This window comes from Vipera berus, assembly GCF_964194415.1.
Source record: "Vipera berus genome assembly, chromosome: 11".
Classification (NCBI taxonomy): Eukaryota; Metazoa; Chordata; class Lepidosauria; order Squamata; family Viperidae; genus Vipera; species Vipera berus.
In genome coordinates, this window is record NC_138214.1 from 17892131 (window position 1) to 18035379 (window position 143249).

At 47.5% G+C, this 143249-nt stretch overlaps 1 protein-coding gene across 1 annotated transcript; it reads left to right on the top strand.

Moving 5' to 3' along the window:
• The first annotated feature begins 17892 nt into the window (after positions 1-17892).
• On the top strand, positions 17893-99707 carry EFNB1 (ephrin B1). The gene is made up of 5 exons (XM_081336555.1): positions 17893-18245; positions 53570-53847; positions 75205-75297; positions 88958-89089; positions 96362-99707. Exons 1-5 carry the CDS (start codon positions 18112-18114, stop codon positions 96748-96750), a joined length of 1026 nt encoding a protein of 341 aa, XP_081192681.1. The 5' UTR covers positions 17893-18111; the 3' UTR covers positions 96751-99707.
• The last annotated feature ends 43542 nt before the right edge of the window (positions 99708-143249 follow it).

Consider the following 143249-nt stretch of genomic DNA (forward strand, 5'->3'; position numbering starts at 1 on the left):
AGGCTTTCAAGAAGAGACTGGACAGCTGCTGGTCTGAAATGGTACAGGGTCTCCAGCTTGAGCAGGGGTTGGACTACAAGACCCCCAAGGTCCCTTCCAAATCTATTCCGATTGAAAAAGAAATGACAGTGCTCTCAGCCGGGGGAAAATTGCAAAATCCAAGAGACCACCAGTTGGCACTGGTCTACTAGAATTAAGAAGAAAAGTCTTTGGTACAGAGCCTCAGAATGGGATTCCAAGAGACTTCCCAATCACAGAACATTTATTTCCATTCATGGGGTGGGCATAAAACAGTTCCAAGTTCAAACAAATGCTGAGCTTGCGTAGAAAGATAAATGGCAGGGCTTACATACTGTAGTAGAAAGAGTTACAGTACCAAAGTTTCAATGCATCTTTCTTCCTAGACTTATTTTCGCCAGACCAATTCCTCGGACTTCTCACTGCCCCTTATTCCCTCAGCTCAACCCTTCCTTCTCCATTCTCCACTTGCCTGGAATTTTTAAAGGGATGGAAACGTGGCTGATTCGTGGACTTGCCATAAGCCTCAGACTGATTGCTGTCCATTATAAATCTGAAGGTGAGCAGCCCAGCTAAACAGAGGCAGCATTTCTTTAAAATAGCAGCTGACTCAGATCGCTGGATAAGTGTCAGACTGAAACCTGACAATATTTGGACACCCCAAAGAAAACTCAGCCAGATACACCCGGAAAGGAGAAAACCATCAGCACCAACTGCAAGCATTCAGAATTCCTTCTTCCAGTGAATTAATGGAATTTGCTTTCTTTCTCAAATACCCCTGGGGGGGGAGGGTTTGTGAGTCTTTTCCCCCAGTGGCTCTGTCATTTTCCCAATGGACAATTCCAAGCATAAAAGATGGTGGCCCTCTGGGGTTCTTAGGGGGCTAATTTCAGAGAAAGAATACAGGCGGTCCTCCTTTGGCAACAGCCGCCTATAACAACCACCTGCAGTTAGAACAGTGATGAAAAAGCAACTTTACAAGCAATCCTGACATTTTTGACCTCCTTGTGAAGCAAGCAAGCAACTTTGTCTTGGTCTCAGAGCGACATTTAACTAATAATGTATCCATTGCACTAAAATAGAAATAAAAATTAAAAAGTCATACTAATAGAATATAATAAGGTAAAATTACAGAGAATTGTTATCCCAAAACACAAAAAAGTCAGTAAAGGAAAGCTGAAGTAAAGTCATAAGCGCAGTCATGGTTCCACTCCACGGACCCCCCCCCCCCTTCATGAGCTCTTGTCTGGACCGGCACAGGTGAGAGCAGAGCCGGATTGGCAGACTGCTGGATGAAGACACGTTCCGGACTTAATGTTCTTTACATCTGAACTAACATCCCATCAGCTTAATAACTTTTGACCCCATTTGTGAACAATGGCTCACATAGACAGTTCCATCTCATGGCTCGTTTACAATACTCTGGTTCGGACTTGTGCGCCCTCAGAGGGGTTTCTCCCTCTTGGATACGACCAGCCTTCTTTTCTAACATTCCCCTTGATGACAGACCCAATTGCTGGGGCTCCGAGAGGTGGCTGGGCTTAACTAGGGGCCTCGAGTGGAGACGTACTAAGAGGCCCCTGATAAAATTTTTAGCCGGTTATTTTAAAAGGTTAGGGAGGGGGAGGGAGGGGAGGGGAGGGGAGGGAGGGAATCTTTAACCGGCACTCAGTCTGGACCTGTTAGAGGTCCCGACGGGACGGGGTCGGAGGAGGTGGCTGCTGGTTCTGGGAATGTGGGAGTGGGGCTTCAAATCCCCACGGCGATAGGGAAAGGCAGCAGGTGTTTGCGTGGAGGGCCATATCAACACCTGGGATCGCGCCCCCGCTATCTCCGAGCGGTGGCGCGCTCCGACCCTCCGGTTAGCACCCTCTTACCCGGGGATGAGGGTGATCAGGCCCCTGAGCTCAGGTTGGTCTATTTTAACGCTAGATCCGTAGTCATCAAAGCTCCCCTCATCCGTGACCTGATCGAGGAGGAATGTGCGGATCTAGCGTGCATCACGGAAACTTGGCTGGGCTCGGAGGGAGGGGTGCCTCTCACCGAGTTATGCCCGCCGGGTTTCCGGATGCTGCACCAGCCGCGGGCTCAGGGCAGGGGTGGTGGAGTGGCAGTGGTTATTCGGGAGACTTTGTGTCCCCGGGAGGCCACCATTGTCCAGATGGCCGGGAGTGAATCCCTCCTCTTGAGATGTGGTCCTCGGGTTCAGTTGGGCTTGTTGCTTACATACCTGGCGCCCAGCTGTGTGGCAACAGCCCTGCCTGAGCTGGTCGACGCCCTCTCAGGGTTGGCAGTGGAGTTCCCCAGGCTTATAGTCCTGGGTGACTTCAACCTGCCGTCACTGGGAGGGTCGTCGGAGTTGGCTCGGGAGTTCATGGCTTCCATGACAGCCATGGGCCTGACCCAGGTTATTGAGGGCCCGACTCATGAGGGGGATCATACTCTCGACCTGGTGTTCCTGTCTGGACAGTGGTTGGACGATCTGGGAGGGGGTTCCCCGTCCATCACCCCTCTGTCATGGTCAGATCACCACCTCCTGAGGCTGGTTTTCCGTCATGCCACCCCCCGCCGCTGGGCGGCGGAACCGTCCAGGTGGTTCCGCCCCAGGCGCCTAATGGACCCGGATCGGTTCCAGAGGGCGCTTGGGCCTATACCTATCACCCTTACCCACAGCCCAGTCGATGCTCTGGTGGAGGCCTGGGAAACGGCTGCCACCAGGGCACTTGACTGCGTTGTACCCATGCGACCTCTGACCCGGCGCAGATCCCGTTGGGCCCCATGGTTCTCTGTGGAGCTCCGGGAGATGAAGCGTCGGAGACGAGGTCTAGAGAGCGGTTGGAGATCCAGCCGATCCGAATCCGACCGATTGCAGTTAAGAACCTTTATAAGGTCTTATCTTGCGGCGATAAGGACGGCGAAGTCTAACTACTTTGCCGCCCTTATCGCGTCCGCAGATAATCGCCCGGCCGCCCTGTTTAGGGTGACTCGCTCCCTCCTTAACCAGGAGGTGAGAGAGGATCCCTTGCAGGGACGAGCCGAGGAGTTTAGTCATCATCTGGCGGACAAAATCGCTCGGATCCGGACCGGTCTGGACTCTGACTGGGCAGAGTCTGACGTGGAGGAATCAGGCGGTCTTGAGCATGTTATCTGGACTGAGTTCGACCCTGTTTCCCCTGATGATGTGGACAGGATCATGGGGAGACTGAGCACCACCACCTGTTTGTTGGATCCGTGCCCCTCCTGGCTAGCTTATGCGGCTCGGGAGGGAACACGAGGCTGGTTCCATGCAGTAATAACTGCTTCTTTGAAGGAGGGTGTCTTCCCTGCCGCCTTGAAGGAGGCGGTGGTGAGGCCCCTTCTCAAGAAGCCTGCTTTGGACCCGGCTGTTTTAAACAACTATCGTCCAGTCACCAACCTTCGCTTTCTGGCGAAGGTTGTTGAGAGTGTGGTGGCGCATCAGCTCCCTCTGTTCCTGGAGGAAACTGATTATCTGGACCCGTACCAATCGGGCTTCAGGCCCGGACACAGCACGGAGACGGCATTGGTTGCGCTGGTGAATGATCTCTGGAGGGCCAGGGACAGGGGTTGCTCCTCTGTCCTGGTCCTATTAGATCTCTCAGCGGCGTTCGATACCATCGACCATGGTATCCTGCTGCGGCGTCTCAGGGGGTTGGGAGTGGGAGGCACCGTTCTACGGTGGTTCTCCTCCTACCTCCAGGGCCGCTCGCAGTCGGTGTTGACAGGAGGGCAGAGATCCGCCCCGAGGTCTCTCATTTGTGGAGTTCCTCAGGGGTCGGTCCTCTCGCCTCTCCTGTTCAACATCTATATGAAGCCGCTGGGCGAGATCATTCGTGGTTTCGGGGTGGGGTATCACCAGTACGCTGATGATACCCAACTTTTTCTTTCCACCCCGAACCAACCCAGCGATGCCCTCTCCGTGATGTCCCGGTGCCTGGAGGCGGTTCAGGTCTGGATGGGGAGAAACAGGCTTCGTCTCAATCCCGCCAAGACTGAGTGGCTGTGCATATCGGCATCTCGGGTTAACCAACTTATTCCACCTCTAACGATGGGGGGTGAGGTGTTACCCCCCGTTGATAGGGCTCGCAACCTGGGCGTCCTCCTGGACTCACGGCTCAATTTTGAAGACCACATAGGAGCCGTGACCAGGGGGGCTTTTGCACAGGTTCGCCTGGTGCGCCAGTTGCGTCCCTATCTGGACCGAGACGCCCTACGCACAGTTACTCATGCGCTTGTTACCTCCCGTCTGGACTACTGTAACGCTCTCTACATGGGGCTGCCCTTGAAGACCACTCGGAGGCTTCAACTGGTGCAGAATGCGGCCGCGCGAGTTGTAATGGGGGTCTCCCGATACTCCCATGTAACACCTCTACTCCGCGAGCTGCATTGGCTTCCGGTTGCCCTCCGGGTGAAATTCAAGGTGCTGGTTATTACCTATAAAGCCCTACATGGCCTGGGTCCGGGCTATTTGAGGGAACACCTGCTGCCGGCATCAAACGCCCTTCGCCCAGTGCGCTCCCACAGGGAGGGTCTGCTCAGGGTGCCGCCGGTGAGAGATTGCCGGCGGGTGACACCCAGGGATAGGGCCTTCTCAGTGGGAGCGCCTGCCCTCTGGAACCAGCTGCCGGTGGAGCTGAGGACTGCTCCCGACCTCCGATCATTCCGCCGGGGCCTGAAGACCTGGCTCTTTGAGCTCTCGGGCCAAGGCTGAGGAGAAATTTTAATTGGGGTTTTAAGTATACAGGGTCAATTTAATATTTTTTAATTTGGTTTTTTTTAACTTTTGTATGGTGGATTTTTTAATTTCCTGTAAACCGCCCTGAGTCCTCAGGGAATAGGGCGGTATATAAATGTAACTAAATAAATAAATTTCTATTGAAAAGAATTTGTCAGCATTTGAGCACTTGGCAATGCTTGCACTCCTAAGAAACCCTTCTCTCTCTTCGGACTCTCGACAAGAGGGTGACCAGGAGCAGAGTGTCCTGTGTAGCTCCTGAGGGCTTCAGGAGAGTTTGCCTGCCTGCCTGTGACTGCCCAGCCTCAAAGGGTTTGCCACCATTGCCCAAGCTCCATTGCCCATCGGCCACCAGTGGGAGGCTGGGAGATTTTCTCTCAACTACTTAAACTCCAGTGGGGAGGCTGATGGATCATTTCTCACTTGGACTCCAATGAGAGGCTGGAAATCTTCTGATTCCCCCCACTCCCACCCCGCCGCCTTGCTTGGCACTGGTGGAGACTGAGAGAGCTTTCAACTCCCACCCATGCCTGAAGTTGCCCCATGTCTGTTACTTTCTCTGCCCATCACCAGCAGCTGCTAAAGTAAAGGGAGGGGAATAATAATAATAATAATAAAAACAGTGCAAGAGAAGGAGGTGCTCTCTTTTTGGTGACAGTAAATCCTTCTGTGAGTTGCATGGTGACCTTCTTTTTGTGACCTCCTTTGTTTCGTTCTTTTTTCTATTTTTCATTTTGTTTATTACTGCCCCTCAAACATCCGCAAGCCTCCAGCAACACTGATTGCTTATATACTTAATGTGCTAATTCAGCTTGAACCACAAGAGGGAGCAAAAGACTAATTTTTAGCTATCGGCCTATTTAACTGTAAATGAAATGTATAAAAAGGCCAGCTACTTTTTATATAGACTTTGTTTTTGCATATTTTTTTAACACACGCACACGGGCACAACTTTATTGTACTTCCCGTGGAGACGCAAACAAGCTATAAATAAATTTTTGTAAGAGGAAAAACAAAACGGTGAGGAAAGAGTCTAACAACATAGTTATATGTCTAAGGAAATTCTTTATCATCCACGTCATAGTTGTTCCAAGGGTGCTTTTGAAAAGCCAGTTGGACTCAATTTCTTCTTCTTGCAGCACATTAGATGACAGAACTAACCTCAGCCTAGATCACATATGTGCCATGCTGGACCTCTGCCTATTTGAAATACAATGAAGGTTTCTACAGACAATAACACGGCTGCGCCAGGGGTTGACCTGTGTCCCCCATTGTGGCCAATCTCTACATGGGACAGGTAGAAACCAAATCCTAAACTCCTTCACAGGATTTCCACTCACTCCCTGGTATAGCCACGTGGACGATACTTGGGTCAAGATTAAAACAGGTAAGTCCCCCACGTAGCCTCAATGACCCTCAGAGAGCTAATGACTGGAGAACTGCAGAGAATATAATAAATCCTTCCATTCCCCGCCTTTCAGTCAGAACCAAAGAAGCTTTTTGGATGGGAAGTGAAATGTTTTCAAGGAAAAAAAGCCCTAAGAAAGTCCAGTTGCCTTTTGAAAAAGCACCTTTGGGACAACACTGTTGCATGCAAAGAGTGTGCGGTGTTTGTATTCCTACCTATGGAGGAGTCAAATTGAACTTACCAGGCGCGCAAGCTGGTGAGATTACTCAAGGAAAGTCTCTGAGGCCAGTCAGGCCCCTCGGGCTCCAGACCTCCCCACACGAGGCTCTGCCAGTTCCGACGCTGAGCGTGATGAACGTGAGGAAACTCCTTTGAATTCAGAAGTGTCTTTCCGAACAGAGCCTGCCAAGGAAGATGAAGCAGAGCACTGAAAGGAAGATGAAAGGGAAGGACAAGGGTGACAAGTCACGTTAAGAACAAAAGAGCCGAGAGAAGGAAGGACCAGCCAGCTCTGGGAGTGAGCAGCTGATTTCATATCCTCCCCCAGGAAGGAAACACCTGAAGAAAAGACTTTGCCAAATGGACCAGTGACAATTGATGTAGCCCAGATTTTCCCGAAGGAAAAAGAAGGGTTGGTGATCAGCAGTGCTTTTTTTGTAAAAGAAAAAGGTGCCGGAACTCACACATGTCATACAACCCGCCTTGCCTACCCTACAAGGTTCTATCCAAAAAAGGTGCCGGAACTCCGTTCTGAGCGTTCTATGAGAAAAAAAGCCCTGGTGATCGGAGATTCACTGCTCAAAGGAAGCAGAGCCAACAATTTGTAGATTAGACAATTTTTCAAGGGAAGTGGTCATCTTAAAGATGTGCCCACTAGGCTCAACAAAATAATCAAGCCCACACATTATTCTCCTCTTTCGTGTTGGGATAAATGATACAATTAAGATTCTGAAAACCCATTTCAGTGGACTATGAGCAACTGGGCAGGGTAGCCAAAGAGTTAGAAGCACAGATGTTGATCTCAACTATATTTCCAATTGAAGGTCAACATCCAATGAGGGAACAGAGGATTTTAGAAGTATGTTGCCAGCACAAAGGATGATGCTGTCATCAGAACTTTGGCTTTCTGACCATGGATTACACTATCTACAGCACAGGTGACAAACTTGATCACGTCACGTGACATATCGCAACGTATCACAATGTTTTTTGCCTATGCGGAGCCGGGGTGGGCGTGGCCTGTGCATGATGCCTCCGGGCCATGGGTCGCCAGTTTGACACCCCTGATCTACGGGAAGTCTTCTAGAAAGAGCCGGACTCCGTCCTCACAAAGATCAGCCAGAAGAAACATCTCACACAGCTCAGAGGTTTGGGAAGGGCAGAATAAAAAGTAACAGATGAAAACCTATCAAGGAAAATTTTTGTCAAGAACTAAGGAAAAATTTCCTGCGTGTGAGAACAAGTAATCAGAAGTTGTGGGTGCTCCATTACTGGAGGCTTTTAAGAAGAGTTTGGAGAGCCATTTGTCTGGAATGGTTTAGGGTTTTCTGCTTCAGCAGGGGGTTGGACTAGAAGACCTCCAAGGTCCTCTCCAATGCTGTTATTCTGTATTCTCCGCTACGAGAACTTAATTTAACTGCACACCTCTACTGTGTTCTGTATACAAATTGGTGCAAAATATTAATTACACAACTCTTGCTATCCAGTTATGAAAAATAGAGTACAAGTTCTTTGTCTTCCTCTTAGCCTTAGAAATAATTTCCAGGAAAGTAGTGACATTTTGTCCAATAACCATTGCTGTTTGAATGAGTTAATTTTCTGGACATCATTTTCATAAATGTAATTGCATTTATTTACCTCTCAGATTACACTATGTAACACGCTGCTTCTAAGTGTTATATTTCAACTGCTTATGTCAGAAGCCTATGCAAAAACAGCTATATTCATGACAAAGTTTGATTTTGTGATCACAGCCTCCAAAATTTTCATATTTATAGATACAAAACAGGTGATTTTTTTTAACTGTTTAAGCAGTTAGAGAAAGAACAATGTATACTTGCATGGCAAATACACAAAGGCAGTCAATACCACTCAAAAGTGTTCAGAAATGAGTATATTTTCTAATTTGAGGCTATACTGCAAATTGCTTTCTCAAAGAAGCCCCCGAATATAGTCTTCCATCATTTCATTATACTGTCTTTGGTAACAAGGTTCAAAGTCCAGTGTATCCTGGTGAAAGCCCTCACTTTGCTCCTCTGAGTAAGCACCTGTGTTCTCCTTGAATTTATCAAGAGGAGCGTCAAGGATATGGACTTTGAGGGACATTCTGCATCCCATTTTGGCATAGTTCTTTATGAGAGTCTGATGATCTTTAAGTAGTTTTACAAGTTTTAAAGTAGTTTTACAATCATTAAGCCAAAGATGAAGGTATTTTAGAAAATCTAGTAATGTTAGACTTGGTTTCATAAACTTTACAACATACCGACTTATTTTCTGTCCTTGACCTTTTAGAAATTTACTCATTTTCCCTTACAATATTTTAGTTCTCCTGCTTCTCTTATTCTGAAATTTCTCACTTCGCTGGCCGCTGATTCTAATAAAGATTTGATCGGGTGAGTTTCTACACCTGGATGCATCAGAAAAGTTGAGCAGTTCCTGGGAGACAGCTGGGGGGGCAGAAAAGAGAGCACCCAGTGAAGAGGAATTTCCAAGAAGCAGGGGATCCAAAGAAACAAGGCAAGGAGGCACACAAGCTCAGAGCTACTCAGGCTTCCTTCTAGAACAGGGGTCCCCAAACCCCAGGCTGTGGACCAATACCGGGCAACAGCACGCCAGCAACCGGTCCGCACAAACCAGCAAAGCCCCACCCGTGGGATGCAGGCAGCATACAAAACCACGCACCCTCCGGTCCACGGAAAAATCTCTCTCCACGGAACTGGTCCCTGGTGCCCAAAAGGTTGGGGACCTCTCTTCCAGATCAAGAGCCACCTGAGCACAGCTGGCCTCAGAACAAGACAGAGTTGAACTTAACTCTGCCCTCCAGTTCTGCCTGCTCTTCTCCTACCTGTAGGAGAAATAGAGACACTGAGGGATACTAATTATGGGCAGATAGAGTTGGAAGTGCTCTGTCTCAGGTTGCAGATGCACAGCCACAAAGTTGTTATGGAGTTAGTTACTAGATAAGCAGGTGACAGTAGGCGAGTTCTGTACAGAGTGCCTGCCCATAGAAGCCCACTTGAAGTTCAAGCAGCAATAGAGTGGTCCTACTCATTACAGGAGTCAAGAACCAAATCAGGTAATCAGCAGGTCCAATAGTCGAGGGTTCAAGAGCAAGGAAACATAGGAGCAAGAGTCACAAGCTGGAATCCTGAACAGTTGTTTCCAACAAAGACTGAAGACAAAACAGCTACATAAATCTCTCTGCAGGCAGCTGGTTGCAATTACTGAAGCCTCAGCCTTTGCCCAGCAAGGAGCCTCTCTGAATAGAGTTATTCTGCTCACCGTTGCACGCAGAGAGACCTGCGGCTCATCAGATTTGCAGATGACAGCAAGTTGGGGAGAAGAGTCAAACTTTAGAAGACAGGCTCATGATCCAGAAGGATTTTGATAGGGTTGAACATTGGGCTGTATCCAAGAAAACGGTATTCAGTGGTGAGAAAAGTAAGGTCTTACACCTAGACAGATATATACTATAATAGGTGGTACCTAGCTCAATAGTTGCAACTGTGAGAGGGATCTAGGTGTTCTAGTGAACAACCATTTAAGTATGAGCCAACAGTGTGTCAAAAAAGCCAAAACCCCTCTAGGCTGCATCAACAGAGGAATAGTATGGAGATCAGGTGAAGTGTTAGTACCACTTCATATTGCACTGCAGTAGTGGAATACTGCATCCAGTACTGGTCACCATGATATAAAAATATGTTGAGATTCTAGAAAGAGTGCAGAGAAGAGCAATACAGACGATATGGAATCTGGAATTCAATTGTACAATGAAAAGCTAAGGGAACTAGGTATTATGCTTAGCCCAGGGGTCCCCAACCCCCATTCTATGGACCAGTACCAGTACCAGGCCACGGCATGCCAGCAACCGGTCCGCACAAATAAGCAAAGCCCCATCTGTGAGATGCAGGCAGCACACAAAGCCAGGCCCCCTCCGGTCTGCAGAAAAACCTCTCTCCACGGAACTGATCCCTGATGCCCAAAAGGTTGGGGACCTCTGGTTTAGTCCAACAAAGAGAAGAACTGGAGAGACCAGAGACAGCTGTCACAGGGAAGAGGGGGTCAATTTATTCTCCATAGCACCTGAGGGCAGGATAAGAAGCAATGGGTGGAAACTCATGGGAGGGAGATCCAGCCTGGTAATAAGAAGCAATTTCCTGACAGTAAGAACAATTAATCAGTGGAAGAGCTTGCCTCCTGAAGTTGTGGGTGCTGCATCGCAGGAGGTTTCAATTAAAGATTTAACAACCATTTGTCTGCGATGGTATGAGGACTCCCGTCTTGGGCAGGGGGTTGAATGAGAAGACCTCCAAGGTTCCTTCAAGCACTATGATTCTATGAAAATGAGACTAACTTTAAATATAAAGAAAACCAAACTAACCATAACAAGTACATCAATCAATCTTGGAACTGACATTTTGAAGTGATGGAGAGCACCTGCCTCCTAGGACCATCAGCAGTAAATGAATAAGCAGTCAAGAAATATGATTCTATGGAATATAAGGCAGATTAGCACTTAGTAGAGCAACCATGAAGACTTTGGAAAAGATACTCAAATGCTATGGTGTGTCTATACTTATGTACAAAGTTCAGAATTGTGTTAGCCTTACTTGCCTGTGGCACTCTACAGAAGTAAAACTTGAATTTCTAAGAAGCAGGATAGGAAGAGTATTGAAGTCTTTGAACACTGAAGAAGTCTCCCGAGAGGACAATGGACAGTCAAGGAAACAAACTGATGGGTCATTGAAAAAAAGGTCCTCACTTGGCCAGGCTCAAATTATTCTACTTTGGATACACGATGTGAAGACCCAGCTCTCTGGGGAAAGGCTCTGATGCTGGGAAAGGTGGAAGAGAAGAAGACGATCGGAGCAAGGTAGGGACACCGTTGGGAGAGCTTAGGGACGGCATCATGGAGAAAATTTAATATGTAACTTCAGTTGCAAGTCTGTAAGCTGGTTGCAGTAATAAAATCTCACATATAGCAACTTTTCCCCCATGGAAGTTGCTATAAGCTAATTAGGAAAATGAAGGTAGCAAGTCACATGAGATCTGCTCTTCCAGCTACAGCCATCCCAACTTCGTCTCTTGATGAGTGATAAAAGGACCAGGGGTGACATGATAGCAGCATTCCAAAATTTGAGGAACTGCTGCAGAGAAGAGGGGTGGTCAACCTATTTTCCAGAAGGTATGACAAAAAATGACAGATGGAAAGGAGTTACTGGAGGAGTCAAGGAGAGAAGCAACCTATAATTAAGGAGAAACTTCCTAACAGTGAGAAAAATTAACCAGTGAAATGGCTTGTCTTCCGAAGTCGGAGGGTGCTCCATCACTGCATCTGTCGTAACCATGACAGCCAGTTTATAAGAAGAGATTGGACAGCCATTTGCCTGAAATGGTATAGGGTCTCCTGCTTGAACAGGGCTTTGGACTAGAAGACCTCCGAGGTTCCTTCCAACACCGTGATTCTGTAACTTCTTTGTTGGGGCCCAGAATTTGCTTCTGGGCTAATGAATATTTTCTCTCCTGTTTTGGATACATGATGCGAAGGTCCAGCTCTCTGGAAAAGGATTTGAATAGAATAGAGCTGGAAGGGATCTTGGAGGTCTTCTAGTCCAGCCCCCTGCCCAAGCAGGAGAACCCATACCATCTCAGACAAGTGACTGTCCAGTCTCTTCTTAAAAACCTCCAGTGATGGAGCGCCCACGATTTCTGGTGGCAACTTCTGTTCCACTGGTTAATTGTCTTCCCTGTCGGGAAGTTTCTCCTCAATTCCAGGTTGCTTCTCCCTTTGATCAGTTTCCATCCATTGTCCTGCTGTCTGGTACTTTGGAGAATAATTTGACCCCCTCTTCTTTGTGGCAGCCCCTCAGATATTGGAACTCTGCTATCATGTCTCCCTATTTCTTCTTTTCTTTAGACTAGCCAAACCCAATTCCTGCAGCCGTTCTTCATATGTTTTAGTCTCCAGGCCTTTGATCATCTTAGTTGCTCCTCTGAATTTTTTCCAAACTCTCAACATCTTTTTTGTGATATGGTGACCAAAATTATCTGCAGCATTCCATGTGTGGTCTTACTAGGGTTTTATAAAGCAGTACTAATACTTCGCGTGATCTTGATTCTATGCCTCTGTTTATACAACCCAGGATTGTATTAGCTTTTCTGGTTGCTGCTGCACACGGCTGGCTCATGGTAAAGTGATCGTCCACTAGGACTCCAAGGTCCCTTTTACAGTTACTGTTTTTGAGCCAGGTCTCACCTAATCTGTACTTGTACCTTTGATTTTTCCTGCCTAAATGTAAGACTTTGCTTTTCTCCACATTGAAACTTATTTTGTTTGGATAGGGCCCATTGTTTGAGTTTGTTAATAACTTTTTGGATCCTGAGTTTGTCTTCTGGGGTGTTGGCTACTCCTGCCAGTTTGGTGTCATCTGCAAATCTGATGAGTTCCCCTTCAATTCCCTCATCTAAATTATTGATGAAGATATTGAAGAGTCCTGGGCCTAAGACGGAACCTTGTGGTACCCCACTGCTTACTTTTCTCCATGTGGATGTAGTGCCATTGAGGACTACTCGTTAGTATGGTTTGCCAGCCAGCTACAGATCCATCTGGTAGTGATGTTGTCTATTCCACCTTTTTTCTAACTTCCCAATGAGTAGGTTGTGGTCTATTTTATCAAATGCCTTACTGAAATCTAAGTATAGTACATCTACAGCATTTCGCTGGTTTACTAGTTTAGTCACTTTATCAAAGAATGAAATAAGATTGGTTTGGCATGATCTGTTTTTAACAAACCCATGCTGGCTACTAGTTATAACTTTGTTTGCTTCTAGTTGTTCACAGATCTGTTTTTTTATTATTTTTCCAGGATCTTCCCAGGTATTGATGTTAGATTGATTGGCCTGTAGTTTCCTGGGTCTGTTTTTCCCCCCTTTCTTGAAGATGGGAACCACATCAACCCTTTTCCAATCTTTAAGGTATTTCTCTGGTGCTCCAGGATTTATAAAAGATGTGGTGCAACAGTTCTGAGATAACATCTTCCAGCTCCTTCAGAACTCTGGGATGTAGTCTGTTGGGTCCTAGTAATTTATATTCATCAAGTTCGGATAGGTGTTCTCTTACCATTTTTATGCTTATTTTTTGTTTCTGGTTTGTCTTTTGCAGTGGTTTTTTTGGATATGTTGGGCTATAGTTTCTTTTTGTGTGAAGACTGATGCAAAGAATGAGTTAAGCAGCTCTGCTTTCTCCCTGTTATTTCCTTTCCATCCTCTCTCTTTAGTGGATCTACCGTTTCCTTGACTTTTTTCTTGTTGTTAATATGTTGGAAGAAACTTTATTTTATTATCCTTGATTTCTGTTGCAAGTCTTTGTTCGTTCTGAACCTTTGCTTTCCTGACTTCACCTTTGCATGTTCTAGCTGTCTGCTGATAATCAGCCTTAGTTATGTGCCCCTCTTTCCGTTTTTTGTATTTGTTCCTTTTTGTCTTTCAGTTTGTCAGAGAGATCTTTGTGCAGCCATGCTGATTTCTTCTTGAATTTCTTGTTTTTCTTTTTCAGTGGTATTGTACTGGTCTGGGCTTTTATGATCACATTTTTCAGAGTTTCCCAAGCTTCTTGGGTTGTTTTCCCCTTTAGAATTTTCATCCATGGAAGTATTCCTGGAAAAGGTGGAAGGAAACAGAAGCAGAGGACAACCAGCAGCAAAGTGGAGGAACTCAGTTAGTGGGGATGGGGGCACTTGATACTGACCAAGGTAGGAACTGATCGTCATGAAGAAAATCTAGCTACGTGGTCACCGGGAGTTGAAAATAACTTGACGATACATAATCTATCATTCTACAGGTAGTTCTTGCTTAGCAATCACCATTGGGACCAACAACTCAGTCACTAAGTGAAAAATCACGTGACCATGACTGGATTCTCAGCCTTATTTTCCCTTCAGTTGTTCAATCAGTTGAAATAGGGGTACCTTGGAGATCTTCTGATCCAGCCCCCTGCTCAAGCAGGAGATCCTATACCATTTCAGACAGGTGGCTATCCAGTCTCTTTTTAAAAACGTCCAGTGTTGGAAGACTCACAACTTCTGGAGGCAGGCTGTTCCACTGGTTGATTGTCCTCACTGTTAGGAAGTTTCTCCTTAATTCCAGGTTGCTTCTCTCTTTGATCGGTTTCCATCTATTGTTTCTTGTCTTGCCTTTTGGTGCTTCAGAAAATAAGTTCTTTATGGCAGCCTCTGAAATGTTAAGCAACGACATGTGGTCACTAAGTGAAAAATCATGACTGAAAATTTTCCTGCTACTTTTCATACAGAATTGTACAGAATTAACTCTGCTTCTTGCAAATATGCAAACGGCAATCAGTTGACTGAAGATGCTGTGTTGGTGGTACAGGCACATCAGTTGCGAAGCTCAAGAAAGGTGATCATGTGACTGCCAGATGCTGCAACGATTGTAAATGTGAGGATGGGTTGGAAAGTTACTTTTTGGTACCATTTTAACTTTGAACAATGGCTGCACGAGGCCGTCAGTAAATGAGGACCACCTGTACTTCACCCCACACAAACTTTGCTTCTATTGTAAAATGCGGTTATTGAATTCAGCAACCAGCTTTCTATTTCACAATCACCCAAGCTTTCCATAATGTAAAATTTCCATAATGTAAACTTTATGCTTTCTTTACTTGATTTTTTTTTCTTTTTATGGCCCTGTAATCTCTTTATTCGGGGTGTAGTCAGGGTGACTGAGTGGAGCTGAGTGTTTACTGCCCAGATGCCCTTCCTGATGCCTAACACGGAGTTTGCAACAGGTAATTCCATTTGTGCCCTGATAAACATCTGTCACTGCTTAGGATTGAACTCACAACCTTCCAAGTGGGAGGTCAGCGTCTTCACCTCTGGGCCCCAATGCCGCTGGCTTTCTTTACATCAATAAATGTCCAATAATTGTTTTTCCACATTCAAATTGCTTAATAGTGGAAATTTGGTCTACACACCTGTCTAATAGTATTGCTGCCTTCTATTTCTCCCATTTCACTGTCACGTCTTGCATATTTTTGGCCATTATTAAACAAGCACACCAGGCACACAACCAGGAACACCTAGTAAATAGCCTCCTGTAGTTTTTGAATTCATGATTGCAATGTCTCCCTTTGTGGAGGGAAAAATGTCGTTCTTCCTAAACCTCAGACAGCCAAAAGTCTTAACACAAATAAATCTCACAGCTGCTTGATAAAGCAAACCATTCACATTTTAACACTTCTCCAGTTGCACCATGTATACCTGTAGCCTTACTGTTTTTTCAATGTACTTATGATAATTTTCATGCTTTTTCTTGGATTACTACTATCTATATCAACACACACACACACACAATCTGTAAAATATTCCTTTCAGCATCTCCACTTTCATCCAGGCTCATTCCTAAGCCTGACTAAGCAGTGGCAACCACCACTCTTAAGATCTTAGAGATCTCTTTGGGTTGGGTTCTACAATGGCTATGAGCCCAAAGCTGGAACATGTGACCAAACACATCATTTCCACGTGTGACAAGCTGAGTTGGGAAACAGGCACTGTTCTCCAGGTTGTTCCCTCTTTAGGCTGCTTGGCCAGTCTTTGAGATGGTGCCACCTCTTTGTGTTGAAGGAATTCAATCATGGTTCAGCGGGTTTGCTGCGACCTCCATGGCAACCACAGGCTCCTCTCAAGTAATTTCCTGCCCAGCGCAGGCAGCTGATCGTGTCTTAGTGTTTGGTGAAATGACTACAGGGCTGAATCACGTCTTAGTAAGAATGATGTCAATGGCCACTTGTGAGCTCTGCAATTTCTCCTCTAGCACACAGTCTCTCCTAAGACCCAGGTACACCTCAGGAACGATGAACGGAACGAGTAGTCTGGGGCAATCGTGTCCAGCTGCCGAAGTCTAACCAAGCCATCAGCTGAAAAGTCCTGATAACTTTTTGGGAAATAACCCAAGTAAGGTCTGGCAATCCTTAGGTTCCCTTGCTGTCTGTCAGGGATTCTCTCCAAATGTGTTCCAACTTGTGGAATTACAGCGGTAATCCTTCCCTAATTCTCCCAGTCACATCATGATTTATATTTTAGATGTCTACTTGTTCCTTCACTACGTAGAAGTATGACTGCATTTGTACTTGAACCACGTAGTTGAAATGTTATTTTTCTTTATACATATTCATCAGTCACCATTTCTTATTCTTCCAAATTTCACCGTTTGCTGGAAAGTAACCTGGACCTAATACCAGCCTAAGGATTATTACTTGCATACACAACCTGGTTTATACTAAATTATACTGAAATATATTGCCATCTTTTCACATTTTATTGTATTCTCACTACCCTACATGTAATTCATTCCTTTGCATTGCACAAAATCAAACCACTTTTATTCAGATCTTTTGCAAACTTTCACATTCTCTTATGTTCCCAGGGACGCAACCTACGTAATTCTCTTTAATTCAGTCTTCACCATTAATTTACGCGGCACAGCCATAAACGGGCCCTCCCTCTCCCTGTTACCCCAAAGGGGCTCAGAGCAACTTTATTCAGATTTATTATTATCGTTTATTTATTCTTATAAGCAACCCAAAGCTGCATCTGGGCGGGCTCCTTCCTGCGCCTCTTTTCCAAACAACAACCACCCTGCGAGGTCAGCCAGCCGGCTTTCCTGGCTTGCCACCTCTTGCTCTCCAGCCTGGCGCCTTCCCACTAGGTCAGGGGTAGGCAACCTTGGCTCTTTGATGACTCGTGGACTTCAACTCCCAGAATTCCTGAGCCAGCATGGCTCAGCTTGGAAACCTCTCCCTTTCCCCTCAGCATGACTGGCTCAGGAATTCTGGGAGTTGAAGTCCACGAGTCATAAAAGAGCCGAGGTTGCCTACCCCTGCACTAGGCCATCCCGCCTCTTTCGCTCGGGGCTCCCCGAGGTCATCGCTGCGGCTCCGACAGGTGCGAGACCCCGCCGGCAGGGCCCACCGGTTCCCGGCGGCTCTTCTCTGCAATTGGGGCCCGCCCCTCGTGCTCGTCTGGACGCGGGTTGCCGCTTCCGCCCGCACGGAACCCGCCGGACACCCATCAGCCGCGGCCGGAGCCCGCGGACCGCCCGGACGGAGGGCGGCGGCGGGGAGGGGCGGGGCAGGGCGGGGCCTCTCGGGGACCGACGCTCCGCGGCCCCGCCCACCTCCCTGCATTCCCGCGCGGCGCCGGCAGGGGGAGCCCGCGGCTCGCGCCCGGGAAGGAATGGAAGGAGGAGGGGGGGAGGGAGGAGGGGGGGAGGGAGGAGGGGAGGCCCGCCCTCCGCGGCCTCTCGCGCCCTCCGGCTTCGCCCGGCCCCGCCCCGTCGGCTCCGGCGCGCCCCTCCTCGGCGGGGCGGGGCGGGGCGGGGCTGGCCACGCCCCGTCCGGCGGCGGTCGAGGACCCCGCGCGCCGCTCTGCCATTGGGCGCCGGGAGGGCTGTCCGCGGCGATCGCCTGCGCCGGAGAGTAGAGCGCGCGGCGTCGCCCGGCGCGCCCAGTGCGAGCGGAGGAGCCGGCGCGGGCGCTCGACGGCGGGCGGGGACGAGGCGGGAGAGCGCGGGGGTGCTGCGCCGCCGCCCCGCCGCCGCGATGGGAGGCCCGTGAGGCGCCGCGGAGGGTCGCTTGCCGGAGTAGGCGCCGCCGCCGCCGGAGCAGCCGCGGCGGTGGCGGTGGCGGTGCCGGCGGAGGATGGGCCGGCCCGCGGGACGCCCCGAGCGCCTGTGCCGGGGGCTGCTGGCGCTGCTGCTGGCGCTGGGCCGCCTGGCGCCGCCGCTGCTGGCCAAGAGCCTGGAGCCGGTCTCCTGGAGCGCCGCCAACGCCAAGTAGGTGCCGGGCCGGCCGGAGGGACAAAGGCGCGGGCGGGCGGGGGGCTCGCTTGGGCGGAGCCGGGGCGGCTTCGGGGCCCGTCCAGCCGCAGCTGCCTCCCTGGCGGGTCCCCGGGAGAAAATAGCGGCGCCGAAAATAGCTGCTGCCCGGGGAGCGGCTGTGTTGAGGCCCCTCGGCCGGGAGGCTGCGAGGAATCGCCGCGAAGAGGGTCGGCGCGCCCCCTTCCCTCCCGGCTGAGGTTCCCGGGCGAGGAGGGCCGGCGGCGGCGGCGGCGGCGGCCTTGGTGCTTTCCGAGCGGGGACTGAAAGTGCCCCCCGCGCTGGGGGGGTCGCTCGGCCCGTCTCGGGGGGTCCGAAATCCCCGCCCTGAAAGGGAGGCGAAGCGCCTCTCGGGTCCCGGCAGCTGCGTTTCATGGCTCCCCGGAGAGACGGCGGGATCCCCGCTGCCGACTGTCTGGTAGGAGCGCGCTAGTTCCCGGGCAGAGCCCTTCGGCGCCTCCGCTGGGAATTCTGCTACCGGGGAGCGCCCCGAAGGCTGCCTACGCGAGCCGCCTTTTCCTTTCCTGTTCTAACCAGCCGTTCTCGGGAAGCCTTCTGCGTTACGAAGCCGGCTTCGAATTCACTTTGCCAATTTCTGAGCATGAGGACTTCTGAAACGCAACTTCACGTTCCTGAACTTGTGGGAACCCCGCCGGGTGTAATATTCTCCCGCTGGGTGATGGGTACGTCCCGAGCGGGCGAGCAATTGGCATTGAGCAGATGCTGTCGGCGTTGCTTGGAAAGAGCTTTCCTTCCTATGCTATATAACTCAGCGGGGTTGCGATGGTTTGGCGTTATGAACTGCTTTGTGACACATGCGATAATTTACCTGCTCTTTGTATGTTACCTTCGTAGCCGGCAGATGGGCCGGGATTGCAGAAGGGGCGTTTCGCTCGTGGTTTGCCTTTAGAGGGGAACGGCTCGGTTCTTCTTTATTAAGCTGGACGTAGCGAGACCTGGTTTAGGAATGTTTTTTTTTAATGGAGGAAGAGCTTTTATCAAAAGTTGGGTCTGTTCCCGTCGAGGCCGTGAACCGCTGCCCCTTGGAGTCCAGAGGGGCGCCCAGCCTCTGGCCAGGGCCTCTTCGCCCGTTGCTGCCCATTTGCCCCGGCGGCCGGAGGGCCTGCGCGGAGTCGCCTGCAAACGCAGCGGCTCTCGGGGCGACCTCCTCCTCCTCCTCCTCCTCCTCGGGCGCTTGGGGCTCTCCGGACTTCTGGGCTCCCTCCCCGCAGGGACCCTCTCGACCAACATGCTGGGAACTGCAGAAACTCCCCTCCGCTTTTCGCACTTGCTTGCAGTCAGGCTCCCGCTTCTGACCCCGGGGAATCGGACGAGGGGAAAAAGGAGAGAAGGTTTCACAACATTCCGCAAGCTGCGCCTGCTTTTCCCTCGCTCGGCTTGGCGAGAGCGAAGAGGCGCCTCCGGCCGGCTGATTGGCTGCGGGCGCATTCCAGCCCTTTCCCGGCTCTGATCGCCGGGGCCAGGAAGCCAAGAGCCCGGAGGAGCCCGGCCGCCTTCGCGGAGTGCTTGCTCAGAGCCCCCGGGGGGGAGGGGGGCAGCGGGAGGGCCAGCGTCGCCAGCGTGACTTCCGCGAGATCCCAAAGGAGGGGGAGGACGGGGGGATCCCGTGGCAGCCGGTTCGCAGGTCCCGAAGGCTCTCAGGAGCCGGATTCTCGCGCTGGATGGCCAGATGGGAGTTGGGCGGAGCGGTGTCCGGACTTGGCTGCCTCTTGCAAGCCGCGGACTTAGGGACCATCCTGCTCTTTCCTCTGGGAGCTTCGCTGCCCGGGTTCCAGCGGGGAGCTGTGGCCGTGGCTTCTTTCTTGCAGCAAAGGCAGGGCCCTCTCTCTTTCTCTCTCTCTTTCTCTCTTTCTCTCTCTCTCTTTCCCTCTCTCTCTCTCTCCCCCCCCCCCTTATGAGGAGGGCGCTGTTGCAGAAGGGGAAGAGGAGAGAGGATCTAACCCCTCCTGGGCTGGCCTGTCTTCCAGGGCTGCCCACTCCCCTCTACTTGTGGTGGAGGTCCAGCTCGGGCTGTTCTGCCCAAGACTCCCCCCTCTAGCTCAGCCCCATGAAAAAACAGAAAGAAAGCTGCTTCTGATCTTCCTAGGCAAAGCCCAAAGGCAGAAGTGAACAAATCTGGTGCAATTCCCTGAAATGTTGGAGGCGGCTATGTAAACTCTACATTCTTACGCTTGGGGAAGATCTTAGTGGGAAATCCCCGGATGAGAGCCTTGAGTTTGTTGGAAAAGAAAAGAATGCCGTGTAATCAGCACCCGCGATCTCGCTAAAAGATGGTGTTGGAGGTCAGCACCAATTCTTGTTCTTAAATGCACACTGATGTTCTTTTGGGCGGTCTCAAGTACAGTGGATTTTTCAGCCATGGGAGCTACAAAAGAGTTATAGCTATCGGTCATCTGGTTTGCAGCAAGCAGTACATTGTTGACTTGCTTACATTTGAATGAGGGTATCTTTTTCTCTCTTTTTTTATGAGGAAAGTCGAGGAAGAACACTTTTGAGCAACAAGGCACAACTTTTTCTGTTGACACCTTAATTTTCCAGGCCCGGTCTTCCATTTTCCTTTGTTATCCTCGGGAACAAATAATGGAAAGAGGACTCGGTCTGTTGCTTGTCAGCCTCTGGAAACAGAACCAGCTTCACTTATAGCAGTGCGGAAGTCCTGGGTGGCTAGTGGCAGCTTTCGGGCAGCTGAGCGGAGATGGAGCTTCAGAAGCAGCACCTCCAGTGTAAAGGAGAAGGAAAGTAGTGAAGCTGAACAAACGTGCAAATGTCTGCAGGAGTATCAGTCCTTCCATTCCCACCATCCAGTCAGAGCTGAAGAAGCTTCTTGGATGAGAAGCAAAACGTCTTCAAAGAAAAACAAGGAAGTCCAGTTGCCTCCTGAAAAAGCATCTTGGGCTGAGCACACGTTAGTCCGTGTCTACCTGGGTGGGCATATCCTGTGCCGATAAGATGCATCGGGCATGCCGGTGGGTGTTTGTATGGCCATTGCGTCTTAAGGAAGCTTCTGCCAGGCTGCTAGGATCAATTAGCACATCAGTTTGCTGCCAAGGTTGCCCAGATTTGTTCGTGTCTTCAGGGTAGGATCCAGGGTGATGGACTACTTGGTTACCTGGATTTCTTTTGAGCTGTGATTTCCGAAAGTGGTTTGGAAGCAGTCTAAGATTTCCCCTGCAGATTGTATCTCTATCTCTCCTAGCTTCTCGGGTTAGGTAACCATCTCCAGGTCTCCAATCTTCCAATGAAGCCTGGATACGTAGGAGAGATGGCCTCAGTGGCACCAGTGGAGGACATTGGTTGGGACTTAGATGAGGAGAATGCATCCATCCAGGTCCTTTTAAGAACGCTCAGCAATGTTTGAACAGGTATTCTTATGGACCCCCTTTGGTGATTAGGGCTCTGTGCTGCGGTAGGTCCTTTCTGGGTGGGTAATTGCAGTTGATGCTGCTTTGTCTGCCTGTGCGGTTCTCTGCTCCGGTGGTGTCCCTTGCTGGGATGACAGTACGCCTGAAGGAGCTCACCTGTGACGGGGGGGGGGTTCTTTTAGAGTAGCAGATGGGGGACCAGGTTTATTTATTTATTTATTTATTTATTTATTTATTTATTTTAATCCCATTTATATCCCGCCCTTCTCCGAAGACTCAGGGCGGCTTACAATTTAAGCACAAACCAATGTGCTTAGCAATAGCCTTCATTCTATGTATATGCCTGCTTATTAGGGCTTTCGCCCCCCCCCCAAGCGGCATTATTACAAAGTCAGCTTATTGCCCCCAACAATCTGGGTCCTCAGAGGAGGAGCCCTTTGCTCAGTTTTTGCTAGAGCTCCAGTTGGGATAGTCTGAGCAGTGGGAGGACCTTGCCACAGTGACACACTCACTCTTGGGCCTGGTGTTTAGACTGCTCTAGCCCGCTCTGTGTAGGGCTGCCTTTGAAGATGACTCAGAGATTGCAGTTCGTTCAGAGTGCAGTGGCTTGTACGCTAATTGAATTGGCATTTGCTGATAGGCGAATATTACAGGGCGCTGTGGACTCTATACTGATTGCTAGTAGGTTTCTGAATGAAATTCAAAGTGGCGTGCTTACGTGTAAAGCCTTCTGTGGCTTGGTGCCAAGCTATCTAAAAGATTTCAGTTCCATGAATTCTACCTTTGGAATTGGCCCAGCCAATCTGATTTACCTGGGAGAAGCTGCTAGTTTTGCTGTGCTTTAGGAAGCTGGGGGGTGGGGGGTGGGGAGGGTTGAAACTCAGTGGCCCTCTCTTTTTGGTGGGGGTTCCACTCCTTTGGATAGGCCAAAACTGAGCTGTCCTGGAGGATGTTAGGGCCATGATTGCATCTTGATTGGGTTATGTATAGTTTGTTCAGTTTTTGATGGGTTTCTGCGCTTTTTAGTTTTTATCCTATGTTGTTTATTGTGCATTTTTTCTTGTAAACCTTTCTAGATTGCAATGGGTCTATACATGAAATAAATAAATCTTAAGATCATAAAATATATATTTAATGTTTTTTCTTAAAAACTAAGACCGTTGACTTGTTAGAAACAAATACTCCAATTCTTTACTGAAGATTTTGTTTAATTTGTAATTATTCCCGCTATATTTTTTTAGTTCATAAAAATATTTTTTAAAATTGTAAATGTTTTACGTTCAAAATTATTGGAATTTTCTCTAGCTAACAGTGCATCACTAATGGAATTTATTGCCCTTCCACAGTTTTACAAGTTACCTTGTATATAGCTTTCAAGGTATGCTTAATAGTAAGTTGACTATGCGCTAAACTAATTTTCAGCCCTTAAAAATGTTTTAGAGTCACATTTTCATGAGAGAATAAATCAGATTTATTACCCAGTAACATTTACATATGTTAGGTTGCCTTTAATGTTAGGAACACAAACAATTCCCAGGATAACTATGACATAATATGTGCCAAGAATTTAGAGGCTTCTAATAGAAGCATAACAGTCGTATACATTACAGTCTCATTTCCGATCCAAAAAATAGCATGTTGATATATAAGCCCAATGATTCGAATGGAAGCCCTTGCATGTGGGAACCTTAGTTTAAAGAGAGAAAATTTGACGATCTGGTCATTCCATAAAAAAATTAATTATTAACTTAGTAGTTTATTTAAAGCATCGAAGTAGAACTGACACAGGCATCCTGATTACAAGAAAACTGCAGGGGATAGTCCAAGCAGTTGCTAGAAGTCAAAAATGATTTGAAAGCCCCCCCCCACTACAAAAGGATATTAGATCTATTTCCATTAATTGTGCATCTGAAAACATAATTATTCAGTTTTGCTTTTATCCTGCCTTTATTTTGAATCAACTCAAGATGGTCTATAGCAGGGGTGTCAAACTCGCAATGTCACATGATGTGTTGCAACGTATCACAACTTTTTTTCCATTTCTGGCAATGGGGTGGGTGTGATTTCGGCATGATGCATCTGGCCTGCGGGCCAGCAGTTTGACACCCCTAGTCTGTAGGGAGTCCTCAACACATAACCATAATGGAGCTTGCCCATTATGACTGACCCAATTTTACAAATGCTTCTGTGGCTAGTCGTTAAGCAAACTCATTGTTTGCTATGTGCGGTGTTGTCGAAGACAGGCAGTAACTTTCAGCAGAAGCATCGAAAAATGTCGGGTGACTGCAGGATGCAGCAAACAGCACAAACGTGGCTGTGTTGCTGGGCACCCAGAAGTGCACTTGTGAGTGAGCATGTGTGTGTGTGTGGGGGGGGGCACCGTTAGAACTTCAGAACTTGGTTGTACCTCCCTTTTTCCAATGGTCTCAGTCATTGGTCGTAAATTGAGGACTATTGTAGCTACCTAATGCTCTTGCCTCCTGTTTTCTCCGAAGCAATTACTCTGTGCAGAGGTTCCCAACCTTTTGGGCACCAGGGACCGGTCCCATGGAGAGAGGTTTTTCCGTGGACCAAAGAGTGCGTGGTTTTGTGTGCTGCCTGCATCCCATGGATGGGGCTTTGCTTGTTTGCTGGCATACCGGTACTGGTGCGCGGACTGGGGGTTGGGGACCCTTGTCCTAGTGGGATTCCTGGTTTAAAGAGGACTATGGCTCCCCACATCTCCCCATTTCTAGTGGCTAAAGTTACAAGGCACTGAAAAAACTGTCTTATGACCGTTTTTCACACTTTTACGACCATTGCAGCATCCCATGGCCATGTGATCAAAATTCGGATGCTTGACAACTGACTCACATTTATGACAGTTGCAATGCCCTGGTGTCATGTGATCCCCTTTTGCGACCTTCTGACAAGCAAAGTCAATGGAGAAGCCATATTTACTGAACAGCTGGGTCGCTAACTTAACAACTGCTGTGATTCACTTAATAACTGTGACAAGAAAAGTTGTAAAATGTGGCAAAACTCACTTAATAAATGTCTTGCTTAGCAACAGAAATTTTGGGCTCAATTGTGGTTGTGAGTTGAGGACTACCTTTGTAAGCTGCCCGGAGTCACTAAGAGTGATTTGAGCAGCCATATAAATTTTCTTAAATAAACTGTGACAAAAAGAAAGCAAATGTAGCATCAGTTGTAACAGGCACCTTGGATGCTATCCAAAAACATCTGGAGCATCACTCGAACACCATCAGCATTGACCAAATCACAACCAGTCAATTGCAAAATTGACTTTACATGGAACAGCGTACATGCTGTGATGATAACCTTTAAGAGCATCAAACAACATCATCTATCCCAGCTTCTTGGGACTGACTCAGTAAAAATTCCAAATCTAGTCTAAACATCGGGGTTGACTGCGTGACCAACCACAAGAATGAATGAGGGGCTGCATCAATATTTGGAAACATTGAATTTACTGAACCAGAATACAAACCCCCTACCACCACCTGCTTGGAACTGCGTATATCATTAAGATGTAACCTTAATAATTCTTAGGTCCTTGGTAAGGACTTGAATTACTTTTCAGTATTCTTAGACTAATAGAGTAAAACTAAATGCAAATTATCCGTAGAATAATGATGGATGATGGAATGGTTTGGTGAATATGGATTTGAAGTTTGGTTCTGAAAATGATAGGAACAGTATATATGGAAGAAATGAACCACGCGTGGGTCTAGATGGGGCCGGCCCACGTCCTTCCTCAAGGCAAGCACACAAAGATAGTGAGTCTGGATGGGGAGCCGGCCTTCCTGGTGGCGAGAGGAGTTGAACAGGAACCAATTGTGGTAGAGGACCATCCAAAGTCTGGTGGTGTTTCTACAGACATCGGTGACCAAATTGCTTGACTTTGGCACAACCTCTATAGTATGTCTTAAAAGTACATAGAGTTAGGTTGCTAGTCATCAAATCTCTGCTTTGCTTTCTCCTCTCCAGAAATGTTCAGGAAAGGCTAATAGTTTGTTGTAATGTGGATATTTGAAATGTTCCACTTGAAATCCGGTGATGCAGCTTCTCAATCCCAAACTCTCAGGCAGATGTTGCTACTTGGGAAGGGGCTGCAGCAGCACGTAAGTGTGTGTGATGGAATTACTTATCCTGAAGGAAAGTGAGAGCATCTGATTTTCCTTGCTGACTCGTGTCTGAGCTTCATCTTACTGTCTGCCAATAAAATACTTTTATTTGGGAGAAAGAAACTCGACACTGAAAAAGTGAGCTTGAGAGGAGATTCCCTCATAAAAATAGAAAGCCCCCAAAGGATAAATAGGCAATTACTTGTGTTATAAAATATATACCATAATCACAGTGATTCCTATAGAAACAGAATAAATCTGGCATTGCCGGAGAAGTGTTGCCGGGGACTTCAGAACGTACAACGGACTTGATGTAAGGATGAGAGAAAAGTTCTTGGATGCAGAATCCAGAATGAAGACAGTGACATGTTTCCTAACTAGCTGAGAAGGAGACGCTTAGGAGAGTAATCTTAATTTGATGGGGCTTGGGAGGAAGGGTGGCATCACCCAAAGTAAGGGCTGATGTGTAGAGGAAGAGTAAGGTGATGAGAAATGCTGCCCTTTAGAACAGCACAACTGCCTGCAGTGGGACAGATTTTGGGACCAGCAAACAGGTGTTGAAATTTCTTGGTCTCTTTAGGATCAGCTTCGACTCACCAAGTTTAAAAGACCGGCTCCTCCTCCTCTTGTGGAGGGGAGGAAAGGCCACAGACTGGACAGCTGTCAAATAAAAGAACTCTCAGTCCAGTAAAACAGAAATGGGGGGACCTTGGAGATTGAGGAGGGGACCCTGTACCATTCTGGACAAATGACCATCCAAAGTCTTTTTAAAAATCTCCACTGTTGGAGTGCTCACAACACCAAGAGTAAGCTGTTCCACAGGAAATTTCTTCTTACTTCTGGGTTGAAGTTCTCCTTGAAGCTTCTGTGTTTGACTTCTCGTTCTGCCTTCTAGTGCTATGGAGAATGGCTTCTTCCACAGAAGGAACCCTTCCTAGTTTTGTGGAGAGTAAGAGGAGAGTAAGGGACGCGGTGGCTCAGTGGGTTAGGACGCTGAGCTTGTCGATCAGAAGGTCGGCAGTTTGGTGGGTCGAATCCCGAGTGCCGCATAACAGAGTGAGCGCCTGTTACTTGTCCCAGCTTCTGCCAACCTAGCAGTTCGAAAGCACATAAAAATGCAAGTAGAAAAATAGGGACCACTCCGGTGGGAAGGTAACAGCGCTCCGTGCGCCTTTGGCATCCAGTCATGCCGGCCACATGACCACGGAGACGTCCTCAGACAAGTGCTGGCTTTTCGGCTTTGAAATGGAGATGAGCACCGGCCCCTAGAGTCGGAAACGACTAGCACGCATGTGCGGGGGAATCTTTACCTTTTTACCTTAAGAGGAGAGGAGGGAAGAAACACTTTCAGTCTTGCAAGATTCTGTTAATATTGCCTAACAATAGAGTTCATACTCATTGTTGTGCTCTGTGTCTGGACTGGACCTGTAAGGGCCAACATCCTCTCCTGGTCTCCTTGTGGCTTATCACACCTACATTTCAAGGGGGATAGTTTACTTAATCTTTTTTTTCAGCCGACTGAAATCAAGAACCAGTAAAATGAAAATTAAAAATATACTGCCATAAAATCCGAAAGCGGTTGAGACCATCTCAGTAGCAGTAGCAGTTTGATGCCGCCTCTGGAGATATCCTGGGGAAATGGACTTTGGGCCCACCTGGTATGCTACTCCTTGAGCATCTCCAGCCAGGCTGATGCTCTGTGGAAGAGGAAGTTATCCTGGAGATGCCTGGAGCCAACTTGGTCAGCTGAAACTAGCATTTCATAGATTCACGTAAGCACAGGCAGGTCCAGTGATAGTGAATATGGCATTTTGGCTAACGGGGGTTCCTATAAGCCATTGATGCTTTCTGAGGATGCTCCTCCTGCCCCTGTTAATTCTTAGGCCCCCATGGGAGCCAGATTAGAGATTACTTGAGAGAAGCCATGGTTAGGTGGGGAGGGGGCTATGAATTCCTAACCTTTCCCCAGTTCCTCCTAAGCTGTGGTGACTGAAGTGCCCTGATCGTGGCAGCCAAGGAGCTCCCAAGCTCGGTCCAAAGGTGAGGGCCAGGAGATCAGGCAGGTGGCCTGCCAGGTAGGTGGTCTCCCACCTTCGGTTGCTGCTCCTTGAATTTCCAGAGGCTCCAGCCTTTCTGCAGACAAAGAACCTCACCCTCATTCCACCCTTCTTGAGCCTTCATCTCTGCCGCAATCTTGCAGGCAGGCGGGGTGTTGTTGTCCCTCGGGGTATGAGGGAGGGGGCAGTCACACTTAGCAGCCCTTTTCTGCAGCTGTCAGTTTGTCGAGGCAGAGTGGGTGGGGCAGAGGAGAGCTAGTGTCCCTGATAAAGAGGTGGAAAGGTTATGTTGTAGCAAACGGGGCTGGCTTGCCAGCAGTCGCCCCTTCTTACCTTTGGGGATTGCTGAGTGCGGGGAATCCAGTGTGGAGGTGACCGCTCTTCTGGGCACCACAAGCTTTCAAGAGGTGCCTTCTGTTCCTGCCAAGCCTTGGACTTGCAAGTGTTTGCAGGAATGCCAGAGTGCCAGGGCACTGCCCTGGCGGGCGGGCGCTTGAGGAGCGGCAGGCATGCCTGGCTGAGGCGGTCCAGGAGAGGGAAACTCTGCAAGGGGCTACCAGGGGCAGTGCTTGAAAGACAGCTGGATGGACAGCTGGGTCCCTCGGCCACCGGGACCCAAAAGCCATTATTATCCAATTGTGTTTTCCTGTGCCAGGAGGGGATTCATGGAATAGACGGCTGGAAAGGAGGAAGCGAATGAGCTGGCACCTGTCGTGCACGGAACAAAAAGGCTTCTGTGTGTATTCACGCCTCGCTTTATTTTACTTAGCCGATTTCATCATACAAGCAGTCCTTGTCTTACGAACACAACTGAGCCCCAGAATAAGCAACACAGTTGTTAAGTGAATTTTGCCCCATTTTATGACCTTTTTTGCCACAGTTGTTAAATGAATCTCCGCAGTTGTTAACTTAGTAACCTAGTTGTTCAGTGAATCTGGCTCCCCCATTGACTCTGCTTGTCAGAAGGTTGCAAAAATGCATGAGACGCTGCAGCCGTCCTAAATACGAGTCAGTTGCCAAGCATCTGAATTCTGACCACGTGACCCTAGGGTTGTAAGTGGAAAAACGGTCATATGTTTCTTTCTCCAGTGATCTTGTAACGTTGAACGGTCAATAAATGAACTGTTGTAAGTTGAGGGCTACCTATACTTCTATATCTGCCCATCACCCAAAATGGGACTCTGGATGGTGTAGAATAAAACCCAAACCACAGCATGAACAATATTAGAAAACATTCCAGAATTTCAAATGTCCACATTATTATTAAAAGGTTAAGCGAGAGCATCTGATGTTACAGACAACGGAGTGGAGCGTTCTGGTTCAGGTTTGCTCTGGTTTCCACACAGGCTGGGCATCTGGGGCCTGTCTGTGCGTGTATGTGTGTGTGTGTGCGTGCGTGCGTGTGTGTGAGAGAGAAAGAAAGAAAGAAGAAAGAAAAATATTACAGTGTGGCCTGTTCTAGCCTAAGCTTAGTGGCTTATTTAATAAATGTTTCATGCAAAAACAAGCCATGACTTTACTTGAGCATTTTTCTGGGCCGGGCCAATTAATTAGTTTAGCAATAAAATTAAAACTGCCGTCAAACAGGTACAGACAAGTCCCGCAGAATGCATCCTTGTGCAGTGTTGTTTTGTGGAACAGAGAGGCCCCAAACTGAGACAGCATTGTGTAAAGGTTGTGGTAGTGTGTTTGGGTAATGGTGATTCATGAGCGCTGTCTTTTGCTCAGCCAAGAATGGAGTGGGCCGGCCTTCTCCTCCCCCTCCAGACCCAGGTCGGCCCTTCCTCACCGGCAGCTCTGAGTGGAGACTTCCCAGTCTGGGCAGAAGGGAAGGCTCCCCAGTGGCCACCTGATGGGGCGAGCATTTCTCCCTCCCCCTCCTCTGCTACCCCCCACCCATAAGGCTGGTGCTGGCCAGCCGCCTCCCTGACAGGCGCCTGTGGCACCCGGCCTGCTCGGGCCCAGCAGCCGGGCGTGTGGCCTACAGTGGCTGCCCGGCCGGCCGGCCTTGGCAGCCTCGGAGCTGGGCTGGGCAGGCCATTTTAAAGCATGGGTGGGTATCTTCCTACCTGGCTGGGCCCAAAGTAGGAGAAAGTTTGCTTCTTCTCATGAGGGACCTTGCATTGCGATTAATGGCCTTTTCAGATGGAGTGACCAGTCACCATTGTTGGTGAAAGGTTACGGTCATGACTGCTTACCTTGAGAATTTACATCCAAACGATTGGAAGCACTTCCTCCTATTGCTACCCAGTGATTTTGTGAGTGGCATTTTGTGTTCTAGGATCAGTTTGAAAAACAAGTGATATTACACAGAGTGCCGCCTTCTGCACGTGTTGACGTATAGTCTAGAGAACGTGCTACAGTATAGGTAGTCCTCGCCTTACGGCCACAGTTGAGCCCAAAATTTCTGTTCTTAAGTGAGACATTTATTGAGTGAGTTTTGCCCCATTTTATGACCTTTCTTGCCATAGTTAAGTGAATCACCGCACTTGATAAATTAGTCACCCGGTTGTTAAGCGAATCTGGCTTCCTCACTGACTTTGCTTGTGAGAAGGCCGCAAAAGGGGATAATGTGATTCCTTGGGACACAGCAGTGGTCATAACTATGAACCAGTTGCCAAGTGGAGCCTTGGTGGAGCAGTGGGCTGATGCCTCCTTAAGTAACACCAGATGCCTGCAATTAGTGCAGGTTCGCATCCCACCAGGCTCAAGGTTGACTCAGCCTTCCATCCTTCCGAGGTAGGTAAAATGAGGACCCAGATTGTTGGGGGCAATTAAGCTGACTTTGTAATAATGCCGCTTGGGGGTGTGTGTGAAAGCCCTAATAAGCAGGCAGATACATAGAATGAAGGCTACTGCTAAGCTTTTAAGCCGCCCTGAGTCTTCGGAGAAGGGCGGGATATAAATGTAATAATAAAAAAAAGTGTCTGAATTTTGATCACGTGATCATGGGGATGCTGCAAAGGCCGTAACTGTGAAAAACGGCCTTAAGTCACATTTTTCAGTGCCGCTGTAACTTTGAATGGTCACTAAATGAACTGTTGTACGTTGAGGACTACCTGTACTTATCTATGTGGCTCCTGCTTTGCAACCTCGGGGGGGGGGGAGGAGGAAAACATTAGAAGATGCTCCGTAGCTAAATGGTAGAGACGTGGATGGGCAAACCAGTGTGGGAATGCACTGTAGTTTCAAGAAAAGATGTGCTCCTGTGCACTTCTGTGCCGAATGCGGTGGAGGTAGCAGTAGGTTGGCAGACCCATCCGGCGGCTGTGAGGATGGACAAAGTTGAGCCAATTCCAGAATGCTGCAGATGCATCTTGTGGAAATTCCCTGGGCTTCCCTCGGGAGGCTCTCCAATCTGGGGCCCAGAGTAAAGTAGACTGGAGGGTCAGCCATGCTGGAGAAGGGCCAACTTGTCCCATCCTCTGTCGTGTTACGGGAAGATTTCTTGGCACTTGCATCTTTTGATTGTTGGCTGATGGCAGCACGTACTTGCTTTCAACTTTCATCCTCTCCCTTCGTGGATATCCAGTCGATACGCAGCCAAGAATTTTCTACGCTTCTCTTTGTCCTGTGTAGGATGATGGAAAAATGGGTGAGAAGATCCTCTCTGGGGTGGGATAATGCTGGCGTAATGCCTGCGTTTCCTGTGACTTGTGAGCTGCTGGAAGAGGGGCGAGACATTGGTCCAGAGTTGCTTGAATGGGGTCGGCCGGCTTCCATCACAACAGCATTTGTGCAGAAGCAGAAAGAGGCCTTGCTGAAAGTGAGACAGGGAGGAAACGGAGGAAGCCGTCTCTTTCTGGAGGGGAGGGGGCAAAACCCCACAGTGTCCCAGAGAGGAGCCCCATTGCACACAGGCTGGAAGCCCTCCCCCCCCCTGAAGTCTTTGGGGCCTCTCATGCAGGGCTTTGTGTGGGCTCCTCCTTTGCCTTCTGCTATTTCCTTCCACCAAAGAGTGACCAGTCCAGTGCCAAGGTAATTCTTTGTCTTGGACCGCAAAACGCCTTCCAGTTTCTCAAGGTGCCAAGGAGGAATGAGCTGCCTTTCCTTCTCTGAGGAAGGAAGAAGTGGGCAGAAAAGCCCTGAGAAGCGGGAGGGTTGCAGGGCTGAGCCTTAGGAAGCTCCGTCTCACCTGCCAGGTGGCGCGACAGCAGTTTCCTAGAGCTGCCCCCTAGTGGCTGGGGCTGGCCCAAGAGCTCCTTCAAGGAAGACGCAGCCAGGAGCTGCTCCACCCTGGAACGGAGGTGCCGCTGGGCATTCGGCTCCCTCCTGACTTTCCAGTGGCTTTACGAGGCTCTTCTTGGAAGGGCCCTGGGGGAGAGTCGAGACCCTTGGCTGGTGGTGTGGTAGGACCAGTGCAGGGGAGAGAGGGAGACATTTTTCTTGAGAGCAACACTGTGTTTCTGTTGATGCATGCCAGGATTGTCTTTGCATTTTTTGCAGCTGACTCTTGTTCCGTGTGTGTCTGCTCCAGGCCCTGTAGTCATTCGGTCTTGGTTTCTTGCTACCTAAGTCAGGCTTTACACGTCTCCTCGCAGAAACGGATGCTGTGTGGTTTTACTAAGGCTTTATAAAGCGGTACTAATACGTCATCTGATCTTAATTGTATCCCTCCGTTAATGCAGCCTAGGATTGTATTGGCTCTTTTGGCAGTTGCAGCACACGGCTGGCTCCTATTGAAGTGGTGGTCTACTAGGACTCCTAAACCCCTCGATTGCTATTATAGAGCCAGGTTCCACTATTCTATACCTGTACATTTGGTTTCCCTTGCCTAACTGTGAAGCCTTACTTTTCTCACCATTGACTTTCATTTTGTTAGATAGAGCGCCATGTTTGAATCTGTCAAGATCCATCTGGATCTTGAGCCTATCTTCTGGGGTGTTGGCTATACCTGCCAGCTTAGTGTTGTCTGCAAATTGGATGAGTTCCCCTTCTATCTGCTCAGCTCAGTCATTTAGATATTGAAGAGTACTGGGCCTAAGACTGTACCTTGTGGTACCCCATTGCTTACTTCCCTCCATGTGGATGTAGTACCATTAAGGATGACTCGTTGAGTGCGGTTTGTCAGCCCGTTACAAATCCATCTGGTGGTGATGTTGTCTATCCCACATTTTTCTAGCTTACCAAGAAGTAGGTTGTGGTCTACTTTGTCAAATGCCTTACTGAAATCCAACTATACTATGCCCACTGCATTTCGCTGGCCCACTAAATGCGCCTGAGAGATTGCTCTAAAGATCTTATATCCTAGGCCAGGGGTAGGCAACCTTGGCTCTTTTATGACTCGTGGACTTCAGCTCCCAGAATTCCTGAGCCAGCATAGCATAGCTGACTCAGGAATTCTGGGAGCTGAAGTCACAAGTCATAAAAGAGCCAAGGTTGCCTACCCCTGGCCTAGGAAATACATATTTATTCACCTGTGTCAGGAAATTCTGAAGCGTTTCTTTTAGTTGCTTTTAAGGTCGTGTATCTCATCTTGGGCCATTTCTCCAGAGAGTTTAATAACTGCATGCTAGTTTACAAAAAGAGAAATGCCTAATTCACATAGTCAATGGTATTGAGTGCCTATGCAGTTGTAGGCAATGTTTGGGCACCGTTGGTCCTATTTATGCCACAGGCAGCCTGCCTTGGTTGCAGTTCTTCAGGCAGGAACCAGCCACTCAAGTGAAGAAAAAGACAAAAGTCCTGCCACTTTTGGCCTGGAGGTGCAGCTGTCCCATCACAAGGCTGACAGGCTGGAGCCAGTTGTCTTATTGGTGCAGAGGGAGTGGAGCTCTGAGGGACCCCCCACCTCTTTGGCTGATGCGGGATATGCTGTCAGTCTAACCGACAGTGAGAGGGAGGGAATGGATGGAGAAGCTGGAGAGAAGTTGGGTCTGGGGGCTTTCCTGGAAAGAAGGGGAAGGAAGCTCTCTGGAAGGTCCAAGCACAGGCAGGAGAACCTCAGCTGGCTGCCGGTGGCGGCTTCACCCGGGACCCTGGAGAGGATGAAAGAGGCAGCTGCTCCTGGGAGAGAATCCCTGGGGGAAAAACGTGTCCGATAGTGGGCTAGTTGGAGCCTGGATCGTTTGTGTCTGGCATGAGAACTCTGGCTTGATTTATTTAATGATCCCCTGGTTTGCTTTTTTTTTTTGCTTTCTACCATCTTCTTGGGACTCTTCTCCAGACACCCGAGATCAAAAGCATCAGTACTCTCCCGATCCTGCTTCTTAGGTCTCCTTGCCTACACTGCGTATTTGAGATTAGATTTTCGGCATTATTTAAGTTTGGATGATGAAATTTACTCAGATCTTTCTCTTTTTCCTTCCTGCATTTCATGGATCAATTGGAGGCATGTTTTGGGTTGTTGCCTTGCGGAAATAGCTATACTCTTTTCATCTTCAGCTGGCGGAGGATCTTTGGCCTGGCTCTGGGAGGGCTTGCCCTAGGACCCCCTTGGAGGCCGGGCGGGTCCCTTTGAGCAAAAGATTCCCCCTTCCTCGCTCGATGCACCGCCTGCTGGCTCTTTAATCGAAGGCGAAGGTTTATAGGATGGCCTGGTCCCCTCCTGGGGCGGTGGCTGCTGCATCTGCTCTGGGAAAGAATCCTGTGCGCTGCAAGCACAAGGCCTCGTCCTCCTCCTCCTCCGCAAAGGCCTCTGGCTGTTTTCAGCAAGAATTCCTTAATGAAACTGAGATCTGCCCGGATTTGCCGAGAAGGGCGTGTTCACACATTTCTCAGCCAGGTGAAGTTCGCTCAAATGCCTCAGCCTTTTAGAAGTGGTTCCTTGCCTGTGAGTCAGAGCAAGCCCTGGGACCATTTTCTGAACTGGGAGGCAGCTGGTGCAGAGATGAAGGTGTTGGCCAGACCTGAGTTCAGGTCCACCCTCAGCCTTGGAAGATCCCTGGGTGGTTTTCTTTCAGCCCGCCTTTGCTTCAGATGGCAGTGCCTCTTGTTGCCTCTTGGACAGAGCGGTGATTCCAGTCAAGAGGAAGTTAAGGGGAATGGAAAGCCTCTTTTAGTTTCTTGCTCCTCTGTGGCGTGAGTCAGGCTTCCCTCCGGCAATATCAGAGGGCAGGAATTGCATGACTCCTCCTTGCTTTCCTTTGACCTTGTCTTAAAATGCCCCCGAACCAGACAAGGTAGGCAAGGTGAGTTCTGACCAATTTCAAAGCTCTCCCGTTCTGCGATTTGGAATTGGGAACTCTGCTTCTGTTGTTGTAGCCTGAAATGGCACTTGCCCCTTTGCAGCCACACAGTTACTATTTCCATCCTATGCCTCAGTTTCAGAAAGGACGGTAACGCATTGGAGCAAGGTCCGACAATTGCTACCAACGTAGTAAAGGATCTTGAAACCAGGTTAAAAAAAAATCTGGGCTTGCTTAGCCTAAAGCAGGAGTAGGCAACCTTGGCTCTTTTATGACTCGTGGACTTCAACTCCCAGCTATGCTGGCTCAGGAATTCTGCGAGTTGAAGTCCACGAGTCATACAAGAGCCAAGGTTGCCTACCCCTGGCCTAAAGGAAATACAGCTAAGGGGAGACAGGAGCATCCAGCAGGTTGTCACACAGAAGAACAAGTGGATTTATTTCCTCTTACCCCAGAGGACAGGACAAAAGCCAACGTGGCTAGAAGTGTAAGGAAAGAGGTTTGGGCTGGACCTGGCAAGGAAGCTGCTGATTGCAGTAGCTCTCCATCCTTCGGGAGGGGGGAATTCTTCTGGAGGAGGCTGGAAGGTGATGGAACTGTCTTCTGAAAGACAGATCTCAGATTGGGGATAGGGTTAGGTCTGTTTCCAAAGCATTCAACCCTCCTCCTCCTGCTCCTTCTCCTGCAGAAAGAGAGAGAGAGAAAAGGAGAGAGAGAGACCCCTGCCCTTTTGCCGTGAAAGAACAACTGGAATTGGCCTGCTCCAATTTGCCTATTTGCTTTGCCTATATATAGATATAGGTTTATAATTTCAAAATAGGGTACTCAGCAGAACTGTGAACTTTTTCATAAGTCTTATTAATTGGAGCTCTGGGAGATTTGTTCTTGGGTATAATTATTTTCAGGCTGACGGAGATATCTGCGTAAATGATTTGATGTCAAACTGACTAGTCTGTAATTTCCTGGATCTTCCTGGTCAGTGCTTATTTCCCCCCCAGGACATCCGCCACGTCCTTCCGTGGGCTCTGAACTCGTTCAAGGTGAAGAGGGGTTGGCCGACCCTGTTCCTGTCAGTTTGACGACTCGCCCAATCATCCTGCTCTTTATTGTAGCAGACTTTCCCCTTCCTGGAGACAAAATTGAGATGCTAGGTCTGCTTTTTCCTTATTAGCCTCTTTTTTTTTTTGTCTTCGACTGAGCGGCTGGTGTACTCGTTAATTCATTTCCTTTTATTCTCCGTGTATTTAAAGCCACGAGATTTGTTAGCATCCTTTTCAGTCTGTTTCTTCTACCTGCTGGCCTGATCTTGCAGTGCTCCGGCAGACTGTCCCCACAGATGGCTGCCTGCCTTCTTCTTGACTACCCCGGCAAGGGAGAGACTTCTGTTCGCCCTCTCTGGTTCGTCTCAGGATGAAGGTTCTCCTGTTGTCCAAAACAGTGCTGGGATTCAAACAGGTGAACCACCGGTTCTCTGGGTGGATGCCGTTTCTGGAAGTCCGTTCTGGGCCTGGGCAACAAAAAAGTAGCTACCGGTTCTGCCGAAGGGGTGCGAACCGGCTGAATCCCACCACGGCTTCTTCTACGCCATTTCTCCTCAACAAGTTTTTATCCCCTCTTCTTTGCTCCACTAGCTTTCCCAAAGAATCTTACCATAGTTCTAGAACTGTCTTCTTGCCCCCCCCTCCCGCCTTCCAGTCCAAAATAAGCCTATATTCTTCAAGAGATGCAGGCTCAGGATCTTGATGCTTGATCTCAGGATGCTTGATCTCAGGATGCTTGATCTCAGGATGCTTGATCTCAGGATTGGGGCACAAGGTGCAAGAATTTCTGTGTGGGATTTGACCACCCCCATCTTTCCATCTGGCAAGTCTGAGGCTTGGTTATCCCTCTCAGTTGCTCTGGGTTTCCTGCCCCTCTTTATCTGGGGCATGGAGGCTTGGAAGAAATGGCCAGCACCCATCGGCCCCGGGACACAGAACGCCTGGGCATCGGAGAACATGGACTCCCCCACCGGAAGGATTCTTGCCCCAATCGTTTCTCTTATTTCTATGAAGGGGCCTTCTTAATCCCACTTTCCAGAACAGGTGATAATCAGCTGCATTTTTATTTATTGGTGAAGCAAAACTTTTTTTTTAATATTCTCAAAGGTATTTTTCTTTATTCAGATTTTTCATTTGTCAAACGGAAGCTGACATTGAAAACAGAGGAGACTCTCCGAGCAGTCCTCCCGTGTGTGACACATCCAGAAGGGGTCTCTGGGTGGGGTTGGGGGTTCTTTCCCTAGAGGTTTTCAAACAGAGGCTGGATTGCCACCCGTCTGCGATGAATCCTGCAGCATAGAAGAAATTGGACTTGATCACCTCCTGTGGTGGATCCCTTTCAACTCTGTGATTCTATGCTTGCCCTTCATTAGCCAGTTCGACCCCGTTTCTGGTTTCCCCCAAAAGCGCTGTGGGTGAAGGAGGCCTTTTCGGGATTTTCAGCCTAGCCCCCTTCCTGCTTTTCCTTCGCTCGTCCTTCATAATCCGAATAGAAAAGCCACCGTCTTCCTTTTCTCCCTCTGAGTTCAGCTCACGAGCCGCTGCCCCCACCCCGTTTTGATGTAGGGAGCATGCAGCTGACCCCCGTCCCAGCTCCGTGCTTGCCCCCGCGTTCCTGATGATTGCCTGACAAATCTGGTTGCAGCTCTGCCTGTCTGATCAGCTTCTTGTTTCTGTTTTGTGCTTTTTCTGAGGCCTTTCGGAGTCCTCTCTTCACGTATCCCCCTTTGTTCTCTTTCCCTGCAATGGACTATGGTTTCAGGAATTCCCATCTGCTTCTCCCTCTGTTAGGGTGCCATCGTGAAACTCTCTACCTTGTATTTCTTTGCACGTCTTCATTCGTTTTCCCAAAGAACGCTTGGGCTGCTGCCAGAATGGCAAACGTCTATAGATATTGTACTCGGATCTTAATAAGAACCTAGTTAAGCAGATGCCCCTTGGCCATATTTCTTGGCGTTGAGCAATAACAGGTTGACCAAGAGGGTCCTTGCTGTGCCGAGTCTTCTCTTTCTCTGTGGAGGAACATTGCATCTTCAGCGGCATTTCTGTGCCGTGGAAGCGACTGGGCAGTTTTGAGGCTGAGCTCTGAAAGTCTGCCGAGAGACTGTCAGCTGGCTGGTTGGCAGACTTGGTGATGGCAGGGGAACCACAGCACAGGATGTCAAGCAAACGCTGCTGCGCATAACACTTCGGGTGCCAAGCAGAGCAGAAAGGAGACCCAGGGAAGATGCAGCCAGTTACAAACCCGCCTGCTGGTGATGCTGTCTATCCCACATGTTTCTTTCTTACCAAGAAGTAGGTTGTGGTCTACTTTGTCAAACCCCTTACTGGAATCCAACTATACTATGTCCGTAGCATCCACTAATTTAGTCACTTTGACAAAGGATGCAATAAGGTTTGTCTGGCATGATCTGTTTTTGACAAACCCATGTTGGCTTCTGATAATAGCTTTGCTTGTTTTTAGTTGTTTGAAAATTGCTTGATTATCTTTTCCAGGATCTTCCCAGGTATTGATGTCAAGTTGATTGGTCTGTAAATTCCTGCATCCTCCCTCCCCCCCCTTTTTTAAGATCACATCAGCTCTTTTCCAGTCCTGTTATTTCCCTGGTGCTCAAGAAGCTTTGAAAGACACGATTCAGTGGTTATGAGATCACATCTGCCAGCTGCTTCAGAAGTCTGGGATGCAATCCCTCTGGTGCTGGTGATTTGAACTGGTCTACAGTGGACAGGTGTTGTCTTACCATTTTCTTGCCCATTTTGACTTGTATTCCTAATCTGTCTCGGGCAATACTGCTTTTGATATGCTGGGCTGGTTTTTTCCCCCTCAGCGTAAAGAGAGATGCAAAAAAAAGGCATTTTCCCTGCTGCCCTTCCTTCACCTTCTTGCCATCTCCTCCCATTAGTGGTCTGCTCATTCCCTTCCCTTGACTTTTTTCACTCGTTTCCTTGACTTCTTTTGCCATAAGTGCCTCTGGCCCACCCATTCCCCAGGGCCACCAGCACCAGACACCTGATGATGACTTCAGAAACAGCGTTTGGTTTCCAGTTAGCGTTTGCTTTGCCCTCACAGTCAGAGATGTAGCGGCCGTGGCGATTCGTGTGGTTAGAACGCTGAGTCAGAAGATCATGGAGAGGCTGACAATGCAGCAGTTCGAAACCCGAGAGTGCGAGCTGTGTGACAGAATGAGCTCCCGTTGGTTTGTCCCAGAGTGAAAGCAGGCAAATGCAAGTAGGTAAATAGGTACCACTGTGGTGAGAAAACACCAGGGACACGAAAGGAGCCCCCCCAGGTGTTCCCTGGGCAATGGTGATGTCACTGGTTAATCCTTTCAACCCAGAAGCGCCTTGGTAAGCGTGCTTCCAACATGAATGTAGTAGTAGTAGTAGTAGTAGAAGAAGAAGTAGTAGTAGTAGTTATTGTTGTCAGGGATATTGAGGGATTTCTGAGTTGTCATTCTGGAGTGGCTGGGTTTCTCCTCTTTCCTTTCTTCCCATGGGCCAGGGCAGCCTCTGGGCTCTGTGTCGTCATTCTTGTTCCTTTCTTTGTGCGGAGCTGGTTAGTGCAGCGCCTTTAAAGGGGGGGGGGCAGCGTCAGCAGGAGACCTCCCGTGAGGCCCTGCCTTTTGTTCCGCTGTGAAGGGTGGGCTGGCTTCTTAAGGATTCAGCTCCTTTTTCGCTTGCGTGGTACAGGAGAAAGCAGAGCGCCCTCTCTGCCCCCCCCCGCTTCTAACTTCCAAGATTCAACCTTATAGCCAGATTCAGTGGAAAGGCGGTGAGCGCCACATGTTGGGCTGGAGGAGGGTGAGGTCCTGCCGTGCTAAGCCTGGCTGCTTATGGCAAGGTAGCTCCCCAGCCATGGACTGTCTGGTCACCCTGCCTTCTTGAGGCTTTCTTGGGTGAAGACTTCCCAACCTGTGGCAGGAGGACAGGTGCCGTGCCCAGGTGCGGGTGGCTGCATGGAGGACGGGTGGCATCTGCTGAGCTCCTCTTGTGCCGTCCTGCTGCAGCTTCTCTCCACAAGGCCCGCTGCTTTGGGAGCATTTCCATGTAACTCAGAGCATCAGTGTGGAAAAGGACTTCTGCAGCAAAACTTACGCACGCAGTCATGGACCCGGACGTCCGTGGGCTCCCCATCCCCAGCAGCAGCGATCTGTGCAATCTGGCTTGGGGTGCTGCCTGTGGCAGCTTTCTGTTCTGGAGAAATGTGGAAAGCCACGAAAGGTGTTCGGTGAAAGAAGCGACCCTCTTTGGCTCACTTTCTTTCCCTGCTTTTTGTCCAGCTGATTTGGGGGTCTAAGGCGGGGTGCAGCAGTGAAAGCAGCAGCGCTGCTGCTTGAAGGGAAGAGGGAAGGGTCAGCCATTTCTGGGGGATGGGGATTGGGAGAGGCAAGGCTGCTGAGTTAAGCCAAGATTCCCAGTGTCTGTGGTTACCAAGGCAACCTTGGATGCTGCTTTGGCGCCTCGTGTAAATCCGTGTCGGTCCTTTGTCTCTAGGGGCCTGAACAGACCTCTTGCGATTCAAAATGCTTTCTGAGAAAGAGCCTGAGGGGACGGGAGGAGGCATCTGAAGCCTCCTTGTCTAGGCTGAACTTCTCAATGGGGCCTTGAGTCTGAGCGTGGGGGGGGGCTGCCTGCTCCCAGGGAGAGCCTGGCCTCCTTCCCCCCTTTGTCCGAAGGGCTTTTGCTCTTGGGTGGGTGAGGGGCTGGCGCTTCTGGTGGCCGTTGGGAAGAGCAGAGAGAGGGTCGGAAGAGAGGGGGTGCCATGGGGCTGGGCGAGGTTCCAATATGGACTCTCCAGAACTCAGCCTCACCCTTAAGCAGCAGCAGAAGCTCCACAGACGTTCCAGGAAGCCTCTCCGTGGAAAAGGATGTCGCCTTCCTTTTTTGAGTTAAAGGGCTCTGGGTGGTTCTTGAGGCAATTCTGGTCGGTTTGCCCATAAGGCTGGCACGTCGCTTGTGCTCTCTTGCCCACTCAGCCCTGCCCTGCCTGCTCCAGAGAAAGCTCTGCTCGAAAGGGCTGTCTGAACTCGTTTTTCTTTCCTGTCCTCAGAGCAAAAGTGGATTGTCTGTTCCTTCTTTCTTTCTTTCTTTCTTTCTTTCTTTCTTTCTTTCTTTCTTTCTTTCTTTCTTTCTTTCTTTCTTTCTTTCTTTCTTTCTTTCTTTCTTTCTTTCTTTCTTTCTTTCTTTCTTTCTTTCTTTCTTTCTTTCTTTCTTTCTTTCTTTCTTTCTTTCTTTCTTTCTTTCTTTCTTTCTTTCTTTCTTTCTTTCTTTCTTTCTTTCTTTCTCATATTTCCCTGGGAGATTTTTCCCCAAGTGGCTTGGCCTTTGGGGAGTAGAGAGGGTTCAGAGAGAGCTCTTTAATGTCAACCCAACATCAGGAACACCAAAGAGCACCTTGTCAGAAGCAGTTGCTATGGTTTCTTTTGTTGCCTGTTTCTCAGTTCTCCCAGAGGCCACATGGTGCTCAGGAGATATAGTTTGGCACATGTTGCCCCCTCGCCCCTGCCTCAGTGCCACTTGATGAGGCTGCCAACAGCCCCCCCCTGCAGTCGCGGTTCAAGTGGTGAGTGAGTCAGGGCAACTTGGTGGCTCAGCTGCATGGCTAGGACAGTCGGTGCCACTCCAGAACTACAATACTCAGCACCCTTAGAAGCCTGGCCATGGCAAGGTGGCTGAAGGTTGGAGTTTGACCATATCTGGAATGCCAGAGATTGTCTCCCTGAATTTGTGAAAAGGTCCTAGAGTGGGTCGTTTGACCTTTGCTGTGGATACCTTACAATTTAATATTATTTAATGGTAAACATATTTTATCTCTCAGTTGTGAGAGTTTGGCACAAGCTGGGTGGCTATATAAATGTTTGAAATCAGTACACATATAAAATGAGGTATGCCTTTCCAGGCAGCACTGATGGATGGGGATTGAGGGAATCGGGGCTCATTCCGGGCTGTGTGTGTGTGTGTCAGTTCTGTGTTGGTGTTTTTAGCAATATGGATGCCCCTGGTCTCCTGGAGGACATGAGATTTTCCTCTTCACCTTTGTAGCAGAGAGGCAGCTGTTGTGGGTCAAGGCTGGGATCCAGTGTGGGGAAGGCCTTTTTTCCTGTCGGCAAGGATGATGTATTGCTTGGATTTTTCTTTCCACTCAGCTTCTCCTTTGCACTGAAGCCCTCACCCTGTTATGCTGATAAATGGGATTGATATTTACAGGCTGCCCACTGGGGGATTGTGGGCTAAGGCTTACATGTGGGAAGTTAGCACCTTTTTTCAATCAAGGGTGCAACTGAGCAGGAACCGGTTTCGTTCCTTGAAGCTTCGTTACTGTTATCCCTTGATCCATCTAAACATTACCTAGGCATACGAGCAAGACCTGCTTCCCGGGGGACTGCATTGCTACTGCCAGGTCTAGAGTTACACTTTTCTGGGAATGAGCCAAGAGATGTGTCTTCCCTCCACGAGTAATAATCTTGGCTGTCTTTTGTGGCCCAGGACTGGAAGCACGGCAGGCGCTTCTGGCTTTGGGGACCAGGAGGCTGCCAACCCAGTCCAGATGGAAGCCCACACATTGCAGTCTTGTGGCTGGAGTGGAGTGTCAGGCCGCACGAGGAAGTGACCTGGGTAAAGCACGGCCTGTAGAGTGGGGGAAGAAAGGGCAGCCAGCTGGGTGGTGAAGACACAACTCTGAACAGAAGATGACTTAATCCATTTCTATTGTATTATTTCTTGCCCTAAGTCAGGGGTAGGCAACCTTGGCTCTTTTATGACTCATGGACTTCAACTCCCAGAATTCCTGAGCCAGCATGGCTCAGCTTGGAAACCTCTCCCATTCCCCTCATCATGGCTGGCTCAGGAATTCTGGGAGTTGAAGTCCACGAGTCATAAAAGGGCCAAAGTTGCCTACCCCTGCCCTAAGTAATGTTTGGAGGGTGCTGTTTATTACAGATTTGGGGGGCTTCAAGTCACTGTTGACTCCTAGTGACTCCCTGGACAAATCCCTGCAGTTTTGGGGCAAGATTTTTAGAAGATGTTGCCCAGCTTAATTTTTCAAATAGTGTCTATTTCTCCGTGCTGGAGGCAATGTGCTAGGTCAAATGTATTTAGATGTACGTAGATCTTCGGTTTCATATTTCCTACTTACATTTCAGGATGTGGTACAGTAACCTGTGGCCACTTGGACCAGATTGTAGGGGATTTTTGCCTCAGGAAGAATATTTGTGATGTAAAAAACACTGGTGTAGCGAGAACGCTTAGCATGTACTCTGGCCATATAATATTTCATTTACCAACTTTGCCAGGAAGGAAGGAATTTGACCAATCTGCGTGGAGACGTTGTTGTAATTCGATTCCAGTAGCAGTCCTGTGCAGCTCTAAGAAAATTTGCTCAGTTGCAGAAAATACCATTCTGTAGGTCACAGGAGGTGGTCTCGGCTGCTCCGTGGCCAGAAAGAGGGCAGCCTGGGAATGTCCCCTCCTGCTGGTCAGCCGCAGACAGTGGGAAGCTCTCAGGCATCTCTAGGAAACCATGCAAACTCTTCCCACCCAAAGCTGTCTGATTGGCTTGCTGGGAGGGTCCCGACCCTTGGTGACCCCCTGCCAATGGCCACAGGAATCATAGTCTGCTGTGCTGTTGTCCACTCCACTGCTGGTGGTCTCAGGGTCTGCTTGAGCCTTTGGGGAGTTTGGTAGCCCAAACACTTCCTGAGGAGGAGTGGGCACCAGAGGACCACAAAGTCCTGGGCTGCTGCATGGGTGTGGATGGAAGGGGAGAGCATGGCTGCTCTGGTTTCCCCAGAAATCAGCTGGGTGAGCAAGGCCTCCTTCGGGCTTGTTCGGTACCTAGTCAGAGCGAAACTTTTCCTTTATCACTGCATTCCTCGAGATGGCGGAGCTTGCCAGGGAACAAAGCCCTCCGCGTCCTCAGTCAATGCCGGAGCAGCAGAGCTGGGGCTGCCTGTCAGTCGGTCTTGGTTTGGACAGAAGGAGACAATCCCTCTCTGAGGGTTAAGAGAGAAAAAACATCAAGAAATAAAAATGCTGGGAGGGCCCAAGGGAGGGGGCGGCCTTGGGATGACGGTGAAATGGGGAGGGGGTTCCTGGAAGGCTGCTTTTCTCTCTCCCCGCTTTCAAGCTTCTCACCTCTGCCCCCCCCCCCGTCCCCTCCCAAGCAGCAGCAGGGAAGGGGGGCTCTGGCAGAGCCGGTGGGATCCGCTCTCGCTCTTTCCTCAGCAGCTCGGCCAACAGAGCTCCCCGACTCGCTGACCCGGCGCAGAGGAGGAATCGGTTTACAGGCCCTGCAAGTCCCCTTTTCACCTTTCCCATCAGAAAACTCCTCTTGAAACAATGAGGAAATTGGATGCTGCCAGCTGGTCGGTCCCAAGGCTGCTTATTAATATAGACAGATAGATGAATAGCATATCCTGGATGTAATTTACCTCATTCTAATTTTTCTAAATGTCCTGATGGAGAAAACGTGGAGGCTTCTTGGTAGTTGTAGTTCAGAGTCCTATCAGGACGTATCTCTGGCCCTTAACAAAAACCTGCAGGTGGGTGGATGGTTTTATATATAGATGATTTTTCACTGTCGTCATTATCATTGTTCGGAAACGGTGCAAATGGGCTCTTCATTTAAGATTATGGGCAGTTATTAACCACTCTGGTCCAGTGTGGGATAGTGCATCAATGTCTTTTTGACTCCCATTTTAGGCTGAGGGGCGAGAACTGGTCCGGATTCATCTAGTTGATCTCCAGGCCTAAAGGAGTATTTACGCTGCAGGAACTGTTACCTCTATGCAAACTAGTGTATACGTGATTTGATTTTTCCACATTATCACAAAGTCACAAAGCAGGGGTTGCAGCGGTACTATACTCTTCCTTGCAATTGAGAATTCCGCTTCTACCCGACACTGCCAGAAAGAGCGTGCCTAGAAAGCCCTCGGAGGTGGCAGACATGGGAGGGTATTGCAACGTCAATTTCTCCATTATTTATTGAAATGTTCCCACTTCAGGATGATCTGAATGCGCCATTCTTCTTTTGCTTGAGAGGGAGGCGGCAGTTACATGTGTAGATTTACAAGATGTGTTGTAAATCCATGGCGCCCTACAGTTGACTCTTCCTTTGCTTTGTTATAGATGAGTCTTTTTACCAGTTTTGCTTTTTATTGTGTGGACTCTCAGAGATTCCCCCCCCCCTAAATGAAGGACCTGTTGACAGTATAGCAGAGTTGGAAGGGACCTTGGAGATCTTCTTGTCCAACCCTCTGCTCAGACAAATGGCTGTCCAGTCTCTTCTTAAAAACCTCCAGTGTTGGAGCACCTACAATTTCTGGAGGCAAATAGTTCCACTGATGAATTGTTCTCACTGTCTGGAAATTTCTCCTTAGTTCCAGGTTGCTGCTCTCCTTGATTAGTTTCCATCCATTGCTTCTTGTCCTGCCTTCAGGTGCTTTGGAAAATAAGTTGACCCCTCTTTTTTGAGGCAGCCCCTTATTGGTTGGAAAACTGCTATCATTTCATTCCTAGTCCTTCTCTTCATTAAACTAGATATACCTGTTGTTGTTCCTCCACATGCAAGGTATTCCCTACCTGGTTGTCAGGCTTCTAGTTGTGCTTTCCTGTGCAAAGATATTTCATTGCGTAGGATCAGGTTCTTCTGCTCATATACGACCTTATTTTCCTCTTTTGTTCACATGCTGTTCAACCAGTCATACTCTCTTGGCCTTAGGAAACAGGTGATGGCAAACATCTTCTGAAATCTTGGCAAGAAAGCTGCAGGGAATTGTTGAGGCAGTTGCCTGGAGTAAACAAAGACTTGAAAAAACAAACAAAAAATCACAGAGATAATCTATATGGTTGCTAGGAGTCAAAATCACTTCATAGCACATAATCATTCAATTGGTACATATGTGGCTCCTGCTAAGCTCGTGTATAATCTCTAAGAAGTTCAGAATGGTCTCTCTGTGTGCATGTGCCAATTCACAAATTATTCCTTGTGAAGAGCTGCATCTCCATGTTAATGGCCAGTTCTTCAACAAAAAATGAGGGTGCCCTTCTTTACTTTAGCTGTTTGCACATTTTGTGGGACCATCTCCCGTGAAAACGTTCTCAACCTACTTGTGTGTTCATTTCATGCAGGAGACAAAGGTGATTGTTGTATGCGTCTGTTTTTCTTAAATATTATAATAAAATCTATACGGTGAAATAGCTGACTTGTTCTTCCTGCCTACATCTCTGCTTCACCAGATGGGGGGTTTCAAGCAAACAGATCCCCCCACCCACACTTTTAACTGATCCTGTAACACATTTGGGCCAGCTACAGTCCTGCTCCAAGTGAAATAGTAGAATACGTCGTCGTCGTTCTTTCAGTGCTTTGGTGAATTTGTAGTACATTTTCAGGGAGGGATGGAACAGCAAAATTCTGCTCCCTCCGCTCTCTTTGTCTCAGAAACTCAGCTTTCTGGGAATTCCTTCTCCTGGTATAATCAGTAAAAAAAAAAAACAGCAGAAGAGCAAATACGGCAATTACTGAAACAAGAGACAGATGGAGATAGACAAGCCCACTCCAAAGAGGGGGATGATATTTTTATTCTAGGACAAGGAAGGAAGATAAACGCAAGTGAAAAGAATTTAAACCTTATTCTTATAAAGGGCCTGGTCAGAAAAGGACAGGAGGGAAATCCCCGCCTAGAGAACCAGCACAAAGGGCCGTGGGAAACACCTCAGAAGGACCCTTGGTGGTGGGTGGTGGGTGGGGAGAAGAGCTTTCAGGCCTGCCTGCCCGAGGCTGTGGCTGCAACCTCGCCTGGCTTCCTCCGTGGGCTGACCGGTGGCTTCATTGCTCCCTTCTCTCCTGGAGGCTTTCTCCTGACCAGACAAACATAGACCTGCTAGAGACAGGGTGCCTGTTTATTTTTCCTTGGTTTAAATTTCAAATTGTGGATGGTGAGAGAATGAATTCTGATTAAAGTGGCTGAGCAGCGCCCCCTCCTCTGCCCCCTCCTCCTTCTTGAGGATAGCACGTAGCTGTCTCTCGGTGGTTCAGAAGGTGGGACCGGCAATGCACAACGGCAATGCACAACGGTTTTTGTCTTCCCTGTGATGCTGTTTCAGCAGTGGTTTTGCTCTTTTTAAAAGTGGGGGGGGGGAAGGGGCTGTGCTCTGTTTGGAATGGTTCTTGTAAGAGGAAGTCAGAGGTCAGGAAGGACATAAATCTCCTCTGGTTTGTTCTGGTTGAGGCCCTGCAGGTGAGGACCGGTAGAACCAAGCTTCCTTCTGTGTCTGTTGGGTGGCCGTTCCAGCTGCTGGGCTCCTTCGTAGCCTCTCCAAAGACAACAGTCTCGACATAGATGGCCTGACCATTCCTAGTTTTGGGAGTGGGGGGAGAACAGGGGGGCAGCAGGGGCTGATTGGAAGAAAGAAGTTGTGATGCAGCATCTTTGGGGGAGAGCAACCTGTGGACGGGGAGAGTTGCGGATCTCCCCCGAGCTTCCGGGAAGCCACGAAGCAGAGGGTGGGAGAGGGTCTGCATTAGGAAGATTCCAAGGCGCTGCTGGAGTGGAGACCCCCTTCTGGCACAGACATTGGGGCGGGCAGAGAGTTCCACCCCTGCTGGACTTCCCTGGGTGGCTGGGCTGCTGTTTCAAGATCAGCAGTTGACATGGTGACGTCCGTCGGCTTCCGTTGATGCCTCACCCAGCTGATCTGGTCTGGCTGGGCTTGGCCGGGCAGATCCAAGGCTGGGGGGCGAGAAGAGCGCGTTGGAGAGGCCTTCAGGGGCAGGCGTGGTGGTGGGGAGAGCGCTTCCTCCTCCTGCCAGGAAACCTCCTCGGAGGCCGAACAGAATCTGGCTGGTTTGCGCTTCTTTTCAAGGACCGTTCACCCTCTGATTTTTCCTGCCTGCCCATTTTAATAGAGGAGTGTGAAGAATACTAAAGTCTTTTGCAACAGAACGGGATTACGGCGTCCTCTAACTTCTTTTGTCTACGGATGCTGCCCAGAGTTTGGCTTTCCTCTTTTGTGTTTGAGAATTCTTCTTGTTCGGTCCCTTTCAAAAGGCAGCGCATGGCCCCACTTCGCCCGAGGGGGGGAGGGAGGCTGGCACCAGGCGTGGCTCTTCCAGGGCAGCCGCTTTGCAGCTCAGGCTAGAGCAAGCCAGCCTCCTAGAGAGAGGGAGAAACACACCCACCCACACACACCCTCTGTGTACATATGACTCATTTTGTTTCAACGTAAGCAACTTTGTGTGGAGACTAGAAAAGAAGTGAAAAATAGTACACCAAATCAATGTGAACTAAGCAAATAATAATAGTGAGTTCTAGTCCTGCCTTAGGCATGAAAGCTGGTGAATTTGGGCCGGTCTGTCTCTCTCAGGCCAGTCCACCTGTCAGGGCCGTTGATGTGGGGAAAGCTTTAGGAGGAAGAAGAGGTTAGATGGATATGCCGCCTCAAGTTACTTATAAAGTAATTTTTTAAAATCAAATAAAATTAAAAGCCATGTTATAATGTACCTGGTAGAAGTAGTCCTTGCTCACCGACCAGTCATTCAGCAATTGTTCAGGGTTGTGATGTTCTCGAATTTGTGGCCGTAACAGTTCCGGTTATGTGATCACAATTTGGGCACTTGCCAACTGGCTCGCATTTACAGTGGTCAAAACAGACCACGGTCATTTGCTTGTCACAGCCGGCTTCTTTCTGGCCAGCAGTTGGGGGAACCTGGCGGGAAGTCGCTAGTCCCAGTCTTGTGGCACCAGACACAATGACTGTGCTGCTTAGCAAGAGAATTGCCAACCTGTTGCAGCCGGTACGTGAGGACTGTCTGTAAGAAGACTAGCTTTGTCCATGATCTGGTTGGACCCGAGAGGAGAGGCGACCTGTGTCCATTACTGCAACCTGGCTGGACAGAGAAAAGGGGACCCCCTCACGGAGACGTTTCCCGGATTGTATCAGGGAGGCAGCACTTTTTTCATTGAGCCAGAGCATAGCATTCCTGCGTATATACTGCCCCATGGAGCTTTACAACACTCTTTTGGGGCGGTTTAAAATATAGAAGCATTATTGTCGCCCCAACAATCTGGGTCCTCATTTTCCAGACCGTGAAAGGATGGAGGGCTAAGTCAAACTTGAGCCCTGTCAGGATTGAGCTCCTGGCTGTGGGGGGCAGTTTGGCCTGCAGTGTTGCATTCTAACCTCTGCGCCACCAGCGCTTGCTTGTTGCTTGTATGCTTGTTTGTTGGTTTCACATGCCCCCGTCTTACTGTTGAAACAACTGGGTGGCTGCTTGTGGGGGAAATTGTGGGGTGCTCTTACCCAGTGGCCTGTCCGTGGGAGTTGGGCCTGGAGAGGAGGGGAGCCACAGGCTCAGGCCCTCCCAGAAGAAGAGAGAGTGGCTCTGGGTGTAGGTGGGGCAGCGTGTCTGCCAGTGGCATTGTGCTTCCCCCCAAGGGAAGGGTGGGCTGGTCATCGGAGGAGCAGGGAAGCTGTGGGGAGGACAGTGGAGGGGGGGGTTTGCGCTCGTCGCCTCTGTTTTGAAGACTGCAGGCCCAGAAAAAGCAGGGCCTGGGTATGGCTCAGGGCTGCTTCTCGGTTGCCTTTCCCACTGGATTCTGCCCGCTGAAGGAGGAAGTCGGTGCATGTGTGTGTGTGTGTGTGTGACGCCTCCTATGGGGCAGCCATAAGCTCTTCTTTTAGTTGAGCATCAGGCTCTGTCGAGGCTTGCTCTCATTTGGACGGAGGTGGCAGCGAAATCAGGAAACTCACATGAGGCCGTGGTGCCCATCTGCTGCGCAAGCCCGCCCTGCTCCTGCCGCCCCCCTGCGGCCTCCTTAGTTCCAGAAGGGAGCAGGGGCAGACGGCCCTCACCTAACCCTGACCAGCCAGCATTCCTTGCCATTGTCCACGATCGATGAAGCGCGAGTTGAGATTCACCCAGGTGGCCCATTTCTGTGGCAGAGCAAGAGAAAGTAGAAGCGATTCCGGGCAGCGCTGTCACCGCGTGATGCCCTCAAATTCTAGGGTCTGCTCTACTAAGAAAGGTTAATTCTGACTAATTGAGAGCTTTCAGAATTTACCTTGATCTGTTTATTCTGCTGCTGCTCTTTTTTACTCTTGTGCATGATTTATGCCAGTTACACTAAACTTGGGGAGTGGCAAATAACTATGCAGAATACTGGAGCTCCACATCCAGGCCTGGGAAGATCTAATTAACTCTCTCTCTCTCTTTCTCTCCCACACACGAATGCACACCTGTCTCATTTACCTGCTTATGCATTTCAGTGTTCTCCCCTGACTTTCCATCTCCCCCGCTTCCATATTCATACATTCGTACATTCAGGGTGCACCAAAAGTCAGGCCCCCCCTAGAGAACATATGATACGAATTACATTAAATGCTCAAATTGGTTGCCATTTTCTTTACTCCTAAGTGCAGCAATGTTTTCTCTCAAAATTGGGGCCTGATTGGTGGTACCCCCTGCAATCAATCAATCATCAATCAATCAAATCCCTCCTTAGGCATGAAGCCAGCAAGATGACTTGGGCCAGTCACTTCTCTCAGCCCTGCAAAGGAGGAGGCAGGAAGAGCCCCTTCTGAAAAATGCCGGCAAGAAAATGGCAGGGGCTGGTCCAGGCACTTGTCAGGAATCAAGACTGACACGAAGGTGCGTGGGCACATGCGTGCGCATACACACAGACACACAGACCCCTGTTTAAAATAGGGCCTTCTAAACAGACCCCCTCCTGACTCTTTTCTTAAAGGTCTAGGGCAGGGGTAGGCAACCTCGGCTCTTTTACGACTCATGGACTTCAACTCCCAGAATTCCTGAGTCAGCTATGCTGACTCAGGAATTCTGGGAGTTGAAGTCCATGAGTCGTAAAAGAGCCGAGGTTGCCTACCCCTGGTCTAGGGAGTTGAGGCTAAGAAGCTCCGCAGCCCTTCCAAAAGGCAAGGAAAGACCTTCCCGGTCCGCAGCCATGGAGGCTTCGGGCCTGGGAGGGGCCAGGAGCAGTTGGTCCCCCATGCAGATTTGGCACCACAGAGGTTGGGCCATCTAAATGTGTATCCGTTCGCAGCCATGTGGTCCCATGTTGTACCTGCTGAAGCTCTTGGATACCACCCGGGGGATTCTTCGCTCCTGGTACTACTTAGGATTTGGGCAGTTTTCATGCTGAGGCAATCAAATGAGAGTCTTGAGGGCAAAGAAGGCAGGTTGGTGGGGTATCAGGTGTTTGACCCGTCAGGCTGTTTCCTTCTTCAGAGGTCATTAAGAGACCCCCCCCTCTAGTAATTCAAGATCACGGTCTTAGTCTACGTTTATTCATCTACAACTTTAGAAAGAAAACAAATTTTCTCATGGGAAAATTAGAATGAAATGGAATTTTCAAATGAAATGTTAGTGTTCTGGTGCAAAACAAATGCTGCATTCATCAGTTCTGTTCTTGTCAGTATTCTAGGTTTAGAAACATAGACAGACAAAGACAGGAAGAGATGCACTTGAAATGAAAAAAATGGGGCACAGCACTTTGGCAGGGAAACGGGCTGCCCTTGGCAGACTCCGCAATGGCGTTGAGCTGGGAGACACAGAAGAGAAGCCCGGTGGGGGGAGCACCAGCCACCCCCCCTCCCTCCGGCTAGGTGGGCAGCTCAGCTTGCAAACTTCGGAGCAAGCTGCCGTTGGCTGGAAGGGAGGAGAGCTTGCAGGGGTGGCTTCTGGCCTCCAGCTTTGGGCTAAACAGGCCACCAGCACCGTTCAAAGAGCCCTGCCAGGTAGCTCAGCATACTGTGGTGTCCACGTGGGCATCTAGGGTGTGGGACCAGAATGAGGCTCAGAAGGTCAGTTCCTACAGTTTTGTGAAAAGGACAAACAGTTCAGCATTCGTGCAGCAGGAAGGAGGCAGCTGGTTCGGAATAACTCCTGAGGGAAGAGAAACAGCTGACTCCCTTCTTTGTCTTGGGAAGCAGCCCTGAACCCACGGTTGGGCTTTCTAGCCAAGGGGAAGAAGGAGAGACTTGTCCAGAGTGGGCACCGGGATGCCCATGCGCCACCACTACAGGCCTACTGGAGAAAGAGGTTTCACATCCCTTGGGCGTCGGTCCTGGACAGCAGTGACTCTGCAGCCTTTGCCTGGTCGGTGCCCTTCACCTCCACAGACGCTTCCCCTCTCCCTTGCCCACTCCAGTTGCCTTGGCGAATGCTGCTCAGACCTGCAGTCCTTTGGTTGCTTTGTGGGGATGAAAGGCACCCCCCAACTTCCTCTGATTTCCGTGCTGCCCTTTGTCTGGTTGCCAGCTCTCCCCTGCTTCTCTTCTCGGGATGGCTCCATTGCCCTGTTAAACAGGGGAGCTTTGCTTCTCTTTTTGCCACCTTTGGGGCGGAGAGCCTTCTCCGCTCTCTTTTCAAAATGGTTTCCCCTTTCATCCTATTGGAACCTTCTCCGGCCTTTAGCTGGACAACTTTGGCATCTTCAAATAATGCACCGTCCTTAACTCTCCAAAATAAAGGTTAGCAATAACACATCACATTGTTCTCAGAGCCCTTGAAAATGAAAGGGGTCGTCCATGCAGAAATGCCCCTTTTCGCTGGACGGCGTCTCCCTTAGAAAGGACGTTAGGATGGGGGGGGGGCTTTCGTCCCCTCTCAAGCAATGGAGCTTTGCAGTCTTCTCCCTCTCCCTGCCACTTGATGTGGAGAATGAAGAGCCGGTTCCCAGCTGAGGCAGGAGAAATAAACATTTCCTCAGCCCCTTTCTCTTCTGAGGGACGTGAAATCTATTTCACCCACAAAGCCAGTCCATTTCCTGCATCCTTTTGGCCTTAGGCCTTAGGGCCTCTGTCCGGCTCATGTCATTGTCATGCCAGAAGACTGGACCGAACCTTGGCCTTAAGGAGGCTCTAGGCCGGAGCTGACCAGCCTGCTAAGAAAGAAAGGGAGACGCCGAGCAGGCCTCAGGCCAGTGGAGACGGCCAGTGGAGGAAGGGTCGGGCTGCTGCAGGGGGATGGCAACTTTCATTTTTATCCTAAGTTGGGTGGAAAAGAATAAGGTGTTAATGGAAAAATGGAGTCTCCACTAAAGATTTGTTGATGGACAGAACTGAGGGACGAGCATCCGTCTTCAGCCGGTCTTTAAGGGGACTGCACTGTTCCTTTTCCCAGACAGGGAAGGCGATGTGAGCCATTTTGGTTAGCGGTTCAGGCACCAGGCTAGAAAGCAGGAGACGGTGGTGAGTTCTAGTCCCACCGTAGGCATGAAAACTGGCTGGGTGACCTTGGGCCAGTCGCGCTCTCTTAGTCCCACCTACCTCACGGGGGTTGTTGGAGGGAAATAGGAGGAGGAAGGTGTGTTGGATATGTTCACTACCTTGACTTATTTGTAAAAATAATAAAAGCAGGAAACAAATAATGCAGCGCTTGGGAGTGCAGATCTAGTACTTTGATACAGCAGTTGCATTGATGCTCTCCTTATGCAGGTATTTGCTGAATGTAACAACTATAGTGTTAGGTCATAATAAACACAATAAGTTCATTCTGTGCTGATTCCCTTTTTCTTTCCATGTTTTGCAGGTTCGTGTCTGGCACAGGGCTGGTGCTTTACCCAGAGATTGGGGACAAGCTGGACATAATCTGTCCGAAGGGAGATCCATCCAAACCCTATGAATATTACAAGTTATACCTGGTGAAACGGGAGCAAGCAGAGTCCTGCAGCACCGTCATGGACCCTAACGTGTTGGTGACCTGCAACAGGCCTGAGCTGGAAATCCGTTTTACCATCAAATTTCAGGAGTTCAGCCCCAACTATATGGGCTTGGAATTCAAAAGACACCAGGATTACTTTATCACATGTGAGTGCCCCCCCATCTCCCTCTCCCTCAGTGTTGGCTTTCTCTTGCAGACTCCTGAGAAGAGTATCAGTCTCTCTCTCCCCCTCTCTCTCCCTCCCTCCTCCCCCCCCCCCCGTTTCCACCCAGAGAATCTCTTTCCACCAGGAAGCACACTGTATTGTTCAGTTACAAGTTGTTAGCTGCTGTGTGGAGCCATTTTGTTACCCATGCCTGTTTGGAAAAATTCTGAATTTAAAGTAGCTGCTGTGCTGGATGCACAAGAGGAAGGATAAACGTTCCTCGGCTGCCTGATTCTCCGCAGGCGAGCCCAGGGTGCTGTTGACCTGACGTTTGCCCGGGCAGATGTCACATCCAAGAGCAAGAGGCGGTTTTAAGTCTGGAAAAGGGTTCTGGATTAAAGCCTCGAGAAAAAGCCTGAAGGGAGACGGGAAGCAAAGTCAAGAGTCCATTTGCTGAGTGTTGGGAGCGTTTCTGATGATTTTGATCCAGAGATTGAAACCAAAGCAAGCTCCTGGTTAGAAGTCCTCTCTGCACATCATTGGTGATTGCTTCGATGACCCTTACATTGTACCGGCATTGAATTTTTGTCTCTTTCTCTCCTGCTTTCACTGTAGCTACAGAGCATTTGTGGTTCTTCGGGAGAATCGAGCGGTTCCCTTGGCTTGTTGATTTCGAAATTTCTTGGAAGGGCATTTTTTTAGTCTGGGAGATGCGAGACTAGCGAGCTGTTTTGTAGAAAAAACAGCCCAGAGATTTCAGAGCTGCACAGAGGAGCTGGCGTGGGAGATGCTGCTTGTTCCTCCTTTGGGGCACCTGTTCAATGTAACAAACCTGTCCGGGATCAGCTAGTGTGTCTTTTTAGCTTCACAGAAGTCCCTCCCCTCCATTCCCCCAGAGCAGGGGTAGACAACCTTGGCTCTTTCATGACTCGTGGACTTCAACTCCCAGAATTCCTGAGCCAGCATGGCTCAGCTTGGAAACCTTCAGCATGGCTGGCTGAGGAATTCTGGGAGTTGAAGTCCGCGAGCCATAAAGCGGCCTAAGGCCTAGGCCAGGGGTAGGCAACCTTGGCTCTTTTATGACTCGTGGACTTCAACTCCCAGAATTCCTCAGCCAGCATGGCTCAGCTTGGAAACCTCTGCCTTTCCCCTCAGCATGGCTGGCTGAGGAATTCTGGGAGCTGAAGTCCACGAGTCATAAAAGAGCCAAGGTTGCCTACCCCTGCCCCAGAGGTTGCCCCTCTTCCCTATCTTTCCACATCAAGGGTGTTTTGTGGAAATGACTTTGGAAGGCAGAAGGAAGAGCTGCGGTGTGTACCGTCCCCAGAGAGGGGGGGGGGGCAAGGGGAATCTTTCAGGACGACCCTCCCTGGTTCTCCTGAGAATAAAATGGAGAGGGAGGGGGGAAAAACACTTCCAGTCTCACAAGATTTGGTTAATGTTAGAATAAAGATTTAGTATTTATAGTTTGCTTCTTGTCTGGACTATCTCAGAGGGCTAACATAATTTGGGGGATCTCTTTTAGTTTTGGGGTATCGCATGGGCAGTAGAAGAGTCACAGAGTATATATCCCCTTGGAAAGGACCAGCTCTCCATCTGTCTGTCCGCAAAGAGCTTTTTCTCTTCTGCTCTGATTGTGGGAGAGGCATGGATGATCCCTTGGCTGGCTGTACCGCTCGTCCCGTCCCAATTTCACTTCCAATTCACGGCATTTCCACAGCCAAATTATTAGCTTCTTTTATGAATGCCTGGTCACTGGGCTTCAGAGGAGAACATGCACTCACTTAAATTAGGCGAAAAATTAAGAAGTCACTGTGGAGTGACTCCACTTAGTTAGATGCAAGAACCGCTGTGTTCAGAACACGCCCATTCACATATGGGAGGTGGGTTAACAAAATATTGCAGTTTCTGACAATTTAATTAGGATTTCAGCGGAAGCAAAGGGTGTACTATTATCATTAGAATAACAGTAACAAGTACTAGCTCAGTATACAGCGTAGGTAGGTAAATTGATCTTTGGAGCAGGAAAGCAGCCTTTGTCTCCAAATGTTTTCTTGCTGGCTCCTGACTTCTCTTTCTAACGTCATATTTGTGTTATTTGTCAAATGCTGAAGGGCATTGTTGGTTGGGCATGCAGGCTGAAAAGGAGGCACTGATTGACTGGCTCTCCTCTGGCTGACTTCAGGAGGTCCTCTAATGATATGGCAAGACGGATTGTTTTAGGCTCAAGTCTTTGTTCAGCCCTTGGCACTGAGGGCCTGTTCGCAGGACAGGCAACCTCCGGCCCGGCCTGGCTTATCCTTCCTCCCAATGAACTTCTCTCATTTCACTGGTTTGGGGAAGGAATCGCTTGGTTTCTGCTACATCTGCTTTTTATATAGCCACGGAGGACACACGGAATGCTTCCAGCTGGGGCTCTGGATGCCAACAGGCTTTCTTTCCTCTTGTTTTCTGGGCCTGCCCTGTCTAGATTGTTCCAGAATACCAGTGTGGCTTTGGGAATCTTTCCTTCGTTTCCACCCTCCACCGAGCGGACCTATGTTGATGGACTCGTTTGGCCTTAATTTCTCTTTGAAGAGTTCAAAATGGCAGGACAGCTAAGAATGACCACGTACAACTTTTAGATAAATTACAGACTTGGACCAGAATTTCCTTCCAGGCTGTCCCTTAGTCCCGCTGTGAACTTAAAGGGTGTGAGGGAATTGAAAGCAGATGCTTGTTTGGCTCTTTCAGCAGAGGGTTCCACCAGCTCTTCTAATTCAGAGAGCTGTCTTTCCCCACTGCATGAAGTCTTTCAGTTCTCGGTCTCTAACAAGACCCGTTCCTTTGCTGCTTAAAAGAGCTTCCAGAGCAGCAGCGGAGTCACTGAGGCACATGAGTGGAGAGCAGGGCAACAGGTTGGGGGGAAGCAGAAAGAGGGAGGAGGTGCAGTGAGCACTGCGGGAGCGGGTCATCCGTTCGTAGGGAAGGGAATAGGTTATTCAACCGATTTAATATTAATGCTCAGATTTTTGTTCCGTGTTGTACTTCTCCTTTGATAGGCAGCAGTTTCCAAGGCTTTCCTGAACTGGGCTTTGATGGCTTGAAGGCTGAGGTCAAGTAAGACGGGAGTGTTTTGATTGGGGTGGGGCAGCAGCCCTCGGGTACCTATTCCAGATGATCTTAAGATTATGAAGCATAAGGGTTGGAAGAATCCTTGCAGCTCAGTGCAGGGACCTTAGTAGAACATCATCAAAAATGCCCACCTAGCCTCGGTTTCAATATCTGCCGCAAAGGCAGATCTGCACCTTCTGAGGACGTTTCTTCTGTTGAGAGTTCATACTGTTAGGATTTCCCCCCCCCCCCGGTGTCCAGGCGAAAAGATGTTTTAAAAATCTAAATTCATTGGGGGTTCCCCCCCCTTCAGGTACAATTTTGGACAATTCTTTACATGTCAGCTCTTCAGATGCTTGAAGGCAATTGTCCTGTGTTCCCACATTACACACTTCTCCATGCTACATGGGTAGAACACATATAATGCCTTATTCCTTCCTTAATTGTCTGGGTTCCTTATTTCTGGACATGATCCACCAGATGTCAGTGTCTTTAAAATGAGGTGTCCATAATGGAATACAATAGATGAGGTGTGCTCAGACCAAAGCAGACTAGATAGAACCAAGGATTTCTCTTGATCTCAGTACAGGTAGTCTTCAAGATATGACTGTTCACTTAATGGCCATTCAAAGTTATGACATAACACCACCACCACCACCTCAAAAAGAAACTATATACAACCATGTTTTAAAATTACGTGTCAAGCATAAGAAACCGGGAACCATGGTTACTCAAATGAGTACAACTTTATTCCACACTGTCACTCTGCAAAAATTTAAATTAGTAATGCTCAAAGCAAATTGGCAGGAGATGAGAGTCGGTGGAATTCAAGTCGGGCTGGACTTGGATCTCTTGAGGGCATGAAGAGACTTGAGACAGGTGATGCTCACGACGGGCTCAGCCTGGTCATCTCCTACATCGTGGCTGCTACAGCGCCCCTGTTTCCCCAGAGCCTGGCAAGAGCTTGCGGAGGATCGGGGCAGAGGCCCAGCCCACAAGTGTGGCTTCCTTCTTCTGCAAAAGGCCAAGCTTCCTCCCTGGCGTTCCAAGCCTTGGGGCTTCTCTCGGCCAAGCAAGGAGACGTCTTTGGAAGCTGCTCTGGATGTGGCTGGCGCTGGGCCCGAATCTGGCTGGGCTCTTTTTCCATGCTGGGGAGGGGGAAGACAAGCCTTTTGCTGCTTGTCTGCCTCCTTTACAGGCCTAGCTAGGTGGGCCTCCCAGAGCCTCCCCCACCCATGAGGTACTCCCATGTTCTGCTTAATGACCCGCATGTTCATTTAAAGGCCACATTAGGAAGAGCAGGCTCAGGAATTCTGGGAGTTGAAGTCCATGAGTCATAAAAGAGCCGAGGTTCCCTACCCCTGGTCTAGGATAACTCGCCACCGGACAGTTCAGTGCTATACTAATTCTTTCATTCAGTTACTTTTATTATTGGTGACCACGTTTTTGTTGATATTATTGTAATTCTTGTATTTCTGGATTGACTTTCTTTATGTGGTTATTATTGGCCATGGGTTCCTTCGAAAGTAATTGTAACTTTTTTATTTGTTGAATTGTCCTGCGGCAAGTTGGCTGTGGCGGGTTGTCCCATTCCACACTGTTGCTTCCTCTTCACTTGTGATCCTCCAAGGCCCTCCAATTCCTTTCTTGTGAACAGCTGAATTCTCTCGACAAGATTAGTCTACTACAGGGGTAGGCAACCTTGGCTCTTTTATGACTTGTGGACTTCAACTCCCAGAATTCCTGAGCCAGCCACGCTGAGGGGAAAGAGAGAGGTTTCCAAGCTGAGCCATGCTGGCTGAGGAATTCTGGGAGTTGAAGTCCGCAAATCATAAAAGAGCCAAGGTTGCTTACCCCTGGTCTACTATCCAGAGGGGCATCTCTAACTCTACTGATGCAGCTGAAATACAAACCCCAGGTGCCTTGACCAACTTTGGCTAATGCCAAAGAGGTATTTGGTTGAGCAAGCTGGAGAATCACAGGTTCTCCACCTCTGTCCAGAGACCCAGGTGTTCTCTATGGCATTTTGCCAGCTAGGGCAAAATAAAACTAGCACAATTGGATAATGATAATAGACTTCCATTTTCTGCATTCTGGTAACATTTTTTTTAGGTAAGAGCAATATGTTACTTGTGGATTGGATTTGACCATCTGGTTACTTAATTGTTTCTTTATTTTTTTAATTCATTTGCTGCCCATCTCGTTTCAAGGTGACTGGGCGAATGCTGATACCATGAAAAATAAATATTCCTAATAATAGTAATAAAGCACAATTAAAAAGATGGAGGAAGGGAGCAGGATGCGCATGGGTGGAGGCAGAGTCTTCATCTGTCAAGCATCAGCTGGCAGAGCCAGTCTTCAGATCCCATCTTGAGGCAGTAAGAGGTTCCAGAGGGTGGGAGCCACAGCCCAGAAGGCTCTTCTGGACCCATCAACCAGAATTCCTTCACTGACGGGATCTGTACCATGCCCCTTTTGCCAGCATAGGTGGGATGGACCACTCCTATTGGGGTCACACGGTTCCTCAAGTAACCTGGACCCATGCCATGCAGGGCTTCAAAAGTGGTAACCAACACCTTGAATTGCACCCAGAAGGAAACTGGCAGCCAGTGCAGCTCACAGAGCAGCAGTGTAACATGGGCCTCTCGAGGGGTCCCAAAACTGCCCATGCTGCAGCATTCTGCACCATTTGTAGCTTCCAAATGCCCTTCAAGGGTAGCTTTGCAGTACTCCAAGCATGAGATGACTAGGGCTTGAGTGACTCAGTGCAGGAGCTCCCAATCCAGGAAATGGCGCAACCAGCGCATAACACGAGATTTTGCGCAGGCTCTCCTAGCCACAGTTGCCACCTGCTCTTTGCGCAGGAGTCATGAGTCCAGGAGAACCCCAAGGTGTGGACTTGGCCTGACTGAGGAAGTGCAACTCCATCCAGAGCTAAATATGTTAATGTTCCAGATCCGAAGCTCCATTTACCCAAAGCCATTTGATCTTGCCAGGGTTCAGCTGAAGTCTGTTGCCCCCACAGCCTCCAGGCACCACAAGAGGACAGGGATAGCATCATTTTCATCACCAGCAGCGGAGATGTAAAATGTCATACCTCAACCCATGGTGATAGATGAGCTCACCCAGTGGAGAGAGTACAAAGCACTGTGGCACTACACAAATGGGCTGGATCTCTCACTCCCCATCAACACCAGTTGGGACTGGCCTTGGAGAAAGGAGCTGAACCAGCTTAAAACTGCCGCCCGACCGCAGCCTCCATTGGTGGCCCAAAAGGCTACCATGGTCGATGATATTGAAGGCTGCTGAGAGGTCAAAGACACCACTGCCTCCATCCCACTCTTGCCAGAGATCACCAAGTGTGACCAATAATGTTTCTGTGCCAGAAGCAGGACTGAATCCTGACTGGAAGAGGTCCAGATAATCTGCTGAAGCTGCCAGCAACCCGCCTTTTCTACCATCTTCCCCAAAGAGGAAAGGTGACAAACTGGATGAGAATTGTCCAGGCAGATGGGATCGGGAGATTTTTTTTTTAAGAAGGGGCGAACCAGGGGTATCGTAAAGGACCCCAGAAATATCCCCTCCTGTAGTGAAGAATTTATCACTGCCTGAACCCACCTGGCAGTCAGCGTCCTGGAGGCTTTCAGCATCCAGGAGGGAGAAAGATCTAGTTGAGAGGTGGTTGCACTGATGGCACCAGGGATCTTGTCCACTTCATCAGGCCCTCAGGATCGGACTGCTCCCAGATAACTGGGCAAGACTTTTCCATGGCGTTCCACGTGGACCCGCATCGTGCGTGGGTTCCAGCTGGGAATGAACCTGAGCCACTGTCCGTCAGGGGTTGAAGAAATTCTTCTGCACAGCCCTGAAAACGATCGCCTGAGTCCTCCTCTTCAAGGAGGGACCAGCTGACCTGGAACAGGCCACCTGGTGATGCTCTGTGGACAAGGAAAGAGAAGTAATGATGAGGTAGGCCTTAAGTAGGCCTTAAATCCGGTGGTGCCCAGTCAGAACGGCCCTTCGGTCTCTCAATCCTTTTCAGAGCCTGCAACTCCTCTGTGAACCATAGGGAGAGTCAGAGCGAAGAGTGGTCACACGGGTCCTATCCTGTCCAGAGCCTCGACCACCCTTTGACTCTAGGATGTTACCAAAGCTTCAGCAGGGCCATGTGGTCAAGCCCCCAGGATATCCCCCAGTGCCTTGCTTGATAGTTCAAAGTATGGACATCTGGGGTGATGGGTGATAGAAAAGCTAAGCTATGACCTAAGCCTTTCGTAATGTGCTATTGACGCACGGCTGTATTAGGACACTGGGGCTCCCACCTCCCCCTAGCAGAGGCCACTGCTAATAAAGGAGAACATTTACAGCTCAGGGTTGACATGAGGGGTCCTTGGTGCTCTCTTGAGCTTGATGGTTTTCTTGCAGACGTTTCCTTACGCAAACTAGGTAGCATCATCAGTGCTCACCAGAGGCCACTGGTTCAGTATGTTCAGTAAGCAGTTTAGTATTTTATGTGCAGTAGAAGGAGGAATCTTCTGTGTGGGGTGATGTCGTGTTTTGGTGTCCCCTGGCGTAGTGTGGGCTGGAGTCAGAAAGAGAGCATGGATCGATTGTGGTGTTTAAGAGACAAATGCAACTGAAGAGGAATACTCTGGGCATTGCCGAAGTTTTCCTTGTCCATTATGGTCTGGAATGTGGCCTCTTAGGAGTCATGATTGTTAGCCACCCCTATGCTATAATGGTAGACATGAACAAAAATGTAAGCCGTCCCTCCACTTGTGTCATGCTTGTGGGTAGCTGAACTTCAGCAACAGGGTGGTGCAAGACACTGATTTAAAGCTCTCCTGGAGGGTTGTTCTGTGCTTCGGAATTTAATCCGTTGTGTGCTGCTCCTAAAAAGGTCTGCTTTGCCCAAATTGGTCTTGGACGGTTTTGGAAGTTTCCTTGCCTGAGGGATAATTGGGTCTTATTGTTTTGCTAGGAAGCAAGTAGTCCTTTGATCCTGCCTTAAAACACAGAGCTGGAATGAACACAGCCAAATTCCCACTATTGAAGCTTGTGCTAACACAACTCAGAAAGCTGAATTCTTTTTTTTAATACAAGTTTTATTGATTTTTTAATATTTACATGTACATGTATTTGTGAAGCAATACGGTGGTTGGGTAGTCAAAGTAACAAATAACAAGTTGTTTGTAAATAGTTCAGGTTGCATCAACAAGGATTCCCTCTGTGATTCCCTTAGTTATCACATAGTCAAAATAATCAAGTTAATACATTTCTAGTTGTGACCTAGTCAATTAACAGAATTTTCAATATATTTTCACATACATATCAATATCCTGTTTTTAAGTTTTATCTAATTGCAATAAAATACTCTAGAGTAGCCAATAATATACAGCAGAAGGCTTAATTTTTGGGTAACCCACAATTCCCTATTTCAATAAAGAATAATTCTCTTGTCTACAAAACTTACATTGTTCATTACAAAACATTCTTATATTTTACCAGTAAAGTCTAGTTTTCATCTTAACAAATCACCAATTATTAGAAAAATATTTTTTGTCTTAACCATTCAACAATTATTAAAATACTATCTTTTGTTATAAAATTCTAGATTCTATAGTATAGTTCAAAATTATCTTCTAGAAGGTTAATTTTGTTTTCCTTTAAAGAAGAAAGCCGAATTCTTTAGCAGTTGAGACGGGAAGGACCAAACCGGTCATTAAGATCTCAGTTGTTCGTAAAATGAAGCTCAAAGGAGAACATTGAGACTCTCCAATTTAAGCAGGCAAACCTTGCATTTCAAGGCTTCCTAAACTCCCTCCCAGTAACATTTGTTTAGAACAAAAAGCAAAGAATGCAGAAGTTCTGCAGTGAAGCCATGAGGAATCCATTACATATGACGTGGGTTAGGTAACCTTGTGTCGAAACAATATCGGCCACCCTCTGGATTCAACTATCTAAAGACTGGCTGAACAATTCCAGTCGCTCTGCCTTCCACATAGCTGTAAGATAAGGCTTCTTGTGATACCTTCCAGCACGTTGGTACGTTGTGCCTATAGAATATAACACGGAAATTATGCAAAATGCAAAGGGGTGAGTTCAAGTGGAAGCTCAAAATCTCCAACTTGGGTGAGGGGACTGAACATTTTTCTACAGAGATCAGTGAAGGTTCAGATTCAGGAATCCATCGTGGCTTGGAAAGACTTGGTTGCTTATGTCTGTGCCTAGCTTCTGATCACAGAGCATAAATAATGTGGCCATGCTGAGAAATATCAGTAGCCTCATCAGAGTCTGGTTTCCTCCAGATGTTTTGGGTGTTCCTCTGAGATGTCAGTTTCAAGGAAAGTTGGTTACAGAACCTAAGGCCCGTCTGTCTTTTTTTCCTGCGTCAACCCACCAAATAAACTTGAGAGCTGATTCAGCAGCAGCAGCCCATCTTGATGGTTTCTGTGGGTTGCAACCAGATCCATGAGTCACCCTCTTGGCATTAGGAGGTCCCAAGGCTTCATTAAGATGAGAGAGTTCATCTTAATGTTCTGGAATTATTTTTAAATTGCTTGTAGACTATCCATTCCAATTTTGAAACCGTTGAAGTAAGCAATAACTATCACTAGCTAAATAAGCTTGATGCAGATCAGATGTAATTTGGCAGAGACAGACAGGATGGTTTGAAAACTCATCAGGTGGCAGCTGTATTGTAGTTTGGGTTGAAAAATACCTTGATTTTTATTTCTGATGAATAGAACTACATTGGCACCTCCTTGCTGGCTTCCAGAAGGCTATGCTTTCACTGAGAATGATCAAGATGTTTTAACGCACACGAATGCAGGCAAAAGCTAAATGCACAAATCAGAACTTGCAGTGAGCAGAAAGTTACCTTTGCTTTGCAGCCTAGAACCTTTTCCTTTGAAGTGCCTTTTGGATTATCCCATTTTTAAATTAACGATTCCTCCTCCCTGCAATTCACACCGTTAGGATGTATAAGCAAAGGGAGGTGATTTATTATGGAACCCAAAGAAATGGCTCCCCTTGCTATCCAAATGCAAGACTTGAAACTTGCCTTTTCCCAGTTGCAAAAGGGAGAGTAATGGAAAGCCACAAAATAAACCTGTTTAGTGTAGAGTAAGCTTGGTTGATTTCTATAGGCTTTGCCCCATCTATGTTTGCATCAGGTTGAAAGACTAAGGATTCTTTCTTTCTCTTTTCTCGTTTCCCTCTCATTTTTGTCTAAAGCAGGGGTCCCCAACCCCTGGGCTGCGGCATGTTTGGACCTGGGCCATGCAAGCGGCAGGCAAGCGTGCACAGCTCCATTTGTGCAAGTGGCGGGCACTCGCGTGTGCGCATGAAGCTTCATTTGTGCGAGTGGTGGGCCCCCACTCCTGCCGCTTGTGCAAATGGAGTTTCACACACCCTTGCAAGTGCCTGCTGCTTGTGCAAATGGAGCTGTCCGTGTACCTGCCACTCACACAAAACCATCTCCTCTCCCCCCCACTGCTGGTCCACAAAGCCATAAAGGTTGGGGACCACTGGTATAAAAGAAACAATGCATAGTAGGGATTCCTCTCCCCCTCCCTCCTCCGCATCATCATGGGTGGCTTTGCCCCTTTAAAAAAAAACACAATTCAGAACTCCAGGATTTTAGTTCAGACAAACCTCCAGATTCCCAGCCTTTGTTTAATGTTCTAGCTAGCCCAGCGTTGGGCTTGTCATTTCTCATCTCATTTCTCATCTGCTTTCAGAGAGGGGAGTTTTGTTTCCTCTGTGAAGTAGAGCTTAAGAGACTGAATTGTACCTCCTCTTTTTCCAGGAGTGCCTGAAAGTCTCTCAACACCTATTGGAAGCCATCGCCAATGGGTGCAAAAGGCTGATCAGCAGCCAGCAGCTGCCTCTCTTGAATGCCTTGGGAGGGAGGCTGGCGTGCATTGAGTGGTCTCAGAGATACGTCTCTTGAATGGTAAATGGGTGCAATCTACATAAAGGGAGGAGAAAGAAATTCTTCTCAATGAGTCCTTCAATTGCTTTGCTTCAAGAGTGGGAGGACTGAATTGTTGGCAATGTGGTGCAGCAGTGGTATGTAGAGGTCCCAGTGGATCCCAAAGTGAACCAGAGCAGGCAGTGTAGAGTAATGGCTAAAAAGGCCAGTGCGATCAACAGAAACAAGGCATTCCCTTGGAACAATTGCTGCACTGTTCGGATCCCAAATGTGGTATTGAACTCCTGTAAAGGAAATATGTAGGTGGCTGAGCAAGTAGAAAGGACAGGCTCTAAGGGGTGTCAAACTGCCGGCCCGCGGGCCGGATGCATCATAGTGAAACTGCGCTCACCCCAACACGTCACGTGACGTTGCGAGTTTGACGCCCCTGCTCTAAGTGAAACAAGCCAGACACCAAGGCGCTCAAGGAATTATAAGCATAGGATCTACACACACACAAAGAATGGGTTGAAATTATGGAAAACGAGATTCTAGCAAAGAGTAGATGAAATTTCCAGATGATCACAGCTGTTAAAGGAAGGTGCAGTTTCCTTAGAACAGTGAGGGAGTCTCCCTTGCTCCAGGTGTGAGCCACTTGTTGGTTAGGATTCAGTGGATTCTTGCACAGAGCAAGGCGTTGCACTAAATGATCCCTGAAGGCTTTTCTATTCATGCATGTGATTTCGTGAAGAAGTACTGTAGATCAGAAGGCCTGTCTTGACCATATCTCTAAACCCAAACAACAATGGAATACAGAATAAGAGAGTTGGAAAGAACCTTGGAGATCTCTAGTCCAACCCCTGCTCAGGCAGGAGAACCTATACCAGGGGTAGGCAACCTTAGCTCTTTTATGACTCGTGGACTTCAACTCCCAGAATTCCTGAGCCAGCCATGCTGAGGGGAAAGGGAGAGTTTCCATGCTGAGCTGTGCTGGCTCAGGAATTCTGGGAGTTGAAGTCCACGAGTCATAAAAGAGGGGTTGCTTACCCCTGACCTGTACCATTCCAGACGAAGCCTCCAATGATGGAGCACCCACAACTTCTTAAGGCAAGCTGTTCCACTGGTTAATTGTTCTCACTGATAGAACTTCTAAGTTTTAGGTTGGGTCTCTCGTTGATTAGTTTCCATCTGTTAGCCATTTTGTCACATTGTCAAAGGATGCAGTAAGATTTGTCTAGCATGATCTATTTTTGACAAATCCACATTGGCTTCTGGTTATAACTTTGCTGGCTTCTAGAAGTTCACAGATCCGTTGCTGATCTTTTCCAGGATCTTCCCAGGTATTGATGATAGGCTGATTGGTTTGTAAATTCCTGGATCCTTCCCTCCCCCACCTCTTATTTGAAGATGGGAACCACATCAACTCTTTTCCAGTCCTCTGGTATTTCACTGGTGCTCCAAGATCTTTGAAAGATATGGTTCACTGGTTCTGGGATCATGTCTGCCAATTCCTTCAGAACTCTGGGATTTCCTGATGATTTGAATTTTTCTAGAGTGGACAGATATCTTATTACCATTTTCTTGTGTGTTTTGATGTGTATTCCTAGTAGATTGGATTGAGTTTCCCTGTTGTGTAAGGACAGATACAAAAAATGAATTAAGCAGTTCTGCTTTCTCCTTGTGGTCCTTTACCTCCTTGCCGTCTTCTCCCATTAGTGGACCAATCATTTTCTTGACTTTTTTCTTGTTTTTACATGTTGAAAGAAATAATAATAATAATAATAATAATAATAATAATAATAATAATAATAATAATAATAATAATGATAATAATAATAATAATAGTAATAATAGTAATAATAGATTTAATCTTTGATTCACAGTCTGGGACTGCTAAAAAAACAGAACAGTTCAAGTCCTAACCAAGGACCTAAGAGCTGTTAAGGTAATGTCTGAGTATATAGGCAGTTCTGAGTAAGGTTTTTTTTTTCTTTTCAAAATCAGGACATTCAGGTCTGATAAATTCAATATTTCCATGTATCTAGGCAACCTTTGAGCATTGCTCCAAGGGCTCCTATTACTATTGGTACAACCATTGATTTCTTCCTCCACAATCGCTCAAGTTCAATTTGCAGAGTGGGGTATTTCATTATTTTTTCTAGCTGTTTCTCTTCGTGCATCACCTGATTTGCAATATCGATGAACCAGACTTTTTTCTTTTCTACAGTAGTGATGTCAGGTGTGTTGTGGGCAAGAGATCTTTCTGTTTGGATCCGAAATGTCGCACAGGATCTTGACCTGTTCGTTTTCAAGAACTTTTTAAATTTGGTATTCCCAGTGATTTTTGCTGCATTTGAACCCAGACTTCTGCCAAAGCTTCCAATGTATGATTTTGGCAGCTCAATCATGACATTATTGTTGTTGTTGTTGTTGTTGTTGTGCTTTTCTTGTTCTTGTTACTGTTATTGACATTCGTTGCAAGTCTTAGTTCATTCTGAGCCTAAGCTTTCCTACTTCATCTTTACAAATCCTGGCTATATGTTGGTATTCTGATTTAGTGTGTCTCCCTCTTTTCACTTTTTATTTTTGTTCTTTTTATCCGAGTGTTCTTTATGCAGCCATGTTGGTTTCTTCTGGACTTGTTGAAATCTCATTTTTCAGAATTTCTTAAACTTCTTGAGTTGTTTTCCCCTTAAAGATTTCCAGCCATGGAATCCTTCTCAGGCTTTCTCTAAGTTTGTTGAGATCAGCTCTCTTGAGGTCTAAGACACGAGTTGACTTTATTCTAACTATTGCTTGTGCCTGCATTATGTTGAATTCCAATATCATATGGTCACTCTCCCCCAAGGTTCCAGTCACTTCAACCCCTTTTATCATTTAATCTCTGATAGTGAAAATTAGAGGACAGGAAGGCCTGGAGGAACGTTGGCCATGGGGTCGCGATGGGTCGGACACACTTTGCAACTAACAACAACAAGAGTGAAAATTAAGTCCAGTATTGCTGACCCTCTAGTTCCCTTCTCTACCTTTTTGGGAGACAAAGTTGTTTGCTACGTTTGTCAGGAAAGTGTTGATCTTCCACTAGGTGCAGAATTTGTCTCCCGTTTGAAGTCAGGGTGGTTATTGTTGTTGTTATTGTTGTGGTGTGCTTTCTGCATAACTTAGCTAACTGATTAGCAAGAAGTTCATTTATTTCCTCTGTTTGGTTGGGTGTTCTGTAATACTGTATACACCTGTAGCAATGTCATTCCGTTTTCATTCTTGGGGTTTTTTTGTTTTTGCATTTCTGTAGAGGTATAGTTATTTCTTATATATAGTGCAACTACATCTCCTCTTTTATCAGGTGTTTCTTTTGATTGTCTGGTCTACAGATTGCTGGTTCAGCTTCCCTGAGTAGTGATACAGTTGATTTCCAAAAACATTCTTCCCAGTTATTGTGAGCTAACCCATCCCCTGCCAGAAGCCCCCCTGCCCCATGCAGGTATTTTAGACCGTGACGAAGTTCTCTCATCACCACCATCCCCGAAGCCGGTGGTTTACTTCAAAAGTTCTGTGTTCCTTCATTGGGTGCCTACCTTTCATGGGGAATACAGAGGTAACCACCACCACCTGTGTCCCCATCTTTTTGGCTTTCATGCCTAGCTGCTCATAGTCTCCTGAAATTTTTTTCCAGCTCTTTGTCGTATCATTCATCCCCCCATGAAAGAGGAAGAAGGGATAATTATCTGTGGACTTAATTATTTTACTAAATCCCTCCGTTACAACTTTGATCTTTGTTCCCGGGAGACAAGCACATCTCCCTAGATTTATTGTCCCGTCTATGGATTGCTGATCCAGTTCCCTATCGCCAACATATGCCTGCAAGCTTTCTAATGAAATTGATTGTTTGGCTCAATGGGGCTGGACTGGGTTGGATTTTCCCCCCCTTCTGTGAGTGACATGTCTCCATTGCTTTATCTCTAAAGTTTCATTTTATTTTTTTCCTAAAATGTTTCAGTTAGTTTACAATTACATTTAGTACAGATATAACTTGGGTCTCCTATGGGTATGAATACATACACGGCCCATATTTTGCAGACTTTTTTCCATGATATTTTTTTAAAAATTCCTGTTATGTTTTGTTTAGATTAAGGAATTTAATTTAATTTTTAACCAACCGTGGCTAGGTGGTCATGACAGTTGGCCATGGTGAGTTGACCTCTTGGGGTTAATGGTGCAATAATACTTGTTTCAGCCCCTCTTGTAGCAAGTGTTGAAATTCCTTTGCTTCTTCCAGGCCGCCTCCATTCTCAGCTGTGCGCTCTGCACGTCCCACTATCTTTCCGACATCCCTCCTCCCTCTTCCTCCTCCCCCTCCGTCCCCTTTTTCTTTCCTTGGCAGTTCTTCAGAAATGACATATCACACACACACACACACACACACACACACACACACACACACACACACACAATTGCCAACTTATTTTATCTGTACTCTTCCTCCTTTTTCTTCTCCTCCACTCCATCGTTGTACCACTTACATGACCGCGAGATGTTGCAACAGTTATAAATGCAAGCCAGTTGCCAGGCACCCAAATTGGGATTTTGTGACTGAGGGGATTGTGTTTAATCATAATGTTGGGGATGGATTATAAGTCATTTTTCCCAAGGCCGTTTTAGCTTCAAACCATTGAGGAATATGTGTACTTAAATGTGCCGTGTGTGTGTGTGTGTGTGTGTGTGTGTGTGTGTGTGTGTGTATGTATGTATGTATGTATGTATGTATGTATGTATGTATGTGTTGGTAAACTGCTTGCTTGCTTGGTGGTTGATTGGGATTTATGGATGGTTAACTAGAAAAGAATCATAGAAGAATGTTTTTGTACATGCTAAGTGCAACAGGATGCAATATACACAAAGATGGAAAGATTCCAAAATACCCACTTTGGAGGAATGCTTATGAAGTTGACAAACTTTGCAGAAATGGCAAAGTTAACTTGCTTGATTAGAGAGAAAACAACAAGTGTAATTATTAGAAAACCCTTTATGGACTTTTTGCTGCAAACAGAAAAACTAAACTGGTGACTTATTCTGTAATAAGAAAAGATAAAAAATAGGAAGAAGGCAGAGGGACGACAGATGATAAATTTCCTCCACTGAGGAAAATGAAGGATGACTCTGACTAGACATGACTTAGAGTTGCTCTTAAGGCCTACTTTGTGGTGATAAAAGCGGAGAAACAGCATTATTTCTTTGTCCTTATTGTGCCACAGAGTGTTGCCTGGTGGCTGTGTTCCAGATCACTTGGTTCCTCCTGGGACCGAAAGGCCCGCTGATCATCTACAGGGCCATGCAGAGGAATTTGTTCAACCCCTGATGGAGAAAGTAACTTGGATTCATTCCTAGTTAGATCCCACGTGTGGAGCAAGTCCATGTGAGATGCCTGGGGAGACTCGGTCTTCCCCATTATCTGGGTACAGATTGACAATGTTGGATCTGAGGAAGTGGACAGAGTCCTTGACGCTGTCAGATCTACCACCTGTCAGTTTGATCGTTGTCCTTCCAGGATGGTGAAAGCAGGTGTGTTCAGGGGGTAATTAATTAATCCCTGCAGGAGGGGACTTTTTCAGGGCCTTTTAAGGAGGCCCCGGTTTGCCCCCCCCTTAAGAAACCATCATTTGATCCCACCTGCCTGGACAACTTTTGTTTCCCATCTTCCCTTGTTAGGGAAGGTGTTCGGAAAGGTGGTTGCTTGGCAGCTTCAGAGGGTCCTGGATGAAACTGATTATCTGGACCCCTTCTGGTTAGGATTTAGGCCCGGTTATGGGACAAGAACAACATTTAGTTAAACCCCATTTGGAAAACTGTGTCTAGTTTTGGACACTTAAAAGAGATATTGATGAGATTGAGCGAGTCCAGAGATGGGCAACAAAAAGGGTGCAATCTCTGAGAGACAGTCTGGTTTCAGGCCCAGTTATGGGACAGAAACACCCTTGGTTGCACTTGTGGATGATCTCTGGCTAGAGAGGAATGGGATAGTCCATCTGTCCTTGCTCTCCTTGACCTCTCAGCTTCTTTCGGTACCATTGACCATGTATCCTTTTTGACCAACCGTGGGATTTGTGACTGGGCGACACAGTGCTGTGCTGGTTCGATTTCTTCCTCCAAGGCTGGTTCTAATGAGTGTTGATTAGGGGCCGAGAGGTCCGGCCCACAGCTGCCCCTCTGTGGCACTGTAGGGCTCTGGAGTCTCTCTCTCCACTCCTGTTTAACAGAGTGAGATACCATCAGCTCAGCTTCATGTCTTCATCCTGAGTGACCCAAGTAATGCTGTGACTGTCCTTTCATGATGCCTGGAAGCTGAGTGGGGGTCTGGAGGGGGACCACAGGTTTTAGCTGAATCTTGATAAATTGTAGGAGCTGTGGGTGTGCAGGGCCTTCTGATCTTTTATCATCTTTAGTTCTGGATAGGGTTGCATTGCCCAAGACAGACTCTGTGCATAATTTGGGGGTTATCCTAGACTTGCAATTCCTGGTCAAAGAACAGGTGGCAGTTGTGGCTCAGAGAGCCTTTGCACAGCTTCATATTGTGTGTCAGTTGTGCCCTTTTCTGGATCTTGTGCTCAAGTCACTCATTCCTTGATCATCTCTTGTCTGGATTATTGCTACGTACTCTACATGGGACAACCTTTGAAGAGTATTCTGAAACTGCTGTTGGTTCAGAACACACAGTGGCGTGGACCATTCTGGAGGCCCCACCTGTGGCTCCTGTAACACCTCTGTTAAGTAGCTGGACTGGTTGCTGATCTTCCAGGTCCTGTTCAAAGGCGTTGGTTATCATCATCTTTAAAATCCTTTATGGGTCCGGGATACTTGAGGAACTGTTCTGCCCAAGTGCCACCGGCCCACCCATTTTGTTCTGGCAGAAGAGGCCTGCTGTGGACCCTGACGGTCCAGGAATTTCAGCTTTTCTGCTGCTGACCCCCCTCTTTGGAGCATCTTGATCCTTCCCCCCTCCTGCTTTTAGGCCTTCCGGAAAGGACTTCAAACCTGATCTGGGGCTGGCCTGGGGCCTCCATGGGGGCCACTCTGAGTTGGAGGGGGTTGGTGCAGTGACAGGGAAGGCACCACCCCTGCTCTGCTTGAGCCTGTGGTTTCTGTTAATCTGTACTTAATCCTGTGTAAAAAAAAATTATATTTCTATTTTATTACACTGTAAGCCACCCAGAGTCACTTTGGACAGCAAGTTGGGCAGCATAGTAATTTAATAAATATTTGTATGTGTCCAGTCCCCGTATGTGAAGAGGTGGTGGTGTGGCTTTGTGTTTTAAAGTCCCATTGAGGTCCTGCTGCTGCTGGCAAAGTGGGGAGCAGAGGAGTTTCGGCAAGCTGCCCCCCTTCACCTGGGCAAGCCAAGAAGGCTTCAGAGGCATGGGTTTCCCTCAGCTGGGGTGAACTACTGTGGTATGGGGTAGTAGATCTGTATCTTTGGGGTGTCCACAGACTTGTAAATTTTAGTGAGGAGAATATATTAAATTGGGAGCCTCTGAAAATGGAGCAGCTTTTGCTGGGGGAGAAGCAAAAGGAGAGAAGAAAGATGACCAGCTGATTGGTTGGGGCTGAGAAAAGTAAGCTGACAGAGAGATATTGGGGGGGGGGGTTGGCCTTTTGACACCCGTGTATTCCTTAATTGTATTAGTTGTATTTACGGGGAGGAAAGAAAGTTGCCCAATTTCACTTAGCGTTTTAGGGGCTAGCTGTTGTCTTCTTTCAACCTCCCCCTGCCCCCAAACTGTATTTTGGTGTTCCTTTTCTCCATCCAAAACATGACATTGAAAGGAGATCTTTGCCTGGATTCTGCTTCTACGGGATTACTGGGTGATACTCGTTGCTTTTCAGCCATTTTCTGCCCCACAATTGCCCAGAAGATTTATTTATTTTATTTATTTAGTTACATTTATATACCGCCCTATTCCCTGAGGACTCAGGGCGGTTTACAGGAAATTAAAAAATCCACCATACAAAAGTTAAAAAACCAAATTAAAAAATATTAAATTGACCCTGTATACTTAAAACCCCAATTAAAATTTCTCCTCAGCCTGGGCCCGAGAGCTCAAAGAGATGGGGAAAGAGAGATGCACGAAGCAGCCTTTGTGTGTCTGGCACATGTGGATTTGCACTAGTTAAAATTAGGCCCGTACTGAGATGAGCCCGGAGCATGGAAAAAGCAGGCCTGGCACCCCCCTTCTGGTGCCTTCAAAGCACCGCCATTATGCCTTCCTCATGTGCCAAATATTTGTGCTCCGTGGTTGCTGGAATAGCAGGCAAGGCCTCCTCGGGTGGTGTTCTTAAATTGCCGGTGGAAGGGTCTCCTGTGGTGGACTACGGCCGTTATTTTCAAAATCCAGATATTGCAAAAGCTCCGTAGCAGGGGGAGGCCAAAATCTTGTGAAATGTTTCCCATTTTCTCTTTTTTTGTGGAGTTCAGTGGATGCCTTCCAGAGATACTGTAGGTGGGTGCCCACGGAGATCCTGTTGTGAAATACAGGCGATGTGGTCATCTGGAGTCATCGGAAGCACCCACGTTGCATCTGGCAGGACCTCCTGAAGTCAACTGTCTGAGGCGAGCGAGGGGTGGCTGTCGAGGGGTGGCTGTCGTGCGTAACACCCATGAGCTCCAAATTGCTTTCCCTTTTATATCCGATGGCTTCGTGGCCCTGTTTGCAAGCCTCTCTGTCTCCATCCTGATTTTATTTTAACTGGTTGCGTCTTACTTTAAACTAAGGGCGCTGAAGCTTGAGCAGGGGGCTGGACTGGATGACCTCTAAGGTCCATTCCAACACGCCTTTGGGGGCTTCTTATGGGGGAGGGGTTCTTCTTTTCAGGATCTTTGTTGTGTTGGGGTGGGAGAAGTTCCTCCCTCTCTGCCTTGCCTGTTCCACACCCAGGGCCCCTTCATCCCCCCCCCCCAGGCCTTCCAGGGGCTGCTGGCTGCGCTGCTAATTAGGTTGGGTTCTGAGGAGAGCAGAGGAGGCCAGACCCGAATCTGCACAATGGGAAGAAAGGGGGCAAGAAGGCAGCCAGGCCCTGTGCTGGAGCTGCCCCCCCTCCTTCTTGCCTGCTTTAAGAGAGAGCCTGTTAACCGGAGGGAGAGACACAAAAGGACCTGCTCTTTTTGGCATCCCCCCCCCACTGTCCTAATCCCTTGCTGGGGGAGGGGGGGAAGAGAAAGATGGGGGTTGTGAGTGTGTGAGTGCCCTGACAGCAGCAGGACAAGCAGAGTCTCCATAATGGGAGGGGGTCACCTTTCTCCCAATCTTGGGAGATCTGCCCCCCCCCCGGTTTGGCCTTCCGAAAGAGCTAAAGAACAAATGGGGTGCCCATTCTGCAGGTGGCTTCTGGATGAGGAAAGAGCCACCTCTTCCCCTCCCCCCCATATTTTGTGTTTCCTCCTCTTCCTCCTCCTCCTCCTCGCCTTTGAACAGCATTTATTACTGTTGTTATTTTTTGCTTTCTTATTTTAATGCGTAGTAGTTTTACTGGCTGTTTCAGCTGCTTAGAGTTGTCTCTGGACAAGATGGACAGCACATCAATGTAATGAAATAAATTCATTCATAGTTTCGTTCCATACAGTGTTAACCGCCCTGAGTCCTTCGGGAGAAGGGCGGTATAAAAATTTAATAAATAAATAAATAAACCCTGCGAACGCTAAAGCTTTCTCTTTCCTTTAGGTATTCAAGATGGTCAGTGATTAATATTTATGTGTTATTTATATGTAAGGGTGAAGGTTTATACATATGTTTTATATATACCATGTTTAAGTGTGTGTTATGCATGTGTACACTTTTGAAAGCAAGCAACTAAATTTCATTTTTAGTGTGGGCCGTTGTGCCCACAGTAAGAAATAACAATAAAGGTCTGTCTGTTTATCTCTATCTGTCGGGGGCCTCTGAGCTGGGGGGGTCGGTGAGGCTCTGGAGACCAGCGGCCGGTTTGGGCAGGACTGGTCCAACCTGCAGAGCTGGCAGCCCCCTGGGCAGAGGGGGGTGAGTGGCGGGGAGGGGGAGGGGTAGCTATAAATGGAGCTCCTCTCCCACTTTCTGCCTCTTTGGCCACTTCAGTGTCTTAAAGAGGGAACGGCCACCATGTTGGGCCACTCCGGATGAGAGCAAGGCTTCGTGGGCCAGCCTTCCCCAGATGGAGTCACGGCAGCCCTGGGGAGGGGGCAGGCCCTTTGGGCAGCCGGGCAAGGCCCACCCTTCGCCTGGCCTCTTGTGCGCTGAGGGTGGAGAGTCCCCCCTCCCCCCGCTTGGCACAGTTGCCCCTCCTCGCTCCCCACAGCCCTGATGCCTTTTTCTTCTCTCCTTCTAGCCACGTCCAACGGGTCCCTCCAGGGCTTGGAGAACAGAGAAGGTGGCGTCTGCCAAACTCGCTCCATGAAGATCGTCATGAAAGTGGGACAGGGTGAGTTGTGCAGGTGCCCCGGATGCCTTCCAGGGCCAGTGTGGGTCCTCTGTGTCATGCTAGAAAATGCCATTTGGCCCTGAATGACTTTGGCCCTTCCCAGAATGCCCAGGGGCCTGGAAAGATTCAGTACAAGCCAACTGTGAAACTCCTTCACGTTTTAGACGTCTTTGGCCTAGAGTACCATCCGTAGCCGTCCTTTCCCCAAACTGCTCCTTCCGAGTGGGCAGAGGCTCATCTTCGTTTCGGTCCTTGTCCCAAATAGAGGAGCACCTGTTTGATAAGAGGGATTGGCTGCAGCTTCTCTTTGCATGGTGCAAAATCAAGAAACTTTTTTTCCTCTTGCGAATTTAAATTGCCTTGATTCAGGAAGCTAAATAAAAACTCAGAAGGCAGCAGAGAACAATTGTAAAATACAAAGCCCTGGAAAGAGAGAAAGGAGTAGGAGGAGGGGGGAATCTTGGAAATGCCCTTCAGTGCTATCACGTAAGGCAAGAGAGATGTTCTAGCTGGGAAGCCTCCGCAAGAGCAGAAGAAGTCGGGGTGCAGAGCCTCAGTGGAAAAAGCTGCTCCTCAAAAACTGGTTCCAACATTGGAGCCTCAAAAGTAGCTTTGATTTCACTTTCAAGATTTATATAGCTAGCTTATGGGGAAAAAATATATTAACCAGGTAGTGGAAGCTTAATAAAACACAGTGCCTCATTAGAAGGAGGGGGGAAGGAGTTAAACCCATTTTAAAGCCTCAGAATAAAGAGCTTCCTTGCACCTGCTTCACTTCGCATGAAAGTTGATGCCAGAGAAAATCCTCTGAAAAAGACTTTCCGCGCTGGTGTTAATGTCCAGGAGGCTCTTTCGCATGACCTACAGAAGTGATGTGGGCAAAAAAAAATGGTGTAGAGACTAGGAATATAATTTGTATTATTGAGCAAAACAAAAAGTAACCCAGATATCAAACACTAATGAAATGTAACAATAGAAAACTAATGAAGAAGAAGTGATGTGGGCAGAAAGAGGCAGCCTTGGAAAGAAGGATACCAGGAGGCCGAATTCAGGGCTGAGCTTTCAGCAACAAAGTCAGAAGCAGCATAAGAATGTAAGTTTGGTTAATAAGATTTGCCAAAAACAAATCCAGTTGCACATCCTGGACGAATAATATGAAATACGACCACCTTAACTTCTCATAGGAGATCTGCAGTGATTTCAATCTGATAACAATTGTGGTAGGTCCAGCTAAGTAAAGGTACTGAAAACTGGGGTCTTGGACAACTTGCCATGGTCAATTTGTCACAGCCAACTTGCCACGGTCAACTCACTGTAGGACAACTCGCCGTGGGACGAGAGGTACACTAATATTGAAAAATGGTGGAATAGATTCATTAAAGAAAGGATGCCAAAGGAGGGACAAAATGAAATGTGAGTGACAAAAATTAAAATAATGTTTTAATTATTTTAAATAATTAAACTGAATTGCTGAATTGCCTTATGGCGAGTTGGCCTGTGGTGAGTTGGCCATGGCGAATTAACCGTGGCAAGATGGCCACGGCGACTTGGCTGTGCAAGTTGTCCCATTCCATGAAAACTGACACGTTTTGTTGAGATTTTTGAGAAAGTCCCTTCTTTATGGATTTTTAAATGTTGGTCAGAAGGTTGAGGTTTTTCTGGCCCCCTGTGATGGGTGTGGACTTGGTTTTGTTCAGAAAAGTTGACGCAGCCACTTTGCATCCCTTCTGGGCTGCAAGGAAGACCTAGTGAATGCTTTGAGGGATGGATGCCGTGATCTGTCAGGGCCAAGTGGTATTTCCTGGGTTGGGGAGCGTAGAGGGGAAATGGGAGTATAGGAGCCTTTGGCTGCTCAGGGGAGCCCGCAGGGTTTCTGGCAGAGACAAAATTCTGTGGAAATGATTGGAGGGGAAGAAGTGATGAGGACATCCTGGAAAACAAGAGCCAGGTGGAGAAGAGGGGGAACTGCCCGGCATTATCCGATGGTCCTTTTGAAGATAAGATGGTAGCAGGGGAGGCCAAGGCTTGATTTCTTCCAGGATTGAATAGTAGCAGACACACTTGGGATGAGGGATTTGTTGTGCTTGCTGACATTAGCTGGTTGACAGGTGTCTGTTTTCATCTTGATCTCTGCTGGCCCAAAACGAGATGGAAGGGTAGAAAGCTTTTGCCTGGTCCCTTTGGATGAGATCGTAGGGCGTGCCTACTTGGCACACACAACGCCAGCCTTTTGGATCACGGGAGGTCCTTGTGTCTCTTGGACAGAATGTTGTTGGCTTTTGAGAAGCCAGTCATTCCAGGAATCCGAAGACCGGTGTTTGTCAGTTGGCCAATAAGCTACAATGTGTGTGGTTACAATGTGTGTGTGTGGGACATGGGCATCTCTGCTCTTTGGATTTCCATCGGAGAGGCCCACAGATGTAGAGAGGAACGCCCGTGCCTGGGGGTGTTGCAGAAAGGCCAAGCTCAATTTTAATTGTTTCACGTTCTTGATGCTGGAAAGGAAGAGTCAAGTCTATGCAGCTGAAATTCTGGCAGTAAAACCCGAGCAAAACACAGAAGCTTTAGTAGGTCTAAGTTGAAAGCAGGCGGGACAGATTTGTAAAAGCCAAAAGACTCTTAGAATAGGGGGTAGTTGGACCTGTGATATGAAAAGGTTCTGTCTGTCTTAACTGGAGAATAGAGGCAATGTTGTATGGGTTCGGTTTGGCTTTTGGCCTTTTGCCTGCTTTTGAGCAGCAAAATAATTTATGTGTGATTTCTGAAATGGTTGGGTCTTGTCTTTGCTTGTTTTGCGCAGTGTGGTGTGTAGGTGTGTTGAAATTAAGCTTGTTTAATTCCTCCTCCCTCATTGCTTGAAATCAGTTTGGGGATTGTTTTCAGCCCAATGTGGCATTTTGCAAAAATTCTAAGAGGGGAAATTGGAGCAGGAAGTCTCTGGAAGCAGAATTGTTCCATCTCTGCAGTTTTCTAGACAAGGTTTTTCAGAGGTGGCTTGCCATTTCCTCCTTCCCAGGGCTGGATAGTGTAGTGGTTAAAGTACTGCCTTTGGTGTGAAAGACTGGGGTTCAAATCCTGGCTGCTTCCTACCTTACCAGCAAAGATCCCTTAACACTTCACCTACCCACCTTAAAATGTGAGAGTGAGCCAAAATAGGGGAGTCATGCTGGATTAACAAGATCCGCATCAAATGTTGAGGAACCAGCATAATCTAATGATAAGTGGGAACACAGATGAGACAAGAGAAGCTGGATGGAAAGCTACTACAACAGCAGAACTAATGAGATATATGGATATACAGGGGATATCCATGTGAGACAACTATGGATAGAGAGAAGAAGACCTGTATCCATACTAACCGAGAAACACCTGGTTACCTGACACTTCAGCGTAGTGAAGAGGAAGCTGCTATCACAACTGGAAATAGACCAACTACACATTACATTCCAGACTCAAGAAGAACAGGAAGAACAACTGGATGTGCAGTCAACCCCTGAAGCTGGAATGTCACTACCACCCTCTCCATTACAGAGGACAGCTGCTGCTATGAGGCATAAGATCTTGGATGAACTAGCTGCAATCAACCCTCAAATCTGGTTGCCAAGGCTCAGCAGAGAAGTACCATCAGATGGTATGCTAGAAGATGCCAAAAGAGCCCACACAACAATTGCTACTACCACAATAATTCAAACCAATGAAGTGGTAAATGCAATGGCTGCTATAATCCTGGAGGTGCTTGACTATATAGTCAAGAAGAACAATAAATATCCCCCCTCCCCCCAGAAAGCAAGGTTAGAGACTAAGATCAAGGCAACTCAGAGACTGGTCAGAAAGAGGAATTACGTAAGGATATGAAGATTAGGGATAAGGATACTGACAAGAATACAAGGGCCTGATTCCATCTGAAGCTCTCAAGACTGTTGCGCAAGGCTCACGGCACTTAAACGTGCTAAGCAGATACACTAGAGAAGCAGAGGACAAGAAGATCAATGTCCTGTTCTCCAAAGAATCATCCAAGGTCTACTCCCAACCGCAGTGCAATAACACAGTAACAGCACAGCCACCAACAGCAGAAACTGAACAATACTGGAAGAACACGTGGGAGAAAGAGAATGCATATATAACATTGGTGCAAAGTGACTGCAGGACCTGAGAACGGATCACAATCTTCCATCACAGTAGCATGGGATGAACCACCAACAATGGCTGACATTGGGAAACCCTACGAGTGGCCGAAAGGGCTGCACTAAAAGGGAGAACTGAGGCACCGATCGTAGGAGCACAAAAATAGGCACTAAGCAGCAGGCCCATAGAAGGAGGGGTCATCACCCTAGACAGGATCCAAGGTGCAAACTACGCAGAGAGGCCTCAGAGACAGTGCAAGGTAAAGGCAGGAAACGTCTACATTCTACTTGCACAATCAAATAGCTGGCATTGGGTACAGGAACAATTGCGCAGTGTGTGGGCTAGACCCTCCTAAGTAAAAAAGGAGAACCCGCAAAAGAGCGTGGTGAATAAGAAAGCTAAGATCCTGTGGGACTTCCAGACCCAGACAGACAGGCAGATATTGGCCAGTCACCCAGACATCATTGTAGTAGACAAGGCCCAGAAAATAGTGGAGGTGATGGATTTAGCAGTGCCAGCAACATCAGGGAGAAAAGGAGCGGGAGAAACTGGAGAAGTAGCAGGGCCTGAAGGAGGAATGGAGAGGATGTGGAAGGTCAAGACCTCAGTGGTCCCAAGTGTTGGCAGGAGCACCCAGGGCTGTGACTCCCAAGCTGGGAATGTGGCTCCAACAGATCCCTGGAACGACATCAGAGCTCCGGGTCCAGAAACGTGCAATGCTGGGAATAGCTAAGATCCTACCCTGAACCCTCAAACTCCCAGGCCTCAATGGTGGTCGAGGACCTGAGATTGAGGAAGATGCTGACCACCCATGAGGGTGAGAAGGGCAGAGGAAAAGGAAGATGCAAGGAACTACATTCAGCCTGACACTGGTACTTGAGAAGATTTCAGAACAGAAGGAATGCGTGAAATAAAAAATTAGAGTTTTCTATATTGCCCAAATATTGGAAAAGTGTCTTAACTTAGCAAGAGTGTCAACGGACCTTAAACTACAACTCATACAACAAAATAATATTTAGAATTTATTGTTTCTGTTATGTTTGTGTAGAAGATGTCTATCCAAGACAGCATTTTGTTGGAGATGTAGTTAATGTAGTTGTTTTGATGAATATGTAGTCCTTTGAAACATGTTTTTGCAGTGTCCTATACTTACTGGTTTTCAGGGCAAAGTAGTAGACTATATAAATGTGACTGTGTGACAAAAGCTGAAATTTTCAGGGGATAATATTCTCTTGAACCACCTACCTAGTACGTGGAATTTGACAATTGAACAACTTATGATGGCCAAAAGACTTGCAGTCCTGGAAAGATCAACGTGTGGCCCATCCGCTCACTGGACTGAAGAGCTGGTTGCCTGTATGGACAAGAATAAGGAAATGTGGAACTCATTTGTATAGAATACAGCAGATTAAAAAGGAATTATAGGTATATACGTGCATTAGAAATTAATATACACATACTTGAATAATATTTACATTAGTTAAGTATATGTAGAATTGTAGCTTATTGTAACTTAACTGTTATTATGATATATTACACGTTTTATGTCCTTTTTTTACTATTTAAAGCATTTGTATTCATTTTTTTTCTTTGAGAAAGTATGTTTGTATTATAATTATCTTTTATTCCCCCCGTTTTTGCTTTTTCCCCTTTAAAAGCAATAAAAATAAGTAAAACATTAAAAATAGATTCTGGAGCAGATTTTAATGCCGTTGAACTGTAAACCTGGTGTGTAAGAACCGGTTTTCACACATGTGATGAGCTAGTACAGATAGTCCTCGCTTAACAACTCTAATTGGGACTGGAATTTCCACTGCTGAGCAACACAGTTGTTAGGCAAAGCCTCACATGACCACACCCCTTAGCAACAGCAGCTTTAGTGGTCCCGGTTACGGCCAATAGGCCAGGACTGCACCGTTGTTGGGTGGGGGTGGGGGTGGAGGCAACCAAGGCTGGGCTGGCCGAACTGCAGGGCAGCCAAAAGGCTGGGCTGGGGGCAGCTGAAGTGCCCCCTGCAATCCTAAAGGCAGGCTGTCTATCAAGGGATGGAATACCAAGAGCCCTGGTGGCCCAATGGTTGGAATGCAACATTGCAGGTTGGCTCTGTATTCCACTGTCAGCAGTTCGATCCTGAAAGTTGACTCAGCTTTCCATCCTTCCAAGGTAGGTAAAATGAGGACCCAGATTGTTAGGGGGGCATGGGCTGACTCTGTAAACTGCTTAGGATAGGATAGGATAGGATAGGATGGGATGGGATGGGATGGGATGGGATGGGAAGGGGTGGGAAGGGGTGGGATGGGATAGAATAGAATAGAATAGAATAGAATAGAATAGAATAGAATAGAATAGAATAGAATAGAATAGAATAGAATAGAATAGAATAGAATAGAATAGAATAGAATAGAATAGAATAGAATAGAATAGAATAGAATAGAATAGAATAGAATAGACCTGGAAGGGACCTTGGAGGTCTTCTAGTCCAGCCCCCTGCTCAAGCAGGAGAACCTATACCATCTCAGACAAGTGACTGTCCAGTCTCTTCTTAAAAATCTCCAGTGATGGAGCACCCACAATTTCTGAAGGCAACTTCTGTTCCACTGGTTAATTGTACTCACTTTTGGGAAGTTTCTCCTCGATTCCAGGTTGCTTCTCTCTTTGATCAGTTTCCATCCATTGCTTCTTGTCCTGTCCTCTGGTGCTTTGGAGAATAATGTGACCCCCTCTTCTTTGTGGCAGCCCCTCAAATACTCAAATAGAGAGGGCTATAAAGCACTGTGAAGCTGTATATAAGTCTAAGTGCTATTGCTGTTCTGATCCCATGGCCACTGGGGCATTGCAATACTTGAAACTTCAAGGATCAGGCATCGTGCCATTCATTCAGCCCTCTTACAACTTCACATGGTTGTTAAAGGAGGACTGCTTCTAACCATTTTTTAAAACAATCTCCAGGTATACACTGGAGACTAGGAGACCTTCAAGGTCCCTTGTAGCTCAGTGATTCTGTAACCTGGTAACTGGCTAGGAACACTTGCCACCTCCTTGCTCTCCAGCGTAAGAATCAGGTGGGCCCACCCCAGAACCTGGTGGATTTCCAGAGTAACCTTTAACTCAAGCAGATGGCAGGAAGGCAGGCCAGCTGCCCCTCCTACTTGCTTCTCTGCTTCACGTCGCCTATGGCTGTGCTGCTCAAGTCTCCTGGATGCTTGTCTTCTAAAGTTGACTGGGAAGTTTAAAGCTTTTATTATTCAGTGCGAGATATATGAGACCAAGTACGTTTCCCAGAGGTTATTCGTAGATGGAATTTATACACCGGTAGAATTTTTCAGATCAAAATGCCAAATGCGCAATTTCAGTTATAGTTAATAGTGACCCTCTTCTGGATTATTAGGGCAATTTTGTGCTTAAGCCACAATCTTATCTTTGATGGCCCTGTCAGCTAGTTGTTAAATTTGCTGATTGTGCTAAGATAAAAACAGAGTGCAGGTATAGTTAGCTAAATTTAAATTTTAGAGATGCAGGCTGGAATTAATTGGCTTTAACTGACCTATTTAAAGGAGGTTTATCTGAGGAACTGCAAGATTAGCTAGTTTGACGGGCATAGTAGACATTCCAGGGGACCTGTTCCAGCTCTACATGATGATAGACAGAAGGCCAGAACAGCTGGAAGTGGATGAGGGAGAGGAAATTCTGTTCCCTCCAGACTCTCCCTTCCCTTCCCCGTTTTGTGTGTTTGGTTTAGAATTCAGAGCAAGTCAGTTCGAAGAAACCCTCATAGAATTATGCTTGGTCTGTTTATATTGTGGCCTGTGTGGACGTTTTGCACCTGCATCGTGTCCCCATAAACTCTTTTCTCTCTCTTTGGACTTCCTGGGGAAGTGTCAGTCTTGTGGAAGCACAAGTGGTCCTTGACTTACAGTAGTTCATTCAGTGACCGTTTGAAGTTACAATGGCACTACAAATGTGACTTATGACCGTTTTTCACAGTTACGACCGTTGCAGCATCCCCATAATCATGCGATCAAAATTTAGACACTTGGCAACTGACTCATATTTACGACGGTCGAAGTGTCCCAGGGTCATGCGATCCTCTTATGCGACCTCCTGACAAGCAAAGTCAATGGAGAAGCCTGACTCACTTAACAGCCGTTTTGCTAACTTAACGACTGCAGTGATTCACTTAACAACCGTGGCAAGAAAGGTTGTTAAATGGCACAAAGCTCACTTAACAAATGTCTCAGTTAGCAACAGAAATTTTGGGCTCAATTGTGGTCGTAATTCGAGGACTACCTGTGCAGGTCCTTTTTCAAGCAAGAATCCTGGTGGTTCCAAAATTGCTTTCTTGGTAAAAGGCCTCCCTTTCAAGACAATTCGATGGATCTTACAGCACTGGCGTTTCTTTTGGCCATTTCATTCTTTGCATACTTCAGGCCTACATTTTTGAGCTTTTCTGTCTGATTTTTTTTAACTGCCTGATTCCCCACTATCAGCCATTAAGAAATTTTACGATTCTGTTTGACTTCTTCTCTGCCTGATCCCATTGTGCTGTGGGTTTATTGGCTTTTAATTTTTAATCCATAAATTGACTGGGCAATAGAACTATTACTAGTAATGCCCATATTTGCCCAAAGCATTGTCCGCAGAGTTTAGGCCTCCTCCTGCCACTGATCAACAGAAAACCTTTACCTATTTTACCTGTAAAGTATTCTGATGTGGCTGATGTTATTCTTCTCATCATGCTAACCTGGGTTGCAGGGACTCAAATCACTGATAAATGCAGATAGCAGTTGACTTAGTTTGTTTAAAGGAACTTATGGCAATTCATTGAAAGAGGTTGTAGGCACTGCACATTCACCCTCGGCACCAATGCTCTTTTCATATGAGATGGTTGATCATTACAGACTTTTAAAGCAACATTCCACAGCCTTTCTGGCTTTGTGGACTGATGGGGGGAAGAGGGGATGGTTCCATGCGAGTGGTGAGTGAGCGCATGTGCGCAGCTCCATTTGCACAAACAGCAGACATGCGTATTCACTGCTTGCTTAAATGGGGCTGCACACTCTTGTGCAAATGAAGTTGCACGCTTATGTGCACTCACGTGCCGCTTCTGCGGCCCGGTTCTGAACGGGCCACGGCCCAAGGGTTGGGGACCCCTGTTTTAAAGATCATTTACTTTCTCCTGCTGTTTACTGATCATCTGGCTTGGTAACAGAAGCCTGGCATTTTTACTAAATCGGATCTGTGCGAGAACTTAAAGTCTCACTGGCATGAAGGGGGAGCATAAACACTGAATTGCTCTTATAGGTAGGGACGTCTTCCAGTTTGTTCTAATACCACCTCCATCATTTTGAGATTTATGAAGGAGATTTTACAACATTTTCACCTCTTTCCTAGTTCTTTGGATATGTAAGGTTCTGATTTACTCTGAAGATCCTGTTACGTACGTGTAAGGATTGTCTTTAAGCACCATCGCCCGCACAAGGGGTACGTTAAGCTAGGATAATGTTCGGATTACTTGAACAATTGCATCTCTTCAGACAGCATCCAAATGGGATTTAGACTCTTCTGGCATCTTTCAAGGGAGAGAAGGGGGCTGTTTGTTTTGTCCCTAACCTTGCTGCAGTTCCACTAAAAAGAGGTCCCACTCCAGGCACGGAAGCGAGGAGCCTCGCCTCTCAGCCCTTCCTTTGTCCTCTTGCGATGCTCTTCCCTCTCTTGGTCAAGGGTCCTTCTGGTTTTGCGCCAGACCCTTCGCCAGGCAGCCGGTGCAGACAGCCCTGGATTGTGCTATCAGAACAAATGTGGAAACCTGTCTTGTCGTGCCAGCTTTTGACACACAAGCCAGCTGTTCCCTTGGCAAAGCAGCCAGGGGAAGAGTTTTGATAGATTTTACTACTTGGACCCAGAGTCTGTCCGTGGATCTTTTTTCTGGAAGTTTACTCATTTTCTATAATTTTGACTGTGTCTGCTGCCCATTTTTTTCCCCTTGTCTTTTCAGCGTGGTAGGTCAAAGGCACATAATCTTTGGGTCTGACATCCTCATATTTTGGTGCTTGAAGCCCGCTGCAAAGAAATGTCCTAAAATTGGGTCAATTGCATGGATGACCCAGTTAATGACTGGCATGACTTACAACTGTAATTCCAGACTCAGTTACGATTGTCAGTTAAGAGCCACCTATATTGTCTATTGTCTGCACGTTAATAAAATTATGTTGTGTCTTCAAAATGATTTGGTTGTTTTAAGTGAGGAAGACTTTGGCCACAACAGACTTCGAAGGCTCTCCCAGAGATGGTTTGTTTTTTACTACCTTTATTTACTCAATTTACAGATGACTACAAAAAATTTCCTTCAAAATTGCTCTGCATTTTCTGTTATACTTTTAATGCCAACTGTTCTTTGCTCTCTTTGACTGTATTCTTCTGAACTATCTTCTTATAACTTTCTCTCACCCATGGGGTTTATCATTTCTTCATTTCATTGAACTTCTTTTTCACATTTCTTTACCATCACAGGATTCTTTTTTCTCTGCTCTGGGCAACCTGGACATCTTTTTTTCGTTATGGCCACTTTCTGTCTTCAAACAGTGAATATTAGTTCATTCTGTTTACTGCAGTTTCTTTCACTTCTTTCCTTTTCCTGACACCACCAAACAATGATTTGTCCCAGATTCAGAACCTTTCATTTGTCTGCCTCCCTTGTTCTCTCTGTCCTTCATTGTGAGCTCTGCATTTCGATTTATATTCATTCCTTTGCTCTCTGAACTTATGAACTTACTTGCAGTTCAACCCTTTACTTTAAACAGAGACTCACATTATTTATTGAATTGTAATTCGAATCACCATTAATCAGTGGTGAGAAGAGTAAAGTCCTACGCTTAGGCAAGAAAAACCAAATACACAGATACAGAATGGGTGGTACCTGCTTCAACGGCAGGAAGTGTGAAAGACATCTCTAGATGTGCTACTTGACCACCACTTACCTATGAGCCAGCAGTGTGCTGCAGCTGCCAAAAAAGCTAATGCAGTCTTGGGCTGCATCAACAGAGGGACAGTATCAAGATCGTGAGAAATGATAGAACTGCTTTATTTTCTGCTAGTGAGGCCACACTTAGAAGAACTGTTCTGGTCACAGTTTTTTTTAAAAAAAGATGCTCAGACCTTACAAAGGGCAAAGAAGAAACAACAAAGATGCTAAAGGGTCTGGAGGCTAAATTGCATGATGAATGGTTGAGGGAGCGAGGTATCTCTAGCCTATCAATGAGAAAGATTAGGGGGGACATTATAACTGTCTTCCAGATATGGGTTCCTACTTCAGGATGCCCTTGCAGTATTTTATCTGACAACGATTCATACTTTCTGATACATATTTTGGATGACTCATGCATAATTGACATTGCCTTCGCTGCCCCAAGTTTCCCTGTCCTCTCTGCTTCAGATGCCATCACTTTGATCCGTTTTGCCCTTTCCCTTTATCTTACATTCACACAAAGAGAATTATATTTTCTCCTTTCATTTCATTTGTTAATTCAGGTACTTCTTTTGTATTCCGAGTTGCAATCTCCTACTTGCGGGAGGTTTGATGACTAGTTGGGCCTGTGCACAGGAACGTCTGCCACCTGTAATGGCCTTGCTCAGTCAAAGCTATCACTTGTGATGCTCTTCAGTAGGGTAACAATCAACTAGGTTGCCTTATGCTGCGTGCAGCATTCCTTGTTAAGCAGTTGGGTGTGACATGTTTTGGGGATGAGCGCAACCACAGCCCAGCTTTATTGCAATCATTTTTTGTGCAAGCTTGGGTCTCTAGGAAACATCACGGCAGACATCCCATCAGCTAGGAGGCACATGCCGTCAGTGAAAACTGACGTGCAGTGTACTTGCATGATAAAATATAGGTGGATAATTAACTGCAAGTTTCAATTCCAAAAATGGCAGTTTGGAACACATTCATCTTTACCAGCAGTCTGGAAAGTGATGACTCAGACTGTGGTGCTATGGAATCCTGACTCAATTTCCAGAGAGCACTTGAGAATGTAACTGTGTGATCCCAGGAAAAGAGAGGCCACCTAGGAATTCTCTCGTCCTGGTCAGTTCCTAATGACTTGCAGGAAGGACAAAATACCTACATGCTAACAACACATTAAAGCGAACCCTTAGACCAGGGGTAGGCAACCTCGGCTCTTTTATGACTCATGGACTTCAACTCCCAGAATTCCTGAGTCATTATAACTGACTCAGGAATTCTGGGAGTTGAAGTCCATGAGTCATAAAAGAGCCGAGGTTGCCTACCCCTGCCTTAGTGCAGGCAACAGAAAGAGGATTTTTCTGAAAGAAAAACAATCTGTGTCTTTCCCTTACACTGAAGAGACCAGCAGGTCACGTTTTAATGGTGAGCTGGGCCTCCGAGTGCCTGGTTCATGGCCACGTGACCACGGGGACTCTGAAACAGCCACAACTTTGAGGACCAGTTGTAAGTCCATTTCTTTCAGTTCCACTTTAACTTTGAACAGCCCCTGAACGAATGGAAGTAAAGAACCCTAATGAAGGCTTAATTCTAGCTTAGGATGCAGCCGACTGTCAGTTCCTAATAGGAAAGGGGAGAAAGCAGCTGACTCGGGGGGCCACAGGCAAGCTCTCCGTGACTTCAGGAACTTCCCGTAATCAGCTAACATCACCACCCTTCCCTTTTTTTTCTGACTTTTGAAGAGCCACTGAAACGGAGCAGCGTGTGATAATACAGCGTTGCATTTTTTTCAATTTAATTGCGGAATTGGAAATATATGTGAGCAGCTTCATAGCTGAACAGAAAGCAGACTTTCAACTTTTTCTTGGTCCTCATTTTAAATTGAAGCTATTTAAAATGCAGGATTTAGCCAGTGAAAAGACTGCTGTGATTGGTCCTGTGAGAGAGAGACCAATGTGGGGAAGGGTGATCTGGGAGGGAGGGGGGGGCAAGGAAGGAAAGAAGGAGATGGATAGGGAAGGGAAGAAGGGAAGGAAGGCAGGAAGAAAGGAAAGGAAAGGGAGGGAGGGAGGGATGGGGAGGGAAGGAAGAAAAGGATAGGGAAGGAAGGAACGAAGGAAAGGAGGAGATGGATAGGGAAGGGAAGAAGGGAAGGAAGGAAGCGATGGGGAGGGAAGGAAGGGAGGGAGGAAGGGATGGGGAGGGAAGGAAGGAAAGAAAGAAGATGGATAGGGAAGGAAGGAAGGAAAGGGATGGAGGGAGGGGTGGGGAAGGAAAGATGGGGAGGGAAGAAGGAGAGAAGGAAGGAATCTTAAGAGGAACTTTGTAGCAGTTACGGGGGAAAGTCTGAAGTGAAGGGATGGTTAGTGGGATTTCCAGCCCTGACCGTCTGGCGTATTTCCTGCAAATAGTCTCTTGCATCAGCTCCCTGCTCCTGACACAAAGCCAGCACTTTCCTTGGTGGCTGCCGACTGGATGATGGCCTAATCCAGTCCGGTGGCCCAGCTGAGCCCCCGGGCCCCCTTCCCCTGAGACGGGCCTCCGTTTTTCACCCTGACTTTTCCTCTTTGTTCTTAGATCCCAACGCGGTGATGCCAGAGCAGCTGACCACAAGCCGGCCCAGCAAGGATTCCGGCAACGCGGGGAACGTTGCCACGCAAAGCCCCCATCACAGATTCCCCCCTGTTGGGGAGGTCCCAGGGAAGCCAGGTAATGTTCTTGACAGAGACCACCCTCAGCCTGGCACTGGAGAAACAGCTGCAGGTTTATAATGGTTTATAATGCGGCCCTGCCTTTTTTACCTATTGGGGCGGTTTCTGATGAATGGGAACGTTTTGTGTTCCGCTTGGCCTCCGGCTGCCGGCAGTTTGGATCCGTTGGCTTCCACTGACGTTCTCTGTGAACTCCCTAGCTCTGAGATGGGCTCAAAAGTAGCTCAGGCTGAGTAATCCCAGGGCTTTAGGGCGAACTGTGGTGTCGTCAGGGTCGGAGGTGTGATTTTAATTTAATTTTTACTTTAATAACTTACTGTTGCTATTTTATGACTGCTGTGGCTGCCAAGATCCAAACCTGGTGAGGAACAGTCACAAGATCCGGGTGTGCTTAGCCTGTAGAAGAGATGACTGAAAAGAGAGATGGCAGCAGTCTTCAAGTACTCAAAGGGGGTGGGCTTCTCAGTGGTCCCAGGGGACAGGACCAGAATGGAGGCATGAAGACCACCCAGAAGGAGGTTCAGGAGGAGCTTCCCACCCAATGGAACAGGCTGCCAGCAGAAGTGGTCAGTTCTCCTACCAAAAGAGGCTGAATGGTCATCAGTCAAAGATGTTCTGAGCAAGAGGTCCTTGTGGCTCTCTGAGCTGGGCTGTTTTCTTGCAGATGTTTCATTATTTATTTTATTTATTTTATTTAGTTATATTTATATACCGCCCTATTCCCTGAGGACTCAGGGCGGTTTACAGGGAATTAAAAATCCAAAATACAAAAATTAAGAACCAAATTAAAAATATTAAATTGACCCTGTAGTCAGTTAAAAAGAACCCCAAATTAACTACCCAAACTTGGTAGCGTCATCAGTGTTGGTAGGGAGTGGGGTTCTGGGGAATGTTCTCTGAGCAAGGTGTTGGAATAGATGACCACAGTTAACCCTTCCTATCCTTTGTTTCTGTAATTTTTGTGACTTTTAATGAGGAATGTATATGTTTTTTTTTTTAAAAAAAGGAATATTGAAGGAAAAGATGTTTTAATAATGCTCTTTAGGCTTTTGTATACGTACTCAAGTGTCTAAACACTCTAGAGAAAGCAGCTTCCAAGGCTGGAGATCTTGGCTTGCATTGAATAGAATGAGCATGCCTGGACTAAAACCTTTCATTGAGCTTTTCACCGTGACAATTGCATCACATAATGCACAATCCTTTGGAATTTTATGACAGTGCATGGTTACAATCCATTTCATCAGGTTTGTGAGAATGAACTTATAGGAAAGATGGGATACTTAAGTCACTCAAAGCAGGCCAAAAAGGGAGAAGGTTTTCCTCAGGATGATTTCAGCTTTGGTAGTACTTGATAGAGGGTCCATAGTAACAACTTTAAGGAAGACACAGCCACTGATAATTCCCCAAATTGGAGACGGTTCCTATGAGAACTGGATGATGCCAACGGCATTCTGATGGAAATGCACCAGTGTGAGAAAGTGTGTAGGTGTGTAAAGGAGTGGTGCTTTTAAAAGAATGGGAATTTTAAAAAGTTTTGGGTGTGAGAGCTGCATGGGAATCCTTCCACAGAATGAATGGAAGTGAGGAAGGAAAAGGAGTGAAATGATTTGGAAGGAAACACAAGTGAGGAACTCTTGCATGGAGTATTTCAGAGCATTCGAAGAATCATCAATTAGCGAATCTGAAATAAATTTTGGAAAGGGGCCTAAGGAAAAAAAGTAATAAATGCAAGGCTGTGAACAAAGCAGGATTAAAAACGGACGTGGTTTGTTTACGGGGTAGCTATTTGAGTTGTTTAATCTTGTTAGGGTGGCCTCTCCCCCCCCCCCAATCATTGGAAGAGTGTTCCACACAAAGCTAGCAAGAGTGACGACGATTCAAGGGACTCGATGTTTTTAAGCATGCCTAGAAAGTCGTTTTGACAAAACTCTGATTGAAAAGGCAACGAAGGGGAAGGAGATGACCAATACGGGGAGTCCATTGTCACATTGGTGTGGGCAGGCGGAACGTGCAGGTTCGTCCATGGTGGGGATGTGTGTTGTTTTGGAAGAGGTGAACAGTAGTTGCGCCACCCAGAATCCTGGGGTTGGAGGAGTAGAAAGGCTGGCCTTCTGCAACAGGCAGCGGGAACAGGGGTTGTGGGTGGATGGCTGAAAGGGGCGCTTAGCAAGGAGGTAACGCCGCCAGGGATCAGCATGTGCGAAGCCCCCTTGTTTGCTTAAAGTACCTGCGTGTAATGAATTGTTACGCAGAGACTGCCGCTTGTTTGCAATAGGGGTTGATGACTGAAGAAGCCTTGTGGACTTGGGAGGGAGCCAACCCCCCCCCCTTCCGAGTCTACTCATCTGGTAAAATCCAGCAGAGGGGATGTGCTCCAAGAAATCTGGGAGCAGGGGTCACAGGAGTAAGAGAGGCAACTCAGCCGGCAGGCTACATGTGGGGAGAAAGAGGGAGAGGACAGCCACACACACACACCCCGAGCATGTGGCAGGTGCAGCTAGCAGAGCCCTCAAATCTGGCAATATTTTATCTATAGTTGTGAAGCAATAGAGTCACCACGTGCCATTCTTGGCTTTGGGCTTGACAACAGTAAATTGTTACAGATAACTAACCAAAACGTCCAAAGACTGAACATTAACATAAACCAACCGGTCTAATAGCAATACCGACCAAGTTCGTCCCCCTGTGTTGCCTTGAAGAGCTCCTGAAAGCTTTAGGGAAATGGGCCATTCCGAGAGGCAGGTGATGAGGAGGATGAAGGTTTATCAGCTTTCCAGGAGGAGCGGGAGAATAAAGAGACCCTGAGCTTTGGGAAGAAGAGCAGGAGACGCTGGGCCTCAGCCAGCAAGATGGTGGATCCCTAAAGGGAAGGCGGGGGCAACTCGGCCCTGCAAGGAGACAAGAGAAGCGTTGTGATGGCTGGTGACTCACTGCTAGGAGGAAACAAAATAAGTAGGCACTAACCACACCAGGTGCCCTAGGAGCCTAAAGATTAGGGATGGGGTTGTGCAGCTTCCAGCATTTTCCCTGTCCAACAACAATTATCCCTACCTGCTAATACATGTGGGGGCAAATTATACTTTAGTAAAAAAGCTGCCACTGTCTTAGCACGGAGGTGGAAGAACGTGGAAAGAAATGTACATTCTTGTGCAATCAGGTGGTGGTTCCCACTGTTTCTTACGGCATATAGGGAAGAAGCCAGAGTTGAAGGAGAACGCGTGGCTATCAGGCCTGGGCTGATGGGAGAGGGAGGGTCCTGCAAGCCTGGCCTGAATTATTTGGACAATGGACTGCCGAGATCGGGGTGGGGTGGGGGTTACAGTCGCCCGATCTGATGAAAATTTGATAGGTTCAAGTACAGGTAGTCCTCGACGTACGCCCACAATTGTGCCCCAAATGTATGACGCTAAGCGGACATTTGTTAAGTGAATTTTGCCCCATTTTATTTGTTTGTTTGTTTGTTTGTTTATTTAATTTATTTAATTTAATTTGTATACCGCCCTTCTCCCGAAGAACTCAGGGCGGTGAACAGGGCAATAAATACTAAAATACTAAAATACAAAAATTAAGAAGAGATTAAACCATAATGCCCAGTACAACAAATAAATTACATAAAAACAGTAATAAACCCCAAACCCATCAGACCAGGCCGGCTTGTTCAAACAAATAGGTCTTTAGGTCACGTCGGAAGGAGCGAAGGTCGGGAGCCGTCCGGAGCTCAACTGGTAAACGGTTCCACAGATCAGGCGCACCCACAGAGAACGCCCTCCCCCTGGGGGCCGCCAGTCGGCATTCTCTGACCGGCGGCACCCTGAGGAGGCCCTCTCTGTGGGAGCGCACTGGGCGGAGGGAAGTTGATGCCGGCCGCAGGTGCTCCCTAATGTACTCCGGACCCCTGCCATGTAGGGCTTTAAAGGTCATTACCAGCACCTTGAATCTCACCCGGAGGGCAACTGGAAGCCAATGCAGCTCACGGAGCAGAGGTATAACATGGGAGTATCGGGAGACCCCCAACACGACTCTCTCTTGCTATGGTTGTTAAGTGAATCACTGTAGTTGTTGAGTTGTTAAGCAAATCTGGCTTCCCCTGTTGACTTTGCTTGTCAGAAGGTCACAAAAGGGGATCCCAGGATCCCAGGACATTGCAAACGAGATAAATATGAGTCAATTGCCAAGTATCTGAATTTTGATCACCTGACCATGAAGATGCTGCAACGGTCATAAGTGTGAAAATTGGTCATAAGTCACTTTTTTCAGTGATGTCGTAACTTTGACCTAAATGAGCTGTAAGTTGTGCATGTATAGCATGTTCTATAGGGCTTCTAAAAATGCAGCTGAAAAAACTGCAGGGATTTTTCCAGGAAGTTCCCAGGTGTTGACACTGACTGAAAGACACCCCCCCTCCCCCTCCCCCTCGCACAAAGTAATATATAAACAGGTAGGCAACTATTAAAGCACTCAATGAAAAATCAGAAGTGACATCACTGTGTAAAGTTCACAGCTTTTTTATGTATTCAGTAGTGTTCAAAATGGGGGAATAAACAAGAAATAACGGGAGAGGAAGGCTTTCCTGATTTCCTGAACCCCCCGTGACAGCCGGGAAGGAGCATCCGTTCCAAAATTAAGCAGAAGCAACAGAGAAGGAGAACTTGCCTTTCGCTGCTGCGTTCAAAGTGCTGCTCAAAAATCCCTTCCCAAACCCCACAGGTCTTTTAAAGGGGGGGCGGGGAGGGAGAAAGGAAGGCAGCAACTTGAAATGCAGGTGCCCCCCCCCATCTTTGCCCAGGAGCCCCATTCTGCTAGGAGATTCCTGGCTTCTCCTCCTCCTGTTTGCCCCTTCCTGGTGGAGAGGAAGAAGGAAGAGGATGATCAGAGATGGGTGAAGCTGAATTCTCTGAAGCCGGACATTTCGAATGTCTTTGGGGTGGAGGTTATCCAGCCCTCTTCCAAAAGGGAAGATTTCAGTTGACAGAAGGGCTGACGCTCACAGAACATTGACGGAGGCTTTTGGGTGGGTTCTTGGGTGGATTCGGGGGTGGGAAGTAACCCAAATGCCCCTTACAGCTGCAGATTAGTCTGAAAGAACAAAGGATTTTTTAAAAACCCACTTGAAGTTGACCTGTTATCATTAAGATTCCTTTTACCTATTGAAATTTAATGCAAATCTATTTAAGGTGCACCAGTGCTGGCCAGATATATATGAAGCCTCGGTATTGTGCACAACGATGTTCATAAAGTTTCTCCTTAGATCGATGTAGTGCTTGTGCAGATCTTTACCAGCTGTGCTTGTTCTCCCGCTGGCTCTGGCAGCTCCTTTGCCCTCCGTGAGTCTCCTGCCCTCCCCTCTCCTTGGGAAGGCTCAGCCACGGGCTCCGACAAACCTCTGGTGGGTGCAGTTCTCCACAGGCAGTTTTCTGATCCTTCTGGCAGAAAAATCAGATGAAATTTGAGGGAAAGGGGGTGGGTGCAGCCATTTATAGAAGTCATAGAACATCAGAGTAGGAAGGGACCTTGGAGGTCTTCTAGTCCGACCTCCTGTTTACTAATTCAGACAAACAGTTGTCCGATCTTTTCTTAAAATCCTCCACTGATGGAGCACCCACCACTTCTGGTGGCAAGCTGTTCCACTAAGTAATTGTTCTGTTAACTAACCCTAATCCATTGATGAAAAGTAAGTGGCGTTCTTCTGGAAGAATAGCAATAGCAACAGACTTATATACCACTTCACTGGGCTTTACAGCCCTCTCTAAGCGGTTTACAGAGTCAGCATATGCCCCCCTACCATCTACGTTCTCATTTTACCAACCTTGGAAAGATGAGAGGCTGAGCCAACCTTGGGCCAGTTAGGATTGAACTCCTGGCTGTGGGCAGAATTAGCCTGCAATACTGCATTCTGTCCACTGCGCCACTACAGCTCCTTGGTGATTTGCTTTCATATCGTTTTGCTTTCATATCATTTTGTATTCCAAACTGGTGCATCCTAGGTGGGCCACAGAATAACTTCCTAGGAGCACGGAAATTGCCTGACCTGTCTGGGGTGGGGGGAAACTGGAGGGGATACTGATGTTCATTTAAAATGCCACCAGCTTCGGTGAAAGAGTTTTGGAGTTTGGTGAAAACAATAATAATAATATCAGTCTTGGGACTCTTGGAAAGGCTGGATTTCGGTCTGCTTTCTGGCGTCAAAGTCAGCTTTCTTCTTCACAGCTTGATTGGGCAGATGTAGCACAGCGTAGCAGTTCCACTCTTACCAGAAAAATGTGTTCCATGCAGTGGGGATGGTGTTCTTCTCCAGTTCATAGAGCACATGTGGCGAGGCCCCATAACATTTCATCTTATCTGCTGTGTTCTTTAACATACACTTGAAGCTGCAGTGGGAGCTCTGGAGAACATCTGCTTTCTCTCTGTCTTCTGACCGAGGTGAGGTTGTGCAGGTTTGAACCTCTGCTTGGCTTATGGTAACGGAGTGTGCAGAGCCCAGTAAATTGAACTGAATCTTAACAAGACAAATAATGGTTGTTTTTGTATCTGGGAAATGGGCATGCTGCTTATGAAAAATAGGTTAGTGTGTTTGTGTGGGGGGGTTGGTTATTGTTCAATTTATATGCTATCCAGTAAATCTGGGCTCATGTCCTTGATGTCCGTGATCCAACTGTGTCCTTCAAAGCTAGTGGACCCTTCCTTTGTTTGTTCCTTTCGGGATTGGGGTGTGTGTCTTGCTGTGGGGACCCGTGGTTATGTCCTGATTGGATTACTGTAATAAGCAGTACTTGCAATTTCCATCGAGATGGTTCCAAAGCTCTTAAAAAATGTTGTTTCCTTCCTATTTCAGTCAGATGGAGTTCCAGGAGAGTCTTCTGGGGCATTTCACTGGCTGCTGATTTACCTCCAAGCTCAGTTCAAACTCTGGGAATTTCCTTTCAGATTCTCAACTCTGACAGCTGGACCTAAAATCTCAAAGAAGTCCTTTTTGCCGACCCTCTTTAAGGAAGGAGCATGGGGTCATCTTAGGGGAGGGAGATCGTTTTGTGGTGGGACCCCTACAGTGGCTCCCCCTTTTCCGCACAGATGCTTCTTTTGATCTTGAAAAGATCGTGGTCTACTTGTTCTAACCTTGTTTATTTTATAAAGTGTGTCTAGTTGGGCTTGGGCACCATGATTCCCATCCTCCCGAAGGGCCGTTTAGACCTATAAAGAGAGGAACCCCCAAGAGCTGCTTTGTCCCATCCTCGACCTTTCTGAATTTCTCTTTTCCTTCCACACATGCCAGACCCTGTTAACCAAGATGGCCAGGATACCCAAAGACCAACCGATGGATTCTTCAGCTCCAAGGTGGCCGTGTTTGCTGCAATTGGGGCTGGCTGTGTCATTTTCATCCTCATCCTCATCTTCCTCATCGTCCTTCTCATCAAGATCCGGAAGCGGCACCGGAAGCACACGCAGCAGCGGGCGGCGGCCCTGTCGCTCAGCACCCTGGCCAGCCCCAAGAGCAGCGGCAACGCCGGCTCCGAGCCCAGCGACATCATCATCCCCCTGCGGACTACAGAGAACAACTATTGCCCTCATTACGAGAAAGTCAGCGGAGACTACGGGCACCCGGTCTACATTGTCCAGGAGATGCCCCCCCAGAGCCCGGCTAACATTTATTACAAGGTTTGAGGACAAACCTTGACGTCCCACTGCAAAGCCCTCCGGGTGCCAGGGGAGAGGAGGAGGAGGAGGGTCTGCGTGCCCCCTCAGGCGCTTCCCCTCCCTTGATTAGCATTTAGCCTTGTAGTTTGGAGCTTTTCAGACCCAGGATTTGAGGGGGGGTGTCCTCTTGCCCCTCCTCTGCTCCCAGCCCGCTTTGTGGCCCTCACTTGGGCGCTGTGCCTTTCTCGCTTTCAAACCCACCTGGGAAACCCCAAGATGGCCGCCGCCTCGCTTTGGGGGCAGATTCTCCCGCTTCTTGTCGTTGGGGGGGGAGTTGTTGGGAGGGAAGCCACACCAAGCCTGGCACTCCAAAGGGGGCCGTGCCAGTCCTTGCGGGCAGAGCTTTTGGGCCGTGCTGAGAAAGGAGTCTGCCTAGCCCCATTATAATATATATATAATAATTCTAAAGTATTTTTGGTAACTTTTTTTAAAAAAAATTGTGAGAGATTGGACTTGTGAGCTGCCTCCTGCGGTTTCCCAGCACAAGCTCATCTGCAGTCCCCCCCCCCCCCGCCCCGTCTCAGGCCTCATCCACTCATCACGCTGGACGGTCATCTTCTCATGCTCTGGGAGAAGGGAACGCTTCTTCGTTTGGGTCCTTTTTGCTAATTTGTGAAACAAAGTTTGCAGTGGTCAGTCCAGGAGAGAATCCAGTTCTGAAAACCGAACTGGAAGGGGTGTCAAGAGGAGGGCTGCTGTTCGTGCCCACCGGAGCAGCCCCCCTTCTGGGCCGGGGTGCAGATATGCGAGGGCATTGCAATGCTTGGGGCAGGGTCTCCCTGAATTTCCACTTCTGTGCCCCAGAAGAGGGGAATGAAGGGAGAGCGTCCGTGGTCCCAGGACCCTTCCAGAAAGCCTGTGGAAGGGAACTCACCTTCGGGCTCTTTGGGGGGGCGGTTTCGGGAGAGCAGCAACCCAGACCCCTCTCCCCTTGCTTGGATTCGGTCTCTTTTATGCCCAGTTGCAGAATGCGGCAATCAGCCCCCCTCCCCCCAATTTCTTTGATCCAGCCACCCATCCCAGAGCTCTTCATTGTTCGCTTCCTGCCAGTCATATTAATTCTAATTGTAACTTCTGTGGCCTGCAAGGACCCTTGTTTGACCCCGGGCCACTTAATGGGAGAGAAAGAGCCCCTCTGGGTCCTAAAAGGGGGCTCAGCTCCTCCAGGGGTTGCCGAGGTCAGGGGGCAAGCGCCAGTCAAAGCCTCTGCCCCCCCTCCCCATGCATCTCCTGCCCTGGAGGGGGCGGAAGGAAGCCTGCCTCCCATTCCCCCTCATGTCTGCTTGGCTGCAGCATCCCCAGAGCTCCGGGCGCCTTCACGGCCACCTTGCTCGTCATGCCAGAAGCCTTACTTCGCATGGAGAGGCCGCTGCGCCTCTCACTCCGACCGAGTGCGCTTGTGTGTCTCGCCCTCCCCGTCTCCTTTCCAGGAGCGATTGCTTCATCGAACCCGGCTGCAGCGCACCGCCTGCCCCCAGGCCAGCCAGCCCCACAGCAAGGGCCCCAAGGCCGGCCTTGTGCCCGGCAGCTGGCGGCTCAAGTCTGCCTCAGCCGCTCCAGCGAACGTTGTGGGGCTGGCATGGGGCAGCGCCCGTCAGCCTGCCTGCTATTTGGAGACGACTCCTGCAATAAACTGGTCAGGTGGGGGGGAGGCTCTTCTGCCCAGCTGACCGGTTGCCCATCCTCAGAGACAGGCCCACTGGAGCCCCTCCCCCCCGGCCCTCCCCATCAGCATTTCTATGCAGGATATGAAAAGGCTGCGTCCGTCCGTCCGTTTGTCCGTCTGTCTGTGTAAGGGCTTCGGTAATTGTGCACTTTGAGGCGTGTTCAGTGGAGATCAGCCAAGAATTCAAGTTTCTCAGGGCTCCACAGATAATCCACAGGTATTTTTAGTAGTGGTAGTAGTTGTAGTAGTTGTAGTAGTAGTAGCAGCAGCAGCATTCTTTTTAAAATGCAAAGACTCTTCCCGTGGCCCCTTCCTGTCTCACGCTAGGGTCCCCTTTGTGGGAGAGGGCGCCGAAATGAGGGAAGCCCCTCTCTGTCTGGGAGGAGGGGGCTGCCCCTGCAGTGGGAAGCTTTGGGGCCGCTTGCTTTCGCCTCGCCTGCCGCAGAGGTTTGCTTTCTGAAACGTCCAGTTGTCAGACTTGGCAGCAGTCGGCCAAATGGCGGAAGTGGCGGGTCAGAGGCCCTGCCTGGCCACTCGTAGAAGTGCTGACCCTCACAGGCTCCGGAGCACCCTGGAGAGAGGAAGAAGGACCCAGCACAATCCAGCCAAGCGGGGGGGGGGGGGAGAGGGGGGCGAGAGGAGCGGTTGTGTGGTTCCAACCATAAACATGTAGATTTTACACAGGGTGCTGCAAAAACAGGGAGAGAGATAAGATGCCAACTGCATTTCTTAATGCAGGCGCTCAAGAAAACTAATTTACAATGTGGACGTCAGGAATTCGGCACGGTTTATTTTCCTTTGTGTGCAGAAATGGAAACCTGGGTGATGTTCCCTTCCTGCTCCACGCAGAACAACAAAACGAGAAACACAGGATGAGTTCCGTGCAGTGGCTTGCATGCAGTTCATTTTGTGTAGGGAATTTTGCCTTGTGTGAAATCCTCTCCCGTGTGACTTTTCACACACACACACACACACACAAACACTTTGTGGGGGCGAGGGGGCGGCTTAATTGCCAGAAGCAAGTGGGATGGCAAGAGTCTCCAGCTCAAGTTGGGGTTGGGAGGGGGGGTTGGCTTGCTACCCCACCATAAAACGAACAAGGAATCGAGGTGTGGGCAGCCAAATAAACTTGTAAAATGGGTGTATGGGGTATCAATATGCCTTTGGGGTCTGGGTTCTTTTTTAGCACCTCTCTCTGCTGAATCCTGAAATGTCCTTTTGCTTCATCTTTTTCCCATCAAAAGGGTCGGGGTTTTTTTGTTTTTTTTAAAAAAGAGGTTTTATTTTATGTAAATAACCAGTCTTTTTTGGAGGGTATAATGTAAAGAGGTTTTGTATAAACTTTGGATTATTTTCTCGTTGCTTTTCTTAGAAAAAGAAAACAAAACAAATTAAAAATATGGGAAAAAATCGACCACAAGAACGGGTGTTAAAACATTTGTCATACTATAATCTCTCTACACGCAGTTCATCCATCACAGGAGTTCACGCCCAGGTGTGCAACCAGCACGCTCACCTCCACCCCGTCCCCCCTTCTCGAAAACCTCTGGGGCTCACCCCAGGCAGAGAACCGGGGCGGAAACTCCACCCGTTCAGGGGGCCTGCAGTCCTGAAGCCCCTCAGGATCCCGGCCCTTCCACGCCCTCCGGGACTGAGCTGGTGGGCGAGGAGGGGGCCAGATGCCCTCTGGAGCAGCTTTCCGTAGCCCGCAGGGTTGCCTCGGAATGGCTGCTGGCCCTAAGCCATCCATGGGGCATCCTGCATGATCCCCAGGTGCCTGGCAGGTTTGGGGGCTCTGGCTTGGCGGGGGGGGAGGGAGGCTGAGAGCAAGCAGCCCCTGGGGGGAGATGTGGGGGGGCACACGGGGGAGAAGGCGTGTATCCCTTCCCCGAGAGCGCCCTGGGCCACCCAGCGGCCTGGAGCCATTTTCCCAGCTGGTCTGCAACTCGCCAGCGTTTCCGGCTCTGGTGGGGCTCTGTCCTGGCCTTGGCTCCTGCCCCCTCCCCCACAGGTTGCCCAGAAGGGTCCAGCTCAGAAAAGAGGCCAGCTGGCAGCAAGTGGGCAAGGCTGGGCCTCTCTTCCTCAAGGCCGGGGTGTTCCCGGTCCTGCCTGGTGCTCCAGGGCTTGAGGTTGCCAACTGGCAACTCCAGATTGTGTGGAGGGGCTTTTATTTTTTTCTTTTACTCTTGATTCTGTCACTTTTTAGAAATTCCTTTACCCTTTATTTACTGCTTTCACCCAGTTGCCGCATCATTGTCTTCAGTAATAATGGGAAATGAATTCCCTGGAGCCATGATGGAACGTGGTATATTGTTAAATAAAGTATTTTTTCCTATGGAATTTAGTTGTCTTGCATTTTTGGGTGCTTTTGTGGACGAGGGACCTGGCCGTGAATGTCTTCCGGAAAACAAAGAAGGTTGCAGGACTGAAAGTGCTCCAGAAAAATGTCCTCCTCAAATCTCAAAAGTTGGGGCAGTTGCTGCTGCTGCGGCTGCCGCTTTGCTTACTGCCATCTGGACAGTTGAAATGGTGGAAAGGGGGGGGGGCTTATTAGGCCTCCCTCAAGCAGCCCTTCAAAAGCTGCTGTGGGTTTATTCCCCCTATGGAGCAACTGGGCAGAATGGGATAACCTGTCGCAGCCATCTCGCCATAGCCAAGTTGCTGTGGACAACTCGCCATGGGACAAATCACTGTGGGACAATCCAACCATTCAATTTAATTATCTAAAGTAATTAACAAATAATTTTAATTTTTGTCATTCACATTTCATTCTGTCCTTCCTTTGGCATCCTTTCTTTAACGATTCTATTTCACTATTTCCTCAATATTAATGTAACTTGTCCTGTGGCAAGTTGGTCCCATAGTGAACGGGCCGAGGTGAGTTGTCGTGGACCTGCACCAGATGGGGGGGGGGCTTTTCCTTTCAGACTCTTGGCTCTGCTCGCCAGAAATTGCCAGTTACTGCTCAAAGGGCAGAAGCAGCCCTGAACCCCAATAACCGTTTTGGAGACCCCAGTGTGGCTTCTTCCCTGCAAATGGGCTTCTTAAAAACAGATCGTGCTAAAGAAAACCTCTTTGATAAAGTGACTAAATTAGCGGATCAGGGAAATGCTGTGGACATAGTAGACTGGGGACTGTAGTAGGGCTTTTGACAAAGCAGATCACAACCTTCTTGGTAAATTCAAAAAAAACGTGGGGTAGACAGCATCATCACCAGATGGATTTTCAATTGGCTGACCAATTGTAGCCAGTGAGTGGTCCTCAATGGAGCTACCTCTACATGGAAGGAAGCCTGCAGCGTGGTACCTCAAGGTTCTATCTAAGGCCCAGTACTTTCAATATCTTCATAAACAATTTAGATGAGAGGATAGAAGGGGAACTCATCGAATTTACAGACAGTGCTAAACAGGGGGGGAAATAACACGATAGATTCAAGAGTCAGGAGAATCTTTACAGACAGAATACTGGGCCCTATCCAACAAAACACAGTTTAACACAGTAAGGATTTCCACTTAGGAAAGCAAAAAAACAAATGCACAGATATAGAATGGGTGGTACCTGACTTGATTGTAGCAATTGTGAAAGACATATAGGTGTCCTAATAGACCACCACTTAAATATGAGCCAGCAGTGTGCTGCAGCTACCAAAAAATCCAATGCAATCCTAGGCTGCATCAACAGGGACAGTATCAAGATCGTGAGAAGTGATAATACTGCTTTATACTGCACTAGTGACGCCACACTTGGAAGAATGGTCTGGTCATGGTGAAAAAAAGATGCTCAGACCCTACAAAGTGCAAAGAAGAAGAAAAAGATGAAAGAGGATCTGGAGGCTAAATCGCATGATGAATGGTTGAGGGAGCTAGGTATTATCTAACCTATCAATGAGAAGGGGGACATTATAACTGTCTTCTAGTACATGAAGGGCTGCCACAGAGAAGTGGGGAGAAACTTGTTCTCCAAAGCACCTGAGTGCAAGACAAGAAGTAATGGGTGGCACGTTGTTGAAGAGATATCCAACCTGGAAGTAAGAAATTGCCTGTCAGTGAAATAGCTTGCCTCCTGGAGTTGTGAAACCATGGACTGTGTTACTGGATACCACTGAAAGTGTTAACAGGTTGAGGCCACCACCACTCCTCTAAGTGCTGCTCCAAGTCATCCACAGGAGTGACCAATGCAGGGCCATCCCCTAGCTGGGCCAGGTTCTAGCTTGGCTCGCTCTTTATTCCTCCGTTACTTCTTGTCCTGCCCTCAGGTGCTTTGGAGCATAGGTGAACCCCCTCTTCTCTGACAGCCTCTCCAGTATTGGAAGACTGCTATCGTGTCACCCTTAGTCCTTCTCTTCATTAGACTAAACATACCCGTACCCAGGTATGGTTCCTGCAACCATTCCTCATGTTTTAGTTTCCAGTTCCCATCATCTTTGTTGTTCTTGTCTGCACTCTTTCTACAGTCTCAGTATATAGGTTTGGTGACTAGATAAAAATAGATCATAGAAACAATGAAAATTTTGCTGTCACCAAAGAGTAAGAGTTCACTTTAAATTTATACCTATAAAAGAAGGAAAAGAAAATTGGAAGTCCCTTCCTTCCTTCCTTCCTTCCTTCCTTCCTTCCTTCCTTCCTTCCTTCCTTCCTTCCTTCCTTCCTTCCTTCCTTCCTTCCTTCCTTCCTTCCTATTACGGTAGTTTTTTTGGTTTTAATCTTTCTTGTTTAAATGTCTAATAAAGAGATTACAGAAAAAAGAGAGGAAAAAAGTATTGCCCAAAGGAGTAATTTTGTGGTGTGCGCTCAGCTTCTCCTTCCACCTTGTTTTCATGGAATTACAGACCAACTACTGAGCATCCTGAAAATATTATAGTAATTATTAGAAGTCAGTATGGATTTATGTAAATCGAGATTTGACAAGTTGTTTTTCTTACCTTAATAAATCCTGGGGATGCTGCTGATATCTTGAATTCAACGGTGTTTAGTATCCTGTGAGATTTTCTAATAAGATACTTAAATCTTTGCTACAGTAGATGTCATAATTTGTAACTGCCTCTGCAGCTACATATTCAAGGAACGCCCATCAACGTTTTTTCATCCAAGCAGTGAGTTACTGAATAGGTGAAAAGGGGTTAGTTCATGTCTTGGTACTTTTCAACGTTTTAGTTAATGTAATGAATCAGGAGGAGAAGGAACACCATCAGCATGGAGGAAGTGGGAGTCACAGAGAAGAGGGTCCATCCTTCGATCTCTCATCTCCGTATCAGGCAACAGAAGATCTTCAGTTGACCCTCAGATACAAGCAGGCAGGTCTTAGTTAAATTTCCAAAGAAACTCATGACTGAAGGAATGGCTGGTCCTTCTTCACCGTGCTCAAGAAGAAGCAGGAGACCCAGCCACCTGTCAGGAACGCTTGCCCTCGGAAAAGCATTTGACTTGATCGCCAATCTAATTCAGATTTTGTATGCTGAATATTCAGAGTGGCATCTAGTGCAGAAGGATCAGAAGGCTGTTGTCATCCATCATCTGGAGGATGAGATGAGATGAGATATCCAGCTGCAGCATCACAAGCCTCAGATCCCGAGGCAACCGATAGAGTCTCCCCCACCCCACCCCCAAATTATCACCAGATTGTGATATTTCTTGGAAAGGAAGAGGAGTAGTCCATTACACAGGGAATAATCAACTTCACCTTTTTTCAGTAATTAAAATGACATCAAATTTAGCTTTTGGCTTTACCATACAGTTCCCTCAAACTAGAATTTGGCCTAAAAAGATGAATCTCAACATTTTTGCGGGTTGAGTACTGGGGGATGTGAATACTTCAATCTAACACCAATGGGCTATTTTTTTTATACTTTACAGCAAGGGAGTGGTAAAATTGAGGTTAGCACAGTGGAAAAGGCTGGAACTGGCCTTGGAAGAAGGTCTGCAGAACAAGCTCAAAGCCTCTTTTTCCCCTCAACCGCCTACCTGGGAGTTCTAGTCTCAAAATATAACGCTCAGATTTTAAGACTTTACTTTTTGAAATGAAAAAAAAATGGTGTTTTGTTCTTACTCAGCATAAAAAATGACTATTTCAAATGTTGGATACCAGCCCATTAGCTGGACTTCCCTGCAAGAGATTGACTAATCACAAGACTGCCAGTCAGTTGTACTTCCTGTCTCTGGACTAGGAGGAAGGACCGGCCAGACTCTCATCGAGTTCATCCAGCTTAAAATGTCTGAGCATTTCACTCTTACAAAGCTTCCATCAGCCACTGGGTCTTAAAAGGAGGGCAGGTCCAGGGAGAGAAGCCGGAAGGTAGGAGGGATAGGAGGAGCAGTCTCCTCCTGGGGATGAACAAGGCTTCCTCTGATACCCTGGCAGGAAAGGGCAAGGCAGGGGGCAAGGAGAGCCTGTTCCCCAAGCAGGAATGGAAGGGGGAAGGAGCCACACGCAGATGGTTGTTACTCTCTAAAGAGGTGGGTGTTGAGATCAGTGCAGCCATTCTACTCCTCCTGAACGTGTGCCAAGGGATGGTGTATACTTTCAAGACATTGTCTTGAAAGCGCCTCTAGATGGAAATGCATGAGTAAACTTGGAATTGGAATAGGTTTTGGCTGTGCTGGGAGCATACTCGCTGGAGTGCCTGTTCAGGGAGCATGGCCTGTGGACAGGGATCACTCAAACGGGCTAACATCTCCCCTCTATTCTGTAAAGGATTGTCTGAGAGTCTTCGTTGAAGGCAGTCAAGAGAGTCCCCTCATCTGGCAAAGACTCTAAGGAGTCCATAATCGAGAGCATGAATTAATGTAGGAAATTATTGAAAGAAAAATGGATAGAGTGTGCGCCCATTAATCTGGAAGGATAAAAGGAAAAGGAGGGAAGAGATCCACCTGAAGGAAGGTAAGCTAATGTTGTTGTGGGGTTGCTCCCTTCTGGATTTGCTCCTGATCGTCAACGTCTTTCCTGCACTGCAGTGTCCAGGACCTGGTGCAATATTCTATGGAGCTGAAGTGATAGAAAATATTTGTAGCTCGAGTAGTAGATTTTGGTTTTAGTTTGCACTGCAAATTTGCCATTTAGCTTGCAGACATTTTGTTACCAGGCTAGGCAACATCACCAGCAGGACTTTGTTTGAAGTGTCTCGTCTCTTCAACTTACATAAATCTTGTGTGGTGGAGTGGCCATGTGACCAACTGACCACCACACCACACACAACCTATTTAAACTGAAGAGAAGTGAGACAAGACACTTCAAACAATGATGATGTTATCTAGCTTGGTCATGTAACATTCAGGAGCTCATCAGCAAGCTCAAAGTGCAAACCGTAACCCAAACTTTCTGGCAGGCGTCTCCAAACTTGGCAACTTTAAGACTTGTGGACTTCAACTCCCAGAATTCCCCAGCCAGCATGCTCTATGCAGTGTTTAAATGACACAATAGAGGTGACAGAGGAGGCGGCAGGCTACTTATCTTGATGGTCTCCTTCACTTGATGCAGCCTGGATTTCATGGAGAAGTATTAAGGGTCATAGTTTCATAAAACGCAAAAGTCGGAAGTGATTTTTAAGATTGGAGTAATGTGAAAAGGCTGTAAAATAAATAATTTAATAAAGGTCAAGATATTGAGTGTGAGCACATCAGCAGCTGAATAAACTCATCTGAGCATGGAAAATGGGGATTTTTTTTGTCTAGAATCTCTAGATCATGTGGGAGCGTGTGAGGTGCTTTGCATCTGTCCTAATTTATTGTGATGAAATATTAAAACCACACCATGTACTAAAGTAGTTCTCTCTTTATTTAACATATTGTCAGAAGGTTGCAAAAGGTGATCACATGACCCCTGGGACACTGCAACTGTCATAAATGTGAATCAGTTGCCAATGTCTGAATTTTGATCACACGGCCATTGGGATGCTGAAACAGTTATAAGTGTGGAAGCAGTCTTAAGTCATATTTTCAGTGCTGTTGTAACTTTGAATGGTCACTAAATGAGCTGTTGTAAGCTTAGGACTACCTTTAGTAATTCTCTGAAGTTTCAGGATTTGGTTAATGGTGGCTAAGGGTTCCGGAGAAGAACCCAGGGTGTCTCCCAGCCAGACCTTCTGAGAAAAACTGGGAGAGAAGGAGGGAGGAAAGTGTGGGGGGGAATTAATTAATTTAATTTTTATTAGATTTATATACCACCCTTTCCCGAAGGACTCAGGGCGGAAGAAAGCAACCCTGGGATAGAAGGCCAAGTGGGGGAGACAGGATCCCCCAATGGACTCCGGGGTGTCATAGCTGGCCTGGAAGGGGCATAGAGTGATAAAATGGGGGTCCTTGCACAGCTCAGACTGGGGAAAAGCTGTGACGTGCAGGGGGCCTCAAGCTCTGAAACGGTGGGGAGGGAGGCTGGGGTGCCTGGGGCTTGGAAAGCTCACAGCCTCTCTTTGGTGCCCCAAGGGGGGGAACTGGATAATGGAGCTCCCCAGTGCACTCTTTGCCAGGACGGGGGGATGTTTGCAATGTTGGAGAGATCAGTAAAGGGGAAAGCAACAAATGGAGGAATCAGGATATGGAGCTGAGGAGACCCGCAAAGACAGAATCAAACACAAAGTTGTAGGTGCCAAGAAGGGAAGTGAGACAAGCAAAGGGAGGAAGTGGATCCCGCCACACCAGGAGACTGCCCCACAGATGCCCTCCTTTTCTCCCTCTCTGGCTCAGGCACTGGGGAGGAATAAAAGAGAGAGAGCCTTCTGGTTCCTCCACAGGCAGGACTGTGGAGGTGCAGCGTCCCCTCCCCTCAAAGCTTGGCTGTGTCCTCCCCCCTTGCCCACCTCCTGTCTTCCCAAGGTCAACCCACTGCAGGGTTCAAGAGGCTCCTTGGGGAAAAAGGCCACTCACAGGGTGCGGAGTGATGCTTCCAGAAACACCGGGCTTCTGGGAGCCCTCCATCATGTGATAGGCAATGGGATTTTCCATGCTTGCCTTGATCAGATGAGGAGGAAGGCTTAGGCTGAGCCATTCCAGAAGTCCTGGAGATTTTTAAGACAGTCACTTGTCTGAAATGGTAGAGGTTGTCCTGCTCGAGCAGGGGGCTGGACTAGAAGACCTCCACGGTCCCTTCCAGCTCTATTCCTATTCTATTCTATTCTATTCTATTCTATTCTATTCTATTCTATTCTATTCTATTCTATTCTATTCTATTCTATTCTATTCTATTCTATTCTATTCTATTCTATTCTATTCTATTCTATTCTATTCTATTCTATTATTCTATTCTACAATCTGTCTATTCTATTCTATTCTATTCTACAATCTGTCTATTCTATTCTATTCTATTCTATTCTATTCTATTCTATTCTATTCTATTCTATTCTATTCTATTCTATTCTATTCTATTCTATTCTATTCTATTCTATTCTATTCTATTCTATTCTATTCTATTCTATTCTATTCTATTCTATTCTACAATCTGTCTCTTCTCTTCTCTTCTCTTCTCTTCTCTTCTCTTCTCTTCTCTTCTCTTCTCTTCTCTTCTCTTCTCTTCTCTTCTCTTCTCTTCTCTTCTCTTCTCTTCTCTTCTCTTCTCTTCTCTTCTCTTCTCTTCTCTTCTCTTCTCTTCTCTTCTCCCCAGGTCAAGCTGCTTCATCTCCCTTTGGCTGTTACTGGTCAGGAGAACCACACACCCAGGACTGCTCTCCTTGGCCTGGTTCCCTGTCACCAACATGCATCTTCCTCTCCTTGCAATTCCAATCGCCAGGTGTCTTGTCCTGCTGAAGTTTATAAGTGCCGTTTCCCCTTCACCTCACTTGAAGCATTTCATCTGGGTGGCCTTTGAGCTATTTCAGCAACTGAGACATTGCTTTGCATGCTGAACGTCCCTGGTTCAAAAGCTGGTAGGAACATTTTCATTAGTATTTCTCTTTCCCTAAACTGCCTATGTTCCCCTCATGATTTAAAAAAATAAGTGCAGCAGTAAACCGTGTCGCCATTTCTCCCATTACTGGAGGAATGACAGGTGTGGTGAAATAGGTGAACAGGAGCAATACTACCAATTACCAGCACAGAGGGGTGTCTCAAATGCTAGGAACATGATTGCACAAGTTCAGAATGTGCTTTGCTAGAGTGATTCTAAAAACAAAAGCTGGTCTGTACAGAAAAATGTGAGTAAACACAACCTGCTCTATCTTCGGTGCTTGATTAGATAAGGGGACAATATGGCCGCAGTGAAGATTGCAAAGCAATTGGTGGTGCCGAAGCTGCTTTGTTAAGCTGTGGCTGTTTTTCAGAATTGCTTCTTTCTGTCTCTGCAACTGAACAACTTGCTTCTATCAGATCCTGCAGAAGGGCTGGCAAAGGATGGCAGGGATCAGAGATGGTCACAGGAGGCCTTAGGAGCGTGTCTGTGAGCACCTAGAAAAGGACAAGACAATTAATAGAAGCCAGAAGGGGTTTGTTGAAAACAGATCATGCCAAGCAAACCTTATTGCCTTCTTTTATAAAGTGACTGAATTAGTCGATAAGGGAAATGCTGTAGATATAGTATGCTTAGACTTCAGTAAAGACATTTGACAAAGTAGATCACAACCTACTACTTGATAAGGTAGAAAAATGTGGGATGGACAGCGTCACCATCTGACTGACAAACCACACTCAACAAGTAGCCCTTAATGGAACCACACCTGCATAGAGGGAAGTAAGCAACGAGGTACCCCAAGGATCTGTCTTGTGTCCAGTACTCTTCACCCGTTGGCTTTGGCAAGTGTTCAACTCCATGGGACCCTACAAAGCCCAGGCCGTAGGCATGACCTCCCCCTTCACCTCCCCAATGGCATCTGGAGCCAGCCCCAAAGGAAGGACCCGATGCAGCATAAAGTGACCTGACGCAACAGTCATCCTGCCCAGGAAGACCTGGGTGATCCTAAACAGGACACCAGGCAGCTATCCACGGGTGAAATAAGGGCAGAGAAATACTGACATTTCACTGTATTTTCTGCTGTGATGTAAGATCTAACAGTAGCCCCAACTCATGCTCAGTTGTGTTCGCACCTCATTGCCCTCCAGCAGCACTTTATTCTCCACCCCACAGGGTCCATGAGGCACTTGGGCAGACCTACTGAATAGCTCAAACCTCCCTACAGTGGAGGGCAGCAACCGAGGATGCGAGGGCTAGCAGGGAGTGACCTGAACTTGACAGAGGAGGAAAGGAGACTCCCCTGACTCCAAATCCCATTGCTGCTGCTCTGACCGTGGCAGTAGTTAGAATGCATTATTGCTGGTTGACTCTGCCCACTGCCAGGAGTTTGATCCTGATGGGGCTCAAGGTTGAGTCAGCCTTCCATCCTTCAAAGGTCTGTAAAATGAGGACCCAGATTATTGGTGGGAGTATGCTGACTCTGTAAACCGCTTAGAGAGGGCTGTACAGCACTGTGAAGCAGTATATAAGTCTAAGTGCTATTGCTATTGCTCTTCCTTTTTTCCTTCCTTCCTTCCTTCCTTCCTTCCTTCCTTCCTTCCTTCCTTCCTTCCTTCCTTCCTTCCTTCCTTCCTTCCTTCCTTCCTTCCTTCCTTCCTTCCACGGTAGAGAATGGTTAGAATGCAGCATTGCAGGCAGACTCTGCCCACTGCCAGGAGTTCAAGCCTGACTGGCTCAAGGTTGACTCAGCCTTCCATCCTTCAAAGGTTGTTGGGGGCAAATATGCTGACTCTGTAAACCACTTAGAGAGGGCTGTAAAAGCACTAGGAAGGGCTGTGTAAGTCTAAGTGCTGTGGCTATTCTTACTGCTGACAGGAAAATCAGATCAGGCACTTGAGCGCTGTCGCGACTGGGACGGTCCCACCACTGACAGGGTGGCCCTGACCTCCCAGGCTGCCTCAGACTCTGCCCTCGGAGAAGGCAGGTTGAAGCCCCCGGAATCAGAGGAGCTCTGCTGTCATCCTGATTGTGGAGTCAAGGAGCTCAGGAAAGGAGGCTGGTACAACAGCAACAGAGCCCAGCCTGAGGAACAGGGGTTCATGTCTGGCAACCTGTGGAGCAGCGTCCCTGAAAGAGACTCCCGGACGAAAACGGCCACACTTCCACCCTGCCCGGCTGCCACTTCCTGCCTACTTGGGTGGGCATATCTCTGAGAGGGACAGACCTCACTTGACACCCAACCAGGCTTCAGTAACACACCTTGGCTGATCTGTTCACCAATGAGGGAGGCCTCGCGGCAGAACTGTGAACCCCCATTCAAAGTCCATTCGGGGTACAAGAACACGTCTGACAGCTGGTTAGCTGGCTTCAGGGAGAGAAAGCTCTGCCACCATCTTCCCCCTAGATCAGCAGCCAAACCTTTTGGCTAAAGAAAGGAGGAGGGAGGCTTCTCCGTCGGGAGCACAGGGTGCCCGGCCCTGTGGGTCCTGCCCACCTGCCCAGGGCGTCGGCCAGGGTCTGGCCCTCTGGATGGATCTGCCTTCTTCCCCACCAGAGACCTTGGCAGGTGGAGGAGAAGAGCTTTCCCGCGGATCAGCAAGCAGGTCTCCAGAGGAGAAGGCAAGGTGCCCCTCCGGGCCTGGCAGTGCCAGGGCTGGGAACTCCCTGCCCAGCTGCCACCCGAGTTGAGAGAGAGCTGTGTGATCATCTTGATAGAGGCTGCCTGGTGGGCAGGCGGGGAGGGATTACAAGGCAAGGGGATGCTGCTTTGGGGAGGGGATTCATAGCCAGTTCCCCAAATTTAGTCCCCCGTTTTGTTCTGGTGCAAATTGATTTTTGTCCTGACATCCCGCAGGGCTTGCAAGGTTTTGCCCCAAGCGGCTTCTCAAGCTCAGGAGAATTTTCCTCCCAGGAGGGATTTGCAGAGCCTGCCGTGTCCCCACCAGCCACGGCCTTTCCTTGAGCGGCAGCAGCTTCTCTACAAGCTCCTCTCCGCCTTCGGGAGCCCCAGCTGGGCCAGGGGCTGGGGTGGGGCAGGGGCCAAGCCTCCTCCCAGCAAAAGGCTGCTGGGAGAGCTTCCTGGGTCCTGCTATGGAGCAAAGCCAGCATCTCACTTAGGTTCACACAGGAAGAAAAAACACCACCCAGCAAGGGCGAGTCTCTGCCATCCCCTTTTTTCCCCCTGACCATGTTGATTTATTGTGCAATTTATCTACCTTGTGAACTCAAGTTCTATTTTACAGATTATGTGTGTGTACTTAATCATATCAAATATTTGCATCCCACCTGATTTGCAATCCCTGAAACCACCACAGCCCTTTGGGGGCCACACCCATTTCCCCGGCTTTTCTCTTGGAGCCAACAAGGGCCCTCCTTTCCTGACCCCTTCCTCTTCTCTCCTCTGGGTGTTCCAGGCTCCCACTGCCGAGCAGAAGGCCTCTCCGCCAGCCCAGTTGCAGGGCCTCTCCTGCTCTCTGCCTCTGCTCCCAATGGCGTAGCAAAGGCCAAGTGGCTTCAGAGGGCCTGGAGCTGCCCTTGGTTATCATGGGGCGGGAGGGAGATGTGGCTACGTCCACTATAGACAGCTTATGGCTGTCTCACTCCTGGCCTGGTGAGAGATGAAGTGACCCCTGGTTCTATGTTAACTTTGGGAGACATAAGGCAGCTTGGGGGCTGCAGAGACCCTGGCCCCGAAGGTCTACAGCCACTCTGTTCCTTGGTCATGGGAGACCCAGCCTTTTGGGGTTGCATTCCAGGGAATGGGTGAGCCACACAGCCTTTCCAAGGACTCCTGTGAATAGCACCCAGCGTCCCCCAACACAACTGGGTGGCCAAAGGTCTGGACGAGAGAGAGCCGCTAGATCGCCTGCGCTGTGCCCAACACAGGGAGCTCCTTATGAGCTGCCCAAATGTCCCAGCCCTCAGAGTGGGTGGGACAGTGAGGGAGATAGCTCCATTCTTTTCTAGGAGGGGAATTGCTTCATTTAGGGACCCGGTGAGTGTTTGGCCATAAGCGTTATTCAGAAATAGCAAAGTCACTCACTACTAGGAGAGAGCAGAGCCAAATTCTTGGTATGGGCCAATAATCATTGGCTGCACACAGACATGCCCAGCGTGGGTACCGAGCATCTACTGTATGGGATTCTGTGGGCTTTAGCCATAGTGGGGGGGGGGTGCTCAGTGTCTGCTCCATAGTACTTTCCCCCAAATTAGGGAGTCTAACAGCCATCAAATGGGGCAAGCTGGTGTGGATATGCTCAAGATTCTTGAGTTGTAGTCAAAATAAACTTCTTTAAAATTTATTAATGACAAATGCAAACTTCTTCACTTCTGAAACAAACAGAAATCAAACGAACAGGTATATGATGGGAGATGCTAGAGATGGTGCTAGACGTCCAGAGGAAAATAGAGGAACCTGCCCCACTTTACATTGGGGGGGGCCCTGTGTTGCGAGAGTTTCCCCCTTTAAATTTCTGGGAGTCTACCTCTGTGAAGATCTTACCTGAAAAGTTAATACAACCCAGGTGGCCAGAAAGGCCCAACAGAGTACAGAGTACAACAGATGGTTGCAGCATCCCTACAGTCACGTGATCAACATATAGACATTTGGCAACTGACTCACATTTATGACCTTCGCAGCATCCAGGGGTCACACAATCCCCTTTTGCGATCTTCTGACAAGCAAAGTCAATGAGGAAGCCAGATTCATTTAACAACTGCGTTACTAATTTAACAATTGCAGTGATTCACTTAATAACTGTGACCAGAAAGGTCATAAAATGGGGCAAAATTCACTTAACAAATGTCTCACCTAAAGGCATAAATTTTGAGCTCAACTGTGGTCATAAGTAGAGGACGACCTGTACTGCTTTTAGTGCAAACTGTCTTGGAATGCTCCTTGCTTGCAAACAGAAGAAGAATCAGCAGTGTGATGTGACTGCAAAAAAAGGCGAATGCAATTTGAGGTGGCATCAATGGATCACGACACTCTACTTGATTCTGTTTCGGTCAGCTCCTGCTTAAAAACTGTCCCATCCCAGATGTTACGTATTAAGAAGAACCCAGAGAACTTGGAGCAGATCTACGGAGGGCAGTGAGGACCAGGTGACTGCGAAGCGCTGGGTTTCGTCAGTCCGGAGTGATGCATCTTGAGAAAAGATACCTCGAAGGACATAACACAGAAAAAGGTCAAGCTCTTTTGTCTCTCCTTTCAAAACACCGCTGCAGGGAATAATGAATTTAGATTAGTGGCAGGGAGATTTTGATGGAATATTAGGAGAAGAGCAGCTGGCCAGGAGAAGGACTGAGTTAGCAATCCCTAAAGTGATGAGGACCAGAAAAAAGATACCGGCAAGATCAAGGCAAAAATTAAATTTGCTTTGCTTTAAATGTTATTAAAGTAAAAGCAGTAAATATGATTATTTCATGTTTGCTTACTCATTCCTGTGGCAATTTTACAGGCAATTATGTAATGTAAGAATACATATGCTTTTTATTAATTCATTAAGTCACGGGTAATGCCTGTTTTTCATCTAATAATTTTAGATAGTGATATTTATTGAAGTCAATAAACATTTTTTGAGTCTAGAGACATACAATATTTTGTTGCCGACATACATCAGAGGATGAAAAGTGAAGTTTCAGTTACAGATTAGTGAAAATAGAGATGCATTTTTCCCATTCAAATGCATGAACCCCCTAACATCCATTCATGGGCCTTTTTGGGTCAAGAACTCCAAGCCTTAAAGTTTCCCATTTTCTGGTTTAATGAAATCTGTTGAGTTCCTTCCTAACATAGTTGCAAGATTTTGAAAATAAAAAAGGAGCAAGTTATTTCTAAAAAATAAAAGTTATCAAATTTATATCTAATCAAATGATGTATAACAGATCATTTCAGGGCAAATTGGCAATCAAGATGCTATTCTGTTGAAAATATGTTTGAATTAGGTTATTTTTCTTCCACAAAGGAGAAGTAAGACCTCAGTTACTGTGGAGAATAGATTGACCCCCTCTTTTCGGTGACAGTCGCTCAAATATTAGAGAAGACTGCTATCATGTCACTCCTAGTCCTTCTCTTTGTTAGACTACTAGACCAAGGGTAGGCAACCTTGGCTCTTTTATGACTCATGGACTTCAACTCCCAGAATTCCTGAGCCAGCCTGGCTCAGCTTGGAAACCTCTCTTTTCCCTCAGCATGGCTGGCTCAGGAATTCTGGGAGTTGAAGTCCACGAGTCATAAAAGAGCCAAGGTTGCCTACCCCTGGACTAGACATACCTAGTTCCAGCAACCTTCTTATGGTTTGGTCTCCAGACTTCTTATCAACTTTGTTGCTCTCCTCTGCACTTTCTTGAGAAATCTATGTTGGCTCTTAAGAATCATGATGCTGCCTTCACAAAGCTTATGAATATTCAGCTTTCTTTCTAAGATTACCAATGTTAGCTTCCTGGTTGAAATTTACTGGGATCTACTTTCTTAGAAGGGACGCGGGCTCAGTGGGTAAGGTTGGCAGTTTGGCGGGTCAAATCCTGAGTGCCACGTAACAGAGTGAGCACCTGTTACTCGTCCCAGCTTCTGCCAACCTAGCAATTCGAAAGCATGTAAAAAATGCAACTAGAAAAATAGGGACCACTACGGTGGGAAGGTAACAGCGTTCTGTGCGCCTTTGGCATCTAGTCATGCTGGCCACATGACCACGGAGACGTCCTCAGACAAGCGCTGGCTCTTCGGCTTTGAAACGGAGATGAGCACCGGCCCCTAGAGTCAGAAACGACTAGCACGCATGTGCGGGGGAAACTTTACCTTTACCTTTACTTTCTTTTACCATATCCTTGCTGGCCTGCCCCTGTTCTGTACCAGCCTACTACCGGCCCTGCAGAAAAGGCAGGGACAACCCCTTTACAAGAAGGCAAGAGGCTTGATTCGGAAACGGAACTGGTTAAAGACTGCATGATAAAGTGGGCACAAAATATTCAGGAACCAATTTCGTTGGACACCTGGGAGATAATTTGGGTCAGAAATGTTAAATTTACTCAGGCTCAAAATTTAAGAGAAAATTTTTATAAAATGTTTTATAGATGGCATCTGGATCCCAAGAAGTTGTCCAACATGTATCCTAATTTACAGTCTAAATGTTGGAGGTGTGGTAGTTTAGAAGCTACCTATTTTCACATGTGGTGGACTTGTAGAAATATAAAAGCTTTTTGGATTATAATTTGGTGGAACATTCAAAAGATTTTTAAGAGAAAGATAAAGTTTTCTCTGCAATTGTTTCTATTGGGTATTGTTGTAGATTGTGATGTTAAAGAAACTAACTTGATGTTGAACATGATAACAGCAGCACAGTTACTGGTGGGACAATATTGGAAGAAGGATAGTTTGCCCACTATAGAAGAATGGGTGTTTAAAGTTTCGAATCTTGCAGAAATGTCTAAGATTTCTGCTTACTTGAAAGATCATTCACAGGAAAGATATATTTCAGTTTGGAGGAGATGGATAGATTATATTCAGAATAAATATGGGACTAAAAAGTTCCATTTAGCTTATGAGTAGATTTTAGAGGGATATTGTTATTGGCACGTTGTTTGTAGTTATGTTAAAGGGGAGTTAAAGCACATTATGAATTTGGTTAATTGTATATTATGCATAATTTTTATTTAGAATATGATTATTGTAACTATAATCCTGTATTTAGCTCTGGGAAGTGGGGGGGGGAAGTGGGTGGGTTTGGGGTGGGGGGGATTTGGGGATGTATTGTAAAATTTTGTTTTTGTAAAACTCTTTAATAAAAAAAAAAGAAGGCAAGAGGCTGGAACTAAGCCTGCCAAATTTATGGACACAAAAGCAAACAGAGCAAAAACAAGACACGAACCATGAAACAGGAGCTATTCAAACGGTTGCCTTCAGCAAACCAGCCCTCCCACACATTCCCCTTTTAAACAGTTCAGGGCGTGGCTTCTTTCTGCCTCCTTCCGAGGAGCCCCATTGCCTTCCTCTGTTTACTCCTGATTGACTGCCTCCTGCGTCGGGCGTCCTTGAACAGGGCCAGCTGTGGGTCATCTTCATCCACGCTGTCAGGCTCACACAGCTGGGTCTGTGTCGTAACCAGATGGGAGGGGCCTGGCTGAGGGCTCTGCGGAGCCTCAAGGCTATCCTCAGCAAGCTCTCCAACACCCCCTCCTCCTCCTCTGAATCGTCCGACCCAACTGCCGAACCCACAGGCTGACCCTGAATCACAACAGCCCCCTCCCCTCCTCTGTTGTGCTCATTTCTGGTCTGTGGTGCTGGCATTACCTCCTCCATTGGATGAAAGGAACACAGGTGAAATACAGATAGTCCTTGACTCACAAGCACAACTGAGACCAAAAGTTACATTGAAGACCAGTGATGCAGTGATTAGAATGAGGTATTGCAGGCTAATTCTGCCAGTTTGATCCTGACCAGCTCAAGGTTGACTTAGACTTCCATCCTTCTGAGGTCGAAAAAATGAGGACCCAGATTGTTGTGGGCAACAGGCTGACTCTGTAAACCATTTAGAGGGAGCTGTAAAGCACTGTGAAGCGGTATATAAATCTAAGTGTTGTTGCTATTGCTATTGCTGAGCAAGGCAGTTATTGAGTCATGCTTGATTTTATGACTTATTTTGCCACAGTTGTTAAACAACTCACTATGGCTATGAAATGAATCCTGTGGTCATTAAGGAAATCCAGCTTCCCTCACTGATTTTGCTTGTCAGAAGCCGCCTGGAAGGTCTCAAATGGCAACCCCATGACCCAAGGATGCTGCAATCATCATAAATGCATGCTGGTGCCAAGCATCCGAATTTTGATGGCAGTGACCATGGCAGTCATAAATGTGAGAACTGGTCCTAAGCCACTTTTTTCAACACCGTTGTAACTTCAATCATTAAACAAATGGTTGAAAGTCAAGGATTACCTGTAGCAGCTGAGTTCCTCTGCTTTTTGAAATCATCTTTCAAGATTTCTCCATCTAAACTGGACTCATAATCTTCCTTGTTTATTCTTGCTATCGACATATTTGAAGAACTCTTTCTAGCTGGATCTGCCACCCCGCTTCTCCTTTTGGTCATTATTGTGGTTAATACGTTTGAAGTTACAACATTAACTCCTCTGTATGCATGTATTCTTTTGCTTTTGCTGATTAGCCAGAATGAAATTTATTTTTGAAACCCTGTTGCTGACTAACCTGAATGGGACCAGGATGAAAGCAGATGTAATTGAAGAACTGGAGCTGTCATAAGCATGGGCGAAAACAAGAGACAACTGTGCATATGGGGAAAAAAATCACGATGGTTGTCATCACTGCTGCAAAAGGGAGGTGGGGAATGCCAGGGGGCTGCAGGGCCAGCCTGCAGAGTCAAGCAGGACAAAGAAATGGAGGCACTCGTAGACACCCCTTCCCCAGATCAAGAGAAAATCCCTGGCTGAAGCCCACTTTGGCATCTTCTGAGCACGTGGGGTAGGACGCGGGGAGGGGTGGGCGAGCAGCCTCAGGATCAGATGGAAACTAGCAACAGCTGCAAAAATGAGGGGGGGGTCAGCTTTCTGAAATCTTTTGCACATTTACAGACATTTCCCACTCCCCTCCATAGGTTTCCTGGTTCAAGTGAAACCTGTTTTCAGAAAAGGACGAGGTAAGGTGCTGGTTGCCATGGTGTCTCTTCCTGCCCCCCTTCCCCTGTCCTCTTCACCCACACAGATGGGACACAGCTGTTGAGCCGGAGCCAACATATGTGCCTCTGAGAGACGTGGGTCTGGGGCGGCGGGTGGGCTTCAGAGGCGAGAAACCTCCCCTGTTGCTGGCACTTGGAGGGAGGGCCAAAGACCGCATGGAGGAGGAATGGAGAGGAATGCTTCAGGAGACTTTCTAGAGGTGGTTATACTGAGTGGGTCCATTTTTCCAAAAGAGAGAAACAGCAGTCTCATCTGTCGGTCTCTTGGATAGGAAAGGAGACCAGAGGGAGATGAAAGAACTCTTTCACATCAGTGGGGTGTGCGTGGACCTTTTCAAGAGAGAAGAGGTCAGCTGAGGCATTTGGCTCTGCAGGGACCAATGGAAAAGCAGTCACAGTTCCCAGATCTTTGGGTAGAGTCTCTGAAGGAAGCTTGAATCCCTGATCCTTCTGTGTTATTACAAGCGAGTGATCAGATGAAGAGAGCTGAATTCTTTGGTAGCCTCACATTGCAATGAACAAGGACACACATTCAACTTTGCAGCTTTGAAGATTGTTGGACGAGCAGGTACAAAAGCAGCCAGGGAAGTGATGGAAGCCTGGGAAACAGGCTCCTCATCAGTCAACAGGAGTGCTGACTTACCACCAGCCTATCAAGTCCTTAGAAGGCGAGGGCTGGGCAGCACAAGCAAATGACAGCCAACCACTTAAAAGCCAGCCATCAACACACCCCAATCGATAGACAAACTCGGGATCCCAAAAGATCTTGACAAATGTGAACAATGGGCTCTATCCAACAAAATGAGCATCAATGTGGAGAAAAGCAAAGTTTTACATTTAGGCAGGAAAAATCAAAGATACAAGTACCAATTAGGTGAGACCAGGCTCAAAAACAGCAACTGTTAGAGGGACCTTGGAGTCCTAGTGGACGATCACTTGACCATGAGCCAGCAGTGTGCAGCAGCAACCAGAAAAGCTAATACAATCCTGGGTTGTATAAACAGAGGCATAGAATCAAGATCACACAAAGTATTAGTACTGCTTTATAAAACCTTAGTAAGACCACGCCTGAAATACTGCAACCAATTTTGGTCACCATACTACAAAAAAGACGTTGAGACTTTGGAAAAATTTCAGAGAAGAGCAACTAAGATGATGAAAGGCCTGGAGACTGAAACATAGGAAGAACGGCTGCAGGACTTGGGGTTGGCTAGTTTAAAGAAAAGAACAAATAGCGGAGATCTGATAGCAGAATTCTAGTATCTGAGGTGCTGCCACAAAGAAGAGGGGGTCACATTATTCTCCAAAGCACCAGAGGACAGGACAAGAAACAATGGTTGGAAGCTGACCAAAGAGAGAAGCAACCTGGAATTAAGGAGAAACTTCTTAACCGTGAAGACAATTAACCAGTGGAACAGCTTGCCTTCAGAAATCGTGGGTGCTCCATCACTGAAGGTTTTTAAGAAGAGGCTAGACAGTCACTTATCTGAAATGGTTCTCCTGTTTGAGCTGGACTAGAAGGCCTCCAAGGTCCTATTCTATTCTATTCTATTCTATTCTATTCTATTCTATTCTATTCTATTCTATTCTATTCTATTCTATTCTATTCTATTCTATTCTATTCTATTCTATTCTATTCTATTCTATTCTATTCTATTCTATTCTATTCTATTCTATTCTATTCTATTCTATTCTATTCTATTCTAAAAAGCCACATACAACAGACACTATAAATGCCACACAGAGAACAGCACACACTCTGCTAGAGAGAAGTTCCCTGAAGACGGGCTCCAGCACACGTCCAAAAGCTCGGAAGACTAAACCTCTTATCCCAGTGACAGATCCAGATTGGGTCCTACAAGCCACCTCGACTGGCTGCAGCTTCCTGGATTAGGAAATAGTCTTTCCCAGGGATGCCAGAGATTGAACACAGCATCACTGCCTGCTCTGTTCCAGTGGGGCCTGAATCCTGTGGTAGCGGTGGGCCTGCCCCCTCTCCCTGGCTCCCCCTATGCCATGAAATAGATTGAGTCAGGAGGCATGGAGGCATTTATCCCCTTTCTTGACCCAGGAGGACGACAGGAGTTTGAGGAAAGGGAGGGCTGGTACATATGGGTGCCAGAAAGAGGGTCTCAGAATATGGTCCAGGGCTCCCTCCCTTACTCAAGACCATTGGCCTCAATTTCAGTCCTTCTTACTAATGCCCTGCTATGGACACTAATTAAATGAGGGATGTTTGGAGAAGTTTTTTGCTTCTGAAAATTTGAAAGGACTTTTAGCTAGTTCCTTAGGTTTGACCTCAGAAGGAAATACATTAAGGGCCACCAGTAGCTCTCCAATGCCAATGGTACAAGTACTACAACACAGGAGAACAAAGCAACTGCCTGGTTGTTTGCTTGCAGGTGTTTCTTTACCAACTATGCAAATGGGTCTAAGACAGCTCACCATGGCCAACTCACTGCAGCCCACAAGCCACGGCCAACTTTCTGCAGCCAACTCACCATGGCCAACTTGCCATGGGACAATTCTCCGCAGGACAAGAGTTACACTAATATTGAAGAAATGGTAGAATAGAACCATTAAAGAAAGGATGCCAAAGGAGGGACAAAATGAAATCTGAATGGCAAAAAATTAAAATATTTTTTTAAATTTGAATTATCTTGCGGTGAGTGTTTCCATGGTGAGTTGGCCTGCAGCCAGTTGGCCACGGGGAGTGGTCCCATTTCATATGCAAACAGCCAAACTCAGAGAGCGCCAAGGACTCTGCAGTTCAGCCTTCTCTTCAGCTGAAAACCAAGTGAGCCATTCCTTGGACACCAGTTCAGCCCTGGACATTAGCAGAAGCCAAAGGCCTGGTGAGAGTAAGTCGGGTGGACACATGAAACACAAACACCCAAGGGTGGGCAGTGGGGTGGACGACAGGAGGAGTGACACAATCTGAGTCCTGATCACTTTGTGGAAGAGGCTGGAGAGTTACCATCTCCGCTTTTGTCTTTTGGACACAGAAAGAAGAGAGAGAGAGAGAGGCTGAATTATATCATGGCCTGACAAGGAATGTGCAGCAAGGAACAGCTGGGAAGGTGAGCAGGCAGCAGCTTCCATCTCTCTGCCTCGAAGGCAGCGCTAAAAGTTTTGGCCTGGCCTTTCTTGTCTGGCCATCTCACTTAGGATCCTTGGCAAGATGAGCAGCTGCTGGCACAGACAACAGAATACCTGCTGTTTGGGAAGGAATCCTCACTATCTCTGGGTTGTGTGATGCTATGTGAGGATGGCCAGGAGGAGACAGGAGGACAACAGCAGGCTAGACAACTGGCATGTAGCAAATATTTCAGAAGGGAGCCTCCCTACTTTTCCAGAGAGTAAAAGGAAAGAGAAATATGTTTACTACATGAAGCAGAAAGAGAGGAGAGAAATACTGATTCCAAATTGATGACATATTTGATCCCACCTTCAGGTTTTGCCTAGTCGTCCCCTATAAGTACCATTTTATACTGCATGGGTGAGACCACACTTAGAATACTCCATCCAGTTCTGGTCAACATGATACAAAAAAGACGTTGAGACTCTAGAAATAGTGCAGAGAAGAGCAACCAAGATGATTAAGGGGCTGAAGGCTAAAACATACGATGAATGGTTGTGTGAGCTGGGAATGTCTAATCTCATGAGGAGAAAAACTAGGGGTGACATGATAGCAGTCTTCCAATTTCTGAGGGGCTGTCACAGAGAACTATTCTCCACAGTAGCTGAGGATAGGACAAGAAGTAACAGATGGAAGCTAAGAAGGAGACATCCAAACTAGAATTAAGGACAAATTTCAGGTCAGTGAGAACAATTAATCAATGGAATAGCTTGCCTCCCAGAGTTGGGAGTGCTCCATCACTGGAGCTTTCAGGAAGAGGTTGGGCAGCCATTTGTCCGGAATGGCATAGGATCTCTTGAGCAGGGGATTGGACTGGAAGATCTCCAAGGTCCCTTCCAACTCTGTTATTCTATTACCGGTATTCTGTAAGTGTGTGTTAGCCTTGAACAGGTAGAGCAGCATCTTTGAGAACCTCTCCCTTTCTGGATTTAAAAGAAAGCTACCACCACTCAGCATTCATCTCTCTTGTAGCTCCCACTGCTCCTAACCTGGCAGAAGATCAAGGCTGGTGTCTTCCTCATGAAGGGACCCACTTGATCTGGAGAACAAAGAAAATTGGATACCAAGCGCTATGAATGCAGGAATGGAGTGTAGTTACAGTATCTCCACCCCGGCTCTCCCTTCTCCTGCAGTGCCCTGTCCTCCATAAGATGCACCAGAGAATGGTTCCCATCTCTGCCTGGCTTTCACTGGCAGCCAAGGGAAGATCAGGAATGACCACCACACCATTGGATGTGGTCATACTCTCCAAGATGGATTGGAGGCTGGAACAGGATTTGGGACATTTTTTCTCCTGTTCCCATGACCTCCCTATGATGTTCCGGAAGGAGTCTAGGACAGGCCGTGGTGAGAGGGCGGCCCTGGACTGGCTATCAATCCCCTGCTGGTGTGAGAGACTAGCAGGGGGGACTTCTGCTCCCCCAGCAATGCTGCCCTTATCCATCCCAGGCTCGATCTCATGGCTAGGTGAGAGGACAGTCATGGGCTCTTGTCTGGACCGGCTCAGGTGAGAGCAGAGCCGGATTGGCAGATTGCTGGATGAAGAAATGTTCCGGACTTAATGTTTTTACATCTTAACTAACATCTTATCATCTTAATAACATCTGACCCCATTTGTGAACAATGGCTCATATGGACAGTTCTATCTCATGGCTCGAGTACAATACTCTAGATCGGACTTGTACGCCCTCAGGGGGGGTTTCTCCCTCCTGGATACGACCAGCCTCCCTTTCTAACATTTCCCTTGATGACGGGCCCAATTGCTGGGACCCCGAGAGGTGGCTGGGCTTAACTAGGGGCCTCTGGTGGAGACGCATTAAGAGGCCCCTGATATATTTTTTAGCTAGGTATTTTAAAGGGTTAGGGATGGGGAGGGACAGTAGGGTGGGGAGGGACTTTTTAATTGGTACCCAGTCTGGGCCTATGAAGGGTTCCGGCGAGATAGGGTTGGGGGCGGAGACTGCTGGTTCTGTGTGTGCTGGGGTGGGGCTGCAAATCCCCACGACGATAGGGAATGGTGGCAGGTGTTTGCACAGAGGGCCATATCAACATCTGGGATCGCGCCCCCGCTGTCTTCGAGCGGTGGCGCGCTCCGACCCTCCGGTTGGCACCCTCTTGCCCGGGGGTGAGGGTGATCAGGTCCCTGAGCTTAGGCTGGTTTATTTTAACGCCAGATCCGTTGTTAACAAGGCTCCCCTCGTTCGTGACTTGATCGAGGAGGAATGCGCAGATCTGGCGTGCATTACGGAAACTTGGGTGGGCTCGGAGGGAGGGGTCCCTCTGACTGAATTATGTCCCCCAGGTTTCCGTGTGCTACACCGGCCGCGGGCTCAGGGCAGGGGTGGAGGGGTGGTGGTGGTTATCAGGGAGACTTTATGTCCGCGGGAGACCACCATTGTCCAGACTGGCGGGAGTGAGACCCTCCTCCTGAGATGTGGCCCTTGGGTTCAGATGGGCTTGTTGCTCACATACCTGGCGCCCAGCTGTGTGGCAACAGCCCTGCCCGAGCTGCTCGACACCCTCTCAGGGTTGGCGGTGGAGTTCCCCAGGCTTATGGTACTGGGTGACTTCAACCTGCCTTCACTGGGAGGGTCGTCTGAGTTGGCTCGGGAGTTCATGGCTTCCATGACAGCCATGGGCCTGACCCAAGTAATTCAGGGCCCGACTCATGCGGGGGGGTCACACTCTTGACCTGGTGTTCCTGTCCGGACAGTGGTTGGATGTTCTAGGAGGGGGTTCACCGGTCATTGTTCCCCTGTCATGGTCTGACCATTATCTCCTGCGGCTGGTCTTCCGTTATGCTACCCCCCACTGCTAGGCGGTGGAACCGACCAGATGGTTCCGCCCCAGGCACCTAATGGACCCGGAACAGTTCCAGATGGCACTTGGGTCTATACCCATCGCCCTCACCCACAGCCCAGTTGAGGCCTTGGTTGATGCCTGGGATAAGGCAGCCACTGAGGCACTCGACTGTGTTGTACCCTTGCGACCCCTGACCCGGCGCAGATCCCGTTGGGCTCCATGGTTTTTTGTGGAGCTCCGGGAGATGAAGCGTCGGAGATGGGGTCTAGAGAGCTGTTGGAGATCCACCCGATCTGAATCTGACCGATTGCAGTTAAGAACCTTTATAAGGTCTTATCTTGCGGCGATGAGGACGGCGAAGGCTAATTACTTCTCTGCCCTTATCGCGTCCGCAGATAATCGCCCGGCCGCCCTGTTTAAGGTGACTCGCTCCCTTCTTAACCAGGAGGTGAGGGAGGATCCCTTGCAGGGGCGGGCCGAGGAGTTTAGTCATCATCTGACGGACAAAATCGCTCAGATCCGGGCCGGTTTGGACTCTGACTGGGCAGAGTCTGACGTGGAGGAATCGGACGGTCTTGAGCATGTTATCTGGACTGAGTTCGATCCTGTTTCCCCTGATGATGTGGACAGGATGATGAGGAGGCTGAGCTCTACCACCTGTTTGTTGGACCCGTGCCCCTCCTGGCTGGTTTATGCGGCTCGGGAGGAGACACGAGGCTGGTTCCAGGCAGTAATAACTGCTTCCTTGAAGGAGGGTGTCTTCCCCGCCTCCCTGAAGGAGGCGGTGGTGAGACCGCTCCTCAAGAAGCCTGCCCTGGACCCAGCTGTTTTAAATAACTATTGTCCAGTCTCCAACCTCCACTTTCTGGCGAAGGTTGTTGAGAGTGTGGTGGCCCATCAGCTTCCTCTGTTCCTGGATGAAACTGATTATCTGGACCCGTACCAATCGGGTTTCAGGCCTGGGCACAGCACGGAGACGGCATTGGTCGCGCTGGTGAATGATCTCTGGCGGGCTCGGGACAGGGGTTGTTCCTCTGTCCTAGTCCTATTAGACCTCTCAGCGGCTTTCGATACCATCGACCATGGTATCCTACTGCGGCGTCTCAGGGGGTTGGGAGTGGGAGGCACCGTTTTGCGGTGGTTCTCCTCCTATCTCCTGGGCCGCTCGCAGTCGGTGTTGACGGGAGGGCAGAGGTCCGCCCCGAGGCCTCTTGTTTGTGGAGTCCCTCAGGGGTCGTTTCTCTCGCCCCTCCTGTTCAACATCTATATGAAGCCGCTGGGTGAGATCATTTGTGGTTTTGGGGTGGGGTATCATCAGTACGCTGATGATACCCAACTTTTTTTCTCCACCCCAAACCAACCCAGCGATGCCCTCGCCGTGATGTCCCGTTGCCTGGAAGCGGTCCGGGTCTGGATGGGGAGAAACAGGCTTCGTCTCAATCCTGCCAAGACTGAGTGGCTGTGCATACCGGCATCTCGGGTCAACCAGACTATTCCATTTCTAACGATGGGGGGTGAGGTGTTACCCCCCCGTTGATAGGGCTCGCAACATGGGCGTCCTCCTGGATTCGCAGCTCACTTTTGAAGACCATATAGGAGCTGTGACCAGGGGGGCTTTTGCCCAGGTTCGCCTGGTGCGCCAGTTGCGACCCTATCTGGACCGAGATGCCCTACGCACAGTCACTCATGCGCTCGTGACCTCCCGTTTAGACTACTGCAACGCTCTCTACATGGGGCTGCCCTTGAGGACCACCCGGAGGCTTCAACTGGTGCAGAATGCGGCCGCGCGAGTCGTGATGGGGGTCTCCCGATACTCCCACGTAACACCTCTACTCCGCGAGCTGCATTGGCTTCCAGTTGCCCTTAGGGTGAGATTCAAGGTGCTGGTGATGACCTATAAAGCCCTAAATGGCGAGGGTCCGGGATATTTGAGGGAACACCTGCTGCCAGCATCAAGTTCCCTTCGTCCAGTGCGCTCCCACTGGGAGGGTCTCCTCAGGGTGCCGCCGGTTAAAGACTGCCGGCGGGTAACACCCAGGGGTAGGGCCTTCTCAGTGGGTGCGCCTGCCCTGTGGAACCAGCTGCCTGCGGAGCTTAGGACTGCCCCCAACCTCCGTTCATTCCGCCGGGACCTGAAGACCTGGCTCTTCGAGCTCTCTGGCCCAGGCTGAGAATATTTTTAATTTTAATTTTAACTGGGTTTTAATTTTCTCAGGGTTCTATTTAATCTCTTTTAATTTGTTTTAACGTTTGTATTGACTGTTTTTTAAATGCCCTGTAAACCGCCCTGAGTCCTTCGGGAAAGGGCGGTATATAAATCTAAATAAAATAAAAATAAATAAATAAATATGGGAACACAGGCCTCCTCTCTCTCTCTCTCTCTCTCTCTCTCTCTCTCTCTCTCCTGGCACCGGAGTGGCCAAGCCATGGCAGCAGTTGGCTCCACTGATGAACCCCAGTCTGGCATTTCCCCAGGGATGCCATGTTTGTGTGGCACTTCCTGGCTCCCACAATGCCCTTGCTGACTGAGAGGCTTGTGGGAAACATTCCTTTCACAAACTCAGAAGTTCTTCTGAATTTTCCCAGTCCAGAGTCTGGGTGCGCCAATGATGCCTTCGCCACGGAATAGATTTTCCACACATAGAAAGCTGGCATGCCAGGGGAAAAAAGGGTCATCAGAACCCACTGCCCCCCGCCCCCCAATGGCTGCTAAGATGAGAGGCTGTATCCTCATGAATCGAGCAACCCTAAGATCAACAACGTAATTGATGCATTGAATTATGACGATCATTTTAGAAACATTGCAAGGAGCATCATTCTCTCTTCAACATTGCTTGATGGACCAAGATATACGATGGGACAATGTCAAGATGACATGATGTACTGTATATATGGAAGTGTGGCAATGGTTCATTTTTCATTATAATGACATTTAATCCAACCTGTCTAGAAATATGACAACATCCTTTTTTTGAATCAGCAGCCAAATAATCAGCCAGATTTAATCCCAAGAGTATTCAGTTTGAAGAGAAGGTTGTTCCTGAAATACCTTGCCGGACCACCTGGTCTCTTTGGTAGGTATATTGCTTAAGTGTTAACTGTGGAATACCAGAAGTGGGGTTCGACTCCTTTGCACGGTCTGTTGAAGCAGCCAGAAACAGACAGCTGGAGTTCCGATGGCTTTGTGTGGTATCTTTACTGTAGGATAGTCTCTCTTTTAAATAGTAGCTTGAAGTAACTCTGTCATCCAAACTTCTACACTTTGATAGGAAAAAATCAAAGGTATAATTATGGGATGTGGTGAACCATACTGGATGCTGTAAGGATCTGGGATCTTTGTGGATCACAAGTTGAACATCAACCAATTCTCTGGCACAGCTTCAAAATAAGGAAATGTGGTCCTAGGCTATCCAACAGAACACGGTGTCAAAATAAGACAAATCCTGTCTTGGTGTTATTGGTCAGCCCAATCTGAGGGCAGATCAAGAAGTTACAGATGGAAACTGATCAAGGAGAGAAGCAACCTAGAACTAAGGAGAAACATCCTGACAGTGAGAACAACTAATCAGTGGAATGGCTTGCATCCAGAAGTTGTCAGTGCTCCATGAATGGAGCTGCTTAAGAAGAGATTGGACAGTCATTTGTCCAGAATGGTATAGGGTCTCCTGCTTGAGCAGGGGGTTGGTCTAGAAGACCTCCATGATTCCTTCCAACTCTGCTATTCTGTTCTATCCCAAGTATATTGCATCCAGGTCTGGGCACTGCATCTTAGGGAAGACCCAGAGAGTACGATAAGTTTCCTATTACAATGAACATCATGACTGGGAAAGGTGAAAGGGTATTTTCTGCATGCAAACAGTAAAGCCTTTGAACGATTGGCTCATAGTTGGATTTTTGGTGTTTGGAATTAAGGTGAGAACAAAATAGGGCAACAGGATCAGGCTCTCGGTCTGATAAGGTGGGTTTCATATCAGCCCCTTCGGTGTCTAAAGGTTGGGATTTCTGAATTGTTAACCTGAAATTTCCAAAATACATGCACAACCAACCAGAAGATAGTTTCCATGGAACCTGCACTTGCTGCTCTAGAAATTTCTATGCCATAAACCTAGTGGGGTGGGGGGGTAGGTCATTGTCTTTGTCTTGACCTAACCAGGTTACAGGACGAGAAAACCTGCTTTGGTCCTCCACCAATGCTCTTCCCCCCTGGTTTGGCTTCTGTTCCCCTCTCACAGCCAAGGAAACCTCTTTTTTTTCCTAACCAGCGAGAATTTCATTATCTTGTAGAGTAATTAATATGCACAAGAAATAGGAAATCCCCGCTTCAAATTCATTTCACTTAGGAAATCAATCTGATCTCTCTCCAGGGATTCAGCTGCCAAATTTAATTACAAATCATTTAACATGTTTCAGATATAATAGAGACTAGGTTTTGGTATTGAAGAGATGCGTTGGCAAGCAATGGATTCTGGACATACATTTATTTAGAATGTATTTTTTTTATTTAAAACATTTACATGGCTACCCATCTTAAAGGCATAGCAGCCAATACCCCAAAGAGAAAAAACAATATTACAAAACTCAGACAAAGAAGTTAAAAAATACAATTCAAAGCAGTTGCAATACAACTACTAAGGCCCCACATACCTAACATTTACCAGAGGAACATACATCCTGGGCTTCACTAACATGCTGGCTCTGGAGAAAATCCAGGTCTTCACAACCTTAGAATAGAATAGAGAATAAATCTGGAAGGGACCTTGGAGGTCTTCTAGTCCAACCCCCTGCTCAAGCAGGATACCCTATACCATTTTAGACAAATGGCTGTCCAATCTTTTTTTTAAAAGCCTCCAGCGATGGAGCACTCACAACTTCTGGAGGCAAGTCTTTCCACTAGTTAATTGTTCTCACTGTCAGGAAATTTCTCCCAGGTTGCTTCTCTCCTTAATTAGTTTCCATCCGTTGCTTCTTCTCCTGCCTTCATATATTTTGGAAAATATTGTAAGTTGACCCCCTCTTTTCTGTGGCAGCCCTTCAAACATTGGAACACTGCCATCATGTCTCCCCTAGTTCTTCTTTTCACTAGATATATCCAATTCCTGCAACCATTCATCATATACTGCTCAAAAAAATAAAGGGAACACTTAAACAACACAATGTACTGTATTTAATAGTAGGATGTCTTATCTTGTGTTCCCTTTATTTTTTTGAGCAGTATATTTTAGCCTCCAGCCCACTAATATCTATGTTGCTCTTCTCTGCACTTTTTCTAGTGTCTCAACATCTTTTTATAATATAGTGACCAAAACTGAATGTAGTTTTCTAAGTGTGATCTTACTAAGGCTTTAGAGGACAGGAAGGCCTGGAGGAACGTTGTCCATAGGGTCGCGATGGGTCGGACACGACTTCACAGCTAACAACAACAACTCCCAGTAATACTTCACACGATCTTAATTCTATCCCTCTGTTAATGCAACCTAGGACTGCCTTGGCTTTATTGGCTGCTGCTGCTGTTGGCAAAGATCTAAGTCAGGGGTGTCAAACTCAATTTCACCGAGGGCCGCGTCAACATTGTGGTTACCCTGGGGTGGGGAGCAGGGTGGGCGCAGCCTACTGGGTAGGCGTGGCTGGAGTGTGTGTGGCCTACTGGGTGGGCATGGTCAGTTCTACATCGTTCGCGTCAAAGGTGCCTATGGGGGCCTGGGCAGGAATGGGACAGATCTGAGGGTCTCTTGCATTAGGAGATGCGACTGAAGCAAGTGCCAAGGTACGGTCCACTGGAGGAGCCTCACTATTCCTCTCAGGCCATGCAAGGGGGGGGGCTGGACGGTGGTGCAGAGGTCAAATGCCCAGCCTAGCCCTCAAGCACCTGCGGCACTAAGCCCAGCCCTACTTCCCCAAGGGAAGTGCACTTACCTCCTTCTTAAGGCTGCTGCTGTTGTGCTTGCTGCTGCTTGTATCCAAAGCTTCCTTAGCAATAGCATGGGAAACCCCCCAGGATAGGCCAGGGGGAGGGGGCAAGGGCTTGATGAAAGGGCAACAGGGTAGGACTAAGGCAGGACTTCCTTTAGACCAGGAGTAGGCAACCTCGGCTCTTTTATGACTCATGGACTTCAACTCCCAGAATTCCTGAGTAAGCATAGCTGACTCAGGAATTCTGGGAGTTGAAGTCCATGAGTCATAAAAGAGCCGAGATTGCCTACCCCTGCCTTAGACCCTCCCTCTCCTTCCTTCCTTCCTTCCTTCCTTCCTTCCTTCCTTCCTTCCTTCCTTCCTTCCTTCCTTCCTTCCTTCCTTCCTTCCTTCGAGTGGTGGGAAAATATTTGAGATGAGGGAGGGAGAAAAACAGGCAAGAAATGCAGCTGGGTAAGTGCCATCCTTTGTGAGGAATGAAGAAATACACCATCACCTGGAAATGGCCAGCACATGGCCCTCGCCTACTTCACATATACGTCTTGGTGGGCTCTATGGGATGGGATGCCATGAGCAGCGTGAGAGTCGATGTTACCTGCACAATGCTGCCCAGCCCCTAGTCTGCCTGGTTTTGGCAGGCAGTGGGGTGCTCTCCTCACAGTGCCGAGAGGCTGAGCCGGGTGGCATGAATCTGAAGAGAAGCGCAATGCTGCCCAACCCCTAGCCTGCCCGAAGTAGGCAGGGCCATGTGCTGGCCACTTCCAGGCGATGGTGCATCTCTTCATTCCTCACAAAGGGTGATACCTCCCCAGTGCATGCCCAGGGGGCGGGACCGATGCGGCAGGAGCTGGTCCCTCACTGTTTCCAGACGGCCTTGTGGAACTAAAACTGAATGCGTTTCAGCATAGATGGCCACTACGAAACTCTACATTGGCTCCTGACCGGCCTGGGCCGGGGCCAAGGCAGCGGGGGCCGTTCCCTCACTGTTTCCAGGATGGCTTTGCGGGCCACATGAAACCACTTCATGGGCCGGATCCAGCCCCTGGGCCTTGTGTCTGACATGTCTGATCTAAGTGATTGTCCACTAGGACTCCGAGATCCCTCTCACAGTTACTGCTATTGAGCCAAGTTTCACCTAATCACCACCTGTATATATGCTTATTCTTGCCGAAGTGTAAAACCTTACTTTTCCCACCATGGAATTTCATTTTGTTAGATGGGGCCCAGTGTTCACGTCGGTTGAGATCCATCGGAGAAGGAGCTGGAGGAAACAAAAGTCAGGGGGGGGGAGGAGGGAGAGGAAGAGGAGAAGTTTGCAGTCACCCAGACGAGAGTTGAAAGAGATGAAGGCTGAAAGAGAGGAATGACACTGCATCCGCAAAAGAGGAATGACAATTGTCTTGGGTTCTCGGAATATCTGCTGCCTTTGAATGGAGATTTCCCCCCCTCTTTTTTCCCTTTACAGTTTTGCAAGGGGAAAATCTGTGAGGAATGCACAAAAATCTGATTTATCTAGAGAAAACCTCTCTGAAGTATTCTCAGGAGACATAGATATGCAGTTATGTTTTTGCTTTTTGACAGATAATTGAACATCTCCAGAGCTCTTCTTAACTCTAGCATTTGTGTAGCAAACATAACTTTGAAAGGAAACCATATGTTTTTAAAAGTTTAATGAATCCTGAAATGAGGTTTGGACATTCTTGTGAGATTTGCAACATCCTCACCAAAGTCTCTTTAGCGCTGAGAGCTCAGGACTGCCAACAATTGCATCACAAAGCCAAATGCAACCACAAAAGAAACTGCCCTCATTAAGAATAATGCTCTTTGTTGTCCCTCCCTCCACTGTCCCCTCCAACCTTGGAAGGAAGGTCCACCACTTTGGGGGCTGTGTGTCTTTTACATCGGATGTCCCCAACCTTTTGGGCACCAGGGACCAGTTCCGTGGAGAGAGGTTTTTCCGCGGACCGGAGGGGGCCTGGCTTTGTCTGCTGCCTGCATCGTTTGGATGGGTCTTTCCTTGTTTGTGCAGCCCGGTTGCTGGCATGCTGTGGCCTGTTACCCGTCCATGGACCAGGAGTTGGGGACGCCTGTTTTACATGCCTTATGGAGCTCCTTGATAGCTGCACTTGGTGACTCCCCCCCCCCGTTTAATAGGAGTAAGATTTGCCAGGCTCCGAAAAACCACCACCCTTTTCATAGCTAAAATTATGGTTCACATCTGGCTCCTGCAGGCCATCAAGGGACGAAAGATGCATCCTGTAGCTCTTTGAGAGACTTCAGGCCTCTGACGGCTGAAGCAGGCAATGGAGATGGAGAGAGGGCTGAGTAAAGCCGCTTCTTGAAAAAGGAGAGGAGATTTTATGACTTCTTCTCTCCAGGATAGAGTTTTAACTCTGGTGACTGCAAGCCGCCAGACCCAGAAGGAATTAATTTGGGCTTGCCTTATTCTAATTTAACTGTTTCTCACTTGCCATGTTAGTGCATTTCCTCACATCTGAAAGCAGTAAATTCCACAGCTTAACTGTGCACTTTATCAAGGAGACCCTTCCTTTTATCCAGCCCAAATCAGCCGGAGTTTAGCTTTCACGAGGAATCCCAAATTCTTACAGTGAAGAAGCTTTTCTGGGATCACATTTTCCACCTCTTGCAAGATTTTCTGTACTTCTCCTGGCTCTTCCCATATCAGTCGCTGCTCTGTGCTAAACTGCCTGAGATGTAGCCGTCCAGCCTTGCATCATTTTGGTTGCCCTTCTTTACATCTTTTTGCAATATTTACAATTGTCAGGACCCACCCCAATTCACATCTTAGGAAATAAGGACTCTTGGAGCCGAGTTGTCCAAAAGGAAAAAATTTACTAAGAATAAGATTGGTTGTGGAGATATGAGACAGGATCTGGTCTTGAGTCACATTTCAAATCTATATATAAGCATTCCCGGTTCAACCCACTCCCCTCAAAACTCCATTTGGTTAGGATCCCATCAATTGGGTTCCAGGTCCTTCCGTGGGAAGAAAGGAACTTCGTGCATTTCTTTGTTGATTGCCATCTTCCTACAGCCCCAACAGACAGATCACTTCCCCCCCTTTGTTCCCCCAGATCAAAGGTTCTTTGAAAGCAGCTACAGATAGACTGAATAAACAATCCCCCCCTCTCCTTCTACCAGTATGGCAGAATCCCGGTAGGCACAGTATTTTAACCATACATTTATGAATGTGATATTTTTTTTATTTTATTTTATTTTAATTCCATTTATATCCCGCCCTTCTCCGAAGACTCAGGGCGGCTTACAAACTTAGTAGTAGCCTTCATTCTATGTATATGCCTGCTTATTAGGGCTTTTTCACACACCCCCCAAGTGGCATTATTACAAAGTCAGCTTAATTGCCCCCAACAATCTGGGTCCTCATTTTACCTACCTCGGAAGGATGGAAGGCTGAGTCAACCTTGAGCCTGGTGGGATGCGAACCTGCACTAATTGCAAAATCTGGTGACTTTTGATTTTCAGTTCTTAATCATTCCAGCAAAAGAATCTGAGTTTGTGTGTTCTTGAAGTATCGGCCATGCCATCTGCTCTCTTCCTGGACTCCACGCTTCCCCTCCTGAGCATTCCTGGCCAGTTCCTCTGTCACTGAAATAAAGGCAAAAAAGTAAGCAATGGAAAATGTTTAAGAGTAAACTTGTCAGTAATTAACTAATTAGCAAGTTTATTCTTGTTGGTAAACTGCTTGGTAGTTAATTTTATTGTTTTTATTGAACTATGATTAACAAGCAATATCAGGACACCACATTAAGATGCATATGGAGAAAAACAGTCTAGAGCAGACGAAAAAGATGTGTAAAAAAATGAGATTGGTACATGTAGAGAAAGAAAGGCGAGGCAGAAAGAAAGCATCCAGGCACTTTTGCCCTGGTCCTTCCACACCGGCTGCTTGGAGAAGGAATGGAAATGCTCAATCTGCTTGTTCTCGTGGCTGCTGCTTTCTCAGAGAGCTCTCAGCCCGCTGGTCTGTCGTCTGAATTCTCAGTTGCGGAGGCTTTCTTTTTGCCTTTAATTGCGGGTCTTTCTTTGGAAGAGGCCAGCCTTGCATTGACAGCAGATGGCGAACAATTATCCTAATGAGCTCCCCGAAGCTTCCCGGCCTTTGTCCACCACATCCAGGAGGGTGTCTCCTCCGTGGTTTTCTCGCTGCAGCTTCAAGCCACCAGTTGGGAGTTAATTACTTTGTATTTTAAGAATCTTGTGCAAAGGATGGATGGCTGGTTTCTCTTGGGGGAGTCTTTCCTTCCAGGTATGGGAACCGATCTGCTCTCTGCCGGCTCCTTCAGCTCCCGGCATGTGCCAAACCCAACCCTGCAGACCTACCTTCTTTGCTAGAACCTCCGTTCATTGAATGATGTTCACTACTTATACATACGAGTGTTGGCATCTAGAGCACATTGATATCACGAATGAAGGCAAGTGTAAGTGTCCCAGGACAATGTTGCAGAATCCAATCTGGATCAGTCACCGGGACCAGACATTTAGTCCTCCGAGCTTTTGGATTCATGTTGGAACCCATGGCTAGACTAAACCTCTGGTCCCGGTGACCGACCCAGATTGGATCCTGCACATTTATGTATCATCCAAAACACGAATATACAAATCCTGGCAGAACCAGCTGGAAGGCAGATTTTGCAGCCTTCCGCAAGTTGGGTGGCTCATGCCTTTAATTTGCGACTGTTCAGTTCCAGATTTGTTTATTTGTTTTGTGCATTTGAATAGAGCATTTGAGGAGTTCTGGCCTGCTGTTCCATCTCCTGCAGAAAGACCAAAAGGCAGAGCCCCATCCTTAGGTCCAGGCCTCATCAAGAGAATGCATGGTCAAAATCTACAATAACAACATAATCAGAAGAAACTATTTTTGTGATATTACTATGGTTGTTATATTATTCTTATATTCTGTAGTTCTTCTTCTTCTTCTTCTTCTTCTTCTTCTTCTTCTTCTTCTTCTTCTTCTTCTTCTTCTTCTTCTTCTTCTTCTTCCTCTTCTTCTTCTTCTTCCTCCTCCTCCTCCTCCTCCTCCGCTTTGGGTGTCAAGGGAGATACAAAGTTCTGTTTTTTGCTCTTCTGGTGGCATCGACCATTGTTAATTGATGTTATGGTGTGTCTTTGATGTTATTCTCTCCCTCTTCTAGGTCTGCCTCTGTTCTCTGACCTTCTCCTCTTTTTGTATACACCTTGCATGGTATGCAATCCCAAGACATCCTTTCCAGGTGAGCAAATCATTTTATTTGCTGTTTTTGTATGCAGTGTAAGATTGGTTCTATGCCAATCCTTTCTCTTCCCCAATACAATTTAAGAAGTACAATTGCTTCCGATAAGTGCCATGTGTGACACGAAGACTGGAAAGATGTTACAGAGAAATGTTTCCTGTATGGGTGTGGAAGAGACCCACAAACAGCTATTCTTGCACTGACTAGCAAGAGTCCACCATGATGGTCTTGGAAAGTCCTCCCCACCCCCCTCCTCCTCTTCTTCCTCCTCTTCCTCCTCCTCCTCACTGGCAGTTCTGCCCTGGAGAACTGAGAATATCTCCTATAAGAGCCTTTCTTATCCAGGGAAGGAATTGGGATATATCGAAATTGTTCAAAATATTTTATTTGTTCTTACCACCAAGCCTATACCTCATGCTGGCTTGCAACAGTAAAATAGAAGAGCCAGTAATAAAGTAAGAAAAACTACAATGATCCATAAAACAAACAAACCCCAGTAAAAATCATACCTAAATCCTGCGTTTGCTCAAAGCGGGCTTACATTTTCTAAAATTCAATAAAACAGTTCTTTAAAATAGCCCAAATTAAACAAATAAAATTTCTGTGACACCAGCACCATTAAAATAGATGTGTGGAGAATTCTTCCTGCCAGCTCCTGTTCCTCAGCTGGCAGGTCAGCTTTCAGATTGTCGGAGAACTTGAAGCTAATGCTTTTAAATGGCAGGTCTACCGATCTACCATTTAATTGTGGATGAAAACATGGATCTAGCAGGTATTAATTCAACCGGTGTGCAAGGAAAGGGAGATACGGCCTTGACTCAGATATGGCCACCTGAGTTTCATCCCAAGAAACAGGTGTCCCACTGAGAAGGAGCCACAACATATCTGTCTCCTTTCTTCTGAAGCAGCTGCTGGGTCCCAACTGGTGCTTTAAACATCATGGGGCTATAGAAGAGCCGTGGCTAGTCTCACGTTGGTGCATCCACCCCCCCCCCACCGCAAGGATCCTCAGCATCCAGCTCCGCATTCTGTCTTGTGGGTGGTGGGCCATCTTTGGTTTGCCAGATGTGTGGCAGACTCTGTCCTTGGATGGTTTCTCCCCCAGGTCTCAGAATAATAGAGATATGGGCACACCTAGGTGTGCCATACTTCTACAGAAGAAACCTTCCTACCTACCTTCCTTCCTTCCTTCCTTCCTACCTTCCTTCCTTCCTTCCTTCCTTCCTTCCTTCCTTCCTTCCTTCCTTCCTTCCTTCCTTCCTTCCTTCCTTCCTCCCTCTCTTTCTTTCTTCCTCTTTCTTTCTTTCTCTTTCTTTCTTTCTTTCTTTCTTTCTTTCTTTCTTTCTTTCTTTCTTTCTTTCTTTCTTTCTTTCTTTCTTTCTTTCTTTCTTTCTTTCTTTCTTTCTTTCTTTCTTTCTTTCTTTCTTTCTTTCTTTCTTTCTTTCTTTCTCCCTGTCCCTCTCATCTCTTTCTCCCTCTCTCCCTGTCAGTCCACCTTCCCCTCCCTCTCCTTTCCCCCCCTTCTTTTTATAGGACATTTCCTAAATATTCATATGCCCAAGAACTTTCTTTGCCATTTCCTTTTTTATATAAATTAGAAGAAGACAATTCTGCCTGCTCAAGAAAATCTGAGCAGGGTATTTCAGCTTGCCATTTTCATTCAGCCTCCACCACATTGTAAACCTACAAAAATGTAATTGCCATTTTGCACTCAGGCCAAAAGCATGCTTGTGCATGTTTAATAGTTGTCTGATTGCAGGCGCTGTTCTTAAACATGTTCCCCATCTCATGTTTTCAGTGGATGCTGCAGGGAAGATTCAATTCTTCTAAGCAAACACGTGCATGCCACACAGCACAGATGTGGAGGTTTTTGTGTCCATGATGACTTTGATTTGCTTAAGGAAAAACCCTGACCCTGTTGTTATTTGGACCTAAAACAATTTTTACATGTCAACTTTTGGCATTACTTTAGGCTACTTTTTATTTTTTTAACTGGACACTTCTAGATTGCTTGGTCAGGAGCATGGAACCAGCTGCCCCTGTCTGGGGCCACATATTGGGGTCTTAGGAGATCTGAACCCCTAGACTTTGGATTCCTCCCCCTCAAAATATCTATGCAATGGAACTGAAGTAGGTATGTATAGCTTAACAAAAAGAAGCATTTGGGGTGACATGATACCTCTCTTCCAACGCTGGAAGGCTGTGACGGGGAAGACGACCTTTATTCTCCACAGTACTTGAGGGCAGGGTGGAAGCTCCTCCGAGGGAAATTCAATCTGGAAATATGGAGGAATTTCTCCCGGATGGAACAGGGTCTCCTGCTTGAGCTGGGGGTTGGTCTAGATAGAAGATCTCCCTTCCAGCCCTATGATTCTAAGAGGAGGAGGGGGACCACATAAATCAAGGTAGGGCAAGATGCCCATCCTCATGTCCCCGAAAGATTTATCACTCTGATTTCAAATCCAGGGTGAGCACAGAGGGAAGGAAGGAAGAAGGGAGAGAAAAAGTAAAGCTATTTTCCTGCTGCATCCTGGCCATGTCATAAAAACTGCAGATGTGGAACAGTTGCCAAACTATAATTACAAGGGGGTATCTTTTTATTGCTTCTCTTTAATACTTTTTTTAAAGCCCACAAATCTAAGAGGCTGTTAAACTGTCCTTTAGAGGAACAGAAGCCAAAGGAAATCGTGTCTCAGGTGTGTCAGATCATCCCAGAATCTGGAAGGTTCTTGAGTCTTTCCTTTCCACCAGGATGGTTTTCCGAACTATGTCCCAGTCCCAAGGGCCAGAAAGTGCAAATGAAAAGCATCTCCTGAGTTCTGCCACCAGCCTTTGCCATGCTCCAGCCATCTGAAATGGGCAGCCTGGGCAGCCTGGGCGGGCAGGACCCAGCAGCCACCCCTCTCTCTGAATGGAAGAGGTTTTTTGAAGCAGAGTGCTAGAAAGAAGGGTTTAAATCTGCACTTCTCTTTTTGTATTTGCTGGCAAAGTAAGAGGAAACCAGGGTGGCCATGTCAGCCCTATATAGACCCCCTTTTGATACAGTTCTGACTAACAGCTGATTCTGAGTTACAAAGGGCCTCCTTCCTTCTCTCCCATTTTCTCCGTGCTGATTCTATGGTGATAAGGTACATAATACAGAGTTGGAAGGGACCCTGGAGGTCTTCTAGTCCAATCCCCTGCTCAAGAAGTAGACCCTGTACCATTTCAGACAAGTGACTGTCCAGTCTCTTCTTAAAAGCCTCCACAGCTTTTAAAGGCAAGCCATTCCACTGATTAATTGTTTTAACTGTCAGTAAATTTCTCCTTAGTTCTGGGTTGCTTCTCTTCTTGATTAATTTCCATCCATTGTTTCTTGACTTGCCTTCTGATGCTTTGGAAAATAGCTTTGACCTCCTCTTCTTTGTGATAGCCTCGCAATATCGGAACACTGCTATCGTGTCACCCCTAGTCCTTCTTTTCTCTAGACTTGGCATGTGTAATTCCTGCAACTCTTCTTCCTATGTTTTAGACTGCAGGCCCTTAATTGATCTTCTCTGCACTCTTTCCAGAGTCTCAGCATCTTTTTTATAATGTGGTGACCAAAACTGGATGCAGTATTCCAGGTGTGGCCTTGCTAAGGCTTTATAAAGTGGTACTAGAACTTCACATGACCTTTATTCTATTCCTCTGTTTATGCAACCAAGGATTGCATTAACTTTTTTGGCTGCCACTGCACACCCGCTATGAAATGATCAAATGGTCTTGCTATAAAATGAAATGCTTGTTCCCTTAAGATCTTCTTCTTCCAAGATCTTGGGGAATTGCTCTTGTAGAGGTTGCCATTGTCAGTATTATGTTTTTAACATGGAACCAATAATGGAAACAGACGAGGACAAGAGTTACACTAATATTTAAGAAATGGTGGAACAGAATCATTAAAGAAAGGATGCAGAAGGGGGGACAAAGTGAAATGTGAATGACAAAAATTAAAATAATTTTAAATACTTAAATTGAATTGTTGAATTGTCCTGCAGTGAGTTGTCCCATGATGAGTTGGCCACGGTGAGTTGGTCGCTGTGAGTTGTCCCGCCACGAGTTGGTTATGCCAGATTGGCCGCGGCAAGTTGTCCCATTCCAGTATATTTTCACAGCTACTAAATCTTCTTGTTTGGAGAAGAATGTAGAAACATTTGTTCATTCTGGTTGTGATGTTCAGGTCTGGCCAGTTAAACCAATAGAAGAGAAATTGGAGACATTTTTTATCCTCTCAGGATTTAACTGGTTATGAGGACTGTGTGTCCTTACCAGTGAAGTCCGCAAGGCTCTGCTCCATGGAGAGAACCGCTGAGTCTCTGGGGACGCTGTGTAGGATTAGGTTTGTTCACCTCTGTATGATCTGGATGTGGCCACACGCCCTAAGCCTACGCTTTAAGTCCAGCTGAGAACTATGGATATTCTTAAACCACAGAAATGTGGTTTCCCAAGCTGTTTCTTTTATTTATTTATTTCCAAAACTTCTGTGTTTCCATTGAAGAAGCATTTCCAAATCAGAAATGCAGCAGCTGGAAACAATTAATGATAATAAAAATAATAGTAACTTTATGATGGAATTCCTGCATCTTAAAAACCATAAACACAAGCAGAACTGTAATAACTGAGAGGCAGTGTCTAAAATTAACCAGAGACAATCCAGGGCCAGCATTCCTTACACTAACACTGAAGACTTTGTATTTTTATCACATGCCCTGTTCACCGCCCTGAGTCCCTCGGGAGAAGGGCGGTATAAAAATTTAATAAAACTAAAACTAAACTAAACTTCCATTGCCAGGTCTTTGTATTGAAAAAATGCGTCCCAGGTTGCCCATATGAGCAAAGGTAGCATCTTCAAAAGAGCATCCCACTAGATGTTAATAACTGGGCAGGTACATAAAGGGGAAGATGCTTGGCCAGATATTCTGAGTCGTAAAAGACTGGACTTGTCTTTACGAGTAATGCTGCAGCTTATATTGCGTTTGATAGAGCAACGAAGAAAGATCTGTCCTCTTTAGACTGGAGAAGAGCCTCAGCCAGGAAAAGCTGTTTATTTCCACATTACCTGCCCACTTCCCAGCTGAAGCCCTGCCTCACCTGTTGGAATCATGGCAAACCAGCATAAGCAGTTTCTTTCTCCAGAAGCCAAAAGACAATTCAGGTTGTGGTCCCTGTAGAAAGAATATAAGTAATCCTTGACTTACAACAGCTAGTTTAGTAGCGTTCGAACTTACAACAGCACTGACAAAAGTGATTTATGACCATTTTTCACACTTATGACCGTTGCAGCATCCCCAGGGTCATGCGATCAAAATTCAGATTCTTGGCAACTGGTTCACATTAATGACTGGTGCTGTGTCCCAGGGTCGCGTGATCCCCTTTTGTGACCTCCTGACAAGCAAAGTCAAGGGGGAAGCCAGATTCATTTAACAACCATGTTTCTAACTTAACAGCTGCAGCGATCCGCTTAATAACCTGGGCAAGGAAGGTCATAAAATGTGGCAAAACTCACTCAACCAATGTTTCACTTAGCAACAGAAATGTGGGGCTCAGTTATGGTTGTAAGCTGAGGACTAACTACCTGTAGATGGGACTGAAAGGTAAACGTGTTATGTTAATTAGTTTGGGTCATGAAATGTCTGCCAGAAAACCAGCAAGCTCAGAGAGCACCAAGGACCCTCATGTCAACCCTGGGATTCAAAGGTTCCCCTTTCAAGGAACGGATGGATGGCTGCTGTAGAAACAAGTTTTGATAGCCACCCCCTGCCCAACTCTGGCCTTTCTGCGCCCCCTCGGAGGCCTTTTCTTCAGGATTCCCTCTCCTCCCAACTCTTCTCCACACATGTGTGTACACACATACACACACACACACACACACAGTGACACAAAGGCCTTTTTGGTTTTCTTGGGGGGGCGGGGGAGGCAACCTCTCCACATTCTCTCCTCCTGCACAAAAGCTTCCGATGTGCCCCCGACCTCAGCGAATACACCCCTCTTTAGTATCCAGCTGGGTCTTTAAAGCAAGAGTTTTCATCCGATTCAGTAACACAAAAAACACACAAATATATCACCTTGCCTCTTTCCTCCTCTTGACCTTTCTCTTGTGAACCGCAGCCCATTGTTATATGGATGAGGGAATCTATTCATCTCCACCAAATCAAACGGCATAATTTAAAAAATGGCATTTGTGCATTAAACTTAAATGTCAGAGTTTCCAATTCAAAATAAACTTTCAGGCAGGGAAGGGGGGGTTTCTTTCTTTCGAAAGGTTGTTCCCCCCCCCCCCCCCGTGTGCAAATCCGTTGGTGAGATAGGATTTTAGTACGGGAAGTAAATATAGGAAAGAGTCTTAGGAGCTGCACTGCAAAATATACTGATCCACATTTTATTATTATTTATTTATTATTTATTAATTTAATTTGTATACCGCCCTTCTCCCGAAGGACTCAGGGCGGTGAACAGGGCAATACATATTAAAAAACAAGATACAAAAATTAAAAGCGATTAAACAACAATGCCCATGAATAAGTTAGTACACATTAAAAAAGTTAAAACAGATTTATAAAACCCAACCCCATCCCATCAGGCCAGGCCAGCTTGTTCAAAAAGGTAGGTTTTGAGATCGCGCTGGAAGGAGCGGAGGTCAGGCGCCATCCGGAGCTCGACCGGAAGATGGTTCCATAAATCCGGCATGCCCACAGAGAACGCCCTCCCCCTGGGGGTCACCAGTCGGCATTCTTTGACCGGTGGCACCCTGAGGAGGCCCTCTCTGTGGGAGCGTACTGGGCGGAGGGAAGTTGACGCCGGCCGCAGGTGCTCCCCAAGGTATTCCGGACCCATGCCATGTAGGGCTTTATAGGTCATTACCAACACCTTGAATCTCACCCGGAAGATTTTGGCATGTTTTGCTACAGATCTTAGCTTTAATATTACTGAAATAGACTGAAATGGGCACATCAATCAATGCTGACTGCAACAAATATTGCAGTGCATATTTCTGAGTTCAAGAGGTGTGTTCTGAAGAGAAGGGTGAATATTGCAGAGTATATGCATTGCCACTGGTCTGTATGCAAGCAGAAATGGATACACATAAGTGCAATAATTAGTATCCGACATTTCTGTACAAATTATGCAGAGGGATGGAAGGGCTCTTGCAGTGAGGATTGTTTTTTTTTTATCCCTGACCTTCAGGCCTTATTTTTTTCAATTGGACTGACCTTGTTAACAAGAGATTCCACCTAGAAGTAAAGAGAAATTTTCTGAGAGTGAGAACAATTAATCCGTGGAACAGTTTGCCTCCTGAAGTTGTGCGCACTCATCACTGGACGTTTTTAAGAAGAGACTGATAGCCATTTGTCTGAAATGGCATAGGGTCTCCTGCTTGAGCAAGTGGTTGGGCTAGAAGACCTCCAAAGTCCCTTTCAAGCCTGTCATTCTATGATTTGTGATATTTCATGGTGATGGGCGGTGGGTGGCCACACAGAACTGGTGGCTGTGACGGGTCCAACAGGCTCCTCCGTGGGAATTCCAGAGCAAGTTAGCAAGGAAGATGGGTGAATCACCACCCTTCGGGAGATAGGGCGGGATATAAATCCCATTAATAAATAAATAAATAAATAAATAAATAAATAAATAAATAAATAAATTCCTGTCTGAATGCCTGGAGAGGGCTGTGTGCAAAGAGTTCCTTTTCCCTGATGCTGGAAATTGAGCTTCTTTCTCTTTTGCGAAAAATGTTCAGCCTCTCCTTTTCCTTTTAACCAGGAAGCCAATAAGCTGAACCTAAGAGATCATCAGAGGGAGGGAGGAAGGGAAGTATTTTAATTGTTGATGCTCTACACAGATTAGCACTATTGGTCTCTCCACGCATCATCCTTAGAGAAGCGTGCAAACCAGCGTCTGTGTTTCCTGCCTTGTATGAGGAAAGCACACCTTTCTCCTTCTGTCCTGGCCACTTTTTACAGAGGCACAGTTGAGGGCATTTTAAGAAACTGAGGCAGCAGAGCCTCAGATAGAAGGTCCACCCAGAGAGTGGTAATGTCAGCCGAGAAGATCATAGGGAGCTCGCTCCCTGGTATTCAGGATGCTGCTTAGAAGCGCTTATGTGTGCTTAGAGCTCAAAG

What these genes read in the sequence shown, in the direction of transcription:
- EFNB1 (XM_081336555.1), top strand. Translation starts at nt 18,112, where the DNA reads ATGGGCCGGCCCGCGGGACGCCCCGAGCGCCTGTGCCGGGGGCTGCTG. An exon ending in CGTCATGAAAGTGGGACAGG is followed by an intron (nt 75,298 to 88,957) that starts GTGAGTTGTGCA and finishes CTTTGTTCTTAG; the next exon opens with ATCCCAACGCGGTGATGCCA. An exon ending in GGAGGTCCCAGGGAAGCCAG is followed by an intron (nt 89,090 to 96,361) that starts GTAATGTTCTTG and finishes CACACATGCCAG; the next exon opens with ACCCTGTTAACCAAGATGGC.